Raw genomic sequence first — 121896 nt, forward strand, 5'->3', positions numbered from 1 at the left:
TCCGATATAGGTGTTAATAGAAATAATGGGATGTGTGAAATATGAAGAGAATCGGATTCTTCTTCACGGTTTTATGATCGTTTTGGTTATTCAAAATTTTGACCCTTTGTGGGGAGGTACCAGTAGGAATATTCCGATCTCTACCATATTTATAACAGATCTTATGTTGATGGAAATATTGAGATGTGCCAGGTCTGAATGGAAACGAATGTTAATTTCGCGTTTTATGAGCCTCAGGGATATTCTAAATGTTTTCGGTTTGTGGGGGAGCTACCAGAAGGAGTTGACCGATACATTCCATCTTCACACCAGATCGTGGGTTAATAAAAATATTGTCATTTGAGTATTTTGAATATAACCGTACTCTTACATCACATTTTACAAGAGTTATAATTATTAAAAAAGTTGAGTCTTTGTGGGAGATGTACTTGATGGAGTGTTAATGTATTCATAAACATTTTATACCCTCCACCATAGTACGAAGGGTATACTAAGTTTGTCATTCCGTTTGTAAGACTTCGAAATATAAATTTTAGATCTCACAAAATATATAAATATATTCTTTATAAGCATAAAATTCTATGTCGATTTTGCGATATCTCTCCGTCTTTCTGTCTATCAGGTCTTTTGGTACTTAGGTAGGTCGACGTTTTGGTATAGTCACAATGGTACCTCCCTATTTTCGGTATTTTTTGTGATTTGAATTTGGTATTTGAAGTTCGATATGGGTATGTAGGCCATGTAGATCCACGTTTTGGAATAGCCTCCATATAATCGTACCTCCCTATTTTCGGTATTTTTGTGATTTGAATTTGGTATTTGAAGTTCGTAATGGATACTACAGCCTAGGATAGAAAATTGTCCGTACTGATCCACACCTTCGTTTAGCCCCCATATAACGGCACCTCCCGATATTCGGTATTTTGATAATTTTAGCGACATTATTCAACGGTATTGTTTCAAATTTGGTGTTTGAAGTTCATAACGGATACTACAGGCTATGACAGAAAATTGTCAGTCACGTCTTCGTATAGCTCCTATAAAACGGTACCTCCCGATATTCAGTATTTTGATCATTTTAGCTACATTATTCACCGATTTTTTTTTTCAAGATGCGCATTTGAATTTTCTAATGGCCTGGAACTTTTGTCATAAGTTCCCTATGCAGGCCACGTCGTCGTATAGACGGCTACATTCGGTATTTTTAAGATTTTAACAATTTTTTAATTTTAAAATTGCCAAAGTCATTCCAAATGGTGGAGGGCATTCAAATTTCGGTCCGGTCGAACTTACAGCTTTTTTTTGCTCGATCAATAATATATCTGTTATCAAATCTGAAAATATCGACGATTATGGCCCTAAAAGTCCTTGAAATAAAAGTTTTGAAAAGTTAACGATTATGCCTCTAAATGTTCTTGCAAAAATGTTATTAAAAAAATAACATTTATGACTCGGTCATTTATTTGGAGATCTATGCCTTGTGCCTTCGAACCTCCTGTACACATATTCTTAATTATCAATGATTATGCCTTAAAATTCTTAAGCAAAAAAACTCCACCATTTAAGTTTCACTTATTATAAGTAAGAAAAAAAATATCCTTCAGAAATGGCTTTATGATTGTGGCACTTAAAATTCGTAAAAATTACGAACATAAGCTCTGTTAAAAATTATCAATAATTGTGGTCGTTGAGAAAATTTCAAAAAACTCCCCGATTATGGTTCTGAAAGTTGAGATTTTAATTATTTTAAATAATCGCTGTTTTATCTAAAAAAAATCAGAACAAAACAATGGAATTAAACCTTATTTTTAGAAACAACAAAAAAGTTATAGTTACCCTGGAGACAGGTATAATTTGAGTTTTTTTTTCAAAAATTAATTTTTTAATTTTTTCTAAATCGTTGGTTTTTTACGAAGTAGAAAAGAAATCCACAATTTTGAAAATAGTTTTGTAAGATCGCCAATTTTTAAACAACATGTTGACAAGTCTTTAAAGAAATATTGTTAATAGTTCGTGTTTTATTTTAATCTTCGATCATTTGAAAATATATTTTCATCATTGCAGTTTTAATTTTTTTCGATTATTTTAATTTATTTATTTTATTTTTTATTAATTTTTTTGTAAGATCATAAATTATTATTATTATTATTAATTTTTTTTTTTTATAAGATCATAAATTTTCCAACAATACGTTTGCAAATCTTATCGTTGAAAGACTGTGATTATTTTAAATCTACGATTATTTGAAAATACATTTTCATCATTGCATTTTTATTTATTATTTTTTTTTATTCTTTATTTATATTATTTATTTTTATTAAATACAATTTTTTCAATGATAGTTATTTTTTTTAAATTTCAATGCATTCATTTATTTTTAATTTTTTATGTTATGTTTTTTACATTTTAATCAAATGTCATTGATTTAAATCGTGAATTTTGAATATGTGAATATTTGTTTTATTTTCTAAAAAAAGTCTATAATTACAACTTAGCCAATCCTCCCGATAATGCTCTATTTATCCCCTCCTAAATTGTAAATATATCTAAGCATTTGTGTTCCCGCAATGAGTAATGTTTGCTTAGAGTTTTCAGTCAATCTCTTCGCCATAAATTATCATTGCACAAAACAAAAAAAAAAAAAAAACAATAATTAATTAGTAAATTCGCAGTTTATTAATGGCTATTAGTAGCTGGACAGGGCGCGTGTACATAAATTGCGAGAATTGAAAATTATGGTTATTTCACACGACTTTGACTGCAAAAAAAAAAAAAAAAAGAGCAGAAAAGAAAAATGTATTGGACAAAATGTCAGGCTGAATGCAAAATAGAGTCGATTCGTCGATTTCTTGACTGTTTCACTTGATGCTGTCGCTGCTGCTGCTGTCGAGGAACACTCAGTACTCAACTATTTTTCTGATATAAAACATTTATTTCCATGTTGTTGTCTTGGCTTTTATTGCTCACTTATTTGTGTTGTTATATTTGTTGTTGTTGTTTTTTTTTAGTTTTCCTATAAAGCAGTTCAATTATTATTAATTGCTCTTGATTTTATTCAATGAATTAAAAACAAATAAGAATTTAGTGATAATAAACAACCTAGAAATAGTGGCCGGTTACTTCGATGTCTGTTGGTTTCCGCGCGTACGTAGTACGGTACAGTGGGCAAGTGGAGGCCAAAAAAAATCAAGGTACGGGTTATATTCTGTAATGAGTAAATGTTTAAAGTCCCTGTCTTTTTCTAAACAGCAATGGATCCAATAATTCTCCAAATTTTAATATTGAATGCCTAAAGAAGAAGAACTGAGAATAAAATCGAATTTCTAATAGTTTATTGATTAAAGGCCATGTGTTATGTGACATAAGTCCTAGAAAGCATTGTTGTCTTCCGATATTTTTATTTTCCAATTTCTCTTTCAAAACGATATCTACTTACTATGCACCTCCAATAGTAATTGAAGGAAAATCTCAGTCGATTAGAGATTAGAAGTTAGTGATACATGGTAAGATGAACAAACTGCAACCAACTTCAGACTGCTGTCATTTCTATGCCACTCGTCCGACAGCTGTTAAAATTATTCCAGTGACAGCTCATTATATTCTTTACAACCGTACCAATGCATTTTGGTGAGAACTTTCCAGAAAACAAGTAAAAAAGCCGGTCCGAACTTTGAATACCCTCCACCACTTGGTACAAATTTGGCAATTCTCAAAAACAATAAAATCCCTTAAAAATTCTGTTAAAATCTTAAAAATACCGAATGTAGCTATTATAGTAGGGTCTATACGACGCTATGAACCTGCGTAGGTAACATTTGTCATAAGCCATTACAATATTCAAATGCGAAACTTAAGAAAATCGGTTATAATGTCGATTGGGAGGTACCGTTATATGGGGGATATACGAAGACGTGGACCCGAACAGACAATTTTCGGTCGTAGGCTGTAGTATCCATTACGAACTTTAAATATCAAATTTGAAACAATTCTGGTAAGAAATGTCCCTAAACTCATTAAAAAACCGAATATCGAGAGGTACCGGTTTTTTGGGGCTCTACGAAGACGTGGACCTGCACAGACAATTTTCTGTCTTAGGCTGTAATATCCATTACGAACTTCAAATACCAAAATTTAAACTATTCCTGTGAATAATGTCGCTAAAATCATCAAAATGCCGAATATCGGGAGGTACCGTTATATGGGGGCTATATCAAAACGTAGGTCCACGTTTTGGTATAGGCCCCATTGGCCCATTTTCAATACAAAAAGTCCTGCAGACATAAAATACATTACGAAAAGTAAAAAAGCGACTTGATCGAAACTCGCGTCGCAGTGGCCGACAAATGGCTCGTGAGCTGAACATAACGCAATATTCCATTTGGCAAATATTGAAAAATGAGCTCGCGGTAAAGCCATTGAAATTCCAAAAAGTGCAAGAACTTACACCGCAACAGAAAGAAAAGAGACTCAAAAGAGCTAAAGAGTTGCTTCGCTTGGCCGAAAGCGGAAAAATGCTGAATTTGGTTTTCTCCGATGAGAAAACATTCATTGTCCAGCAGATCACCTGAAAATGTGCACCTTCGATTGACCACCAGACCAGAACTCAAGCGCCGGCCATGGTGATGATGTGGGCCGCCATAACAGCCGATGGTCGCTCTCAGCTCGTTTTAATCGACCGTGGCATCAGAATAAATGCCGAATATTATGGCGAAAATATTCTGAAGGGTGTTAAAGTCTTGAGCACGCGAACATTTTGGCCGCAGACCTTGGACATTCCAATAGAACTCAGCACCATCGCACTCAGCACGCGCCACCCAAGAATGGTTACAAAATGAGATTCCTCGCTCCATTTCCAGCGCACAATGGCCACCAAAATCTCCGGCTACCAATCCGTTGGACTATTGTGTCTGGAGTATTTTGGAAAGCAAGGTTGGCACTAAAAATACCTAAGTGTCGATCACCTTAAGCAAGCTCTTCGCTGGGAATGGGCCAAAATCGGGCTGAGCAACATTCGGGCAGCGTGTGATGATTTCTTTGGCCGTTTGAAGGCCGTGATTCGTGCCAAAGGTGACCAATTCGAACAAATCTAAACTTATTCTAAAATTTGATGCCATTTCCGAATTTTTTTTGCTTTCATTCAATGAAATTTAAAAAAATGTAAAAATTGTGACAAGGTCAAATTTGTTGCAGTATTTTTATCTCACCCTGTATTCTGAGACCTATAAAAGAAACCACTTAAAATTTTCCAAATTGGCTGTTTCACAGTGAAATTTCAAGAAAAGTGCAAAATTTATCGAAAATAAAAATATATTTATTTTAAACCAAAATTGATGATATATTTTTGGGGATACGCAATAAGTGTACACATTTCTCTTGTTCAGAAACTTATAATGAAATTTGATCTAGAATATTTTATCCTTTGATACTTCCCCAAAAGAATGAGGTATTAAGGGCGATTTTGACTCGGAGTGGAAACCAATAAAATTAAGGGTCAAAAATGTTAATATATCATTTTCTTTTTTAATATATAAATTCCTATTGTAATTTTTCTAAAAACTATTATATCTAGATATATAGGGTCTTCTGAGACTTATAGTGAAATTTCGTTTTGAATATTTCCTCTGTTGACACTTTTTGTCTCTAACGAAATTTTATGTTACTTTCATGCATAAAATCAAAATTACCCAATAAACTTCAGTGAAAAATAGGAGCTTTTTTATGAATCAAAACATATGAAATCTTCCTATGATACATATTCTTCATCCTTCTAAAATGATGGCTGGTAGGAGAATTGGGCATAAATTCACATGGATTTTGTCGAAAATAAAGAAAAACATTATTATAAAAAATTGATTTTCTAATAGCAAATATTGAGTTTACACACTTCGTTTCTTCGGAGACTCATATTGAAATTTGATCTAAAATATTTCTTCTTTTAATATCTTCCCTAAAACATTGAATATTATGGGAGATACTGACTAATATTGGAAAAGTATAAAAACAGCAGTTAAAAAAAGTAAACACATAGTTATCACATGTCATGTATGAATTTCGAATGTAGTTTTCGTCAAAACTGGTATACCTAGATATATAGTTTATTCTAAATTTAGTCTAGAATATTTTCTCTTTTGGCATATTTTGTCTAAAACGAAGATTTACGCTAATTTCAAGCATCTAATCGAAAAAAGACCGAAGAAAAATCAACGAAAAATATATGAAATATTTTCACGTTTATTTTGTTCAAATTGAATTCAATATTTTCTCGATATGTAGTAAAAATAGAGATTTCTTTTCTTTGGTGACCTATAGTGAAATTTGATGAGGAGTAATTTTGTCTTTGGCGTCATCCTTTAAAAATAATTCTTTGCGGGAGTTTTTTATAAAATAAATAAATTATTCATGATAAATTTACATGATATAGGGGTTTAACCCTAAAATGTGTTTATATATATGAATTCCTGGCGTTTGGATAAGATTACGGCTTTCAATGTCTTCTAGGATCTATAGTAGAATTTTATGGCAAATAATTTTGTAGAATATTTTCACTTGTTACGTTTCCGTTTAAGTGGAGTTTTTTGAAAATAGGACCAAATAGACACCTTTGGTGAGTCAATTGACCAAAATAATCTTCATATTGTTATCAGTAATATTGGCAAGGTTGGATTCCTCAAATTGTTGGATTCCAAGGAATCTCAATCCTAAAATTTCCAAAAGTATGGAAGGTGAAGTAATTTGCCTCCTCTACTTAGGTTGCTTTGCGATTTAAATGTTTACAAACGCCGATACACGTGACTACTTTTTATACCCTCAGCCATATGGCTACAGAGGGTATATATCATTTGATAAGGTCAAAACGTGCCCAGTCGAAATAATGGTTTTAGACCCTAGGTCTCTTTGGACCAAATTCGTTTCAGAACATTTGGAGTCGATCTACCGATGTCCGTCCGTCTGTCTGTCTGTCTGTCTGGCTGGTGCGCACGATAACTCTCGAAGGGAGTATCCGATTTGGTCCAAATTGGCTACATCGTAATATTTTTGTCAAACTTAGATCGAGTTCGGAGATGGGCAATATCGGTCCACTCCTTCTGGTACCTCCCCCACAAAAGGTCGAAATGTTCAAAAAATATATTTTTTGCACAGAACGAGAAAGGATAATCCGATTCTGCTCCAACTTTGCATATCCTAAAATTTGCGTCAGTACTAGGTCAGGTGTGGAAATGGACAATATCGGTCCAGTCCATCAAGTACTTCCCCCACAAATGTTCAAAATTTTGAATAATTACAATCTCATTAAATGTGATGTAAAAGTCCGATTGTCTTCAAATTTCACATATCCTAATATTTGTATTAACTCATGGTCTGGTGTGAAGGGGGTATACATCGGTGCATTCCTTCTGGTACCTCCCTCACAAAATATTGAAATTTTGAGTATCCATGAAGCTCATAAAACTCCATACACTTTAGACTTGGCACATCCGTCGAAATATTTATATCATATTTTTGGGTCCGATAGGAAATGGGCGATATTGGCCCATTCTTCGGGATCTGCTCCATAGAGGGTCAAACGTTTGAATAATCTTAACACTAGTCAAAATATATTTAGATAATAGAACATAGGCTGAGGGTATATATCTGGCGGCAATACCGATTGATACTTTTTAACTTGTTTTTAATATATATGAATTTCTGAAATTGAGGACCAAAAGCAGAATTTTATGGCAAATAATTTTGTAGAATATTTTCACTTGCTATGATGCCGTTTAATTGGGGCTTATATACATTCTTTTATAAAGGGACTAAAAGGACCCCTTTGGTGAGTCAATTGTGGGTTAATATATTTCACCAAAATAATCCTCGTATTGTTATCAGTAATCTTTCCAAGGAGATTATATACCTAAAATTGTTGGATTCCAAAAAATATTTATTCGAAATTTTCAAAAAATGTGGAATGGGGGGATCTTGTCACCTCTATTTAGGCTACTTTGCGGTGTAAACGTTTAAAAACGCCGATACACGTGACTACTTTTTGTAATCCTATTTTCATATTCCACTGGGGTTCTTTTCTGTAATTATGGATAAGAATTAATTTTGTCGCCTGTTGTTTTCTGAAAATCCAATATATTTTTTTAAATTATTAACAAATCACTTCCCCGACATTAATCTCCAAACAAAAGATGACAACCTCATCACAACATCCCGCATATTCATATCAGCAACTCGTTTACATTACAAAATACCTGATTATCCCTGATGGCTATTAGACAGAACATTAGAATATTTTCATGGCCCATGGCTTCATCTACAGCTCAACTTAGTACAGATCATTTGCCTGCTGGCTCCACCAGCCTCACTCTCGTAATTTACATCTTGTCAATTATATAATGGGCTGCAATTTGTCAAATGAATTGAATTTTCTGTTTGCTTCAGTTTTTTTTTTTTTTTCATTTCATTTCATTCTTTAAAAAATGCTAAATGCGAATAATTTTTATGTTAATTGAGGGAGGCGTCGCCATTGTCGTCCGTGTGGTCGTGAAGGAATTCCAGCTCCAGCGAAATTCTTAACGCTTTTTAACACTGTTTTGACATGGTCGGCTGCTGTTTAGCCGAACATATCGGCAACTAATTGTTTTTGAGATAAAAAAAAAAAAAAAACAAAAAATTAATTTGAAATGTTAAAAACATTATGAAAACAACAACAAATAACAACAATATGAATTTATAACGTACTAATGGCAATTAACAGACAGTAAACAAATCAAACGTGGAAAATGTGTTACACCACGAACCAACACACACAGACGCAGGCACACGCACACAAACACATGTTGGTCATACTGGCCAACACAATTCGTGAGAGTTTAGTTGGGGGGTCTTTTTTGCCCATTGGGTGGGTGAAATGCCATGTGGCATAAGTAATAAATTTTCGATATTTTTTTCAAGGATATTTGGAGAGCATATATTTTTCATGGATTACGAATTTTTAAGATTTTCTCCGGCAAATTTGTAGACTTTTTTGGAAGAGTTTTATAATTCTTCAATATTTCTTAGAAAATAAATTTCTTATTAGAAAATAACAATTGTAAATTACAATGTGCAACACAAAAACAATTACAGGGAAAATCCCGCAGATTTCGGTATTATGAAAGGCATTTTGAAAATTTGCATCACAAAGTAACCCAAATACAGGGGGCAAGTTCCCCCCTCTCCAACATTTTATGAATTTTTCAAATTGTGATTTCTTGGAATCCATTGATTTTAGGTATGTAGTGTCCTCGGCAATATAAGAGAGGCTAATACGGGGATTATTTTGGTCAGAAATGTTAACCCTCAAGCAAGACATCGAAGGGGTCTTTTTATAACCTACACCACAAGGTGGTCAAGGTATTATGTCTTTGTGCATTTGTTTGTAACAGGCAAAAGGAAGCGAGCGACTCACATTCTGAGTCGATATATGCATGTCCGTCCGTCCGTCTGTCCTTGTATTTTTGTAAACAAAGTACAGTTCGCATCCATCCGATCCAGATGAAATTTTGCACAAATCATTTGATTGGCCCAAGGACAGACCCTATTGAAATTGGAGATAATCGGTCAAAATTTAGATATAGCTCCCATATATATCTTCGTCCGATTTGCCTTTTATTGTGCACCAAACGTGTAATATCAGGCCGAATGGTATGGAATTTTGAACATACAACCAGAAAATAAGTATGCCAAATTTGATCGAAATCGGTTTAGATATAGCTATAGCTCCCATATATATTGTTCATCCGATTTTTCTTATTTGTTATATTTGTTACCCACAGCCGTAATATGCACTCCGTAACATCGATATTCAGGGAAATATATGAAATACCGCTCAGAAATTTCTTTGCCAAATTTTATCGAGATCGGTTTAGATTTGGATATAGCTCCCATATATGTCGTTATCCGATTTCAAATTAATTGTGCACCAAATGGGAAATACAGGTCCGAATTTAACTCCTTTGAACTTTAAATTATAATTAGAATCATAGCGAGTATGATTGAATTCTCATATAAAAACTTTTAATTGTTATGTGGAGCTCTATAAAATTCGCAAAGTCGTGTAGGGTATCATAAAGTCGGCCCCGCCCGACTTTAAGACTTTCTATACTGGTTTTAAATTGTGATTTCTTGGAATCCATAGATTTTAGGTATATAGTGTCCTCGGCAACATAAGCAAGGCTAGTACGGGGATTATTTGGGTCAGAAATGTTAAACCTCAAGCAAAACATCTTTTTAGTCTTTTTTTTTTTTTGGAAATATGGTTAAAAACTCCCTTTTAAGTAGTAGCAATTCAAAATATTCAAAATATTCAAATTTATTTATCATAACATTCTACTATAGGTCCTAGAAGACATCAAAAGTCTAAATCTTACCCAAACGCCAGAAACATATATATATATATATATATATATACATATATATATATATATATATATATATATATATATATATATATATATATATATATATATATATATATATATATTATATATACATATATATATATATATATATATATTTATATATATCATTTCTAAAACACTCGTCCGACAGCTGTTAAAATTATTCCAGTGACAGCTCATTATATTGTTAACAAGCCTACAAAAGCACTTTGGCAAGAATTTTCCAGAAAAAAAGTTATTCGTGTTGGAATTCAAGCGTGATGGTGTGATTTCTTCACATTTGGCTGGAAAACCACAAGTGGCTATCGTTAGAGCACTCCAGCAATTTAATGTGAATAAATGTTTTGGGTCTCGTACCATCGATCGTTACCGTGATATTGGTAGCGTAGCCCCACGTCAAGGAAGTGGATGGAAGAAAACAGCAACATCAGCAGAAATGGTTCGAAAAGTAAAGAAGCGACTGGAGCGAAACCCGCGTCGCAGTGGCCGAAAATGGCTTGTGTGCTGAACATATCGCAATATTCCATTCGGCAAATATTGAAAAATGAACTTGGGGCAATGCCATTGAAATTCCAAAAAGCGCAAGAACTGACACCGCAACAGAAAGAAAATAGAGTCAAAAGAGCCAAAGAGTTGCTTCGCTTGGCCGAAAGTGGTGAACTGTCGAATTTGGTTTTTCCGCTCCGATGAGAAAACATTCGATGTCCAGCAGTTTGTAAACAAACAAAGTGATCGTGTTTACTTGCCAAAGAGGTCAGCTGAAAATATGTACCCTCGGTTGACCACCAGACCAGACACTCAAGCGCCGGCCATGGTGATGGTGTGGGCCGCCATAACAGCCGATGGTCTCTCTCCGCTCATATTTATTGACCAGAATAAATGCTCGTATGGCACCAGAATAAATGCCGAATATTATCTCGAAAATATTCTGGAGGGTGTATTAAAGCCTTGGACACGCAAACATTTTCACCGCAGACCTTGGACATTCCTACAGGACAGGACAGCACCATCGCACTCAGCACGCACCACCCAAGTTGGTTACAAAATGAGGTTCCTCGCTTCATTTCCAGCACACAATGGGCACCAAAATCTCCGGATACCAATCCGTTTGACTATTGGGAGTATTTTTGAAAGCAAGGTTGGCACTAAGTGTCGATCACCTCAAGCAAGCGCTTCGCGGGAATGGGCCAACATACCGCAGAACAACATTGGGGCAGCGTGTGGCGGTTTCATTGGCTGTTTTAAGGCCATAATTCGTCCCAAAGGTGACCAATTGGAAAAAATCTAAACTTATTCTAGAATTTGATGTTATTTCTGACATTTTTTGCTTTCATTCGATATTTTTTTTTTTTTAAATCTAAAAATAATGGCGTTTGGCTTTTTTGCGGCTTTTTTATCTCACCTTGTTATGAATTTCTGGCGTTTAGGTAAGATTACGACACCGACTTATTCTAGAATTGTATAATTTTATGAGAAATAATTTTGTAGAATATTTGAACTTGCTATGATGCCGTTTAAAGGGAGTTTTTAACCATAATTTCAAAAAAGGCCCAAAAAGACCCTTTTGTTGTAGCTGCAATATTGTCAAAGACACTATATACCTGAAGTGTAAGGTTTCAAATTAATTCTTATTCGAAAATTTCCAAAAGCGAGGAAGAGGGGGGAATTTTGCCCCTTTATTTAGGTTACTTTGTGATGCAATTTTTTAAAACGCCGATACACGTGTCTTCTATTTTTAGCTCTACTTTCATAATCTGCTAAGATTTTCCCTACCTTTTTTTGTGTTACACAGTGTTTTTTTTTTTTTTGTAAATATTTTTTCCAGATATTTCCTGGCTACTTAAAATGTTTTATGATTCAACAATTTTTGGATTTTAGGAAATGTAGATTTTTATACCCTCCACCATAGTTTGTAACACCTCGAAATATACATTTTAGAGCCCACAAAGTATATATATTTTTGATCAGCATAAAATTCTATGTCGACTTAAAAATGTCCGTTCGTCTGTCTGTCTGTTCGTCTGTGGAAATCACTTTAGCTTCCGAACGAAATTAAGTAAATTAATAAAAATTTCCTCAAATGTATTATGTCTACAGGACTATTGGTGTTGAAAATGGGCCATGTAGGTCCACATCTTCGTATAGCCCCCATATAACGTTTCCCCCCGATATTCGATATTTTGATGATTTTAGCGACATTATTTACCGGAACTTTTTTAAATTTAGTATTTGAAGTTCGTAATGAATACTACAGCCTATGACATAAAATTGTCTGTGCAGGTCCACGCCTTCGTATAGCCCCCCATATAACGGTCCTCCCGATATTCGGTATTTTGATGATTTTAGCGACATTATTTACCGGAACTATATCAAATTTAGTATTTGAAGTTCGTAGTGGATACTACAGCCTATGACAGAAAATTGTCTCTGCAGGTCCACGTTTTATAACCACCATGGTACCTCCCAATATTCGGTATTTTGATGATTTTAGCTACATTATAAACAGAAGTTTCGCATTTGAATATTGTAGTAGCTTGTGACAAAAGTTGCCTATGCCGGTCCACGTCGTCGTATAGACTAGCTATATTCGGTATTTTTAAGATTTTAATAGAATTTTTAACGGATTTTATTTTTTTTTTTGAAAATTGTTAAATTTGTACCAAATTATGGAGGGTATTCAAAGTTCGGCTCGCCCGAACTTACAGCTTTTTTACTTGTTTTTTTAACTAAGAAATCATTTTTTGAAAAATTATCGTATATTAATTCCATCTTTCTAAAAATTACTTACATTACACTCTGCATTATTTTTTGTGGAAAGAGCTGTAATCTAAGGTACTTTTGTCCGGAAACACACAAACTTTCTCTGAGGCCCCATTTTACAATTTCCCCACACTTAAGTCCTTTTGCATCCACATCCAACAGCCTACCTCCCTCCCTCCCCCCATTCTTGCTCGCATACCATGTGTAATACATTCGTGTAGACATGACTCTGATATGATCTTGTATTCTCTCATTTGCCATATATACACATATATATATACATATATATATACATATATAAATAAAATGCAATACACTTTGAGTGGAATGAGATTGAATTTATTAAAAATGTATTTTTTTTTCAATTGCCCACAAAAATAAATATGACTTCATATTAAAATATTGTAAATATTATTGTAAAAAAAAAGTGACACACACATTCACACCCTCTCCAATGGCACGACACAACCATCACAAATCGAATACAACTATTTCGTATTGAAATTATATCTCTATTTTTTTTTTGTTTTTGTTTTGCTTAGCTTTGAGCTAAGCTGTTAAGAGGATTTCAGATTATGGCAGGTTTAAATGTTTCACAAAACAGGACAAATATAATTAAGCAAATCACGAATCTTTAGATATTTGTAATAACTTTGTAGCGGTAATGCAATGAATTATGATGTTTGCCATGTGGAATTTTCTTAACAATTTATTGATTTTAAAGGTTTTAAGTTTGTGGTAATTTTTTCATTCTTAATTTAGTCTGATTATTGGTTGATTATTCCAGAACTGCAAGAGTGTAAACGCCGACTTTCTCTTTATAATATCGACAAATTTGCAAAAAAAAAAAAAAAAAAAATAGTGGAATCTTGCACGTTCTGAAACATATTGTAAATTTAACAAAGCAAATATTTCGGAACAATTATACTACGCTTCTTAATTTTTTCAATTATTTCTAATCCAAAGTCCTTAAGGATTTCAATCTTAAAATATCTCTCAAGAGTCTTCTGTTTTTAGGCATCTCCAAAGTCTTCTTCTTATTAACTATTGTTATGAGGAGAATTTTTTTTTTTTTAAATTCGAATTGAATAGAACGACAACTACAAGAATGTAATACATGTCCCGACCCATCGGTATTGATAAATCGGTAAATAGCCAAATGTGTCTTATCTAAATAAAGGTTTTAATTTGTATCCCATGTTAATTTGGACGAAATTCCCTGACCTAAGTTAAAATTGCTCTAACTATTCCGATTTTTTTTTGAATATTTACGATTTTTTTAAAAATATATTTTCAATAAGAGTTTAAAATCGAAAAATTTAAAAGAAACAAGTAACAAGTAAGAAAAGGCTACAGTCGACCGTTGAATACCCTACAACACTATAATAAACCATACAGTTTATATAGGCGAAGTACTCGACAGAATTCCACAAGATATTGAGACAAATAATTAAAGAAAACCATCAGGTTTCGTTCTCTAATTTTCGGAAAATAATAACTTAAACTAATTTGCTCATTTCCAATTTATTGGTACTTAAATGGTCTTCCTAGATATGGAACCAATATTTCCCAAAGACCTATAATCTCTCAGAAGTGGCAAAAGATTAACATTTATTATTGGTTTTTGACTGAAACACATCTATATGAGATACAGACATTTGACTATATTTTTCAACGAAATAGTCAGAAGTGCGTCTTTCCCGTATTTGTGAATTCTCCAAAAAGTCTCTGGAATGGACATTTTCGTATTTTGTCTACAAAAGTTGGCAAACTATTTCACACATTGAATATTTTTGGATGGCCATCCAAAACTGCTTGGCTTTTGCAATGTCCGGTAACCCCCATTCAAATGTGCGTGAGGATCGGGCGATAATTACGACCTGCCGACAATTTTGCAGTTTTTTGGTCCATTTCAACCGCTAAATATATGGCGATCATCTCCAAAAAGAGTAGGCTTCTATTCTGACCCTCATCTTATCCCCATGCAAAATTTCGTAAGGATCGGGCCATAAATGTGATCGGTATATGATATCCTGATATCCCAACTACTTAGTTTTGTTAGCTGTAGGAATATTACCAAATGTTTAATTCAAAATGAAAATGTGCCAAAAATATGACAAAATTGAAAAAATATGAGAAAATTTTACAAAATCAATATTTTCACCTTTAGAGAGATATTTTTATGCCATTTTTTTAGACGTTTTTTCTTTCCTGCCAAGAGGCCATTCTGAATTAATGAGAACTGTCGAAATCAGTTCAGCCGTTCTCGAGATATAAGAGATCTTTCAAGCATATCTTCTTTGATAGACATATATATCACAAATATTTTGCTATATATCCGATTTGTTGGATGTTAACATCAATGTAAAGATCAGAAGTAACCTTGTCATGGCTTTATGATTTCGCCGTGATTTAAAATATTCGCGGTTTGATGAAAAATTTTGAATTTTTTCAATACAAAAGATATGGTCTATTTTACCCGCTAAATATTATCCGATGACCACCCAAATTGGTAGGCTTCTTCCCCTCCCTAAACTCCAGCTACATGCGAAATTCCGCGTCTATTGGTCTATAATTGCGAACGGTATAGCTTCTACAAAATCCGACATTTTTTCAGTATTTGGTCCATTTCAACCCCTAAACATTTGGCGATCATCTCCAAAAGCAATAGGGTTCTATTCTGGTCCAAGCCCCACCTACATTCTAAATTTCGTGAAGATCGGGCCATAATTGCGACCTGTAGAGTGATTACAAATTAACATGGACAGACGGACGGACGGACGAACGGACGAACGGACATACATAGCTAGATCGACTCAGCTCGGCGAGCTAGGAAGATCCATATATACTTTCCTATATGGGAAATCAATATTTCGAGGTGTTACATAAATTCTGGCCCAATCAAACTTATAATACCCCCAACACATAGTGTTGTAGGGTATAAAAACCAGTAAAGAAAGTCTTAAAGTCGGGCGGGGCCAACTTTATGATACCCTACACCACTTTAATTAATTAATTTATTAGAGCTCCACATAACAATTAAAAGTTTTTATAGGAGAATTCAATCATACACACTATGACTATAATTATAATTTAAAATTCAAAGGACTAAATATGCCGAAGCATTTGTATCTTTTAAATTCGTACTTGTTTTGCCCATTTGGTGCACAATTAATTTTAAATCGGATAAAAATATATATGGGACCTATATTCAAATCGAAACCGATCTCGATAAAATTTTGCAAAGATATTTCTGAGCTGTATTTGATATATTTCCCTGAATATCGTTGTTACGAGGTGCATATTACGGCTGTGGGTAACAAATACAACAAATCGGATGAACAATATATATGGGAGCTATAGCTATATCTGAACCGATCTTCACCAAATTTGGCATATTACCTTCTATACTCGTATGTGCAAAATTTCATCCCATTTGGGCAAATATTAGACGTTTGGTGCACAATCAAAGGTAAATCGGACGAAGTTATATGTGGGAGCTATATCCAAATCTGAACCGATCTCTATAAAATTTAGCAAATGTGTGCATATTACGGCAGCGGAGGACAAAAATAACAAATCGGATGAACAATATATATGGGAGCTATAGCTATATCTAAACCGATTTCGATCAAATTTGGCATACTTATTTTCAGGTCCTATCTGATCGTTCGTGCAAAATTCCATACTATTCGGACTGATATTACACGTTTGGTGCAAACAAATGATTTGTGCAAAATTTCTTCTGGAAAGGGCAATAAATGCGAACTGTACTTTGTTTACATAAATATATGGACAGACGAACGGACGAACATGCATAAATCGATTCAGAATGTGATTCTATGCAGATCATCAAAAGGAACTATCGGTCTATCTTGTTTCCTTTTGCCTGTTACAAACAAATGCACATATTACCCTGACCACCTTGTGGTGTAGAGTATAAAAATTAAGTTCGGCCGGGCCGAACTTTTAATACAATCTACATAAGGGTAAAGGTAATTTTTTGACATATTTATTGGAAAATGTGGCAAAAATCATTAAAATACCGAATATCGTGAGATACCGCTACATGGGGCTATACAAAACGTGAACCTATGCATACAATGTTTCACCAACGGAGCTAGAACCCATTAGAACCCACAAATACCAATTTTTTGGCAAATCCGCGAAGAAATTTGGCAAAAATCATAAAAATCCGAATATCTGGAGGTTCCGTTATATTGGAGCTCCACCAAACCGTGGACCTATACATACAATGTTTCGCGAACGGATATAGAATCCATTCGCAGAAGAAATCCGTAAAAATATGTGGCAAAAATCATCAAAATACAGAATATCGGTAGGCATCGTTATATAGGGACAATACCTAAACTTGGATCGGTAATCTCATTTTCAATATCAACCATCCTAGACACAATACAATCTGCTAAATTTTGACACTCTACGTTCAACAAACAGACAGACAGACAGACGGACATCGTTAAATCTACTTAGAATTCTATGCTGATTATGAATATATATACTTTATGGGGTCTACGACGAATATTTAAGGATGTTACAAACGGAATGACAAAGTTAATATACCCTCCTTTCCAAGGTGGAGGAAATAAGAACAAAAAAAATGAAATGCATTTTTTATATCACATTTTGAAGATTTTAGCCCCTTTCTCTATAGAATTGCTCCAAATTTGATATTAAGGGTTTGTGACGGTGGTTCGACATAGTCTGTGGGAGTCTACATTTTTGTACCTCCTCCACCATAATATGCAGGGTATATTATGTTTGTCATTCCGTTTGTAACACCTCGACCCCACAAAGTATACACATTCATGATCAGCATAAAATTCTATGTCGATTGAGCGATGTCCGTCCGTCTATCCGTCTGTCTGTCTATCCGTCTGTCCGTTTGTGGAAATCACTCTAGCTTCCGAACGAACGTATATTATGTCTGCAGGACTTTTGGTATTGAAAATGGGCCATGTAGGTTCACGTTTTGGTATAGCACCCATATAACGGTACCACCCCCCCCCCCGGATTTTCATGATTTTATTATTATATTCACCGGAATTGTTTCAAATTTGGTATTTGAAGTTCGTAATGGATACTACAGCCTATGACAGAAAATTGTCTGTGCAGGTTCACGCCTTCGTATAGCCCCCATATAACGGTACCTCCCAAAATTCGGTATTTTGATGATTTTAGCTCCATTATTTACCGGAATCGGTTCAAATTACGTATTTAGAGTTCATAATGGAAACTACAGTCTGTGACAAAAAAATGTCTATGCAGGTCCAGGTCTTCGTATAGGCCCCAGTACCTCCGTATATTCGGTATTTTGACGAGTTTAGGTACAATACCCACCGAAATTGTTTGAGATATCGTATTTGACGTTAGTAATGGATGCTATAGCCTGTGACAGAAAATTGTCTATGCTGGTCCAGGTCTTTGCACAGCTCCAATTTAACGGCACCTCCTTATATACGATATTTTGATGATTTTAGCTACATTTATTCACCGTTTATTTCAAGTATCGAATTTTAATATGGTAATGTCTAATGGTAAAAAATGCCTATGTAGGTCCACGTCGTATAGACCCCAATATATCGGAAATATTCTGTATTTTTAAGATTTAATTGAATTTTTTAAGGATTTTATTTTTTTTTAAATTTCCAAATTCGTTCCAAATGGTGGAGGGTATTCAAAGTTCGGCCCGGCCGAACTTACTGCTTTTAACTTGTTTTTCTTTAATTTCTTTTATTTCTGGTGTTGCACAGTGTTATTAATGACAATTTTCCATTTAATTTCAGAAATCTATTTAATTTGGATTATAAAGCGACAATATTCCCGAAAATCGAATACCTTTGTAAGTAGTGTCCACCAACACGATTGTGGAAAAGCGATTTTATTCTTCGAATATGGAATAAAATTCTTTGTAAAAAAATACGTTTTCCACGCTATATACCCTTAAGTGAGACTGATTTGTTGTGTTGCTGGTAGTTTTTGCGATATATCCAAAATTAGAGGCTTCAAAAAAAAAAAAAAAAAAAAAAATGCAGTGAATTCGTTCGGGACTTTCTTTACAATATATTACAAGCAAAATTACCTAGCAAGTATTCTCATTACCAAATAATGAGTTTTGTACTTTTTAACAATTTTTGATTTGGTCCGTCACTAAATACCCCAAATCAAAACTATCCAGCATTTTTAAAACTACTTGTTCCCTGATTATTAACCGGGAAATAACGACATATTTTTTTAAAATATAAAACGCAAACTTAATGCCAGCTCGCTAAGTTGCGATTACGGGCAAAACAAACAAGTGCTCGGAACAGAGAACAGAAAATTAATAAATCTTTATTATTATTGGGTTAATTAATTTATTGACAATTTTAATTAATATTTACACTAAAACAAAGTCCATTTCCCAGACAAGAGATAAGAAAGGCGACAACAACAAAAACAAGTAAAAAACATTAAGTTCGGCCGGGCCAAACTTTTAATACCCTCCACCTTAGGGTAAAGGAAAAATTAGAAGAAATGTGGCAAAAACCATTAGAATGCCGAATATCGGGAGGTACCGTTATATAAGGGGCTATATCGTGGACCTACACGTGCAATGTTTCGCCAAAGGGGCTAGAACCCATTACGACCTACAGATACCAATTTTCAGACAAATCCGTGAAAAAATGTGGCAAAAATCATCAAATTACCGAATATCGGGAGGTACCGTTATATGGGGGCTATACCAAAACGTGGATCTATAATTTCAATGACTCGCCACACGAACTGGGACCCATTATGATCAACAACTACCAATTTTCAGAGAAATTCTTGAAAAAATGTGTCAAAAAATCATCAAAATACCGAATATTGGGAGGTACCGTTATATACATAAAATGTTACCCCAGTGGAGCTAGAATCCATTACGACTTTCAAAGGTCAATTTTTAGACAAATCCGTTGAAAAATGTGGTAAAAATCACCAAAATACCGAATAACGGGAGGTACCGTTATATGGGGGCTACATGAAAACGTGGACCTATACATATAATGTTACCCCACTGGAGCTAGAATCCATTACGACTTACAAAGGTCAATTTTTAGACAAATCCGTGGAAAAATGTGGCAAAAATAATCAAAATACCGAATATCGGGAGGTACCGTTATATGGGGGCTATACCAAAAAGTGGACCGATATATCCCATTTCCAATACCAACCATCCTAGGGACAATACACACATTTGTGCCAAATTTCAAAGGTCTACGTCAAATAATGTGGGCTCTATCGTGATTTCAACAGACAGACAGACAGACAGACAGACAGACGGACAGACAGACAGACGGACATCGCTAAATCGTCTTAGAATTTTATGCTGATTATGAATATATATACTTTATGGGGTCTACGACGAATATTTAGAGGTGTTACAAACGGAATGACAAAGTTAATATACCCTCCTACCCATGGTGGAGGGTATAAAAAAGGTAATTCAAATACGTTGTAATTATTTATTTACTTATTTAGAAAAAAATGTATATATGACAATTCACTGGGCACGGGATCTAAAAAAAATAATAATAAATAAAATAAAAATATTAATAACAAATTTGAAAGAAAAAAATCCGCAAATGAGTTTTTAAATTTCCCCCACTCGCACACAAATTAAATGTCTCGAAGGCATTTTGAGTCATAACTTTGGTGTTGGGAGAATAGGTTTGCTGGCAACCACCAAATATCAACGGCACCCAACCAACATACCGGCAGACAAACAAACAAACACACACACACACTCACACCTTCCAGCCATCCACAATGGATGAATGAAATCCATGTCTTTTGCCGGCCAATTCGTTGTAGCAGTTAATTTGAAATTTAGCTTTGGGCCAAATTTGACTAGCATAACTTATTCCGTAGCAAAGATTCCGTAATCAAAGAGCAAGGGAAAGAGAGAGAGAGGAACTCTTTCCCTTGCTCTTTGATTATGCCATACGCATGCGAATGCCGGTGTTGGTGTCGGTGCCGCTGATGGTGCCATCCGGACCCAAGGGGTGGGCAACTTAAACTAATAAAAATCACATCAACATCCCCATTAGCAGTTGTCTAATTTTAATCGATGCGAAAATGAAATGAAAACAAAACTAACCAACCAACCAAACATCCAACCGGCCATTCAGGCAAACGAACGCAACGTTGGCTGATACGACGACTCAACATCCCAACAACTTGACGTACATTTATTAAAATAATAAATAAATTATTACTCGTATCATGTTGTTTGGTTGTTTTTGCTGTTGTTGTTGCTATTCTTTTATGTTTAGATTTATGATCAATTTATGTAGAGAGAGAGAGAGAAGATTTCGAGAGAAGTGGGAGGGGGAAGGAAAAGAGGAAACACAACTACTCATCCACTAATATTTGCGTTATAATTTTAAGCCTTAATGGTGTTACCTCAAATCGAATGCTCCACTGACTGGGCTAACTGGCTGGCTGGCTGACTGGTCAGCAATAACCTGAAGATGAATAATTATAAGCCATGATGAAGAGGAAGAAGAAGCTGAAATAACGCTTAATTTTTTGAAAATGAAAAAAGAAATTCTATCCGATTGCCATTCAACACGCAAAGCGATTAGACAATTTCCTTCTTGAGGTGGAGCAGGAGCGTGGAAATTATTATTGGGACTACTATGGGATATTCTAGGGAAAGAAGAGCTTTGAGATTTCTTCTATAGAAAGAAGGCTTCTATGAGGGTCTCAGCCTAGGCTTCTACCCAGCAAACAATTGGTAGTCTTATGTGGCACTTTTTTCATTACTGGTAATGACAACTACATACTCTATGCATTACAAGTATTCTAAAAAAATATCCTAAAAACCCTTGGCGAATTTTAATATTTGGAGGAAAACCTCTATGGGGTCTTACCTGGAAAGGGGCACATACAAGATGTTCCACAGAGAAAATACCTCTATGAGATATTTTGTGAGGTAAAGACCTCTATCTGGAAAAAAGACTTTTTTGAGGTTTTCGACGAAAAGAAGAAAACAACAAAAAAAACAGAAGTTCTCCATGAGTTTTTTTTCTAGAGATGACCACTAAAGAAATCCTCTTAAGAGGTTTCTATAAAATTGATCTCCATGACATCTTCTACAGAGATTGGTCCTAAACAGGGCCATGTACAGGGTGAGATAAAACAAGTTAAAAAGCAGTAAGTTCGGCCGGGCCAAACTTTGAATAACCTCCACCAATTGGAACGAATTTGGAAATTCTCAAAAAATAAAATCCTTAAAAAATTCTGTTAAATTTTAAAAAATACCGAATATTGCCGTTATATTGGGGCCTATACGACGTAGACCTACATAGGCATTGTTTGCCATTAGCCATTACCATATTCAAATACGAAACTTGAAAAAAACGGTGAATAATGTAGCTAAAATCATCAAAATATCGTATATAGAGAGGTACCATTATATCGGAGCTGTGCGAAGACCTGGACCAGCTTAGACAATTTTCTGTCACAGGCTATAGCATCCATTACTAACGTCAAATACGATATCTCAAACAATTTCGGTGGGTATTGTACCTAAACTCGTCAAAATACCGAATATAGGGAGGTACTGATATATGGGGCCTATACGAAGACCTGGACCTGCATAGACATTTTTTTTTGTCACGGACTGTAGTTCCCATTACCAACTCTAAATACGTAATTTGAACCGATTCTGGTGAATAATGGAGCTAAAATCATCAAAATACCGAATTTTGGGAGGTACCGTTATATGGGGGCTATACGAAGACCTGGACCTGCAACGACAATTTTCTGTCATAGGCTGTAGCATCCATTACGAATCTCAAATACCAAATTTGAAACAATTCCGGTGAATAATGTCGCTAAAATCATCAAAATACCGCATATCGGGATGTACCGTTATATGGGGGCTACATGAAAACTTGGACCTACATAGCCCATTTACGAACTTAACCTGCCTACTGGAAAAATAAACACGTGTGCAAAATTTTAGCCTTCTATCTCGATTCGTTCCAAAGATAGCGTGATTACAATAGACAGGCGGACAGACAGACAGACAGACGGACATGGAAAATATGCAACAAAGTCCAGACCCATAATGTTTACATTATTTTTTAAATTATATTGAATGAAAGCAAAAAATGTCGGAAATAGCATCAACCTTTAGAATAAGTTTAGATTTGTTCGAATTGGTCACCTTTGGCACGAATTATGGCCTTCAAACGGCCAATGAAAGCGTCACACGCTCCCCGAATGTTGATCTGCGGTAGTTTGGCCCATTCCTGGCGAAACGCTTGCTTGAGGTGATCGAAAAACATTGGAATTTTTTAGTGTCAACCTTGCTTTCCAAAATACTCCAGACAGAATAGTCCAACGGATTAGTATCCGGAGATTTTGGTGGCCATTGTGCGCTGGAAATGAAGCGAAGAACATCATTTTGTAACCTACTCGGGTGGTGTGTGAGTGCGATGGTGCTGAGTCATGTTGGAATGTCCAAGGTCTGCTGCCAAAATGTTTGCGTGCCCAAGGCTTTAATACACCCTCCAGAATATTTTCGCTATAATATTCGGCACTTATTTTGAAGCCACGGTCGATCAATACGAGCTGCGGTGACTAGGAGACCACTACGGGGGTTTCCTATTAAAGAAGTCTTCTTTAGGGGTTTCTATAGAATTAGATCTCCATGACATCTTCTACGGAGATAGGTATAAAAAGGGGCAGGCAGAGGGAGAGAGTAGCTCATTTATGTTCTCCCAATTGTTACTCTCTGTCTACATTTTTATTACATAACCCTGATTCTGAGAGTAGAAAGAATTAGGCTCATTGAAGGTACTTGTACCTATTTTTGCCTGGATCTGGTCTAAAAGGCATTCTATGATATGAGGCCTTCAGACCTCATCAAACTTAGACCAAGTTTGAAGATGGGCAATATTGGTCCGATCTCTTCACACAAGTGGTCAAAATGAAAAATAATTTGCCAATTGAAGTATCTTTTCATAGAAGACCCCCAAACCTTTCCTTTTAACCGAAACTTTCATGATTTGTTCCAACTTTGTGGCATCATCTATGGAGAGAAGGTCTTAAGAGGTGCTCCATAGAATGGAAGGCTTCTTAGAAGACTTTTATGGAAAAAAGTCTAAAAAGTGTTTTATGGAAAAATGTCCTCTATGGCAAGAATAGCTCTAAGAAGGGTTCTCTAAAAAGAGGTGCTTTCTTAGGTCTTCTTTGGAAAGATATCCATTGCGTCTTTTATGGAGACATCCATGATATCTTCCACTAACAGAGAGAAGATTTTTGTGAGATCTTTTATTGAAAGAAGATCCCTATGCGTTCTTCTGTCTTCTTCTACAGAGAAAAAGCCTCTATGTGGTCTTCCAAAGAAAATCGACATTTAAAAGGTATATGAAATCGAAATAACAGCTTTAGACCGTTGATTTATTTGAACGAAATCCGTTTCAAGACATTTGGAGCCGATCAAGCAATTATATAACATATATCGCTGTTGATTTGGCTGGTCTTCGGCGCCCAGACAAAAATGGCTCAAGAATCTTAAAATTTAGGGCCGAGATACGTTTTCGTTCCATAGGGGTAAGAAAGGTACAAAAAGATACCTTGTAATGTTAATATTGTCCGATACTAGAACTCCCAATTTGTTTACCCTGGGTGTCCGTCCGTCTATCCATCCGTCAATCCACATTAATTTTGAATCATGCTAGAGGTGGCAATTATTGTCCGATCCTCTCGAAATTTTGCATGAAGTTAGAGTTAGGGTCAGGACAGAAGCCTTTTGTTGGGAGTGATGATTGCAAATTATTAAGAGGGTGAAATGGACAAAAACTAATTTATTTTCTTATTTTGCAGTCGCTTTATGGGTCACAATTATGGACCCATCGAAGCGTAATTTTGCGTGTGGTTAGATTTTAAGATAGGGCAGAACCTTATAATTTTGGACGGGCTTCTAGAAATAATTAGCGGGTGAAAATCTCAAAAACTTCAATGCAATGTAGATAATACAGGACGACGTCAAGGAAGGAACGGCAGAATACAGCAACATCAGCAGAAATCGTTCGAAAAGTAAAGAAGCGACTTGATCGAAACCCGTGTCGCAGTGGCCGAAAAATGACTCGTGAGCTGAACATGTCGGAATAATCCATTCGGCAAATAGCTCGGGGTGACGCCATTGAAATTCAAAAAAGTGCAAGAACTTACAGATGATAGAAAATAGACTCAAAAGAACTAAAGAATTGCTTCGCTTGGCCGAAAGTTGTGAACTGCCGAAGTTGGTTTTCTCCAATGAGGAAACATTCGTTGTCCAGCAGGTCAGATGAAAATGTGCACCTTCGGCTGGCCACCGCCATAACAGCCGATGATTGCTCTCCGCTCGTATTAATCGACCGTGGCATCAGAATAAATGCCGAATATTATTGCGAAAATATTCTGGAGGGTGTATTAAAGCCTTGGGCACGCAAACATTTTGGCCGCAGACCTTGGACATTCCAACAGGACTCAGAACTCAGCACAATCGCACTCAGCACGCGCCACCCAAGAATGGTTGGTTACAAAATGAGGTTCCCCGCTTCATTTCCAGCGCACAATGGCCACCAAAATCTCCGGATACCAATCCGTTTGACTACTGTATCTGGAGTATTTTGGAAAGTAAAGTTGGCACTAAAGAATACCAAAGTGTCGATCACATTAAGCAACCACTTCGCCGGGAATGGGTCAAAATACCGCAGAACAGCATTCGGGCAGCGTGTAACGGTTTCATTGGCCGTTTGAAGGCCATAATTTGTGCCAAAAGTGACCAATTCGAACAAATCTAAACTTATTCTAAAATTTGAAGCTATTTCTGACATTTTTTGCTTTCATTCAATAAAATTAAAAAATCTAAAAATTACGGCGTTTGACTTTGATGCAGTTTTTTATCTCAACCTGTATATCGGCAAAACTGGCTGATGCGTTCTAAGTAATTTTACGTACGAAGGAGAGCTCTTCTTTGCATCATAGAGTTTTTTAAGACCCTAAAAAGCTTTTCTTCCAGAAAATAGGAATCCTCTTTTTATAAAAGACTTCATGGAGGTCTAATTTATTTTCCTAGAAAACCATAATCGGCCTCTTCTCTCCATTTAAACTAAAAACCTCTAGACCCCTTTTTCAATACAAGACCTCATAATGGTTTTTTTTCATGGACCATCCAAATAAATCTTCTTTTCATAGAAACCCCGATTGAGTTTACCTCTATATAGAAGAACCCGTGAGGATCGTCCCTCCATTGAAGGCCTCTGCAAGCCCCTCTTCCACCCAATTTCCTTGCCCCCTGTTAGTATGCGTCTATGTTGTTGTCTCTGACATTGATTTTCTTCTTGTGGTTGTCGTTGTTGTTGTTGTCATTGGTGTTTGTTATCTTAATTTCAGGTTCAAATGCTTAATGTTTGAATATCGTGTTTTCAAATTGTTTCAGTTTAAGCGGTTATTAATGGTCAAATCGGTCACTGAATCTGTGATAGCTACATGGAAACATTGTTTCCACCGAGGGGGAGAGAGGGAAGCGAGAGAGATTCAATTTTACATCCATAAGAGAGGGGGGACGAAAGGGGGCTAAAGAAAGAACTTTGAATATGCATTAGCTGTTGAGCATCAAAATAGGCGCCGTATATTGTTTGGATGGTGGGCTGGTTGGTCGGTCAGTTGGTTGGTTGGTTGGTTGTCCACTTCGTGGTTATGGTCTGACGTAGTTCTACTATGAATAGATATGATAATGAAGTTGTTAATGTCGGCGCAAAAAAGTCAAATAACAGCAGTCAGAGCCAACCTTAACGACAACAACAAGAACAACAGCTGATACAACGGCAGTCATGCAAACGATCAACGGTGTGCCAGTGTGAACCATCGGCGAATAGAGAAAATCTGCCAAAAGCTGAATAGCCTCAAATAACTGGAGAAATGTATGAATGAATTAAAAGTTGTTGTTGTTGTTGTTTTTTTTTTTTTGTTCAATAATTACATTTGTTTAAGGGTTTCTTTTTATATAAAGTTGTTGAAATGGCAACAACAAGATCAGATGTTTTTTATGGGACTCCAGTTACCCATAGAAGAGGTGTTTTACAGAAAATCTATCCGACCAACAAGAGAGAGAGAGAGAGAGAGGATACCTATTCTAGAGAGAGAAGACCTATAGAAGGGGTCATCTGTTTAAAATCAATTGAACTATTAGAAAACCATTCTACCCAACCGGGGGGATGTTATATACAACATCAATTTTGTCCATAGCGGAGCGGTGGACTTACACTTCTTAAAAATGCACATTCTTCTCCCATGTGAAACTTCTATTAAATATGGTAGGCCTTTTTTATTTCTCTTAAAATTGTCCTATTCTTTTAATTTTGAGCTATTATCTTATTATTAATTTTTGCCTCGGTCCGAAGATACCTAGGGTCGAAAACATACGACCTATTTTGGCCACATCAAATGATATTTATTTACCATATGGCAGAGGGTATATTAATGACATTTTTATACCCTCAGCCATATGGGTACAGAGGGTATATATCATTTGATATGGCCAAAACATGCCTCAGCGAAATAACGGTTTTAGACACTAGGTTCTTTGGTCCAAATCCATTTCTTGACATTTGAAGTCGGGGTTCGTTTGTCTGGCTGATGTGCACGATCACTCTCGAAGCGAGTATCCGATTTGGTCCATATTTGGTAGATCGTAATATTATTGTCAAACTTAGGTCGAGTTCGGAGAAGGGCAACATCGATCCACTTCTTCTGGTACCTTCCCACAAATGGTCAAAATTTTCAAAGAAAATAAATTACATCAGAGAATGAGGATCACTCGATTTTGTGCAAACCTTGGAAATCCAATATTTTTGATGAATGCTAGGTCAGGTGCGAAAACATCGGATAACATCGGCGCCCTCAATATTTCTATCAATACAAGATATGTTGTGTAGGTGAAATACATAAGACCACTTCTTGTGGCACCTCCCCCACAACGGGTCAAAATTACAAAATTTTAACTTCACAACATTTTTAATAACTCAAAAACTTACAAAAAGATAGGATACATCGGTCAACTCCTTCTGGTACCTCCCCCACAACGGATCAACATTTTTAATGCCCATGAAGGCTGTAAAACGCAAACAGTCTATCTGACTTCTTTCAAACCTGGCATATCCCAATATTTCTAGCAACACATGACCTGGTGTCAAAAAGGAATATATCGGACCCCTTCTTCTGGTACCTAACCCAGAATGGATCAACATATTGATTAACCAAAACTATCATAAAATTGAGCATCCAATTCTCTACCACTTCACATAATCCAAGATTTTTACTATGACAAGACCTGCTGTGAAGATGGACAATATCGGCCCACTGCATCAAGTACCTCCCCACCAAAGTTCAAAAATTTGGAATAATTATAACTCTTCTAAAATGTGAAATAATGGTCCGATTGTCTTCAAATTTCATATATTCCAATACATTTATCAATACAAGATCGGGTGTGATGATGGACAATATCGGTCAACTCCATCAAGTACCTCCACCACAAAGGGTCAAAATTTTGAATAGCCAAAACGATCATAAAATCCGAACTGAACAACCAATTCTCTTAAAATTTCAGATAATCGAATATTTCTACTTAGACAAGACCTGATGCGAAGATGGGTAATATCGGCCCACTGCATCAAGTACGTCACCCACAAACGGTCAAAATTTGGAATAATTATAACTCTTCTAAAATGTGAAATAATGGTCCGATTGGCTTAAAATTTCATGTATTTCAATATTTTTATTAATGCAAGACCTGGTGAAAAAGAGGAGGAGGACGGACCCCTCCTTCTGGTACCTCCGCCACAAAGAGGTCAACATTTTGAAAAACCATGAAACTCATACAACTCGAAATTAGCACCCGATTCCTTTCAATCTCAGCACATCTCAATATTTCTAACAACACAAAACCTGATGAGAAAAAGGAATATATTGGACCACACCTTCTGGTACTTCACCTACAACGGGTCAAAATTTTGAATAACCAAAATGCTGATACAATGCGAAATAAGCTTCCGATCTTCTTCATATTTCACAGATCCCATTACTTCTACCAACACTACATCTGCTGTGAAAATGGTATTTTTCGGTCTACTCCTTCTGGCAACTCTCCCACATAGGGTCAAAATTTTGAATATCCACCAAACTCATAAAGCGCGAAATTAACAGCGGATTTTATTAAGATTTGGTAAATCTCAATATTTCCATCAACAAAAGATCTGTTATAAAGGTGACATATATCGTATCATTTCTTCTGGTACCTCCCCCACAAAGGATCAAAGTTTTGAATAATCAAAACGATTATGAAATCCGAAATAACCATCCAGTTCTCTGCATATTTCACACTTACCATTATTTTCTACTAACACAAGATCTGCTCTGAAAACGGGATATATCGGTCCACTCCTTGTGGTACCTCCACCACAAAGAGTCAAAATTTTGAATATCCATGAAGTTCATAAAACGCGAAATTAATATCCGATTCTATTCCGATTTTGTATATCTCAATATTTTCATCAACACAAAATCTTTTATAAATATGGTAGGAATCGGAACATTTCTTCTGGTACCTTCCTTACATAGGGTTTAAAATTTTGAAAAACAAAACGCTCAAAGAAAACGAAATAAGCACCCAACTCTCCTCAAATTTCACACATACAAACATTTTTGCTACCACAGAATCTGTTGTGGTGAATTATATATACCTGCGAGCCCCTTCTGGTACCTCACCCACAAAAGGTCACAATTTTCAGTACTTTTATCTGTCATAACTTATATATAGGGTAAGTTAAGCAGACTGTTGTAAGCAAGTTTAGACTGCTGTCATTTCTAAGCCATTCGTCCGACAGCTGTTAAAATTATTCCGGTGATAGCTCATTATATTGTTTACAAGCGCACAAAAGCATTTTGGTGAAAATTTTTCCAGAAAAAATAATTATTCGTGATGGAATGGAAGCGTGATAGTGTGATTTCTTTAAATTCGGCTGGAAAACCCCAAATGGCTATCGTTAGAGCACTCCAGCATTTAAATGTGAATAAATCTTTTGTGTCTCGTATCATTGCTCGTTACCGTGATACTGGTAGCGTAGTCCGACATCAGCAGAAATGGTTCGAAAAGTAAAGAAGCGACTTGATCGAAACCCGCGTCGCAGTGGCCGAAAAATGGCTCGTGAGCTGAACATATCGCAATATTCCATTCGGCAAATATTGAAAAATGAGCTCGGGGTAAAGCCATTGCCATTGAAATTCCAAAAAGTGCAAGAACTTACACCGCAACAGAAAGACAATAGACTCAAAAGAGCTAAAGAGTTGCTTCGCTTGGCCGAAAGTGGTGAACTGCCGAATTTGGTTTTCTCCGTCTCCGATGAGAAGACATTCGTTGTCTAGCAGTTTGTAAACGAACAAAATTATGGTGTTTACTTGCCAAAGAGGTCAGCTGAAAATGTGCACCTTCGGTTGGCCACAAGACCAGACACTCAAGCGCCGGCCATGGTGATGGTGTGGGCCGCCATAACAGCCTATGGTCGCTTTCCACCGTGGAATCAGAATAAATACCGAATATTATCGCGAAAATATTCTGGAGGGTGTTGTAAAGCCTTGGGCACTCAAACATTTTTGCCGCAGACCTTGGACATTCCAACAGGACTCAGCACACGCCACCTAAGAATGGTTACAAAATTAGTTTCCACGCTTCATTTCCAGCGCACAATGGCCACCAAAATCCCCGGATACCAATCCGTTGGACTATTGTTTCTGGAGTATTTTGGAAAGGAAGATTGGCACTAAAAAATACGAAAGTGTCGATCGCCTCCAGCAAGCGCTTCGCCGAGAATGGGCCAAAATACCGCAGAGCAACATTCGGGCAGCGTGTGGTTTCATTGGTCGTTTGAAGGCCATAATTCGTGCCAAATGTGACCAATTCGAACAAATCTAAATTTATTCTAAAATTTGATGCTATTTCCGTCATTTTTTGCTTTCATTCAATAAAATTAAAAAAAAAAATTAAAAATAAGGCAGTTTTTTATCTCACCCGTATATCTAAATATTTCTCTCAACCAGACACCGGAGCTAAATATGGAATTTAAGATTTCACATAAAATTGGACAACTAAATTAATTTTCTTCTAATTTTTTCCATACCAATACTTTTATCTGTATTAGCTGAAGTGTGAAAACGGAAATCTTTGGTCAACTATATCTGGTACCTCACGCATATTTTAACATTTTCTACAAATTATCACATATCACATATAAAGTGCAGGAAGTAGTCGATGTAGTCCAAACCTGACATGTCGCAATTTTTATGTCATATTTATTTATATCCGATACGAAGTGAACAATATTGACCCATTCCTTCGGAACCTATGCCCTATAGGGTCAACAATTTTAATAATCATAGCAGAAGTCAAAAAACACTTAAATAAATAAACTTTGGCTGGGGGTATACATCTGTCGGCAAATCCGACTGAAACTTTATAACTTGTTTTTATACCCTACAACACTATGTGTTGGGGGTATTATAAGTTTGATTGGGCCAAAAATTATGTAACACCTCCAAATATTGATTTCCCACATAGGAAAGTATATATGGATCTTCCTATCTCGCCGAGTTGAGTCGATCTAGCTATGTATGTCCGTCCGTCCGTCTGTCCGTCTGTCCATGTTAATTTGTAATCACTCTACAGGTCGGAATTATGGCCCGATCTTCAGGAAATTTAGAATGGAGGTGGGGATAAGGCCAGAATAGAACCATATTTTTTTGGAGATTATTTAGGGGCCGAAATGGACCAAAAATTGAAAAAATTCCTGATTTTGCAGTTGCTCTACAGGTCGCAATTATAGACCAATCAAAGCGGAAGTTAGCATGGGGCTAGAGCTTACGGCTGGGCAGAAGTCTTTCAATTTTGATGATCATCGGGTAATATTTAGTGGGTGAAATAGGCCACAACATTTGTGTTAAATGAAAGTCAAATTTTCCCTTAAACCGCGAATATTTTTAATCCCGGGGAAATCACAAATAGACGAACAGGTCAATTCTGACCGTTACGTAGATGCCGATAGTAAATATATCGGATATATATAGCGAAATATATACAATGTATTTATACAAAGGAAGGGGATGTTAGCTAGAATGCTTATATCTCCAGAATGGCTGCACTTATTTTGACAAATTTTGTCAATTCTGAATGCCCTCCTGACATAAAAGAATAAAATCTAAAAAAATAACATACAAGTAAGCCAATAATGATGTTAATATAGATTTTGTAGTATTTTGTGACATTTTTTTATTTTTTCATATTTTTTCTCGCATGCGATTTTTTCAAGTTGACTTTTAATATTTTGTAATATTTTTTCACCTCACAACACAGGTTGGGAATATTATATAAGTATTGCAAATATTGTCCGATTCTTGCGAAAATTTTCACAAGGGTAGGGTTGGGCTCAGAAGGGCTAGGCCTATTGTTTTCAAAGATGTCCGCAATATATTAGGGGCCTGAAATGGACCAACAACTAACAATGTTCCTGATTTTGCAGCCGTTATAAAGGTCACAAATAGAAATCAGAGGACACGAAATCTCGCATAAAGTTAGAGTTTAGGACAGCGGGTACAATGGACCACTTTGTGTGAAAAAAAAAAAAACTAGCGTTACTTACAGGCGATATTCGAAATACACAAAATACGAACTTCTGGCTTTTTTATGCTGATTTCGTTGACGAATATAGCCAAATATCGCAGACAAGCAAATCATATAGATGAGCCTAAATTTGGAGATACAGAGGGGCCTCTTGCTTTTGGAGATGATTGCAAAATATTTAGGGTTTAAAATTAACCAAATACAGACATGTTTTTCCGATCACTCAATTGAAGCCAATCGACACGCCTGTAAAGAGAGTTAAGGACAGGGAAGAATTCTAACATTTTGGTTGACCATTGGATTATATTTAGCTGTAAAATGGACTACAACAACTAACAGCCCGACAGAGTGCATAAATGTTGGACAAATGTCCCTAGTCAAAATCCTAATTTCAAAAGCGAAATCTTGCAAAATGGATTTGGACATAAGGGGACTGCTATCATTATGTAGTGTTGTAGGGTATAACATAGTCGGCCCCGCACGACTATAGCCTTTGCTTACTTGTTTTTTTTAATAATTTAAATTTATTCCAGAACTATATTTTCCCGATATTTCACATATAAAGTTATTATGACAATCCCTCATAAAAAAATCTTCTCTTAATAGTCTCCTAAATTCCGAAGACAAACACAATCATCTGTGTATGTGTGTGTGTGCGCTCAGTACAAAATTTTCTGTCTTTGGCTGAAGTTGAAGAATTTTTAATTGTTGCCGCCAATTAATTTGCATGTAAACACAAATTGATCGCAACACACAGAGCCAAGGAGCCCAGGCAACCATAAAGTGAGTCCGGCCAGTCAGTGGCCGCCCTAATGCAAGTACCACATTGCCAATCGAGAGACACTCTGGATGCTATTTACCCCCAGCGCAATGTTCGCTTGCTACTTGACCGACCGTCCGCTGTGTCGTTTGTTTTGTTTTCGCATTTAGCACATTGACTTATGCCAAGTCATGCTGATCTAGCCCTGCCACCCTTACTCCTTCACACCACCTAAGACGGCATTGCAGCTCCCTCGTAGTCGGTTGCAACAACTTTTTATTAAATGGACCACAAATTACAAGACACACAGAGCTACTGAGAGACAGACAGCGAAGTACTTTCGACTACTTCAACTGCAAATGATCTCTGGGCCGATTGCTGGTACACGTCCGCCGCGGCATCAAGTCCACTTCGCATCGAAGTAATATTGGAGCAGCCAACTGGGCGTTGTTGACATAGCAGCCGGGTACTTAAGAACTTGATGATCATTGGTAAGGGGAGAGGGGGGATAGGAGCAAACAGTGGTAATGAAAATCATAAACATAAAATATCGATGAGGAGCATTTTTACAAGCGGACTTCTGTAATGAAATGTTCTGGAGACGAAATTTCGTCCTTCGGGCTTTCTTAGATGAAGATCTTAGAAAAACTCTTTGCGTATACCTTCTTGGGTTTCCATGAGAATATCACCATATCATTTATAAGAAGACTTTCAGGACATATCTGCATTCTAGGTGAATACCTTCCATTATCTGATATGGCAAAGACTTTTAGGTTTTTCCATTGGAAAGCTTCCAGACCACATTTGGAAAGATATCTTATATAAGAACATTCTTTTCTCTTCTACGGGCTTCGCCCCTTCTTTGAGAAGAGAGAGGGACTTCTTACCTTCTACAGAAAAAGTTTCTTCTCCTCTAAAGGAAGAGCTTTTTTCTACAAAAATAACTCCTTTTCTTCTATGAGAGAAAGGCATGTGGGAACTGCTTCTGCTGTTTTATGAGAAGAGCTTCTGCTCTTCAGTGGTAGACCTGAAGTTTTTCTGTTAGACACCTTGGATATTTAGTGGGAAAACATTCGCCTTTTCTGTGGAAGAACTTCGGCTCATCAGCAAGGCCTACGACTCTTCTAGGAGAAGAGCTCCGACTCTTCTACGAGAAGCAGAGCTCCGACTCTTCTACGAGAAGCAGAGCTCCGACTCTTCTACGAGAAGTAGAGCTCCGACTCTTCTACGAGAAGAAGAGCTCCGAATCTTTTTGGAGAAGACCTCCTGCTCTTCTCGGAGAAGACCTCCTGCTCTTCTCGGAGAAGACCTCTTGCTCTTCTCGGAGAAGATCCCCTGCTCTTCTCGGAGAAGACCTTCTTCTCTTCTCGGAGAAGACCTCATTCTCTTCCCGGAGGAGACCTTCGTCTCTTCTGCGAGAAGAGCTCCGACTCTTCTACGAGAAGATCTTCGATCCTTCTACGAGAAGAGCTCCGACTCTTCAACGAGAAGAGCTCCGACTCTTCAACGAGAAGAGCTCCGACTCTTCAACGAGAAGAGCTCCGACTCTTCAACGAGAAGAGCTCCGACTCTTCAACGAGAAGAGCTCCGACTCTTCAACGAGAAGAGCTCCGACTCTTCAACGAGAAGAGCTCCGACTCTTCTACGAAGATAAGCTTCGACTCTTCTACGAGAAGGCCTTCTGCTCTTCTATGAGAAGGCCTTCTGCTCTTCTATGAGAAGGCCTTCTGCTCTTCTATGAGAAGGCCTTCTGCTCTTCTATGAGAAGGCCTTCTGCTCTTCTATGGTGAAGACCTTAAGCTCTTCTATGGTGAAGACCTTAAGCTCTTCTATGGTGAAGACCTTAAGCTCTTCTATGGTGAAGACCTTAAGCTCTTCTATGGTGAAGACCTTAAGCTCTTCTATGGTGAAGACCTTAAGCTCTTCTATGGTGAAGACCTTAAGCTCTTCTATGGTGAAGACCTTAAGCTCTTCTATGGTGAAGACCTTAAGCTCTTCTATGGTGAAGACCTTAAGCTCTTCTATGGTGAAGACCTTAAGCTCTTCTATGGTGAAGACCTTAAGCTCTTCTATGGTGAAGACCTTAAGCTCTTCTATGGTGAAGACCTTAAGCTCTTCTATGGTGAAGACCTTAAGCTCTTCTATGGTGAAGACCTTAAGCTCTTCTATGGTGAAGACCTTAAGCTCTTCTATGGTGAAGACCTTAAGCTCTTCTATGGTGAAGACCTTAAGCTCTTCTATGGTGAAGACCTTAAGCTCTTCTATGGTGAAGACCTTAAGCTCTTCTATGGTGAAGACCTTCTGCTCTTCTATGAGAAGACCTTCTGCTCTTCTATGAGAAGACCTTCTGCTCTTCTATGAGAAGACCTTCTGCTCTTCTATGAGAAGACCTTCTGCTCTTCTATGGGAAGACCTTCTGCTCTTCTATGAGAAGACCTTCTGCTCTTCTATGGGAAGACCTTCTGCTCTTCTATGGGAAGACCTTCTGCTCTTCTATGGGAAGACCTTCTGCTCTTCTATGAGAAGACCTTCTGCTCTTCTATGAGAAGACCTCCTGCTCTTCTACGAGAAGACCTCCTGCTCTTCTACGAGAAGACCTTCCTGCTCTTCTACGAGAAGACCTTCCTGCTCTTCTACGAGAAGACCTTCCTGCTCTTCTACGAGAAGACCTTCCTGCTCTTCTACGAGAAGACCTTCCGCTCTTCTAAGGAGAAGACCTTAAGCTCTTCTAAAGAAAAGACCTTAAGCTCTTCTAAAGAGAAGACCTTAAGCTCTTCTAAAGAGAAGACCTTAAGCTCTTCTAAAGAGAAGACCTTAAGCTCTTCTAAAGAGAAGACCTTAAGCTCTTCTAAAGAGAAGACCTTAAGCTCTTCTAAGGCGAAGACCTTAAGCTCTTCTAAGGCGAAGACCTTAAGCTCTTCTAAAGAGAAGACCTTAAGCTCTTCTAAGGCGAAGACCTTAAGCTCTTCTACAGAGAAGACCTGAGGCTCTTCTAAGGCGAAGACCTTAAACTCTTCTAATGCGAAGACCTTAAGCTCTTCTAAGGAGAAGACCTTAAGCTCTTCTAAGGAGAAGACCTTAAGCTCTTCTAAGGAGAAGGCCTTAAGCTCTTCTAAGGAGAAGACCTTAAGCTCTTCTAAGGAGAAGACCTTAAGCTCTTCTAAGGAGAAGACCTTAAGATCTTCTAAAGCGAAGGCCTTAAGCTCTTCTAAGGAGAAGACCTTAAGCTCTTCTAAGGAGAAGACCTTAAGCTCTTCTAAAGAGAAGACCTTAAGCCCGTCTGAAATTCTCTGAGAGTTTCTTTTGGGAATTTTTTCTGTGAGAACCCCTCTTTGCAGTTTTTTTCCTCTTTGGAAACACTAACCACTGTCCATTTACTTGCGGCCACCACTTCTGATGTCGTCGAACTTTTTTTGGTTGCTTCAATGAATGGCTATGCAAAAATTATTTCATTTTGCCACACATTGTGGCATTCGGACAACATTGTTGGCGCGGGGAGGATAGATGCATGGCATTCGGTTGGTCGAGCTGTCGGTCGGTAATGCCCAAAACAAGAGCCACTACAACAAAAATTATTTCCTTTAAAATTAATTTAAAAATGTTGTTGTTACATTTGTGGCTGTTGTTGTTGTTGCACCGCTGCTGCTGCTGTTGAAAGATGTTTGTTGTTGATATATTTCTTGCTGTTGTTGTTGTGGTTGTTGAAAAGCCAACACACAATGACGCCGGCAAATGGCTGATGATGTTGATGATATTTCATGACGCTGCTGTGGATTCGTTACGTTTTCCTTCACTGCCTGTGTGCTCGATTAAATGCTTCGGTTTTTTTTTTCAGTTTCTTGATAATTCTTTTTTTTTTAATTTTTTTGTTTCATCGTCTTTACCGGCAGCAAAAGCAACAGCAACAGCTTTTTGAATAAATGGAGCAAGTCTGATGCGACGACAGCGGCAGCGGAGGCATCGTTGTCATGAGCACCACCATCGCCATTATCGTCATCATCATCAGCACCGTTCTTGTCGTCAGCTTCAAAAGGTGTTGCCGTGCGTGCCGTGCCATGCCGTTGGGTAATGAGGTGAGAAACGCATTACCATTCCCCCCGCCTGAATGATTCCTCCGACGGTAGTCAAAAGAGAATATAAATAGGGGAAATATATTACCGGTAAATTCTTTTTTTTTTTCTTAGGTCTGCTGTCGGCCAACATTGTAGCAATTAATTTGACCAAATAAGAATGAATTTTTCTTTCCTTGGAAATTCTATTTTTTTTATTTTTACGAATTATTTTTAGAATATCCGGTTTGGACATTTAAGCTTCGGAAAATGTTATTGACGGATAGTATACAGATGAAAAATCGTCTTCTTTTACAGATGACCTTCGTAAGGTTTTTTTTTTTTTTAATTGAAGACTATTGTGAGCTCTTCTTGCCACAGAAAAGCCAGTTTTTCATAGAAAACCTCTGAAAGGTCCACTATCCATAGAAGACCTATTATTTTCACCAAAAACAAACCTGTGGAGTTTTTCCTTCATAGAGTACTTTTAAGAGATTGTTTTTCCACAGAAGACCTCTTAAAGGTCTACTTTCTACATAGAAGGCCTCTGAATGGTGATCTTGCTTTCGAAGATTTTGTGAGGATTTTTCTCCACAGATGACTACAGAAAGGTCTTCCTCTAAAATGTCTACTTCACATAGGCGACCTCTGAATGGTCTTTTTCCCACGGAAGATCTTGAGAGGTCGTTTTTTTCATAGAAGACCTCTTAAAGGACTACTTCCTACATAGAAGGCCTCTGAATGGTGTTTTTGCTGTTGAAGATTTTTGTGAGGATATTTTCTCTACAGATGACTAAAGATAGGTCTTCCTCTGAAATGTCTACTTCACATAGCAGATTTCTGAATGGTATTTTTTCACAAAAAATCCTGAGAGGTCTTTTTTCGTATAAGACTTCCATGAGGTCGTCTTTCCCCGGAAACCTTCTGTAGACTTCTGAAAAGTTCATTTTCAATAGAAATTCTCTAAATGATATATTTTTTCGCAGTAGATGCGGTGGGTTCATTTTTCCATGGAAGACCTTTGTAAAGTTCTCTTTTCCACAGAAGACCTCTCTGGAGGCTCTCATTTCCATAGAAACTTCTGAATTTCATTTTTCGTCCGCCAGAAGACATGTGGGGTCTTATTTTCACAGAAGACCTGTGGTAGGTATTCTTTCCAAGGAAGACCACCTTAAGGCTTCTTTAAGGCTTTCCCAGAAAATTCTGCTGGGTCTTGTTTCCATGGAAAATTTTTTTGAGCTCTTCTTTCCACAAAACACCTCGGTGAGGTATTCTTTCAATGGAAAACTTCTATGAGGACTTTTTTAATTAAAAGGCTTTTTGCGGTCTTCTTTTCGTGGACTTGGAAATTTTCGTAGGTTTGGAAATTCGTACTAAGAGGGTACGAAAAGTACTAAAACAGACTAAAAATTTAACACTTTGTGTTGAACAAACGGAATGAGCTAGAACTCTGAAATTTGGAATGAGAGACACTGATGAAGTGCAGGATAGATGTCCCAAAAGATTACTGGAATTTCGAACTTCAAAGTTACGAAAAATTCGAAAATGAGACTATACTTCTAAAATGGTACCATTTGGTGTTATGTGAATGGAAAGAGGTAAAAGCTTGAAATTTGGTATGAGAATCAAGGTAGGAAAGTAAATTTGATAAATGAAGGTAGTTTTGAAAATGTGTACTAAATGTGTGCGAACTGTACTAATTGGTACTAAGTTTTGGAAAAGTTTGGTTTAGGGTAAACGGATGAAGCTGAAATTTCGAAATTTTGTATTGGGATCCCCTGTTGCTGGCAGTTTTAAAAATAAAGAGATGGTTTCGAAAATCTGTACGAAAAGTACTAAATAGTACAATTTTAGGTACAATTTGCTATTGGGTGAACAAACGGCGCTTGAAATCTGAAATTTGGTGTTGGGCTCGTTGTTCATTTGTAGCCTGGATACATGGTGGTGGTTTCGGAAATGTGTACTATAATTGTTCGAAATGTACCAAATGGTACTAAATGTTGGTATTGATTGAAGAGACAGGTCTGGAATGCACAAATTCGATATTCAGATATCTGTTGTTATCTGGATCTGATACATGTGGGTGGTTTGGAAATGTGTACTATAATTGTACCAAAAGTACTAAATGGTACTAAATTTGGTATTGGGGGGAGGGATGGAGTTGAAATCTTGATATTTGATATAGCTGTCACTGTTGGTGTCTGTGGTTAAGATAAGGAGATAATTTCGGAAATATGTACTATCATTGTACGAAAAGTACTAAATAGTACTGTATTTGGTGCAATTTGCTATTGGTTGAACAGATGGTGTATGAAATCTGAAATTTGGTATAATGATCCCTGTAGATGTGTAGCCTAAATATTTGGAGGTGGATTTGGAAATGTGTACTAGATTTGTACGAAAAGTAGTGAATGGTACGATATTGGGCATTGGGTGAAGGGATAGAGATAAAATTCTGAAATTTGATATTTAGACTACTGATGGTATCTGTGTTAGAGATATGGCGGTGGTTTAGGTAATGCGTCCTATATTTGTACGAAAAGTACTAAATGGTACGTAATTTGGTATTGGCTGAAGAGATAGTTCTGCAAACCTCAAATTTGATATTGAGGTCTCTGTTGGTATATGGGATTGAGATATGGAGGCGGTTTTGTACATGTGTACTATAATTGTACAAAAGTGTACTAAATAGTTCCAAGTTTGGTATTGGGTGAAGGAATAGAGCTAAAATCGTGAAATTTACTATAGCTGTTACTTTTGGTGTCTGGAATTGAGATATTGCGGAGGTTTTGGAAATATGTACTATAATTGTTCGAAAAGTACCAAATAGTACTAAATTTGATAATGAGCGAGGGAATAGAGCTGAAATGTTAAAAATTCATATAGATGCCACTGTTTGTGTGTGTGTGTGTGGTTAGGATTTGGAAATGCGTACTATAATTGTTCGAAAAGTACTAAATGGTACTAAATTTGGGTATTGGCTGAAGTGATAGTTCTGAAGTGATAGTCTTAAAATTTGATATTAAGGTCTCTGTTTCTGAGGGTGTTTGTGAGTTCACCTACCAGGCGCGTACCCACCGACGGATAGGTAGTCTAGAGCGCACAACCGGCCTATACTGGCTTAAGTGTATGCCCAACAGGACATGTGGCGAATTGTTTCGCCCCTCTTTTCAACCTAACCTAAGGTCTCTGTTGGTACCTGTGAATGAGATATGGAGGCGGTTTTGTAATTGTCTACTATAATTGTACTAAAAGTACTAAGTGGTACTAAATTGGTTTGTTGTTCGAAAAGTACTAAGTGGAACTGTTAAACTATTATTAAATTTGGTATTGTGTGAGGGGTAGGGGTAAAAATTTGATATTGAGGTCAATGTTATTTTCTAGGGTTTTCATATGGGGACTTTGAGATAGTTTGGGACTGAAAAATTGGTTGTGGGTCCATTATGTAATAGTTTGACTAGTATCCTCCTCGGTAGCAAACAAAACGAAAAAGAATAAAAAACAAAATAACTTGCTGTTCCCATTACCAGGTAATGAGTAACGACGGTACAGGGTCTAATCGTTCGACTACATAACCGTTATCTGTGAATGCGAAACTTGAAATCGGCAAACGATGTCATTTTCTCATTCGCACTTCTCCAGAAGCTCAAATTTGTATACCCTGCACCAAATAGTTGTAAGGGTATTAAGTCTTTGTACATTTGTTTGTAACATGGAGTAGGAAGCGAGATAGACCCATAGTTTCTTTTGAGGATCTCCACAGAATCAATTTCTGAGTTGATTTATGCATGTCAGACCGTCTGTCCGTCCGTCCGTCTGTACATGTATTCTTGTGAACAAAATGCAGGCCGCATTTATTATCCGATTGAGATGAAATTTTCCGAATAACATTTGTTTGGCCCAAGGACGAACCCTATTGATATTGGAGATAATCGGTAAATAGTTAGATATACCTACCATATATATCTTCGTCCAATTTGCCTTTTATTGTGCACCAATCGTGTAATATCAGCCCGAATAGTATGGAATTTTGCACATACAACCAAATTAGGCATGAAAATAAGTGTGGCAAATTTGATCGAAATTGGTTCAGATATAGCTATAGCTCCCATATATATTGTTCATCCGATTTGTTATTTTTGTCCTCCGCAGCCGTAATATGCACTCTGTAACAACAATATTTGGGGAAATCTATCAAATGCAGCTCAGAAATACCTTTGCTAAATTTTATCGAGATTGGTTCAGATTTGGATATAGCTCCCATATATAACTTCGTCCGATTTACTTCTTATTGTGCACCAAACATCTAATATTTGCCCAAATGGGATGGAATTTGGCACTTACAACCGAATTGAGTCTAGAAGCTAGTATGTCATATTTGGTAAAGATCGCTTCAGATATAGCTAAAGCTCCCATATATATTGTTCATCCGATCTGTTGTATTTGTTACCCACAGCCGTAATACGCACTCCGTAACAACGATATTCAGGGAAATATATCAAATACAGCTCAGAAATATCTGTGGAGCTCTACTAAATTAGCAAAGTGGTGTAGGGTATCATAAATTCGGCCCCGCCCGACCTTAGGACTTTCTTTACTGGTTTTCAAAATAAATTTAAAAATTTATTTTTGGTTCCCTTTGCATAAATGTCCGAATTTTGTGAATTTTCCTGTTGCCATTTCGTCTCTTCTTCGAATGCGATGTGATGTCTCATTTCTTATTGAGTATTCATGATATTCAAAAAACAGTTTAAAAAGAATAACAATTGGAAGAATTGTAAATTGTCCATGTGTCTGAAACAGCAGATTCTCATATGAAAGCTGTGTGAAACAGGAAACCGGAAGAAATTGTTCAAAGCAAAAATAAAACTTCTCGAAATGAAAGTGTAACTCATGTCAGAGCCCCTCTCATTTACACAAAATGTCATTGATTCCATTATGAAATTCCAAAGAACATGGGCGTGGCTGAAATGTAATTCACCAGGGGGCCTCTATATTCCTCGTTTACACCCCCTCACCTCAACTTAATCACAATTATTTCAAAATTGCTTTGTGTGTGTGTGTGTGTCAGAAGCACATGTCAAATGGGAAATTACAAATATTTATTTTTTCAACTCTCCTACAACTGCGGCGGCGGCGGTGGCGGTGGCGTTTCATTTAACAAATGCCGCAACGACCTGACCAACCTTCTTAGCGAAATGATTAAATGTTTTGAATAAATAATTATTTCACAATTTATTTGTTCACATTTATAATTGGCGGCAATTAGAGGTGACTAAAAAACCGCTCATAAAAATTATTCAATGTCGATATTAATAGCCATTCTATGGAGATTCCAAAATAAATGGATTTTTGCATTACATGCGCGCGGTGATTAGAAGCCTGATGCCTAACCGCAGTTGTAAATGTCCCACAAATTATAATTATATCAAAATAAATGTGTGTGTCTGGGATTTTTGCATATTAGAAGCAATTTAATTTCCTGTTTTGGAATTTAACCAGATTTGTAAGAAATTGAAAAATAAACTCTTTCGAAGTTTTTCAAAAATTCCCGTTTACAAATCTTAATTAATTAAAATCTTAATTTTCTTAAAATTTACGGCTATAACAACTATCTATCATTTGCAAAATATTAAAAAAAAAATTAAATAATATTAAAAAAAAATCACATAATATTTAAAATTTAAAAGGCGAATAAAAAATTGCAGACAATTTCGGCCCTCAACCATTTGAAAAAAAAAAAATTAAAAAAAAAAATCGACTGAAAAATTTCCTTATTATTTTAAAAATTTCGAATATCAAGCATTGCAATTATATGGGACTATTCGAAAACGTGGACTTCTACAGTCAATTTTCTGCCAGAGAAGGTGGTGCCTATTACGAACTTCAAACACCGAGTTTGAGATCATTTTTATTGAAAAAATATAGTTAAAATCATAAAAATACTGAACTTCGGGAGGTACCGTTATGTGGGGTATATACGAAGGTAATAATCTGTAATAGAAAGTAGTAGCCATAGTGAACTCCAAATTCCAAATTTCAAATAATTTTGGTGGAAAGTGTAACTAAAATTATCAAAATAGCAAATGTTGTAAGTTACAGTTATATGGGGACTATACCAAAATTCGGACCTATATGGGCAGTTCTACGCAAGAATATTTTCTACATACAGGGTGAGACAAAAAAAACTGCTACCAAGTCAAACGCCATAATTTTTACATTTTTTTATACCATCCACCAAACCATGGAGGGTATAATAACTTTGTCATTCCGTTTGTAACTTCTCGAAATACTCATGTCAGACCCAGCAAAGTATATATATTCTTGTTCAGCGTAAAATTCTAAGTCGATTTAGAGATGTTCGTCTGTCTGCCTGTCTGTCTGTCTGTCCGTCTGTCGGTTGTAATCACGCTATCTTTCGAACGAATTGAGATAGAAGGCTAAAGTTTTGCACACATGTTTATTTTCCCAGTAGGCAGGTTAGATTCGTAAATGGAGCATGTAGGTCCACGTTTTCATATAGCCCCCATGTAACGGTACCTCTCGATATTCAGTATTTTGATGATTTTACCGACATTATTCACCGAAATTGTTTCAAATTTGGTATTTGAAGTTCGTAATGGATACCACAGCCTAAGACAAAAAATTGTCTTTGCAGGTCCACGTTTTCGCATAGCCCCCATATAAAGGTACCTCCCAATATTCGGTATTTTGATGATTTTTGTGTCATTATTCACCAGAATTGTTTCAAATTACATATTTAGAGTTCGTAATGGGAACTACAGTCTGTGACAGAAAATTGTCTATGCAGATCCAGGTCTTCGTAAAGCCCCATATATCAGTACCTCCCTATATTCGGTATTTTGACTGATTTTGATTTTAGGTACAATTACCACCGAAATTGTTTGAGATGTCGTATTTGAAGTTCGTAATGGATGCTACAGCCTGTGACAGAAAATTGTCTATGCTGGTCCAGGTCTTCGCACAGCTCCGATATAATGGTACCTCCCTATATACGATATTTTGATGATTTTAGCTACATTATTCACCGTTTATAATGGCAAACAATGCATATGTAGGTCCACGACGTATAAACACCAATATATCGGCAATATTAGGTATTTTTAAAATTTAATAGAATTTTTTAAGGATTTTATTTTTTTTTTTAATTTCCAAATTCGTTGCAAATGGTGGAGGGTGTTCAAAGTTCGGCCTGGCCGAACTTACTGTTTTTTTTTTTTTTTTGAAACCGTCACACACTACCCGAATGTTGCTCTACGGTATTTTGGCACATTCCCGGCGAAGCGCTTCCTAGAGGTGATCGACACTTTGGTATTTTTTAGTGCCAACCTTGCTTTCCAAAATACTCCAGACACTATAGTCCAACGGATTGATATCCGAAGATTTTGGTGACCATTGTGCGCTGGAAATGAAGCGAGGAGCCTCATTTCTAACTATTCTTGGGTTGCGCGTGCTGAGTGCGATGGTTCTGAGTCCTGTTGGAATGTCCAAGGTCTGCGGCCAAAATGTTTGCGTGCCCAAGGCTTTAATACACCCTTCAGAATGTTTTCGGGATAATATTCGACATTTATTCTGATGCCACGGTCGATTTATACGAGCGGAACGGACCATCTGATGTTGTGGCGGCCCACACCATCACCATGGCCAGCGCTTGAGTGTCTGGTCTGGTGGCCAACCGAAGGTGCACATTTTCAGCTGACCTCTTTGGCAAGTAAACGCGATGATTTTGTTTGTTTACAAACTGCTGGACAACGAATGTTTTCTCATCGGAGAAAACCAAATTCGGCAGTTCACCACTTTCGGCCAAGCGTAGCAACTCTTTAGCTATTTTGAGTCTATTTTCTTTCTGTAGCGGTGTAAGTTTTTGCACTTTTTGGTATTTCAATGGCATTGGCTTTACCGCGAGCTCATTTTTCAATATTTGCCGAATGGAATATTGCGATATATTCACCTCACGAACCATTTCTGCAGATGTTGCAGTTTTCTGCTGTCCACTTCCTTGACGTCGGGCTACGCTACCAGTATTCCAGTATCACGGTAATGAGCGATGATACGAGGCACAAAAGATTTATTCACATTTAAATACGGGAGTGATCTTACGACAACCACTTGTGGTTTTCCAGCCAAATATAAAGAAATCACACTGTCCCGCTTGAATTCCATCACGAATAAGTTTTCTTTCTGGAAAATTCTCACCGAAGTGCTTTTGTACGCTTGTAAACAATATAATGAGCTATCACTGGAATAATTTTATTAGCTGTCGGACGAGTGGCTTATAAATGACAGCAGTCTGAAGTTGGTTGCATTTTTTTCATCTCACCCTGTATGTATAACACCAAATAGCACTATTTTAGAAGTTTAATACCATTTTAAAACTTTTCGTATCACTAGATTCCGAATTTCCAAAAAAGCCTTTGGTACTTCTATCCTGCACTCGATTTGTGCCTCTCATTCCAAATTTTAAAATTCCAGCTCATTTTGTTTGTCCAATACAGCGAATAATCAGTTTCTAGTACTTTTCGTACCATTTTAGTACGAATTTCCAGAAACCAGCCCAATCACACGCCTACGAGTTAAGATAGGATTAAAAAAAGATTGGAATGTATTTTTTTGGAAATTCTACTAAAGCCATTCAAAAAATATTTACCAACAAGTAGAAGAGCGTTGAGCGGGCCTTTCAAACTTTTAATGTCCTCCACCATGAGTTAACGAAACCTTGTAAATATATGAATATTGGTATTGAATATATGATCCACTACCATTTTTGCCACAGAAATTGGTTGGGAAAATTTTTTGAAAATACCTATTACGAATTTAAAATTGAGCCATTCCAGAACACTAGCTTTGTATTTCTTTTTCAATATCATAAAGAAACAATCCGTTATCGCAATAAAATGTTTGACATTTTTACAGTGCTGGGGACAAACCAAACATCAAAATTGAAATATTTTGTTAAGACAGTGGATAAAATCGCCAAAATACCCCCTATTTGGAGGTACAGTTTTATGTTATAAGAAATAATGGGCCTTTTTCAACAGGCTTCTGTCACAGAAGATGGGACGCATTAGAAACTCTACATACCGAATTTTAAACTATTTCCCTTGAAAAATATGACTGAAATTATCAGAATACCGTAGGCCCATACTATTCTTGCATATAAAGTAGAATTCATTAAAAACTCTAAATCCCAAATTGCGATAGAAAGTGTTGCCAAAATCATAAAAATACCAAATTTGGGGAGGTACAATTATATGAGGGCCATATGAAAGCGATGTCCGATATAGCTAATCTCCGAACTTGACCTGCCTGCAGACACAAGACAACATCATCATGCAAAATTTTAGCTTTCTATCACATGCCGTTTAGACTCTACGTAAATTAGAACATTCGAACTGACGAACATGTCAAATTCGACTTAGAAAAGTACGCTGATCAAGAATATATATATATAGACTTTGTTGAGTCTAAAATGATTATTTCGATGTCAAACGAGATGACACACTTAACATACGGAAGGGTACTATGTATAGTGGAGGGTATAAAAATCCATGATACAGGGTTGCCCATATTCGATGGACCCATCTGGCAACGCCATAACTTTTGACAGAGTTGTCACATCGCTTAATGACATACCGCGTTTGAAGCGTCAGTCCAAGCAGATTTTTACCATGAACCAATACACGCCACGCGAGCGCTCTGAAATACTTGAAGCTTACCTTAAACAGAAGAAGTCAATTGTGAAAACTCAACGTGCTTTTAAAACATTAAAAAATGTGAGAAGTGCGCCTTCTAAGAACACCATTAAGCGTTTATACGAAAAATTTTCGACTGGTAAGGCTCTTTCTAATCCGAAGAGGCCATATAAAAGTCGACAAAGGCGATCGGCCGAAAATATCGCTGCCGTACGAGCCAGTGTTGAGAGGTCCCCAAGAACATCCCAAAAACGCCGTTCTCAGCAGTTGGTCCACTTTACAACGGATTATTCGCATTGATTTGCATTTTTTCCCGTACAAAATTCAATTGACGCAAAGAATGTTGCCTGCGGACAAGCCTCGTCGATTGGAATGGGCCCAAAGAGTCATGGGTCCATCGAATATGGGAAACCCTGTATATAGACTTTGTTGAGTCTTAAATGATTATTTCGATGACAAACGAGATGGCACGCTTAATATACCCTCCATACTATGTATGGTGGAGGGTATAAAAATCCACGATATTAACTCTAATAGTTTTCCAAAAAATATTTTTATAATTTTTTTCAATGTACACCACTGTGCCATATAATATTTAGATTTATGAACGAAATAGCAAAGTTCGTTCAATTTCATTTATAAATTTCTACGGATGATTCAAAAGGAAAAAGTAAGTCTAACGCCAAAAACATTTGTTGATTCATTACGACCAAGTACTCTACAAACCGCAAGCAATTCAAATCAATTTTTGAATATATTGCAAAATATATTATGGAAATAATTATTATATTTCATTTATTTTTTACTTTGATTCTAAGTATATATTTCTAAATAACTTAAATTTTTTAATAAATTTAAATAAAGAGGTTTCATAAAATTGTAAAAACTAATAGTTTTATTTGAAGAAATTCTAAAAATTTCTACTCAAAATAAGAACACCCTTTCTAGACTCATCCAAAAATTTTCATTTCAAAATATTTTATTTTTACACCAAGCAATTTACGAATATTCAAAAAAATAATTATAATAAAGTTAATTTGAATTTTTTATATAATAATTTCATTTGGCAACCCAAAATCGTTTGCTAACCAAATACTGTAACATCGATTTCCCCTTAAACGTCAAAAGTAGGGTATTGTGGTGTCGTTGCCCTTTTTCGTGTCATCAATGATATGGATGGACATGGATAAAACATACAAGACGACGTACGTACATATGTACGTACGTAAGTATGTACGTTTTGGACATACATTTATGCTTGTTCCGTGTGATGCTTTCCTGTTTCGTTTTTTTTATTTTTTTCATTTTTTTTTTCATTTCATTGGTGTCACAAGACAAATAAACATTTATTGGTGTTTGTTGTCTTCCTCAGTACTGTTGTTGGTTTTGTTGTAGTGGCTGTTGTTGTCATTGGCTTTAGTTTGTTTATTTTCTTTTTTATGATCAAACAAATGGAGGAGACGGCCACAAATACGCACACACACACACTCGCATCACAATCGGGTGACTTATGCCGTCCAATATATACGTATATATATGTAAGCGAAAACATATATTCTATGAGAAGACCTTCTGGGTCTTCTGTAAGAAGACCTTAAGCTCTTCTGTGAGAAGACCTTCTGGGTCTTCTGTGAGAAGACCTTCTGGGTCTTCTGTGAGAAGACCTTCTGGATCTTCTGTGAGAAGACCTTAAGCTCTTCTATGAGAAGACCTTCGGCTCTTCTATGAGAAGACCTTCGGCTCTTCTATGAGAAGACCTTCGGCTCTTCTATGAGAAGACCTTCGGCTCTTCTATGAGAAGACCTTCGGCTCTTCTATGAGAAGACCTTCGGCTCTTCTATGAGAAGACCTTAAGCTCTTCTATGAGAAGACCTTAAGCTCTTCTATGAGAAGACCTTAAGCTCTTCTATGAGAAGACCTTAAGCTCTTCTATGAGAAGACCTTAAGCTCTTCTATGAGAAGACCTTAAGCTCTTCTATGAGAAGACCTTAAGCTCTTCTATGAGAAGACCTTCTGGTCTTCTATGAGAGGACCTTCTGGTCTTCTATGAGAAGACCTTCTGGTCTTCTATGAGAAGACCTTCTGGTCTTCTATGAGAAGACCTTTTGGTCTTCTATGAGAAGACCTTCTGGTCTTCTATGAGAAGACCTTCTGGTATTCTATGAGAAGACCTTCTGGTCTTCTATGAGAAGACCTTCTGGTATTCTATGAGAAGACCTTCTGGTCTTCTATGAGAAGACCTTAAGCTCTTCTATGAGAAGACCTTAAGCTCTTATATGAGAAGACCTTAAGCTCTTATATGAGAAGACCTTAAGCTCTTCTATGAGAAGACCTTCTGGTCTATGAGAAGACCTTCTGGTCTATGAGAAGACCTTAAGCTCTTCTATGAGAAGACCTTCTGGCTCTTCTATGAGAAGACCTTCTGGCTCTTCTATGAGAAGACCTTCTGGCTCTTCTATGAGAAGACCTTCTGGCTCTTCTATGAGAAGACCTTCTGGCTCTTCTATGAGAAGACCTTCTGGCTCTTCTATGAGAAGACCTTCTGGCTCTTCTATGAGAAGTCCTTCTGGCTCTTCTATGAGAAGACCTTAAGCTCTTCTATGAGAAGTCCTTCTGGCTCTTCTATGAGAAGTCCTTCTGGCTCTTCTATGAGAAGACCTTAAGCTCTTCTATGAGAAGACCTTAAGCTCTTCTATGAGAAGACCTTAAGCTCTTCTATGAGAAGACCTTAAGCTCTTCTATGAGAAGACCTTAAGCTCTTCTATGAGAAGACCTTAAGCTCTTCTATGAGAAGACCTTAAGCTCTTCTATGAGAAGACCTTAAGCTCTTCTAAGGAGAAGACCTTAAGCTCTTCTAAGGAGAAGACCTTAAGCTCTTCTAAGGAGAAGACCTTAAGCTCTTCTAAGGAGAAGACCTTAAGCTCTTCTAAGGAGAAGACCTTAAGCTCTTCTAAGGAGAAGACCTTAAGCTCTTCTATGAGAAGACCTTAAGCTCTTCTATGAGAAGACCTTAAGCTCTTCTATGAGAAGACCTTCTGGGTCTTCTATGAGAAGACATCCAGCTCTTCTCAGAGAAGACCTTCGGCTCTTCTATGAGAAGACCTTAAGCTCTTCTATGAGAATACCTTAAACTCTTCTATGAGATGACTTTCGGCTCTTCCATGAGAAGACCTTAAGCTCTTCTAGGAGAAGACTTTCAGCACTTGTATGAGAAGACCTCCAGCTCTTCTAGGAGAAGACTTCCAGCCCTACTATGAGAAGAAGTTCTGTCTTCTATGAGAAGACCTTCTCGGTCTTTTATGAGAAATGGTCTACAGTTCTTCTCTGAGTACAGAGATTCTCCTCATAGAAGGTAAGTTGTATCCACTGTGCAATATCCGTACTTAATTTTAGCGCAATGATCGTTGTCACTTTTGCCAAAAATTGTCGAATTGTTCGTTGTCGGTCTGGTCTTAATCGAAATTGACAAAAAAAAAAAACGGGAAAAATCGGAAAAATTCTTTTTCCGTGTTGTATCCAACGCCATGCCATACAATCATCATTCATTCATTCGTTGCTTCCTCCATCCAAGCATGCGATCGATGGGTGATGATGATGATGATGGTGTAGATTTGTAGCCCGGCCGACCAGTGGTTATTGGCAGTGTTTGTAGCTGCTGACGATGATGCCGATGATGAGCGGTGGCAGTGCTGCTGTTGTGGTCGTTGGTTTTAAGTGATGTGTTTGACAGATACAACTCATAATGGTTTTAATCATCTGCGGAATACAAATTTGTTTTACACGCCCCCAATATTTAAGGAATTCAGTTCTGGTGCTGGTGGCGGCACCAGAAACCCACACCGCCGATATCCATGACATGACTTATCCCAAAAGTGGCATTTTTTTCGTGTTGTTTGTTTTATTTTTAAATATTTTTATTTTTTTCCGATATTTATTTATTTTTTTTTCTTTTTTTCATTAAACCCCCTGTCTGCGCCCTTGTGGTCTGGGCCAAAACAAAAAGAGTATCGTTTTTATTGACTAGCCAACCAGCCAGCCAGCCAACTACCCCGCCAACCATCCGTCAAAAAAAAAGAAAGAAAAACAAAAAAAAAACATTTGTTGATGAAGGATGTGTGAAAAATATTTAATGAGCTGACCTTGTTCGAATAATGGACTACACGCATTTCAGCACGATTTATTGAAAGCATTCCAAACACTGAAAAAAAACAGCAACACACACACATAGACATACAGACAGACAGACATTATATTGGCAAACGATTGAAATATGTGGTTGGCTACATAAATATCACCGACACTGGCTGACAGACAGACAGTGGAGGGCAGAGGAGGGGAAATGAAATGTTTAAAGTAAAGTTTAGCTAATGCGAAATTTTATCAAATCTGAAGAAGGTGCATAAAAGACCCACTGAAATATCCTTCGTTATAATAAGGGATGATAGTTTCCCAACAGACAAAAAATCCGATTTTCAATTAAACGCTATATCGGTGAAGAGATCTATGAGAACCGCAAAAGGACCAAATGTGCAAACAAGACTTCAAGAAGTATTCCTGTACTTCTTCAGAACTTCTTTGCATCGAAAGCCTCTTAGAGACCTCCTGGGTTTATAAAAAGACTCGGAAATGCATTAACAAAAATACGTCAGAACTTTTTTTTCTGGCGTCGACGATACCTTTTAGCATTTTATTTATACCCTCCACCATAGTATGGAGGGTATATTAAGTTTGTCATTCCGTTTGTAACACCTCGAAATATACATTTTTGACCCCACATATTCTTGATCAGCATAAAATTCTTTCTCGAATTAGCAATGTCCGTCCGCCTATCCGTCTGTTTATCACTCTAGCTTCCGAACGAAATGAAGTAGGTTGATAAAATTTTACTCAAATGTGTGCTATGCCTGCAGGGCTTTTGCTATTGAAAATGGGCCATGTAGCTCCACGTCTTCGTATAGCCCCATATAACGGTACCTCCCGATATGCGGTATTTTGATGATTTTAGCGAAATTACTTCCCTGAATTGTTTCAAAATTCGTATTTGAAGTTGGTAATGGATACAACATCCTAAGACAGAAAATGGGCCATTTAGCTCCACGTCTTCGTTTGGCCCCCATATAAGGGTACCTCTCGATATTCGGTATTTTGATGATTTTAGCTACATCATAAACACAATTTCGCATTTGAATATTCTAATAGCTTTTGACAAAAGTTGCCTATGCAGGTCCACGTCGTCGTATAGAGCCTAATATACGGCTACATTCGGTATTTTTAAGATTTTAACAGCATTTTTAAAGGATTTTTTTTTTTGTTTTTTTGAAAATTGCCAAATTTGTACCAAATGGTGGAGGGTATTCAAAGTTCGGCCCGGCCGAAGTTACAGCTTTTTTACTTGATTTTTTTTTTGGCAAGGAGAAAAACACTTTTTGACGGTATTTTATACTAGATCTGGAGGGTGCCTTGAATTCTCTATGTGTAAAATTAACTCTAAAAGGGCTTCTACGTAAAAAATACCCAAAAAGGTCTTTTGGGTAAAGAAAGGGCCCTGGATTCATCCCAAGGAGATGAATGTATCAAGGAGATCAGCAAAACAGTCTGTTTTTTTTTTTGTAAAGAAGCTCTTAAAAATGTGTTTCTCATAAGAAAGCAATTAAAGTACGGAACACCTTCATATCTCAATGTCGGATACTAAGAAAGACCTCAATATCAAATTTTGGGATTCTAGCTTTATCCCTTTACCCGATACGCATTTTAGTACATATCCCCAACCACCTACATATCTTAACCACCGATACCAATAGGGATATCTATATCAAATTTTAAAATTTCAGCTCCATTTCTTTATCAGATTCCAAAATATAGTACTATAGAGTACTTTTTGTACTATTATAGTACACTTTTCCAAAACCACCTCAATATCTCACTTCCAGATACCAAGAGAGTCCTAAATATCAAATTTCGGGATTCCAGCACTATGTCTTCACTTAACACCAAATTTAGTACTATTTAGTACTTTTCGTATAAATATAGAACACATTTCCAAACCAACGACAAATTTCAAACACATACAGCATCAGTAATCTAAATATCAAATTTCGGAATTGCATCTCTATCCCTTAAACCAAGTACCAAATTTAGTACTATTTAGTACTTTTCGAACAATTATAATATACACTTTCAAAACCATCAAGGCTACCATAAACAGCGACTCTAATACAATATTTCATACTGCAAGCACTATCTGTTCAACGAATATCAAATTGTATCAAATATAGTACCATTCGGTACTTTTTGTTTGTGTGTGTGTGTGTTTTTTTTTTTTTTAAATCTTGAACCGTATGTGGGGGAGTTACCAGAAGAAATGGTACGATCTCTACCATCTTTATAATATATCTTTTATTGATTGAAATATTGAGATGTACCAAGTCTGAATGGAATCGGATGTTAATTTCGGGTTTTATGAGCTTCATGCATATTTAAAATGTTGACCCTTTGTTGGGGAGGTACCAGAAGGAATAGACCGATATATTCCATCTTCACAGAAGATCTTGTGTTACTAGAAATAAAGGGATGTGTGAAATATGAAGAGAAACGGATGCTTATTTCGGATTCCATAATCGTTTCTGTTAATCAAAACTTTGTCCCTATGTAAGGGAGGTACCAGAAGGATTTGTCCGATATCTACCATATTTTTAACAGATCGTATATTCATGAAAATATTGAGTTGTATCAATTCAGAATGGAATCGGATATTAATTTCGGGTTTTTGTGGGCTTCATGGATATTCAAAATTTTTACCCTTTTGTGGGGGGAGGTACCAGAAGGAATGGAACGATATGTTGTTATATCTTCACACCAGACTTTGGGTTAATAAAAATATTAAGATGTGTGCAATTTGAAGACAATCGGACTCTTACATCACATTTTATAAAAGTTATAGTTAGGTTAGGTTGAAAAAGTTATAGTTATTCCAAATGTTGACCCTTTGTGGGGGAGGTACTTGATGGATCGATATTGTCCATTTTCGCACATGACCTAACACTAATGCAATTATAGGAATTTGGGAAGTTGAAGCAAAATCGGATTATCCGCTCTCTTTCTGTGCAGTAAAATATTATTTTGAAAATATCGGCCTATTGTGGAGGAGGTACCAGAAGAAGTGTACCAATATTGTTCAACTCCGAACTCGAACTAAGTTTGGTAATAATATTACGATGTACCAAGTATGGACCAAATCGGATACTCCCTTCGAGAGTTATCGTGCGCACCAGCCAGACAGATAGACGGACGGACGGACGTACGGATATCGCTAGATCTTCTCCAAATGTCCTGAAACTGATTTGATCCAAAGAGACGTAGGATCTAAAATCGTTATTTCGATGAGGCACGTTGACCATATGAAATGATATATAAGCTCAGTGTTTGTAATAGTAATGTTTCGGTAGTTCCTGACATGGTATATACCCCCTCTAGCCATTTGGCTGAGGTTATAAAAAGGCCGGGCCGAGCTTTTAATAGCCTCAACCATTTTGAAGAAAAATTTTCAAAATTTTCAAAAATTCCGTCGTAATATATCGCTCAAATGAAAACCGTTACATGGGGCTATACGAAGGCGTCGACCTACATAGGTTGTAGTACCTATTACGAACGTTAAATACGAAATTTGAAACAAATCCGGTTAATAACATCTCTAATACCATAAAAATATCGAATATATGGAGGTACCGTTATATAGGAGCTGTACGAAGGCGTGGGCCGGTATAAGTATGTTGTAGTGCCCATTAAGATGTTTCCAAACGGAATTTGAAATGATTCCGGTTTATAATCGCTAAAATCATCAAAATGCAATATAGGATTTTTGCTGTCTATAGAGATAATTCTCTTACATTCTCTTACAAACCATCGAAATACCGAATATCGGGCGGTACCGTTGTATTAGGACTACAAGATATCGTGGGTCTATAAAGAAAATTCTCTTCCCAGGAGTAAAGTACTCACAAAGAACTCCTTGTATAGAATTTCAGACAATTCCATTGAAAGACGATTTAGTTGTCTATTGTAATCACGCCAAATTTCGAAGATGGGCTATATCGGTTTACGTTATCATATAGCCCCCATACAACGGTATCGCCGATAATCGGTATTTTGATAATTTTAGCAACATTTTCAATGGAATTGTCTAAAAATCCACACAAGAAGTTCTTTTTAAGCACTTTACCCCCTGGAAGAGAATTGTCGATATAGGTCCACGATATCATCGTATAGCCCCCGTACAACGGTATTCCCCCGATATTCGGTATTTTGATGATTTTAGGAAAATTATTCACCGGAGTTGTTTGAAATTTTGTATTTGAAGTTCCTAATAGGAACTACAGCCTACTACAGACATGAAATTGTCTGTGCAGGGCCATGTTCTTGTATAGCTGATGATGATTTTAGGAATATTATTCAAGGAGTTGTTTCAAATTTCGTATTTGAAGTTTCTATAAGGTACTTCAGCCTGTGATAGAAAATTTTCTGTTAATTTATAATTTTTTTCGGTACCCCCGATATTCGGTATTTTGACGATTTTAGGCACAATATTCAACATTCGGAATTATTTCAAATTTCGTATTTGAAGTTCCTAATGGGTACTACAGTCTATGAATGGGAATTTTCTATGCAGGTCCAGGTCTTCGTATATAGCCTCCATATTCAGTATTTTTTTTACTTTAGCTACATTATTCACCGTTTTTATACTCTACACCACAAGGTGGTCAGGGTATTATGTCTTTGCGCCTTTGTTTGTAACAGGCAAAAGGAAACGAGATAGACCCATAGTTTCTTTTGATGATCTGCATAGAATCACAATCTGAGTCGATTTATGAATGTCCGTCCGTCCGCCTGTCCATGTATTATTGTGAACAAAGTACAGTTCGCAATTATTGCCCGATCCAGATGAAAATTTGCACAGATCATTTGCTTGGCCCAAGGACGAACCCTATTGGAGAGAATTGGAGATAATCGGTCAAAATTTTGATATAGCTCCTATATATATCTTCGTCCGACTTGCCATTTATTGTGCACCAAACGTGTAATATCAGCTCGATTAGTATGGAATTTTGCACATACAACCAAATTAGGCCTGAAAATAAGTATGCCAAATTTGATCGGTTCAAATCGGTTCAGATATAGCTATAGATCCCATATATATTGTTCATCCGATTTGTAATTTTTGTCCTCCGCAGCCGTAATATGCACTCTGTAACAACAATATTTGGGGAAATATATTAAATGCAGCTCAGAAATACCTTTGCCAAATTTTATCGAGATCGGTTCAGCTTTGGATATATCTGCCATATATAACTTCGTCCGATTTACCTTTTATTGTGCATCAAACGTCTAATATTTGCCCAAATGGGATGGAATTTGGCACATACGACCGAATTGAGTCTCGAAGCTAGTATGTCAAATTTGGTGAAGATCGCTTCAGATATAGCTATAGCTTCCATATAAATTGTTCATCCGATTTGTTGTATTTGTTACCCACAACCGTAATATGCACTCCGTAACAATGATATTCAGGGAAATATATCAAATACAGCTCAGAAATATTTTTGCCAAATCACGCATCTTTCGAACAAATTGAGATAGAATGCTAAAATTTTGCACACATGTTTACTTTTCCAGTTAGAGAAATTTTCTATACAGGTCCAAGTCTTCGTATAGCCCCCATATAACGGTACCTCCCTATATTCGGTATTTTGATGATCTTAGCGACATTATTCACCGGAATTGTTTCAAATTTGGTGTTTGAAGTTCGATATAAATACTACAGCCTAAGGCAGAAAATCGTCTATGCAGGTCCACGTCTTCCTAAAGCCCCCATATAACGGTACCTCCCGATATTCGGTATTTTGATAATTTTAGCGACATTATTCAATGGAATTGTTTCAAATTTGGTGTTTGAAGTTCGATATGAATACTACAGCCTAAGGCAGAAAATCGTCTATGCAGGACGTGGATCTGTCCTATAGCCCCCATATAACTTTACCTTCAAATATTCGGCATTTTGATGATTTTAGGTACAATACTCACCGAAATTATTTGAGATGTCGTTTTTGAAGTTCGTAATGGATGATTCAGTCTGTAACAGATAATTGTCAATGCAGCTCCAGGTCTTCGTATAGCTCCGATATAACGGTACCTCCCTATATACGGTATTTTGATGATTTCAGCTACATTATTCATCGTTTATTTCAAGTTTCGAATTTGAAATTGTAATGTCCTATGACAAAAGTTGCCCATGCAGGTCCACGTCTTCGTATAGATCCCAATATTAAGGCTATATTCGGTATTTTTAAGATTTTAACAGAATTTTATTTTGTTTATTTATATATTTATTCATTCATTTATTTATTTATTTATTTTTTTTTTTTTGAAAATTTCCAAATTCGTTCCACATGGTGGAGGGTATTCAAGGTGCGACCGGGCTGGACTTACTGCTTTTTTACTTGTTGTAGTCTTCAAAACGACATGCCACAATTTCAAATTGAGCGTTTAAAATGTGTTAAGTTGCGGTTATTGTTTAAATGATAACGCAAAATGGCTAAAAGAAATCTCAAATAATAAAAATAATAATAATTTGCATTGCCAATTAAAATAATTCAATTTCAATAATTGTTTAATTCAATTACAAAACATCGGCGTCATCGCCAACATCACAATTAAATCCCCGTCCCGGTCGGCCCATTAATAAGGCAGTTTATTGGGTGAATGTGTGTGTTTGTGCGAGTATGTGTGTGTAAATTTAAATCACCAGCTAAACTGGCAGCTTGTCGTCTTGGCCATAATAATCTACTAACTAATGCCGTTTTATGGAATTCCTGGCGTGTGAAATAACTTCATCAAGATAATATCGAAAAATTGTGCCATAAGATAGGGGAGATTATGGCTGTTGGCACCTTTTTTTTCGAAATTGTCTAATGTAAACAGTGATGGTGTGATAGCATGCCACGAAGAGAGGGAAGCAGTGGTGGGAGGGGGAGAGCATTCTAACCAATCACTATCATCACAATGCGCCGAGCGTCAACATCATCACCATCAACAGTGTTTCGATGATCGCCACGATTATCTTGATCGTGCGGGATATGTAAAGAAAATCTTTGATAAAAAAAAATGAAAAGGAAAAGGAAAACCACACATGCACACACACTCGCCGAGGGTCTGTCTACGCTTATCTGTCAACTCGATCTCGATTAATAGAGTGCAGCACTGAGAGAGAGCTAAGATCGATCCTGGGCCACACAACCTCATTTAACTTCTAATAAATCATAACAACAACAACAACAAAAAATCCAACACCGCTAACAAGAAAAGACATTTGATTTGAGTGTGGCGTGTGTGTGTGGCGAGAGGAGTGTTAGAAAACCATTGAACATGTTGTTGTTGTTTCCGACACCGAATTGTGTTCCATGCATACATTTCCCAGTTAATGATGAAAATTAAATCATCACCACCGACGTCATCTGAAAGAATGGTTTATTGGTGTCACGGCTCTACTCACGGGGACGATCGACGATGTCGGCACACCGTCGGTGGCATAGAAGATAGAAGAGGGAACCAAAATATTTACTTGTTAGCAAGATGAAAGATAAAGCACATACTGACACATCATAGGCACGCAGAGGGACTGGTGGACGGACAAACTCACACCGAAAACCTCCAAAAAGGTGTGATAAGTAAACAAGTCAAACACATACAGCATAGAAGGCATGCAACATGTTTGATCCAATGTTGAGAGTTCATAAATTAGAAGCCAGGAAAAAAACCTCCATTACCAAATAATGGGTTTCGTAATCAATTTTTGGACAACCGTAACAACTTACAAATCAACCCATTAATCCATTATTTTTACAATGGCATAAGTTGTTATTCTTGGGACTCTAAAGTCAACACAGAAGTAGAAACGAGTAAAAAAAGCAGCTAAGTTCGGCCGGGCCCAATCATTAGGAAGGGGCTTTTAAAAAAAAAAATACCGATTAAATGTAGCCGTTATGTGGGGGCCATATGAAGACGTGGACCTGCAGTACCGATTCCGAACTTCAAGTACGAAATTTTTTCCGGCAAAAAATGCCGCTAAAATCATCAAAAGATCGTATACCGGGAGGTACCTTTATATGAGGGCCATAGTATGGTAGAGGTATAAAAACATTTATAATTTTTTTTATACCCTCCACCATATACAGGGTAAAATAAAAAACTGAAACAAAGCCAAAAACAATAATTTTTACTTTTTATACCCTCAGCCATATGGCTACAGAGGGTATATATCATTTGATACGGTCAAAACGTGTCTAGTGGAAATAACGGTTTAAGACCCTAGGTCTCTTTGGACCAAATCCGTTTCAGAACGTTTGGAGTCGATCTAGCGATTTCCGTCCGTCCGTCTGTCTGTCTGGCCGGTTGGTGCGCACGACAACTCTCGAAGGGAGTATCCGATTTGGTCCAAACTTGGTACATCGCAATATTTTTGCCAAACTTAGATCGAGTTCGGAGATGAGCAATATCGGTCCACTCCTTCTGGTATATTTTTTGCACAGAAGAGAAAGGATAATCCGAATTTGCTTCAACTTTGCAAATCCTAATATTTTCGTCAGTGCTAGGTTAGGTGTGAAAATGGACAATATCGATCCACTCCATCAAGTACCTCCCCCCCAAAATGGTCAAAATTTTGAATAACTACAACTCTCATAAAATGTGATGTAAGAGTCTGATTGTCTTAAAATTTCACACATCCCAATATTTTTATTGACTCAAGGTTTGGTGTGAAGATGGAATATATCGGTCCACTCCTTCTGGTACCTCCCCCACAAAGGGAATAACCATGAAGCTCATAAAACACGAAATTAACATCCGATTTCATTCAGACTTGGCACATTTCAATACTTCCGTCAACATAAGATTTGTTATAAATGTGGTAGAAGTTGGACCATTCCTTCTGGTACCTACCCCACAAAGAGTCAAAGTTTTAAATAACCACAACGAACATGAAATCCGAAATAAGCATCCGATTCTCTTCAAATTACATACATCGCAATATGTTTATTGACCCAAGGTCTGGTGTGAAGATGGAATAATATATCGGTCTTCTCCTTCTGGTACCTCTCCCACAAAGGGTCAAAATTTTGAATATCCATGAAGTTCATAAAACACGAAATTAACATCCGATTCCATTCAGACTTGGTACATCTCAATACCAACCATCCTCAACGCAAGATTTGTTATGAAGATCTGTTAATGTTACAAGTTCTGTTGTGAAGATGATATATATCTGCCAACCCACAAAGGTCTAAATATTTCTCTTAACCAGAAATCTGATATGAATATGTGATTTATCAAAATTTATGATTTCGCATAAAATTGGATATAAATGTTCGATTTCCTTCAAAAATGGACTACTTCGGTCGACCAGATACCAGATACCTCACGCACATTTTAACATTTTCTCAAAATTATCGTATATCTCATATAAAGTATAGTAAGTAGTCGATATAGTCCAAATCCGGCACGTTGTAATATTTTTATCAGTCTTATATCAGATGCGAATTGATCAATATTGGCCAACTGCTTCAGAACTTCCCCCATAAAGGATCAAAAGTCTAAATAATCTCAAACTCAAGGCTGGGGGTATACATCAGTCGGCAAAACCGACTGTTACTATGTTACTTGTTTTGATAGTTCTTAACAACCCCACTTTTGGAAAATGAAGGATTGTTATACCCTCCACCATACTATGGAGGGTATATTAACTTTGTCAATCCGTTTGTAACTCCTCGAAATACTCATGTCAGACCCAACAAAGTATATATATATTTTTGATCAGCGTAAAATTCTAAGCCGATTTAGCGATATCCGTCTGTCTGTCCGTCTGTCTGTCTGTTGTAATCACGCTATCTTTCGAACGAATTGAGATAAAAGGCTAAAATTTTGCACACAGGTTTATTTTTACAGTAGGCAGGTTAAGTTCGTAAATGGGCCATGTAGGTCCACGTTTTCATATAGCCCCCATATAACGGTACCTCCCGATATTCGGTATTTTGATGATTTTAGAGACATTATTCACCGGAATAGTTTCAAATTTAGTATTTGAGGTTCGAAAAGGGTACTACAGCCTAAGACAGAAAATTGTCTGCGCAGGTCCACGTCTTCGTATAGCCCCTATATAACTGTACCTCCCGATATTGGGTATTTTGATGATTTTAGCGACATTATTAATCGGAATTGTTCAAAATTTGGTATTTGAAGTTCGCAATGGATACTACAGTCTAAGACAGAAAATTGTCTGTGCAGGTCCACGTCTTTGTATAGCCCCCATATAACGGTACCTCCCTATATTCGGTATTTCGGTGATTTTAGCGTCTTTATTCACCAAAATTTTTTCAAATTACGCATTTAGAGTTCGTAATGGAAACTCTAGTCTGTGACAGAAAATTGTCTATGCAGGTCCAGGTCTTCGTATAGGCCACATATACCAGTACCTCCCTGTATTCGGCATTTTGACGAGTTTAGGTGCAATACTCACCGAAGTTGTTTGAAATGTCGTAATGGATGCTACAGAATATGACAAAAAATTGTCTACGCAGGTTCAGGTCTTCGCGCAGCTCCGATATAACGCTACCTCCCTATATTCTATACTTTAATGATTTTAGCTACATTATTCGCGTTTATTTCAGGTTCCGAATTTGAATTTGGTAATGACTCATAATGTCTGTGTGGGTCCACGTCGTATAGGCACCAATATAAGGGCAATATTCGGTATTTTTAAAATTTTACCAAAATTTTTTCAGGATTTTATTTCCAAATCCGTTCCAAATGGTGGAGAGTATTGACTGCTTTTTAACTAAAACGTATCAAATATTCAGGATAATTCCTCTAGTGACCGTTCAAAAAATCTATATCTAAAAAAGAGGAAAATTTTTGTATGTTTGTTTGTAATTTATGGACTCGAAAACCGCTGAACTGATTTTCCTGAAAATTTGCTTGTATACTGCAACATCGCCTGAAAGTAACATAGGCTGTATACATTTTTGAAATTCCACTTGGAAGTGGAGATATAGCATCAGAATCGGAGGTACCTCCCAAAAATTTAGATTTTGTATGCACATATCTATTGGTAGGTTACAGATACCATTTGGAATGCGTAACGGAATTTGAAACAAAAATGAATTTGCATATGTTTTGCATCAAATACGATATATATAACCGATTTCAATGAAATTCAGAATTATAAATTGACAAATTAATTGGAAATCGGTTAAGATTTGGATATATATATCCAAATATATATTTTCGGCCGATTTCACGTAATTGACGCACTAATTTCAATGAAATGTGGAAGGTGTGACGGAATTTGTAGTAAAAGTAAATTTTGTCAAATTATATTGAAATCGGTTCAGATTGGGATACGATTTTATTAAGAAGCATTGACCCACAATGCCTTTACAATGGTATTAGACTAACAGTATTAAACTACACAACAACTTAATTGAGGATACGATTATTACGGGGAAGTATGTTGCTACCACGAATTCTCTAATTGAAACAGAAATGCCACTCAACTTCTAAAGATTGCAGTTTCCTGCACGCTTGGCATTTGCTATAAAATTATTACGATTTTTTTTAATTTTTGAAATTGTTTTATTTTTTTTTAAGCAAACATGTATTTGTTTATAAAATTTTGAAGGCATATGAAATCAAAAGGTGTAGCGAAGCGCACCGGGTTCAGCTAGTATTGTATAAAAATCCAGGATGACCCTCAAAAATAGTCTTTTAAAGCCAGTAAACTTTTGGCCTTGAAATCTACAAGTGATTGCGTGATATGGGCATTCAAAAATATCAGTTAAATTCCATGATAGACAATCAAAATTTTTTTTTTTGATTTGAATGCACGATTTTTGCCTTGATGGTCTTTCATAAATAGTTTTCAAAAGAATATTTTGATTTTTTTTTTTTTAATTAATATTATGGCATCCCACAATAATTGTTCTGGTGGTCTATCAAAATATTCCTTAAAAATCCACGATTATTGATCTCACGGTTCTCCAAAGCCATTTGTTAAAACTCTTACTTAAAATTAAAGTTTTGAGTTCAAATCTTCCTTTAAAAAATCTGCTATTATTGCTCTTGACTTTTAAGAATTTCTTTAAAATCTAAAATTTCTACTCTTTTGCTATTTGATAGAATAACCAAAATTCCTGAACTATTTTAAATTAATAAGAACCACTAAATATAACGCATTACATAATTATACCTGTAGGCAAAGAATTTGGGAATTTCCCCACATCTGGTCGAATCCTTTTATTACCCCTTCTGCCCACAGAGAGGGAGAGAGCAAAGAGAATAGAATATCTGGCACACATTATGACTAATAATGAGTGGTGGCATTTTTGAAAACGAAGTTGCTCTAGAATTGTGGCCAAAAGTCTTACCTTTTACCTGTCTCTGGGCCAATGGGAATTCCCAATGTTTGCGTCACCATTTTTATTGGTCGAAAGGCAATGAATTATAAAATTAATTTTCTTTAGTGTTTTTCATCTGAGGAAGAATAAAAGTTCGTAACTAGTTAGTTAGTTGCTGACTTTCTTTATGTTATCTTATTCTTCTCTTCTGACAGCCACATCTTTTGTTCGAAGGACATTGTCCATCATTACCTGTTACCAGGATATGTGGGAAATTCCCACATATGCAAACGCCAATCCTTTTATTGCTCCCCGCTCGGTGCACAAGTGAAATTGTGGCCAGGCAAGAGCCACAGCGCGGTATTACCTGTCTGTAGGAAGTGTGGGAATTTCCCAACATATGCACAAACGGCAATCCTTTTACTACTACCACCACCACCCATTTATACGAGCAAGTGTCAATAAAATTGGATTATTGTCTTCAATTTATAGATATTCGATTTAGAACAAGGCAAACCAATTGTGATTGATTTAATGTAGCGAAAAATATTTTAATCATTTTTTCGATTAAAAATTAAATTTGTTCTGAAATTTAAAATTCCACAACATTCTAGCATAACTGTCTATAACTGAGTCGTGCTCTCCGAAAATCCTTTCTTACCCAATACCTAGCAATACCTAATTTTGGGAATTTCCCACATATGTTGGCCAAGAGCATAAATTTCACCACCCTCATGTCGAGGACAATAAGAAGAAGTGCAGAGGTGTTGTAAATCACACCTGTAAAGAAGATCAACTGTGTGAGTGTTTTCGTTTCTTGAAATGAACTCAGTTATGACTTTTGAGTTTCCCCTGGAAAATTCGCACCAACAATCAAACAAAAAATCGCATGCAACGAAACTGACAAATTATATGTTCATGGCACCGGTATAGCTTCTTAGGAATGTCATTCAATTGAATTTCAAATATCCTAAATGTTTTGAATTCTTTAAATTTAAATTCTCCCATAGTAAAAGATTTCCTAAAACAGTCCCGATATAACGTAGAAATATTGAGATGTGTCGAGTTTGAAAGTGATCGGATGCTTATTTCACTTTTTATGAGCTTCATGGTTATTCAAAATTTTGACCCGTTGTGCGGAAGGTACCGGAAGCAGTGGTTCGATATATTTCACATTCACACCTGATCTTGTGTTAATAGAAATGTTGGGATGATTGAAATATGAAGAGAATCGAAGGTTTATTTAGCATTTTATGAGAGTTATAATTATTCAAGTGTGGACCTATATTGCCCATCTCCAAACTCGAAAATATCACGATGTATCAAGTTTGGATCAAATCGGATATTCCCTTCGAGAGTTATCGTGCGCACCAGCCAGACGGACCGACACCTCTATATCGACTCCACATTTCCTGAAACGGATTTGGTCCGTCCGATACGGCTGATACTTTCAATAAATATTACAAAACAAGTTAAAAAGAATCAGTCGGTTTTGCCGACAGATATCCTTAGATAGAAGATATCCATCTTCAAACCAGACCTTGGGTCAATAAAAATATTGTGATGTGTGTAATTTGAAGAGAACCTGATGCTTATTTCGGTTTTTTGATAGTTTTGGTTAGTCAAAACTTTAACCCTTTTTAGGAGGTACTAGAAGCGATGGTCCGATTTCTACCATGTTTGATGGAAATATTGAAATGTAAATAGTCTGAATGGAATCGGATGTTAATTTCGCATTTTATAAGCTTCATGGATGTTCAAAATGTTGACCTTTGTGTGGGAGGTACCAGAAGGAGTGAACCGATATATCCCATCTTCACAGTAGATCTTGAGTTTATAAAAATATTGGGATGTGTGAAATTTGAAGACGATCGGAATCTTACATCACATTTTGTATGAGTTATAATTATTTAAAATTTTAACCCTTTGTGGGGGAAGCACTTGATGGAGTGGACCGATATTATCCATATTTGCACCTGACTGACTGAGATCGGACGCAAATATTAGGATTAGAAAATTGGATTATTGCTTCTCTTTCTGTGCAGAAAAAAAATATTTTTTTTTAAAAAACTTAGACCTTTTGTGGAGGAGGTACCAGAAGTGGTGGACCTATGTATTCCATCTTAACACCAGACCTTGGGTTAATAAAATTATTGGGAGACATGAAATTTGAAGACAATAGGACTCTTACATCACATTTTATAAGAGTTATAATTATTCAAAATGTTGATCCTTTGTGGGGGAGGTACTTGATGAAGTGGGTCGATATTGTCCATTTTTGCATCTAATCTAGCACTGACGCAAATATTACGATTTGCAAAGTTGGAACAAAATCGGATTATCGTTTCTCTTTCTGTGCAGAAAAAAAAATATTTTTTTTTTAAAAATTTCGACCTTTTGTGGGGGAGGTACCAGAAGTGTATTCCATTTTAACACCAGACCTTGGGTTAATAAAATTATTGGGAGACGTGAAATTTGAAAACAATTGGACCCTTACATCACATTTTATAAGAATTACATTTATTTAAAATGTTGATCCTTTGTGGGGGAGGTACTTGATGAAGTGGGTCGATATTGTCCATTTTCGCATCTAATCTAGCACTGACGCTGCACCTTTCCTTTCAGTGCAGTGAAATATTTTCTTTAAAAATTTCGATTTTTTTAGGGGTGATACCAGAACGAGTGGCCCAATATTGCCCATCTCCGAGCTCAATCCAAGATTGACAATAATATTACGATATACCAAGCTTGGACCAAATTGGATACCCCCTTCGAGAGTTACCGTGCGCGCCAGCCAACCAGCCAAACAGACGGACGGACATCGCTAGATCGACTCCTGAAACGGATCTGGCCCAAAGAGACCTAGGGTCTAAAACTTTTATTTCGATGAGAAACTTTTTGGCCATATCAAATGATATATACCCTCTCTAGCCATATGGCTGAGGGTATAAAAATTATTAAAAAATACAGACAATTGGTTTGGCAGTCCTTGTGAAAAAATATGAAGTCCTTCAAAAAAGATCTCACAATTTTTTACCTATAAACGACCTTTAAAGATTTTTATAAAAAATTAAGATTAAGTAAGATTTTTGCTGTGATAAATCTTCAAATAAAATAATTTTCCAAAAATAAAAATAAATAATAATAATTCTCCTTTAAAATAACATCCTTTTCTCTGATACTGTTTCGGCGAAAAAATTGATAAGATCTTTTTTAAATTTCATTGAAAATCTAAAAAATTAAATTTTATTAGAAATCTAAAATACATTTCTTCCAAGAGCCATGGATAATTCCTGAAATCATGTTCCGAAAATGCAATATTCTTAGACATTTCTTAAAATTTTTTATTATAAAGTTCAATACCATCAGAGGACTTCCAACCTCACAAAGAATTTCAATAAAAAAATTCTTAGCTATGAAAGACCCTAAAAAACATTTCTTAAAACTTTAAATAATACTAACACAAAAATATTGAAAAACAACAGGGCCGACCATGTGATACCCTACAACACTACAATTTGTTCGAAGTCCCCATATGTCCAAATCCATTTTGGAAGATTTCGTTTTTTTGAAATAATGTCTTATGTCTCTGTTGATTGATAACAAATTAACATGGACAGACGGACGGACATACATAGCTAGATCTCGGGGAGATAGGAAGATCCATATACACTATCCTATGTAGGAAACCATTATTTCGAGGCTTTACATAATTTTTGACCCAATCAAACTTATAATGGCCCCAACACATAGTGTTGTAGGGTATAAAAATATATATAAAATAAAAAAAATTTATAAATACCCCAAGATATGTTTTTATTATGTCCCTAGGAGGTATACATAGATTATTTAAAAATTTATGGTTAATCACTGATAGTCCTTCATGGAATGCAAATGAAAAATGTTGTAAAGAAAATATTCATAATTTCATGAAACAAAATCCAGCCTCAGGTTTTAAGCTCTCTGATGTAACTTTGCAGATTTGGAAGATTTATACATATCATCATTATGATCAGCGAGTTTTTAATAATACGATCTAAAGATTTTGGAATGTATTATGTGGGGTATTACAATATTTTAGAAGTTTATGACGTTTTACACCTTTTCTACGTTTTAGATAGTTATATGACGTTTTCGACGTTTACAAGTTTTCGACAGTAGAAAACCCGAAAAAATGTCAAACGGATCATCTCTGCTTAAAACACAGTTCTTGAAATTTATTTCTTTAGTCTGATAGAACTTCAATAAAATTCTTAAAAAATCAAGTTATTTGGTCTGATGCTCATTTAAAAAAAAATAAGAATATTCCCCAGATATAAACATAAAAATTTGAGAGCAAAATAAAATAAGATTCGTAGAAAAAATATAAATTGTCATTCTTAAAACCCACAAATTTTAAATTATGCCACACTTTGAGTAAATTAGCCATATGATTTGTTTTGTCCCACCTCTTCTGGGCTCTATTGAGAGTAATTGTACAGAAATAATTAAAAACTATTTTAACGTGGTCTAATTCATTTTAAAAATAACAATTTTTTTAAATTAGAATCCAAAAATTCAAATTAGAGGTATTTCTGCAAGATGAAATACGTGTTTTATAACTTCTCTTTTGAATGGAGCCACTAATAACCTAAGGAGATGCCATTGAAAATTGGAATCTGACCAAGTCTCAAATCTCTCTTTTAAATATTTAACACTTGTCAATTTTTAGAGAATTATTATTTTACATTTTCCAAAACACTGTCCCCTGTCCCAATCTTACATATGTGTGAAAAAAATTGTCTCAAACATTCAGTGGTCTTGAGTACACACATTTCACATATGTATGTATGTACACATGTGTGTGTATATGTGTGATATGCAAGGTGTTAAAAAATTATAGAATCCACGATTTTTCACACTTTGTAAAGTAAATGTGAAAACATACAAATTCTCCGCATGTACGTACGTACATATGTGACATAAATGTCCGTATGTGTGTACATGTGAACATGCCGCAAGAACCCACAAAAACCTGCAATAAGTCTGGGATATTCCATACAAGCTGGTGCTGACATGGTTTTTATTTGATAAGTCTCAGATATTGGCATAAATCCCGCGTATTTCCCCTTTAGCAGAGCAAAGAGCGTTTGTCCACACAGGTATGAGAGAGTGGTGATGTTGATGTTATTGCATTTCACTTGCCGTTGTTCACCGGATATGAGTGTGTGCACATCCGGTATGAATTCTATGTGTGTGTGTTTTTTTCTGTGTTGCAATAGTTGGGCAACATTGTTGCCAAGATAGTCTCGCAACATCCAGTACAACTACCTGTTGTGTTCTTGGCTCTCTCTCTTTCTTTCTCTCTCTTCTGTTTTGTCTTTGGCAACATTTGTTTTGCGGGTTTTTTGTTTTTGTTCGCCTTACCTCTGAGCAACTTATGGCCAAGACTTCGTGTTATTTGCGCCACACCGACCCAGTATTAGTATGCAACGAGTAATAGAAGTGATCGATCGGTGTGCGATCTCGTTAAAATAGATTTTTTTTCAAAGAAATATTTTTCTTTCACGCAAAATATATTGTGAGAAAGAGTGTGAAGAGAGAAAGAAAGAGTGCATTCATGTGTAAAAATTGAATAAAATCAAGTTTTTATTTTCCTCACGAGGAGAACAGCAAAAAAACGAAACAAAAAACATACGAAGTGTTCTCCTTAAATTTTATTTTTGAGAGCAATTATTTTTTTCGTGGTATGCCATACTCTTGGGTGTAGTACGACGGGTATTGTTTGTGACCCAAGTATTTTTGCGAAGTTATCCAACAACAACAACAACGAACTGCAAAAAAAATCCAAACACTGTTTATCCTCGTGCTCCTCCCCCCTCCCTCTCAAAAAAAAACGAACAGATTGATGTTTGTTTGCCGACCACATTGTCATCTTAGGGCAGCAGCAACATATCAACCAACCAACAACAGCGACGGCAGCAGCCAACACACATCCCAAGTTGTGTGAGAGAGAGAGAGAGCGAGCGCAAGTATTTGTGTTGAGAGTGTTGTTTACATGTGAGTGCCAGTGCATGCCTGTGTGTTAGAGCAACTTACTCTCATCGTGTTTGGTTTATTTATTCAACGACCGATACCGTGTGTGGACATTATTTTACGAAACGCGCAACATATAACAACACACACTCCTCCCAATAACAAAAAATTAAATAAAAATATAAACGGGCGACGACGACAACAACGCGTTTAACCGCAAAAAAAGTATCTCAAAGATAGCAGCGCCGGGCCATATTCTGTTCCGTTCTGTAACGAATATGAAATTTTTTAAGGAAAAACTTTTGGGAAAATTAAATAATTTTCGGTTTTCAAGTCAATGAAAAATAGAAAATAAATAAATTAAGTAAAAAAAATATGTATGTGCAGCAAATAGCGCCGCGCCAAACACAATAACGACGTCAACGAAGACCAATCAAGAAAAGCACAAGAGAAATAGCCCACAATAACACCAACAACAACAAAAAAATCTAGTTTATTTAAAGAAGAAAAAAAAATAATCCAACAACAGCAAATCAAAAAAAAAAAGTATTCTGCAAAAAAGTATATATAACGCAAAGCACAAAAACAACAACAGCAACAACACCCCACAACGGTGCTGAAGAACGTGTAAGAATTAAAAAAAAAAAACAAAAATAAAAATAAAGATCTTATGCCGACATCGTTGCCGAACAACAACAGCAACAACAAAAATATTCAGTGAAAATCAGCAGAAAATAATAATAAATCCATAACAACAACAAATAAAAATAACAAAATAATTTTTGTGGAAGCAAAAAAAAGTAGAGTGTGACGAAAAGCAAAAAAAAATAAATCCACTTATTTTCTCTGTGTAAATATTACAACAAAAGCAATAACAACAAGAAATTTGCAAACAAAAAAAAAAATTGAGAAAAAATAATAACAAAACAAAAGAAATATATAATTTCTTCAAGTGTTATCTAATCTTTAGCAAAAACAACAACACCAACGATCGTTTTGTCTGTTTTTTTTTCTCCAGTTCAATCAACAGAGAAAAGAAACAAATTTATTTTATTTTTAAAGAATATCCAAAAAAAAGTGAATTACAAAATCGAAATGGCAAAATCCTCAAATTTCCATAACAAAACATCATCATCATCACACACCTTGACATCCGTCATGTTCCAGCTGTTCATCTTCGGTTTGGTCTGCCTTAGCCAAACCTCGGTAATGGTCAATGGCCGCCGACACTCGCCATTGATTGTCGATGAAAATGATGGAAATCGTCGGAACAATAGACCAGCGGGTAAGTTTTAGAAAATAATTTTCTATTATTATTTTTTTTTAATATTCAAAAAAAAAGGTTTGGGGTTTCCTTAGAAAAAATACAGTATTTTGTCAGAAATTTTTTTCGATTAATTTTTGATTCAAAAAAAAATTGTCAAATCCGAACATTTTATACCCTTAAAATTTTTTGATTCTAAATTTATTTATTTTTTTATTTTTGAAGCAATTTGAAAATATTAAAAAATATTCTAAAAAATCTACTTTTTAGAATTTTTTTTTTTTTTTGGTAAATTTTAAGGAAATTCGAAAAAAAAAATTTCTAAAAAAAATGTTTTTTAGCATTTTTATTTCAATATTTTCGGATTATTGAAATAAAGAATTCTAAAAAAAATACATTTTTTAGAATTTTTTCACTTCAATGTTGTCGAATTTGAAAAATTTAATTTAAAATCTATTTTAGATTTTTTTTTTTTTGGTAAATTTGATTTAAAATTTCTAAAAAAATGTTTTTTTTTAGAATTTTTATTTCAATATTTTCGGATTATTGAAATGAAAATTCTAAAAAGAAGACATTTTTACAACTTTTTCACTTCATTATTGTCGAATTTGCAAAATTTAATTTAAAATCTAAAAATCCATTTTTTTACTTTTTGGAATATTTGTATTAATTCTGAGCAACCTTTAAATTCATCAAAAGCAAATAAATTAAGAATCTAAAATTGAAATTTTGAGAGGGAATAAACCAGAGACGAAGGGAATTTGAAACATAGAGTACAAATTCAACAGTCGAATTGAAATTTTTGTGAGCGTGTTTTTTTTAATTCTTCAAAAATGGACTTTCGAAATCCTTAAACTTTTAGTACCGAGCTCGACTCTCCCTTCCGCAAACATTTAAAAAATTTACAGAAAATAATTTATTTATTAGAACAAGAAAAAATAATTCAATTTTATATAAACTTGGCAAATCTTAATATTTCTATCAGTGCGATGCCTGATGGAAAAATGGACAATATCGGTCCACTCCTTCGGGTACCTCACCCACAATGGGTAAAAATTTTGAATAACTATAACTCTTGAATAACCCTTGAAAAAAGAATTCAATTTTTTTAAAACTCCGCACATCCCATTAATTCAACCAACACAAGATCTGTTGTGAATATGGTAAAGATTGGTGTGCTCCTTCTGGTACCTCCCTCACAAAGAGGTCAAACCCTTTGAATAAGTATGACTCTCATTAAATGTGAAATATGCATTCGATTATCTTCAAATTTAGCACAGCTCAATATTTCTATTGACACATGACCTGGTGTAGAGATGGGATACATCGGCCCACTCCTTCTGGTACCTCCCTCACAATGGGTCAAAATTTTGAGAAATTTTGACTCGTAAAAAAGTGTGATAAAATAATCCGATTACCTTCAGATCTTACACATCTCAATATTTCTAGCAACCCAAGATCTGGTGTGAAGGCGGGATACATCGGTCCACTCCTTCTTGTACCTCCCCCACAAAGGGTTACATATTTTGAGTAAATAAAATGATCATAAAATGCGAAATCAGCATCCGATTCTCTTCAAATTTCATACATCGTAATATTTCCATCAACACAAGATCTGGTGTAAAGATGGGATACATCGGCCCACTCCTTCTGGTACCTCCCCCACAAAGGGTTAAAATTTGGAATAATTATAACTAGTGAAAAAGGTGTAATAAAATAATCCGATCATTTTCAAATTTTGGATTTATCAATATTTTTATCAACACAAAATCTGTTATGAATATGGTAGATGTAGGTCCACTCCTTCTGGTACCTACCCCACAAAGTGGTCAAAATTTTGAAAAACAAAAACGCTTATAAAATACAAAAATGAGCCTCCGATTCTCTTCAAATTTCACACAAGCCAATATTTTAACTAACTCAAGGTGGGTTGTAAATATGAAAGAAATAGGTTCACTCCTTCTGGTAGCTTCCCCACAAAGGGCTCAAAATAAAGACAAAAATTCTGCGTATCTCAATATTTCGACCAACACAATATCTGTTGTGAATAATGTAGATATCGGCCAAATCCTTCGGGCACTTCCCCCACAAAGGGATTTAAAATGTTGAATAACCAAAACCGATAAAATATCCCTCATTTTACCATCAAATTTCACACAGAGTTCATATTTCCAATTTTTAAATATAAAGACATTTTGGCACTTAAAAAATAATTTTCTAATTTTTTTATTTTTTTTTTTTCAATTCTTCAATTTTTGTTTTGAAGAAAATTAAAAAATATATTTTTTAATTCCAAATAAAAATATGGGTTATATCGTTTTATTTTTAAAATTAAATTCAAATCCCTTTCTCCCAATTTTGACTCTCAATTCCTCGTTCTCTCTCTTCCATGTAAAAGTTCTCTCCATTTTCCAATTAGAATCCTAGACCAATTGCCGAAATAAGAATTGTGTACCAATGTTGCTAAACACCAACCGGGCACACACATTGCAACACCGGAAAATGTGGGAAATTCCCACACTCTTTTTGACCTAGGATTTTGTTTATGTTTTTATGACCTGCTTATAAAAACACACATAGGGACACCACACAGCCGAACGAACGACCCACCAGACAGACAGTCAGCCAGGCAACAAAATGTGTGCACAATTTTATGACAGATTGTAAAAAAGCAAAGAAACACAGAGCGACATGTGTTTTCCTTTTTTGCACCAGACCGACCGACCGACCATGGCTTGCAAAAAATCCGGAATTTCCCATCATATAAAACTATGCGATTTGAGAATTATAACATATCGAAGTTTGACAAGTAGTGCGTACGAACATACCTGTTGCGAGAGAGTGGACCACCCAATCAGGGGAATACCTCTACCCCAACAATTTGTAGGCATTTTCAACTTGTCACAAGTTTGTCTCCCACTCTCTCTCCCCTCTCTCTCGTCCTTCCCCTACGTACTTAAGAGAGAATATGTTGCTACATGACACCTAATCCCTTAGGAGCTTATTGCCGGTACTACGTCGATGGGAAAATGCTTTTCCTTCTAATTGTTTAAGTAAATAAATATTTCTTTCTTGGATTTTCTTGGCACAGAGAGACTTGTTAAGTTCTCTGCTCTTTGTTTTTTTTTTTTTTTTTTTTTTGTATCACTTCTTGAAAATTCTTAGACATTTAGACGTCACATCAGCCAGCATTTGGCCCATGGAATGTTGTCGTAACGAACCGTGGCAGCATGATGATGACGATGATGATTATACCATTTTAGGTTACATGGCCAAGATCCCCCTTCCCCCACAACAAAGAGCTAGGCCCCACGTAGGAAAAAAATGAAAGAAAACAAACAAAGAAAATTCCAATCAATGTTCTTTGGAGCCAATTTGTCTAAGAGATTTCTGGCTGGTCTTTCTTTGGCTGTGGCTGCTGGCCTTTTCAAATACCTTTCAAATTCCAAAAATATTTTCTCCACATTTGTGTTGTTGTTGCTGTTGTTCCATTTCTCTAAATGCGCCTTGTAAAACATGAAAAATGTGTCTTTAAGCCGCTTAAAATTTCTTTTGTTGCTTTTCATCTCCTCATTTTTCCTCGATGATGTTGTTGTTGGTGTTGTACCTTAAATCCGACCTCCATGAATGAATGCTGGCTGAATAGCTGGCCAGCTAAGGCAAGGGATTTAGCTTCCTGTTGTTCTGCCTTTTGTTAGAGAATTTTCATCTCTCTTCATTTTCAATAACTCCGTGAATAGTTAACAAGTTTTTCAAGGTCTGATTTTAGAGATATTTAGAGATTTTCTTTAGGGGTATTTTTCGTTTCGATGTTACTGATTATGATAAGAAAAGGCAGCTGTTTTCTGTTTGTTTCTTAAGGAGATTTAATTAGCCTTAACTATTTTTTCCCAATTTCAAGCTGAGATTTTCTTGTGGACCTAAGCCTCTCTGGAAAAAAAGAAGAAAAATCTTTCATATTTTGTTTTTCCTCTTCTCCCAAGCTGCCGTTGTTGTTGTTAGCTGTGCCATGAAAGAAAGCTTAACAAAATTGCATATAATTAATGTTAATTTATTTTTTCTTGTTGTTGTTGTTGTTGTTGTTTTTTAATATTAAAACAATTTCCTTCTTTAGTCATTTGCCTTTTTTTTTTCATTTTTACCGCCAGTTTGATTTGCTTACATTCTGCGATCATGTCTTATGGCGCTACATTTTCTCCCCTCGCATTCTCCCAAACATCCTCCTCATCCACATCCATTGCCATTAACAGTTGTTTATAATCGGCCTGAATGTAATACATCTTTAATTTAATAATTTATTTCCTTTTCATGCCATTGCGGCCATCCATTTGCCAGCGGAAGCAATACCGTAGCCTTAGCGGAGAAATGAATGAAAGGTGCCGGGAGAAGAATCATTACATTTCAGATTTTTTTTTATTTGGCATAGCAACAGATGGATATAGAGTTAATAAATTTTTGTAGAAAAAAAGAAGTAGTTAATAAACTTCAGAGATTTTCGGAAGATGTGAAATTGAAATTTATTTTGAAAATTTGTAAATTTTCGAATTTTTGTGGCTAGGAAGAAAAATAAACAACGATTTTATTTTTGAAAATATTGGCATTTGATCAAATATAATCTAAATTTACAAAAAAAGCATCCTTTTGAAAATTGCTGGGAGGTATTTCAATTGGGAATTTCTAGAATCTGGAGTAAAAGGGTAGAAAATGATTTTCAAATCCTTTATAAAGCTTTAAAAATTAAAAAAATAAATTTAAAAAAATATCTGAAAATGAATTTTTTTGTATCATTGCTGAAATTGGCTGTAAGAAAAAAAAAAAAAAAAAACAAAAAACCCATTACCAAATAATGGCTTCAGTAAAAGTTACTACTTACAAATCAACATCCCTACTACCCACAAATTGAAAAAAAATCATTCAAAAAGTTTTCGATGCCTTGCAGTGAAATAACAATGCCAGAAAGCTGACGCACTCTCACTATAATGGCAACAAACCCACTCCTTACCAAGTAATGAGTCTAATGAACCTCCTTCAGAAGAAGGCCCTTACAAAACCGCCATCAAAACTCCATAATTCTGGTCAAAAGGCCTTCGATTCATTGCTGTGACTGAGAATAGCTGGAAAGCTAACACACCACATTATTAGTATGGCAAACAGAACAAACTCATTACCAAATAATGACTTTTTCTAACAGTAAAGACTTAGTAACAAAAAATCTAAAAATCTGTTCAAAAAGCATTCGATTCGTTGCAGTACAGGCGGATAGTTAGACAGATAATACAGACTCGCCAATTGGCGACAGAAAAATCTCATTACCAAGTAATGGGTTTTATTGAAAGTAAATACTTACAAACCAACTTACTTACAGCTTCTTCGGAAGAAGGTACTTACAAAACAGCCACCAAAATTTCGTAATTCTGTTCAGAAGACTTTTCATTCATTGCTGAGACAGAGAATTGTTGGACAGATAACATACATCAATATTATAATCGTAATAGAGAGGACTCATTACCAAATAATGACTTTATAAACCGAAACTTACTAACAAACCAACTGCCAACAAAAATCATTTAAGAAACCTTTTATAAAACCTTTGTTCTTCATTGAGAAGATTTTCCTATTTTATTTTCCAATGAAAAAAGAAAGTTCTTATTTTTATAAAAATCTCATTACCGAATAATGGCTATATTTTCATTAACCTACTTATACCTTACATTAACATGACTCTACATTCACAAAAGGTAATTTAAGATAGCTACAAAAAACAAGAAATAATCCCTAAAAATACTAACATTACGAAATTAAAGATTTTTTTGACCCATGTCTTGTAAATAGTTGCCATATCTTACAAAACACATTATTTGGTAATGAGTGGATTTGTTGTGGCTACTTCTTGATTTTTTTTTTGGTTTAATTAAAAAAAATTTTTTTAATTATCCACACGACATAATAATCGATTACTGTGCTAATTTGTAAGTAGCTACCATTGCCTGTGAAACCCATTATTTGGTAATGAGTTGTTTCTTCTGGCTTCTCATTAATTTTTTTTTGTTTCTTTATGCCTATTAGTTATACCCCTGACATAATAATCGATTAATAGCCTAATTTGTAAACATTTGTCATTGCTTACCAAACCCATTATTTGGTAGTGAGTTGTTTTTCTCGGCTACTTATTGATTGTTTTGCCTTCTTTTCCGTAATAATGGATTAATAGCTCAATTTGTCAGAATTTACCAATGCTTACCAAATACATTATTTGGGTTGTGTTTTCTGCATTCTCAAGTGTTTTTTTGGTTTATTTTTTAATCCGAACATGTCCCTTGAGTTTATTTTCTGGGTGGAATGTATGGCCTTTAGACATTGTTTGGTAAGGGGAAAAGTAAAGGGTCTCTGCTTTGAAAGCTTTTATGGGAAGAATTCCTAATTTTTGGGTGCTGAGGACAAACAGAAATCATATTTTTGCCATTATTTTGTGGCCAACTTTAAGTGGACAAATTTGTAAGTAGTTGTCACTGCTTACAAAACCCTTTATTTGGTAATGATTTCTTCTTTTCTGGCTATTCAATGCCTTTCACTTCCCAAGCTAAGATTCAAACATGTGTCTTGAGTTTTATTATCGTGAAAATGTATGGCCTTTACTCATTATTTGGTAAGGGGAAAAGTAAGGGTTTCTGTATCATTATTTTTATTAATTTAAAAAACTAATTTCTCTCATTTGCAAGTGTAGTTGCTGCATCCTTTAGCTTTTTTAATTTTTTTTAAGGTGTTTCCCCTTACCCTCTCCTCTTCCCCTCTTTTCCCTCTCCCCCTTTTCTTAATGTAAATAATTTGCCTGTTTAGCATTTTATGGACCATAAACTCATTCAATTTCCTAATTTTTCTTTTCATGGAAAAAAAGACTCTTGGGTTTCGGTTTACAACGGAAGCTCCCCGCTACCCATTTGGCTATTTAACACAGTTTCTTTTTAATGATTTTGCTGTTGTTAAAAAACTTTACAAATTAGATTTATAACTTAATAAAGCAAGTCGGAAAAAAGCCTACAGAGGCTTGATAATGCCAACAACATTATCAGTCAGCATCATCATCTTCCGTCGCACCACACGAAGACTGGCATTATAAACCAGGTTTTAATTATAAGTGATTTAAACATACGAAAAAAAACCCACAAGCTTTTTTGGTGTTGTTGTTGTTGCTGTCATGTAGCCCATTGATAGAGTTTGCAATAACATATGTAAGTTTGTGGTGTTTTCGGTTGTCTGTTTTTTTTTGTTTTTTGGTTTCCTATGTGGGTTAGGCGTCGTCTGTCGTCCACCGATTTTTTTTAGTACCCCAAGATTTGGTTTATTTTTTTTTAATTTTTGTTTTTAATGAATGAAATCTTTAAATTGTTTATTTGTTTTTTTTTTTTTTGGTTACTTTTATGAATGAGTGGTGAATGGCTGGCCTGGCTGGCTGGCTTTTGGTTACGCAAAAAAAAAATCCGACACGACTTTGTAATGAATGAAAAATTGCAACCACGCACTTTATTTTCCATGGAGTTTCCTTGGCTTAAAATCGTTTTTTTTTTTTTTTGGTTACAAAAAAATTTTCATTCAGTTGATGCCAAAGCCATTTAAGGCTCTAAAGGCGTCAGTCTTGAGATGTTGTTTATTTGTTTTATCATTTAAAACAAAACTTGTTAATAAGTTGAAATTTTCATGTAGGCAGAGGAAGCTTTCAAATGCCCACCAGAGAGGTGTCAAGCAAAAATACATGAAGAACAACAACAACAACATTTATTTAAAGGTGTCTGAAATTAATGTTTTTTTTTTTTTTTTTTTTTGAAAATCCATTTTCCTCGTTTTTTTTCTTGTTTCAAACTTTCTTCAAATCCCCTGGATTTCAATTAATATTTTTTGCCATAAATGTCACTCATACTTTGGAGTTGTGGAAAAAATCTTTTTTTTAAATAAAAAATTAAAAATTTTCTATTTAAGCCTTAAGCCTACATCAAAATGCTTGACGCCAACTGTCTGTCTAGCTGCCTGGCCTGCCTGCCTGCCTGCCTTTCATTTTGTGAAAAGCAGAACGGAAAGGATTTTTTTCTGTTGCGCTGCTTTTAGCCATATGACTAACATGATTTCATAACCAAACATAAGTCATAGCTTGTTTTTTTTTCGTTTTTTTTTTTTTTTTTTTCAATTTCATTGGCTTATCTGAAAATCTTGTTTTTCTTGGCTATTTTTTTTTTTTGTCGTTTCATTTTATAATTCAATCATTATTTTTATGCCACATTCTCATTTCGTTTTGCCACAAAGTTATCTGGCGAAAATAATCTCTGATTTGAAAAACAAACAACCAGCCATATGCTGGCGGTGATGATGATGATGATGCATCTCGCAGGGCTTTGTCAAGCTCCAACAAATTGCCAAATCAAGATAGCCCAGAAGATAGAGAAAACAAAAAAAAAAAAGACAGACAGACGTCAGCCAGAGATTACGGCCCATTAAAATGAACTAGATTTTCTTTTTGGGTGGTTTCTGGGGTTTTTTTTTCTATTTTTTTTTTTCTTTTTATTATTTTCCTTAAGAAAAGCCAAAAACTTGGCCAGGCTTTCGGTCGAGAGAAAAAAAACAAGGAAGCTAGGTTCTATATAAAACCAGGTGGGGCCAATTATATTATACCCTACACCAAAAATCCATCCAATTGACCTGATATTAACCATTTGGCGCCCAATAAACATGAAATCGGAAAAAGCTATAACAAAATCTGAACGATCTTGTTAAAATTTGGCAGAGGTATCTCAGAGCTGTATGAAATATCGAGCATTAAAAATCATTGTTGTAGAGGTCATATTACGAAAGAGTGGGACTTAAGCATCAAATCGGGTGAAATACTTATATATGGGGGCTATAGCCATAACTTCTCCGATTTTCACCAAATTTTAAGTACTTGCTTCTGTGTTTAATTCGAAGGGATCAGCCAACTTATATCTTATTTGGATGAATAATACACAAATGGCGCCCAATTAAATTTAATTCGCTTAAGATATATATGTGGGAGTTATATCCAAATTTCGGTCGATCTTGATAAAATTTTGCAGAGGTGTTTCAGAGCTGTATAGAATATCTGCTACCAAATATCATTCTTATGGAGTACATATTACGAATATGAGGGACTTAAACGCCAAATCGGCTGAAATATATATGTGGAAGCTAAAGCTATACTTGAACCGATTTTCACCAAATTTGAAGTACTTCCTTCTAACCTGAATTCAGTAATATGTGCCAAATTATATCCTATTTGGACGAATATGAGACAAATGGCGCCCAATTAAATTTAAATCGGACGAAGATATAGAGGGGAGCTATAGCTATATCTTAAGATATTTTCACCAAATTTTACACACTTGCTTCTTGGCTGCATTTAGCCAAATGTGCCAAATTTCATCCAATTCGGACGAATATTACATAAATGGCGCCCAATAAAAATAAAATCGGACAAATATGTGTATGGTAGCTATAGCTATATCTTAACATATTTTCACCAAATTTGACACACTTGCTTTTAGGCTGAATTCAGTCAAATGTGCCAAATTTCATCCAATTTGGACGAATATTATACATCCTAATTGAGGGTTCCGCAATGAGTTTTCAAAATTTATTTTCGTTCTTCATCACATAATTAGAAACATTTTATTTTTCTTGTATTTTTTTATATCCGTAGTAATTCTGAAAAAATATATGTTTTTTTAATTGTATTCCTGGCTAGCCAACCTTTTGCTTTTCACCGCCGAAAAATCACACGTTTTCTAAATTTGGCAAATTGTGACACAAAAAAAAAATAATGTTGCAAAATTTCGAAAATCGTGAGAGGTTACAAATCCACGTGATGTGTGGCAAAGACCTTTCATTCGCCATGGTTTCGCAAGCATTTGTTCTTGCTGCTGTTGTTGTATTTTTTTGGGGGGTGTGTTTCATTTCACGCCTTTCAATGACATATCAAAATACGCCCCTTTCTTGTTAGAGAGACCCTCCAATAAATTTCAACAAATTTCAATTAAAAATAAAATAAAACATATAAGGCAAATGCCAAGCGCAAAACATGTGATGCTATTACTAAGCGAACTAATTTGCAAACCGCAAAAAAAAAAAAAAAAAACACAAAAAAGAAAGAAAAATATCTTAAAAATTTATCATCATCAGCAATTAAATAGTTTTGCTCTTGGTTTTAAGCACTGCAGTTTTATTTTGGCAAAAGCGACAAAACAAGGAACTTTCATTGTAAACATCATTATCTTTAAGGTCATTATGATTAGAAACCTCATCTCTCTCTTCTCTCTCTCGCTATTTGGCCGTTTTGCCTTTTCTCACTCAAGCTGAAACACACACCCCACTTACACCCCAAAACCAACCGCACAAAAAAAAAAACAATATTTTTTAAGCTATTTTTAGCACTGAATAAAAAAAATAAAATTTAAAATAAAAAACTTTTAACACACAGACACACCTATTTACACACACACTCACACATACATGCAGGCATGCCAGTAGTGGCGGCAGTATTTGAAATTCAAATAACGAAAAAAAAAACTGAAATAAAACAAAACTAACAAATTTTTAATGTAAATTAAGTGCCGGCCATCACCATCAGACCAATAATGATAATGTCAACATAATGATGATGACCAATAGCATGATGATAAGGCGGCGGGATGAATGGGGTCGGCAGGCAAACTACGGGGATTTAGCAAAAGTCTCGTGATTTTTCAGTTTTTGTCAAGAGTTAAATTAATTAAAAACTATTTTCAAACAAGTTCCATACAAGTACTTCAAATGACGTTAACCCATTGAAGCATTAAGCCTTAGCATTGTTTTTTTATTTTTTTTATAAAAAAAAGTGGCAAAAACTCTCAACCCCTCTCTCACACACACCCATAGCTGCAAGTTATCTTATTTCAAAACTTAGTTGGATGCAAACTGTCACGTTTGCCATGGTATTGTTGCTGTTGTTCTACTCATTTTCTTTCAAGTTGGCAACGGAAAATTATTTTGTTTTTTGGAACAAAAAAAGTCTGCAGTTGCCAGGGGTGGGGGTAGGAAATGGTTTGACAAGTCATATTCATTTGGATAGGTTTTATTTCATTTGTTTTTTTTTTAATTTTTTTTGACGTCAGAAAGGTAAATGACATGGTATCACGTAGTAACTAAACAGAATGTCTCTGGGTCTAAAATTAGATCTATATAATAATATCTTAAAAACCAAGGCCTAAAATATATTAAGTTGCCGGTGGCGTTCTAAGGATGTCCGTCCGGCCGTCCTTCTATTTGATTGGCTGCCTAACTCTCGAAGGAAGTATTCAATTTTCTTCAAACTTGGTACATCGTAATATTATTATCAAACTAAGATCGAGTTCCGAGATGAACAATATTGGTGCACTTTTTCTGGTACCTCTCCCACAAAGGGTTAAAATTTTTGGAAAAAAATATCACTGTTTTAAAATGCGAAATAAACATCCGATTACTTTGAAACTCAACATACATCGATCTTTCAATCAACACAAGATCAGGTGTGAAAATGGAACATATCGGACCACTCCTTCTGGCAGCTCCCTCACAAGGGGTCAAAATTTTTAAAAATTCAAAATTCCAATAACACGCGATATAAGCATCTAATTCTTTTGAAATTTCAAACATCGCAATATTTTTATTAACACAAAATATGGTGTGAAAATGGGAAGTATAGGTCCACTCCTTCTGGTACATCCCCCACAAAGGGGTCAAAGTTTTGAATATTCATAACGCCTATAAAATGCGAAATAAGTATCCGATTCTTTCTAAACTTCACACATCCCAATATTTCTATTAACATAAGATTTTGTGTGAAAATGCAATGTATAGGTCCACTCCTTCTGGTACCTCCCCTACAACGGGTCAAATTTTTGGAAAACCCAAAACGCTTCTAAAACGCCTTATGAAAATCCGATCCTCTTCAAACTTCACACATCGCAATATTTTTACTAACTCAACATCTGGTGTAAAAGTGGTACAGATCAATCCACTCCTTCTTGTAGCTCCCCCACAACGGGTCCAAATTTTGAAAACCCTTAAACGCTCATAAAATGAGAATTAAGTACTCGATTCCTTCTAAACTTCTTACATTCTCATATTTCGCCTAATACCAGATCTGTTGTGAAAATGGTAGATATCTGTTCACTCCTTCTGGTAGCTCCCCCACATAGGGGTCAAAATTTTGAATAACCAAAATGCTCATAAAATGAGTTATAAGCATTCGATTACTTTGAAACTCGACAAATCCCAATATTTCTAAGAACGCAATAACTGACATGAAAATGGTAGAGATGGGTCCACCCCTTCCGGTACACTCCCCCACAAAGGGGTTAAAAATTCTTAAAATTTCCTTTTTTTATTATCCCTCTGTTTATTATTATTTTTTCAAACTTTCATTTTTCAATAGCCTAATAAAGGCCACAACGGAAAAAGTTATAAATTTCGGCATTTTTTTTTCTTTGCTCCCCATTCCCCCTTTCCCCTTTTCCACCACGATTATATTGCCATTTTTTTATTGTTTTATTTCACTTTCAAGTGTATTTAAGATTCAATCTTCAAAAAACTGTTTTTCACACATTTTCTTCACACAAGCTATTCAATAATTGGAAATCATAAATCTTATTCAACAACTTTATGTTTCGAACTACTGCTGGCAGCAGCACTACCAAACGCTGTTGTGGTTCCCATAAACTATGATAACATCTTTTCCAAATTGCCACGATCGTCATTGGCTTTTCTACTCTAGAATTTCAACCTTTTATGGTCACTTTTAAAACAACACCAAAAACAAAAATAATAAAAACAAAGTAAATACAAAACGTTAAAAAACAAAAACAAACAATGATGATGACGACGTCGACGACACACTCACAACTTGTCAACATTTTACATGACATTTTGACAAATAAGGCAATCAATTTTTTGACAACAAAGAATGACAAAATAAAACAACAACAAAAAGTAAATAAACTTCATATAAAAAAATACTTTAAATTGTTGTTGTTGTGCTGTCTTGTCTCAGGGTGTTGTGTTTTAAGTGAAGCGCCATATAGGCCTCTAGAGGTTTTTTTTTCCAATTTTTTTTGTTTGTTTTTTCAATTTTTTATTTTTTGGCCATAAATAAACCTTTCAGTGAAAATAGTTTTCAATTAATTTCAAAGAGCATAATTGCCGCCCTGAATAAATATTTGTCAAAATATTGCTCTCTCTTGGAAAATAATTGACAAGCCAGCCAAGAAATTAAAAATGATTGACATTTCCAAAAAAACACGATTTTCAGTTTTTTTTTTTTATCAAAAAAATGACATAGCAACCCCTTTGGTTTTTTTTTTCGGTTCATAAGTTTTGTTTATTTTTATAAAACAAAAATATATTTGTTTTTTTTTTTTTATTTTTTCTATTTCCAATGGCTATTTTTTGCCACAACGCTCTCTCGCTCTAATGGATTGGAACTTTTGAACTTTGTCTCATAAAAAATTGAAATTTATTTCAGAAATTCTGAAATAAAACGGTAAAAAACAAATAATTCCGATTTTTCCCCCTAACCCACCTTTTTTCTGAGGTATTACTCACTTGCCAGAGCTCATGTGATCTGGGTGATGAAGAGCAGAAAAAAAAAACAACAATTTTTGTTGTTGCCATGGCTCTCCTCTCGACAAGCAACCGTAATTAGTTTGAACGATTAATTACTTAAAAGCTGACCTCAGCAATTTGATTTTAATTAAATCTCAATTTTATAGACATTTTGAATGGCTATGGTGGCTACACACAGACATACTCTTACGTATATATCTTAAAAAAATGTCTTTACATTTAAAATACAAAAAAAAAAAAAAAAACACCCCGAAACCACGACTATTAGGCGCCAAATATTTTAGACAACTTTTAAAGATATGTACACATAAATTATCGATGCACTTTCTTGAGCCAAAAACAGAAAAAAAAACCGAAAATGAAAATGAATACGAACAGACATTTCAATTGCCTTAGAAAATTTGGATATTTTTCGGACACATTTCCACCAAAAAAAAAAAACAAAAACGCCAGCCATTACATTTCTGGGGGCCCACAAAAACAGATCCCTTCAAAAAACCAAAAATTTCTGTGGAACCAAGACTCGCCTGGCTGGCTGGCCATTGAGCTTTTACAAGTCAATGCACTTCTAAGCACTTTTCTGTCTATACATTTTTTTTTGCCAAATCGCTTACATACATGCCCACAAGCAATTTACATATTGAGATGCAAATGCTCATAATTATCAACATTATATGGCTGCTGCCCTCCCTCCTGCTTCCCCTCCCACAGAAACAAAAAACGAAATCATGTAACCAAAAATAAAATTCTAAATTTTATGCTGTGCGTTTTCAAATTTTCCTATTTTTTGCACTGCACTGCATTTTGGTTTTTTGTCTGTCTAGTAGGCGTGTCATTTACTTATTTCCTTGGTGCTGGCTGGCTCGCTGGCTCGCTGGCTGGCTGGCGGTGGTGTGGTGGTGTCTGCTTGTAATTAATTAAGAATTTCAAGTATTTTTAGCAATTGCCATGATTTTTGTTTTTCTGCGTTTTTTACTCTTGTGATCTTCTACAATGAGGTTTTCTTGGCAAGTTGCAAAAAAATGTGTGCACACACACAATCATACCCACATCAAATGTAAAAAAAAAAAAAAAACTATAAAAGAAAATGTGTTTTTCACTTTTCGGGGCAAGCAAAACCAAAAAAAAAAAAAAACAACGTTGACGTTGTCTAACTAAACTGCAGCGGCAATATTTATAGCCTTTACACCATAAAAATTGGGGAATAAGTAGTCTATAATGTAATACACTAAAACTTTTAGAGGGACCATGATGACTGGCTGACTGACTGAGTGAGTGAGTGACTTGGTGTACAAATAATGACGACAACGACGAAGACGTTAAGAAGGAAAAATTATTGAAAGATTTCGCAAAATTTTTTTGCATGTTAAACAAATTTACAAAATGTCAGACAAAATGTTAAAGAGCCAAACGAATGATGGGGAAAGTTCAAATACACAACATAAATTGTTACGTACAATAACCGACAGCAACAACAACAACAAAACAACATGGCTTATAATGGCCACTATTATGTGGCAGACATAGAGACGTTTAGGGGCCACAATTGTTGCACAGAAGAAAATGAAAAGCGCTTATGAAACAGGCAAACATTATAGAAAAATATATGTACAAGGCTTTGTTGTGATCTATTGTGACCTTTTCCAACTCAAATTTGTATTTTTAATGGGTGTAAGAAGTCTATTTTCCAATACCCTCCATTGGGCGCCAGTTTCAAAATATGTATTTTTCAAATTTGTATTTTTAGTGGGCGTAAAAAGCCCATGCCCCACGTTGGGCGCCAGTTTCAAAATAACATCTAATGATAGAAAAACCAAAGGAAAATATATAAAACACTTTGTCAACAATTTTTGTTATATATTTTGATAACAAAATTATGTTTTCTAAAGCTTTGGGGAACCTATACTTCAATGCCCACGTTGGGCGCCATTTTCAGAGAAAAAATACCCTTATGAAATAGGTAACTCTAAGTATGGAATAGGAAACTAGGTAACGTTTTTGTGTAGTTTTCCTATCCAACATTTTTAGTTTAAAGGCTCTGAGAAACCTATTCCTCGTTGCCCCCTGTTGGGCGCCACTGGCAGAGAATATCCCAAAAGTATAAAAAACTTTGTAAAAGACTTTGTCAATAGATTTTTGCATATTTTTTCTTAGCAGAATTATGATTTTCAAAAGCTCGAGGGTACGCTAATTTTTCTGGGCGCCAGGGTGGAAAAAAATCCCCTATAAAATAGGTAAAACTATAGAAAAGTGCAAACGATTTTGTCAAATTTTTTTTCTATATTTATCCCACACAAACATGGTTATTTTAAAGGTCTGGCAAACTTATGGGGCAATGAAGACCCATGTTGGGGGGCCAATATCTGAAAAACCCTTATGGAATGATTAACTCCATAGAAAAACTCATGAGACTTTGTCAAGCTTTTTTTGTATATTTGTCCTATTTAAACTTTTGATTTTTAAATTTCTAAGAAAAATAATTTTTATGCCCCCTGTTGGGCGCCAGAGGCAGAAAACACCCTATGAAATAGATAAAAATAAAAAATTGATGAGACTTTGTCAAACGTCTTTTGTATACATTTGCTAACAAAAATTTCGATTTTTAAAGCTCTAGGATACGTATTTTTTAATGCCCCCCGTTGGGCGCCGAAGGCAGAAGATCCCCCATGAAATAGGTGAAGCTATAGAAACATTTGACAAACGTTTTTTGTATATTTTTTATATATTTTCTTAACAATTATTTAATAACCCTGGAAAGCCTGGTTTTGAATGGCCTCATGTTGGGCGCCAAAAGTCCTTAAAATCCTTATGAAATAGGTAAAACTTTAGAAAATTTGATAAGACTTTGTCGAACATTTTTTGAATATTTTTCCTATGCAAAATGTAGATTTTTACAGCTCTGAGAAATCTCTTTTTCAATACCCCCCAATGGAGGCCAACGTCAAAAAATCCTTAAATTTTTGTAAATTTTTCCTATCAAAAAAAAAAAAAAATCCCAATCATTTTGAATTCAAAGTTACGAAAAGCTTATGTTAATTACATTTATAGACTAGTCCAAACCCCACATCTTCGAAATCATCTAAAAATGGTTTACTGCTTATCTTGGGCATTGAATTGTTACTCTTTGGTCCTTCGATTAGTTATTGAAACAGAGACACAGTTACCAACTACTCATTTCTTGGAGGAAAAATACATTTTAAAACCTTTCTCTTTTATCTTCAAAATATTTTCTCGTTTTGAAACGGGAATATAGTCAAGAATTTGCTCTCTCTCCCTTTTAAAACAGAGATATAGTTAAGAACATTTCTCTTTTTTTGGACACCAAAATACGGTTAGGTACTCTTCTCTTTATGAAACAGAAATGCAGTTAAACTCTTCTCTATTTTGATTGTGAAACAGGAATACAGTTAACAACTATTCTCTTTGTGGTTTTGAAATAGAAAAACGGTTAAGAAATCTTTTCTCTTACTTTGAAACAAGAAACCCCCTGAGAAATTCATTTATTCCACCTGAAAATAAAAAAAAAATAAATTAAATCTTCATTTCAAAAACTTTCCTAAGCTCTGTAATATTTAATTATTTATTTATTTAATTTTTTTTGGTTTCTCATTGAACTTTCATTATCAGCTCCCTCTCAAAAAACGCCAGTCATCATCACCACCTTTGTAAACAAAAACAAAAAAATCCCAAACGTTTGCTTCATTTATATATTTGCTCAATCACTTTTATGTCTCACTCGCCAAGATAGCTAACTAATAGCTAGGCTTACAAAAATTGAACTTTATAGAGTTCCACAACGATCTCATATCAACCTTGGATGTCATAAACTCAGCATTTCATTAAACATTGAACAAGGCGGCGGCTCGGCCCCAAGCCCAATGCGTTTCTTTGTTGGCCTCTCCATGGCCATAAACACAATTTTGAGGTGTAAAAATCCACACATTTTAATTTCATCTAAAAACAGCCAGACTACGGACTCCTTTTGCCAATAATCCCCGGCAATAATCACAAAATATGCAACAGGCCGCTTGCTATATTTTGAATGGCAAGTCTAAGGGAGAAGGAACGACAACGACAACGAGCATGATGAGAGGATGACTCTGCCAAAGTTGTCTATGGCATTTTTAGCATGTCATAATCCTTTAACAGTTTGCCAAAGAAGGAGAACTTGTGTCGTCTGGTCTTGGACTGGACTGGTCCGAACGACACTCTAGTTTTCATCCTCCGCTTCTGCCCCTCTTTATAATTAATACACGTATTCTAAAAAAGATATTTATGACTTTTGAAATGCTAAGCCCTGCCAAAAGATAACCTTACCAAGTTAAGAAGGTGATTCCAAGTACATCTTTTTCTTCCCCTGGGTGGCTTGGAAATTTAAAATAAAAAACACAACAAGTTAGTAGATGACGCCCATGTTCGGTGTGCGAAATCAAAGCTACTTAGAACCAAAGGGGGCGTTCGTTCATTTGTTAAGCTGATCGGATGGCTGGCAAAAAAAAATGTGTCTCTTGTTGAAATGGAACTTCAAAGCCTGGGGATCTTCTTCTCTTTTCCTTTTTTTACCCAGTTATGTATGGCCTTAAGCCTTTTTAATAATTAAATGCGTTATTTTTTTTTTCCTACCAGCCCTGAAGAGTAGAGACACCATGCTTAACTTTTAACGCGCCTCCTTGTCAATACACAATCAATGGCGAAATGGTGGCAGCAACAACGAAAAAAAAAGATGATTTTTAAAATTCATTTTTACCATTCCATTCAATTCAATTCAATGCTTGGCCACAATTTTAAATCGGCTTATGTTGATTGTTAATAAGAAGAAAAAAAGAGGAGGGAAAGAAGACTCTGGAATTGTATCCAATTTACGCGTTTGTTAAGGCCTGCTGTCACAAAACAATCTTGTTTAAGGCCCAACAAATTCTAAAGAATCTCCATCGTTTATTTTCATTTTTTTTTTTTTTTTGTTACTGGTCGGTCTGCTTCTTCTTGGTAAAATATCCCGAAAAAAAAAATTCGCAAAGCCTCAAAAGTATTGGCATATTTTACATTCTTGTTTCTGTTTTTTTTTTTTTTTTGTGCTCTGTGTTCCTCTGAAAGGTTTAACGATTTTGGGGTACCTTGTGAAGTGCAAAGCAAATTATTTAACGTGCGAAAATAAAAATAAGAAAAAAATCGGAGGCAAAGTTTCGCAAAAAAAAGCAACAATCCACCGAGAATAAAACCAAGGAGCAAAACTGTGCAAAAAAAAGCCAACCAGTAAGTTTTTTTTTTATTCTTCCACGTCGTCTTCTTCTTCTTCTTTTGGTTGCCAATATCTCCTGGCTAACTGGATGGATGGATGGCTGGTTGTTTGGTGTTGGTTATGCTGTAGTCTTGTTGCCAGCTTTAGAAATAACACATGCCATACAAGACAAGCCAACAACATCTCTTTAAAGCCATGCCAGGAATGCAAACTCTCGGCTGTGGCTGCTGCTACCTTGGCCTCTTTGGCTGGGGGATTTCATTTGTTCGTTCGTTTTTTTGTCGGTCGCTATTTTTTTTCCAGTTCGTCTTATGCTAAAAAGGTTTCTTTTCTTTGTTTCTGTCTGTCTGGGCAGCTTAGAGTTATTCCTTGCTTGTTTTTTTTTTTTTTTGATCTTCCACAATTGTATCCCTTTTTTGGTAGAAAAACTTGGGATTCTCTCCAAAGGGAAAGGTGTAAAGCTATCCCTGGCTTAAATTGGCAAATGGTTGCTTGGAGGTTGGGAAGCTAAGTTTTTTTTTTTTTTTTGAAAAATTCCATTATTTTGCTTTCTACAAAGAAATATTTCTTTTTTTGGGGTTTTGAAACAGGAATAAAGTTAATAACTTTTTTTCTTAAAAACTGACTTCAAATAACTAATTTTCTTTTTTATTTCAGTTTTGAGAGGCTTTAAGTTTCTTATGTTTTAAAACAGGAATAAAGCTAATAACTCGTTTTACCTTTAAATTCATGGCATTTTTAAACCTCTCGTTATTTTTTATTTCATTTTTCATAGACTTTAAGCGTTTTTGTTTCAAATCCCCTTAAAGTGGCGCCCAACATAAGACTCTTCAATTTCATTGCCTAACATGTATGCCTGGGATTTTCTCTTACTCGTTCTCCCACTCTCTCTCTCTCTTTTCCGTTTTGTGTTCCATAAAATATGTTTCTCTTTTGGGTTTTTGAAACAGGAATAAAGTTAATAACTTTTTTTTTGGAATACTTACCTTTAAATTCTTGGGATATTTAGTCCTGGCCTAATTTTTTTCTTAAAGTTTTGGAGCCGAAATCCACCAAATGTTTCCGTTTTAATTCTCCTCACTGGCGCCCAATAGACAGCTCTTCAATTCCATTTCAAAACATGACAAGCCAAGGCATTTCTCTTACTCGTTCTCCCACTCTCTCTCTCTCTTTTTTCCGTTCTGGTTTCCATATTTCTTTCAGGGTTTGAAACAGGAATAAAGCTAATAATGTTTTTTCGTAATACCTTCCTTTTTGAATAACAATACCTACCTTAACCAATTTTTTATCGTCGGTTAGAGAAGCTCTAAATATTTTTTTTATTATCTCCTCAAACTGGCGCCCAACAGACGCCTCATCAATACAATTTCACAACATGTATGCGTAGGCAAGTGTATTTTCCTCTCTCTCTCTCTCTCTCTCTCTCTCTCTCTCTCTCTCTCTCTCTTATTTTCCTTTCTGTGTTCCATAAAAAATACTACATTTTTGTGGTTTTGAAATAGGAATAATATTTTTTAAATATTTTTTTCTTAACACTTACCTTTTAATTTCTAGGTTTTCCAAATCTCAACACCATAACTTATAATTTTTTATTAACGTTTTGAGAAACCTATTTTTTTTTTTTGCTTTGTTCCTCAATTCAATTTCTAAACATGTAAGCGTGGCTAATTTCCTTTTATCTATCATGCTCTCTCTCTCCCTGGCTCTCTTTTCTTTTCCGTTTTGTGTTCCATTAAATATATCTCTTTTTTGTGGGGGCTTGAAACAGGAATAAAGTTCATAACTAATTTTTAACATTTACCTCTCAATTCTTGGGGTTTTGAAACAGGAATAAAGCTAATAACTTTTTTTCTTTCTCAATACTTACCTTTTATTTCTTTGGGTTTTCAAATCTCAACACCATAACTTATACCGATTTGAGAAGCTTTAAGTTGTTTTTTTTTTTTGCTTTGTTTGGAATCTCCTCAAACTGGCGCCCAACAGACGCCTCTTCAATTCCATTGCAAAACCTGTATGCGTAGGCTAATTTCCTTTTCTCTATCTCATTCTCTCTCACTCCCGTTCTGCCTCTCTCCCATTCTCGTTTTGTGTGTGTGTGTATGGTTTAAGCCAAAGCAATTTGATAAAATTGACAGTTCACTTCCCAGCAGCTAATATTGAAATAAAAAAAAAAAAAAACACTGAAAAAATGTGTAGGAATCTGCTAAATGTTATTTTGGCGCCCGAATGGCTTGCAATGTAGGTTTTCTCCAAAGGCAAATAAATAATTCAACAACAACAACAGCAGCAAAAATGTATTTAAGTAAGCATTTCCGTTTGCTGTGAAACTTCCTACCTGCTTGGCCGTAGGTTGTAAGCCAAGATGATGCTGTAATTGTAGACATTTTATAATGACAAAGTTTGTTGCTGTTGTGGTTGGGGTTGAGGTTTCTTCGGTGTGCTCTTGAAAATCTCAAATCCTCCCGCATTTTGAGTTGCACAAAAAAATTTTAGAAAAAACAAAAACTATTTTGATGGCGCCATTTAATGTCAATGTGTCAAGTGTATGCGAATTTTTTACACTGAACATGTAATTAAGCGTAAGAAATGCTTTTAGCACAACACAGAGAAAGGAATGCCATAAAGCAAAAAAAAAAAATAAAAATTGGCAACTGCCTCAAATGAAAAATGTATGAATAAATTCAAAAAAAAAAATCCACATCAAAAAAAATGTTACAAAAAATTTGGTATTGGGCGCCAATTTTGATGTTGGCTAATGATAAAATTAAATAATAATAGATTTATGGTTAACTTTATTTATTAACACAGACGGGGTAATTTTTTTCCAGCAAAATTTGTTTATTGAAATAACAAATTAACAAGGCAAGGCACATAAATTGGAATAAGGACAGATGTGTGGCCAGAACAGGCACTGCAAATAAATATCTTTTTTTTTTATTTTTTGCTTAAAAAAACTAGGTTAATGTTAAAAAGAATGCCTTACGCAGGCCATATAAAAAGTATTAAAATATGCCATGCCATAAATGAATTAAAAATATTTTCATTTTCTCTTCTTTTATATGGAAAACGCGCCAATGATGTTCTCCTTTTCAATTAAACCATAAAACAATTCGGTTTAATTTTTCAAGATTCTTCTTTCTTTCAATCCAATTAGCCTTCATAAAGTACAAGATGTAGAGCAGCCAGCCACATGTCTAACCAAAAAAAAGCGATATAATTCAATTGAATTTATTGTTAAAGGAAATGTTGAAATACCTCCTAAAAAATGAAACAAAATATACATTTTTTTATTTCAAATTCAAAATACATAAATTAAAATGATTTATTATTCACATTTTTCCCAATGTGGCGTAAGAGGAAATGCTGCTGCTGCTAAATTTTTACATAAAATCCAAAATTATTATGTTATATTTCAAATAACTTAATTAGGTTCTCTCAAGCTCTGATGATGATGAGGCAAAACCATTGAGCAGAAAATTTATTCAGTTTTCATGGTTTATGAAGGGGTTATAAAAAACAGAATAATGGACCCTTAAAAAATTTGTTAATAATAGTTTCCTAAAATAATAAAACCAAGCGTAATATTTTACATTTAATTAACAAATATTTTGTTTTGTTTTCTTAAATAGTTATTTCTTGAAAAAAATGCAAAATTAAATTGAGGAAATGTGATTTCCTAAAATACTAAAAATCTTGAAAGGTTAAGAAATAACGTTTTGTATTCAGTTATTAAAAGTAATTAGTTGGTTCATAAAATATATGAACATGAGACATAAAATTCAGAAATTTGTTCCTAAACAAAGTTGCAAACGAGCACATAAAGAAAGGCAAGAGAAATTGAGAAATGAGAATATATAATTTCCTAAGCTACTACACATTTTAAATAGTTAAGAAATAATATTTTCAATACATATATTTAATTTTAAGAATTATTTCATAAAATATATGACGATACTTGAAATTTAGGAACATTTTTCCTAAACAAAATTTCAAATGAACATAGAGGGAGACAAAAAAATACGACTTTATATTAAAAACAATCATTTTATAAATACTTGCCAAAGAGAAAGAGGGAGAAAAACGAGAGAGTACAAGCTTCTTTTCTGTGGGAGAGCAAGAGAGGATCTCAAAAATTTATAAATGTCAAACAACATAAAGATAAGGCAAAATACAAGAATATTTAAAAGTTAATAAATAATTAGAATTTAATTCATAAAAATAACTAATTAGTTCCTAAAACATATGACCACGATACATAAAAAATAAGAATAATTTTCCTAAAAAAATTCCAAATGAGCATGAAAAACACATAAAGAGAGGCAGGAAAAATTGAGGAATAAGGAAGGAATATTAGTAATATTTAATAGTTAAAAAATAATATTTTTAATTTATGAAATATTTCAAAAAATATATGACGATAGTACTTGAAATTTAGGTATATTTTTCCTAAACAAAATTCCAAAAGATAATGAATGAAGGGGACATAAAGAGAGCAAAGAAAATACAGCCTTATACCAAAAACCATTGCACTTTAGAAATACTTGCCAAGGAGGGAAAGAGAGAAAAACGTGAGACTAGAAGTTTCTCTTCTGACAATTTATGGCTGCAAGAGAGGATGTATACATCTATGAATACCAAAGACAAAGATTACACAAAATATTTGAGAGATAAGAATTTTTTTTGAAATTGGATTATCAAAAAAATGAATTAGTTCCTAAAAGAAAAAAATTATTAAATTAATGAATTAAGTTCCTAAAATATCTAACCATAGTACATGAAATTAAGGAATATTTTTCCTAAAAAAAATTTCTATATGAAGATTACATAACCAGCCTTATTTCAAAATATTTTATTTGAAATTTTTGTACCAAAAAGAGAAAATAGAGAGAGAGAGAGAGAGAGAGAGTAGGGGATTCTCTGAATTAGTTCCTTAGAGTATATTTCTTATTTCAAATTTTAATTTTTTTTATATATATTTTTTTTTAATATTTTAAATTTCTTTTCAAATTCTTTTCAAAACATTCCTAATCAAATAGTGTCACAATTATTATTTTTTCTTTAAATCAGAAAATAACATCACCTCATTCCCCTCAAAAATGTTTTGTTTATTTTTTTCTTTCTTTTGGCATAGCAAAAAACCAAAAAACAAATAATTTACGATTCCCTCACACCAAAAAAAAAAAATCAACTTAAACAAATAATCTTAACGTAATGCCAGTAGCTTATTGATTTCATGCATTGACAACAATAATAAATATAAGTTGGAATAATAAACATAAATATTTATTAAACAGTAAGCAAACAAAACACACACATCAAACTGCAGTTTTGGAATCCAACACAACACAACAATTTTTGCAAAATGTATTTTTTTGAAGGTGTTGAGCTCAAAAGCAAAAAAAAAAAAAACAATGCACTATATGTGCCACACACACACAAATTCAAATTACACACAATAAAAAAATCGGGGCTGGCAGCCTGACGCTTTGGCGACCTCAATATTGGAACGCCAGCCAAACAGGCCTGGCCAAAAAACACGAAAAAAACGCGCCGCCACTCCATAATGCCTCGTCTTAAAAACAATAACATTGTTTCGTTTCTTCCACCCGCTCGAACGCTTTCTTCCCTCACCAAAACAGAAAAATCTAAAACAGCATTTAAGAGTTTCAGCCAGACACAACAAAAAAATAAAAATGAAAAGAAGTCAGCAATTTTGTGGAGGCGTTTTTAAGGAAAACAGAAGCCAAAATAGATTATTTTTTGCTTTTAATAAAAAAAGTAATTAAAATAAAAAAAAATTGGGAAAAAATAAATGTGGAAGAAATGAAGGCTTAGATTTAAGCCTAGATTTCCTTTTTAATTAAAAAAAAAATAATTTCGCTAAAAGATCCCAGAGGAGATTTTTCGAATGTCTCGAAGCTTAATTTCAAGGGCATCCAAAATAATGGAGTCTTATCAGCAGTTAGTCTAGGGTAAAATAATCCCAGATTTATTTGCAAAGATCCCCCCAAGATTTGTTAACACTTTCACATTGAACTCTACTCCTCCAAAATTATCTACAAAAAATGTCCAAATCTTTATCTCAAAATTCTGAAGGAATACAAATCCCCCCAATTTTTTTATTATTGGCATGACAATAATTTCTTATCATACCTCCCTCTACTACCCCTCTTATACCGACAAAAAATCTGTTTTTTTTTCTAAAAATTTATTGAATATTTTATTTTTAGACTTAAGTGGCGCCCAACGTAAATTTCTTTTCTTTTCAAATTTTTTTAAAACAAAAAAAATTGTGAAATACAATTATATTTGCAATTCCATCCTCTTACACCCTCTGCTCAAACCAAGAAAATTCACTTTTTCTCTAAATTCATGGAATAGTTTATTTTCATACCTAAGTGGCGCCCAATGTAAATTTTAGATTTTTTTACGAATTTTTCAAAACACAAATATTATTATCCTCTACAATTCCATCCCTCTGCTCAACCAAGAAAATCAATTTTTTCTCTCTTATATTTTCTCTAATTTCATTGAATAGTTTATTTTCCTACAAAAGTGGCGCCCAATGTAAATTTCTCTCTTTTTTGGCGAATTTTTGCAAAACACAAAATTTTGAAATTCCCCTGTCATCTACAATTCCATCTATCCCAATTCCACCCACCTCACCCCCTCTAACCACCAAAAAAATCCTATTTTTTCTCAAAATTCATTGAATATTTCACTTTTACACCTAAGTGGCGCCCAATGTAAATTTATTTTTTTTTTTTGCGAAAAACACAAATATTTGAAATACCATCAGCATCATCATCATCAACAATTGCAACGCAATTGCAAAAAAAATTGTTTACAACAACAACAATAACGAATAAATTACGTTGTTGAGAGATTCAATAGTAGTGGTAGTAGTACTTGCAAGTAGCTGTACAAACATAAATTTCCCATAAATTATAGGGTTTTATTCAAAAATGTCATACCGCAGCTATGAATGGGGAAATTTACATACATGTATATATATTTATATATGCATAGAATATATATTTTTATTGGAAAATTATTTATTTATAATTTTTTTTTCTAAAATGGACTAAGGCGATTGGTTGGCTGGCAATTGTGGGTGTAAAGAGTGGCAAATTACGGGAGGTTTTCGAATTTAGAATTAAAAATCGGGGTCTGATTTTGAAACAGGATTACAGGTTAGATTTCAAAATTTGGAGAAAAAAAAACTGATTTTGCTTCTGAAGCAGGATTGCAATTAATAGCCATTTTTTACCTAAATTCTTCAGACATTGAAACAGGATTACCGATAAAAAAACTTAATTCGTTCCAACAGGAGAATTAAGAGACTCAGGATAATAAACATGGGTCCATATCTGAAATGGAAAACAAAATGAAAAACATTTTAATTTAATTAATTAACTTTATTTTTAAGATTTTTCAATATTCTTATCTATCCTTTCCTCTTTTTTGGGTCTCAATCTTTTGGGATTAAATTTAAGGAATTATTTTTATTCATTTGATAAACTAGAAACTAAAATTGAATTTGATCTCTCGGTCTCATTCCTCTGCTTTAAAAAGCTTCCTGGATCCTCCATTTATTTTTTTAAATCATTCATCTCTCCTTTCCCCCCATTTTTGTATTATTTTATTTTATTTTATTTTTTTTTTTTTTTGTAGGGTAAGTGTACCAGTAGTCGGCACTTTTAGGATTTTCGCGTTTTTAATCGCTCACCATTCTGAGTGGAACTTTTCAATTATTACAAAGTTTATTTATTCAGATTCGAAATTTTGTATAGTTTTTGCAAAAATAAATAAATTTTGAATAACTTTTTATTAAATTTCATAAATTTGTAGTTTTATTAAAACAATGCCTTTTTGCCAGTAGTCGGCACCACTTGCCAATTGTCGGTATGGCATGATCTAACAGTCGGCATACCATTTTTTGTAAGAATAATTAATAATAATAATAATAAATTAATTCATTTAAATATAATATTTTTGTTTCGTTAAACTGATTCGACGTCTTTATTGTATTTTTCTTAAGAATATGGATTGTTGAGGACCTTCACAAACAAAAATTAAATTTTTATTACAATAAATCATCTTTTCATAGCGAAATTGTACACAAAGATAGCTGGCAATATATTTGAAGTAAAAAAAATACATTTAGTTGTAAACGTTTCATTTATTTGGGCTTAAAAATAAAAAGTGCCGACTACTGGGACATGCCGAACTTAGGCACACTTACCCTATGTTTGGTTTTTTTTTTTTTTTTTTTTTGTTTGCAATTTTAATCTTTTTGGGTTTCCTTTAAATCATGTTTCTCCATATATATATTTTTTTCTGTTTAACAACCCCTGCCAGAGGAAAAAAACTTGATATTTTTGTTCTGGCCTTTTTCATTCATGAAAACCAGGCCTTTTGGAAAAAAGCGCAAAAAATTGCCAGGCTATGCAATTTTATACGCCAGACTGGCGTGTTGTGCGTTTTTGACCAGTTCAGTTTTTTGTCTCGCATTTAACTGGCTCCGTGTTTTTTTTCTTTGTAAAGGCATGCCGATCAAGTTTTCATTTGGCGCCTTATATATCCATTAAATGAATGTAGATCCAAAAAAAATGGTCATTGGCTTCTTTCCATTTTTTTTTTTTTTTTTTTTTTATAAAAAAAAAATATTTTTTTCTGTATAAGAACGACAACAAAAATCTAAAATAATTTTCAAACTTAAGTCTGAGTAGCCAAGAATTTTTTTGTAGCTTTTTAAAAATAAATAGCTATCTACCTGTTGTTATAGATTCTCCAAAGGGCATTTATAAGGTTTCGGTAAACTGAGAATGAAAATAATATATTTGAAAAAAAAAGCAACAAAAAAAAAAAAAACAACAATTGCAAGCAATAACAACAACAACAATAACACCACACACCCATGCAATTTCCCGACGTCTTAAGGTCTAATACAATCAGGCCACAACAACAAACCGCATTAAATAAACGTTTATTTCTATTCAGCTTGTTCTGTGGAAACCCATGAAAGGGATGGAAAGGGGGGATTTCCATTTTAATAGTTTAATTAACACCGCATGCATATAAATATGCATACACATATATGTAGAGAAAAAAACATAAAAACTCAGGGAGATGCATTCAAATTATATAAAACACATGGGCGGTCTCAAAGAAACCGAAATACAATATGGAAATTGTTTTTTTTTGTTTCTTCTTCTTCAATGAACTTCATTAATAAATTGAGAAGAACAAAAAAAAACAAAACAAAACACCTTCGTTTTGTTACTCCCTGGTAGCAGAGCAGAGGTGTTTTGTTTTTTTTCCTTCTCAATTTATTAATGAACTCACACACCGACATTTCACAGGTCAGCTTGCCGCCTGAACATTCCATCCATCCATCCATTCACATTTTATTTGGAGGTGTAAAATATTGTCTATAATAAAAAAAAAACGAAAACCAAATTCCTTTAAAACAAAACACCCAAAAAGAAAACATTTAAATTTTATTGTTTCTCCGTTTTTTTTTTATTTCGTAACTTCAAAGAAGAAGTCCAGCACCAGCGGGATATACATATGTATTATTCTCTTAATGATCATGATTTAAAGAAACCCCAGGAAACCGCCCCTGAGAGTAGAATAAATGAAAAATCCATTAATTTTTTTTTTTCAATTTCTAATTATTATTTTTTTCTCTCTTTACAGTATCCGAATGTCAATTTGGCAAGACCCTACGTGAATTGGGTTCAACATGGTATGCCGATTTGGGACCACCATTTGGTGTTATGTACTGCATTAAATGTGAATGTGTTGCGGTAAGTAACTCACCTTTTTTATTTATTTTTCGAAGATATTAAAGCAAGTCATATAAATAAAATTATTTTTATTATAAAAACCCTTTTAAACCATCATATTTTGCTTGAAAATCCCATTTCTAGGTTTTTTTGAAAAGTCTCCACTTTTTGGAGACTTTTGAAAATTGACATTTTCTTGGTCCTGGAACCTTGAATAACAATAATATAATAATACCAATTGAAATAGCTCGAATTCGACAACTCTACACTAGTGGAGAGATTCTAAACTTCAGCATTTTGAGATTTTTCAAATGAAAAATGATGGATTAAAATAAAATTAGATGAAATAAAGTAATTTGAGCTCAAAAAAAAATTAAATATTAAAAAACCTCAAAAAATTTGAAATTTTGAAAAGACTCCACTTTTTGAAGATCTTTGGAAATTGGCATTTTCTGTGTCCTGCAACTTTGAACAACTGAAATGTAATAAAATACATTGAAATAACATGAGTTTAACAAGTCTACACTAGTGGATAGATTTCCATATCTCATCATTTCCACATTTTACGAAAGAAATATGACATATTAGCCCATAATTAGACTAAACAAAGCAGTTCGAACTCTAAAAGCCAATTTAAACAATCATATTTGTTTGAAAATCCCATTTTTAGGGTTTTTTGAAAAGTCTCCACTTTTTGGAGACTTTAGAAAATTGGAATTTTCTTTGTCCTGCAACCTTAAATAACATAAATATAATTATAGAAATTAAAATAACTCGAATTTAACAAGTCTACACTTGTGGAGAGATTTCCAAACTTCAGAATTTTGATATTTTTAAATGAAAAACCAAAAGTTGGCTCAAAATTTAATGAAATAAAATATCATGAGTTAAATAAAAATTAATTTTTAAGATTTTAAAGAAATCTAGGGTTTTTGAACAGTCTCCACTTTTTGGAGACTTTTGAAAATTGGCATTTTCTTTGTCCTGTAGCCTTGAATAAGTAAAATATAGCAAATTAAGTAAAAATATGTCAGATTTCGCAAGTCTACACTAGTGGAGAGTTTTCCAAAATTCACAATTTCGAAATTTTTTTAATGAAAAACGTTATTTTACAACAACATTGGTCTAAATAAAATACAAAGAAGTCAAAAAATCAAATTTTTAGGGATTTTAAAGAAGTCTACATTTGAAGAAATACGTGCTTTTTAGTATTTATTTTTTTTTTTTTTTTTGCTTTTCTTTTGAAAATCTGGAAAATATCTATGTGGCAAAATTTTCTTCATGCCTTCTTGTCATGTTTGTTTTTATTTTATTTTTTTGTTGTGCCATTCTTTAAATGATTAATGACAATTTTAAAGGTCTTTTATTACGAACATGTTGATTGTTGGTTATGCTGTTCGCCTCTTTTTTTTTTGCCTGTGTACATGAAAGGAATATCTATTTTGCCAAACAAAAACATGACAGCAGGCAAATTCTCATATATGTGAATGTGCTCAAAAGCAAAAAAAAAAAAAAAATTGAAAAGAAGCTTAGGTTTGCGTACGCTACTTGTCGCCTTAGTTTGTTCAGTGATTAATAACTTATTGAGACATAAAAAAATTATTCTTTTTTTTCGCCTTGCCGTCGTTGTTGTGCTCTTCTAGACTGTTATGAAATTACGCAAATTCTTTTGCTATTCATAAAAAATGAACAAAAAAATCAAAAAATAATATATATAAATATCAATTTTATTTTGTCTGGCTGCTCAAAGACAACAGACACCAAAAAAAAAAACAAAAAAAATGGACATAATACGTCAGTGGAAAATATATGTATTTGACACACACACACACTTACACATACACATATTATAAATCACAATCAAATAGCAGACAATTCTATTTAATTGATGCCATAAAGTCTTTTATGCATCTCCTACCTTATTCGCCAACATCAGTAAGGTGCCAAAAAAATCGAATTAAAAAAATTTCACAAAATGCATTCCAATTCTCTTTTTAATTCCCAAGAAATACGCAAAAAAAACGGATTCTTATTTTTATCATTTCTTTTTTTTTTAATAAAAATGTTATAATTTTTTACTGGTTAACACAAAATTTCCATTTATATTTATTGTAGACTCTCTAATTAATAAACAAATAATTTATGAGGCAATTAAAAAATATAACTAGAAGAAGATATCGCGCGACATAAAACATACATGCGAACAAGCAGCAAAAGTTGAGCCAGAAGGAAAAAAGAAAACCATAAAAATATGGGACACCTTTGAGGCCATAAAAAATACGTTTCATTTCGTGTTTTCTGTGCTTTTTAACATTTCATTAATCAAAAAATGATTAGCACGCAAATGCCAAGAAATCGATATTTAAAAAAAATGAAAATCAAATATCAAGAGGATGTAAGAATTTTCTTTTTTAAAAAAATTATATATTTTTTGCAACAAATTGCCATATAAATAAATAATTTTTTCTTGAGTTTTCATTTAATTTATGTGTTAATTATATTTCAAATTTTAAATTTCTCAAAAAAATGTAAAAAAGTTGGATTTTCCTTAAATCTACACCTTTGGAGACTTATTAAAATTGTGTAGAATTGTTATTTTAAGGCCGGGTTAATTTTAAAATCATTACTTCTTTATAAAAATCACGATTTTAAGGTTTTTTGGAAAAGTCTCCACTTTTTGGAGACTTTTGAAAAATCGTAAAATTGGAATTTTTGGGTGTTAAATATTCACAAAAAATTAGTTTTACATGAAAATAATAATTTTTAGGGTATTATCTAGGCTTAAAATCTGTGGAGAGTTTTCAAAATTAATTGATTTTTGAAAAAAAAAATAAATAAAAATTCCTTGTTTTTGTTATTATAAAAGACCAAAAAATTATTTTTAATTTTTTTCGATTTTTTTTAAATATTTTTTTTTTTTAATTTAAAGTTAATAAATCATATTTTGTTTATTTTTCTTTTCTTTTTTAGGTTCCCAAAAAACGCCGCATTGTGGCTCGTGTCCAATGTCGCAACATAAAAAATGAATGCCCACCGGCTTTGTGCGATGATCCCATTTTGCTGCCCGGTAAATGTTGCAAAACATGTCCCGGTGATAAAAATGGTAAGTTTTTTTATTTGTTTATTTATTTATTTATTTTCCAAAGCCAGAAACTTAAAAAAAATCATGCTTTTCTTGAATGAATCACCACCATCACCAACAACTTTGTTGTTATGTGATGGACATTAGCCATATCTAAAGACGTAGATCTTTCATAGCCACTTTTTTGTTAAATGTCTGGCATGGTCTCCAACCATCCATCCATCCATCCCACTTATAACTTGTTCTACAAAAAAAAAAAAAAAAAAAAAAAAAAAAAAAAAAAAAAAAAAAACGCCATACATAAATCATAAAATATTTCAGGCATGGCAAAATAAATTGTCTGTTATAGATTAACCAGACAAGAAGAGGAAGACCAAACAAGAAAAGAGATTTTTTTTTTTGTTCAAAAAATTACACTTAACGCCCCCACACTTCTCTGAGAAAAAGAAGGTGAAACGGGAGAGTAATGTCAAGCCATTACTTTGACGGCTACATTGATTCCGCTTGGCTGGTTGGTTATCTAGCTGGCTGGCTGTTTGGTTGTTTGGCCATCCATCCTGCCTTAGATATATTTTTTAATATATTTAAGACATTATTTTGCAAATTTTATAAAAGATTTTTGTCATTTCTGATAACCATAAACATATTTTAACACATTTTATGATCTCGAGGTATGGGAGGCCAAAAACAATCCCCAAAAAAAAAAATATAAATAAAATTTATATTTAATTTTTTGCGAAAAAAAAACACTCAATGACACACAAAATATATGGCCGAATGGTCTCATGTGCGCAAAAAAAATTAAAAAAAATATTTTTTTAAAAACGGCCGAGAAAAGCTTTTTAGTTTCCACATGATTTCTGAAAATACTTTTCCAAAATCAGTTGCTCTAGTTGTCTGGCATCCACCTTGCCATAATTTTAAATTAATTTCTCCAACATCTGCTGGGTTCATTTTTTTTTTTTTTTTGATAAATTTTTGTTAATTTTTTATTATTAAAACAAAAAATCAAAGAAATGAAAATAGTCGCCCCATAGCTTCTGGTCAATAAATTGAAAGCAAATAAACCTAGAAAAACAGCAGAAAAAAGACGCCAATATATAAAAATGTCTATCAAAGCCAAATATACACGCGTTAACCAAAAAGAAAACAAAATCGACCTCGTCGTCGTCGTCCAAAAATGAAAAAATACCGATACCAACAACATTTAAGCGAAATAAAACCAAACAGCGGCAGCAGCACTAGAAAATTTATACACACCAAGAGATCTTTGGCGTATTTTTGCCACACAGCAGAGCAGATACCAAACACGTCAATTGACGACGACGGCATCATCATCATCATTATTATCTTCTTCAGGCAGACACAATTACCGCCCCCATGTCCACCGCCACCCATACGGCAATACCTCAAACGCCAGCCAGCCAACCAGCCAGCGTTCATCATCCTCAAATCATTATGATGATCACCGATTCGTTTTTTTTTTCATTTGTTGCTCTTTTTCTTCTCTCATAGAAGTATGACTACATCGCCTGAACTGAACCAAACCAACAAACTGAAGAGTGTCCAACACCACACCAAAAAAAAATTGTGGTATTTTTGTTTTAATTATATTTCTAAAAAAAAAGAACAAAAAATCCAACAGCAACCCAAAAAAAATTAGAAAAAAAAAAAATTATTCAAAAAGAATGTTCAGTTATCTAGCCGAAGCAAATCAAACTAAGCCAAGACGTAGAAGTCAAGCGAACAGCAACAACAACAAATATTAACCTTATTTTGATTTAAGTAATTTTCTGCATGAATAGCATACATAATAAGCATTATAAAAGGAACAGACCAGACCGACAGACAGACATACAAACATACATACTATAATGACGGCGTCATCTTAACAAAAATAGAAGCAAGAAAAGCCAACCAAAAAACCAATTTAAAAAAAAAAAAGTTAGTCTAAGGAGAACAGACAGTCATGATAGCAGCCGTAGGAAAATGAATTAAAAAACAATTAAGTCAATTTTAGCAAAAAAAAAACAACACTTTTTAAAAAGTCTCCGCCTTTGGAGACTTTCCAATATAGTCTCTATGGACATAAAATGCCTAACAGTGACGTGTTTTAGGCTTAATTATCATTTTTTTTTTTTCTAAAATTTGTGGGAAATTTTAATTTTTTGAAAACTCTTCACATTTGGAGACTTCGGGAAATGACTTGAATTCCACTTAAATAGTATTCAGCGGTAATATGTAGCGTTAAAATTGCCTTGAATAGTATTGGGAACCAATATATATCCTTAAATTTTAATTTTTTTGAAATTCCACCAAGTCTACAATTTTTGGAGAGTTTCAAAATAACCCAAAATCCAACTATTTAAATTAGAAAAACTTTAGACTGACTTCGATTGAGACACAATGTAATAATAGCAAAATTCAGAAAAGCATTTTTCCAATTTTAGCAAAAAGAAAAAAGTCTCCACTACTGGAGACTATCAAATATAGCCTATTTGCATAGGAAATGCCAAACAAATCATATTTCTTAATTGTTAATTTAATTATTAGGCTTGTGATTATTAGGTTTTTTCTATAATTTTTTTTTTGAATTTCATTATTTTAATAACTCTCCAAATTTGGAGACTCATGGAAATCCATTAAATATGATTTAAATAGTACTTAGAGCTTAAATATAACCTTAAAAGTTAGATTTTGTAAACTTTTGCAAAGTCTAAACTTTTTGGAGAGTTTCAAAATTTTATAACTCTACACTTTTGGAGACTCGGGAAAATGCATTAAATCTTAATAAAATTCTATCTAGAATTTGTATTGAAAGCATTATTCATATATTTTTCTAAAAATTCCATGCATTTTGACTGTTTTTCACAACTCTACACTTTTGGAGACTTTGGAAAATGCATTACATTTTAATGAAATTCTATTTAGAAATTGTATTTAAAGCCTAATCAATACTTTTTTAACAAATTCCATGCATTTTGACTGCTTTTCATAACTCTACACTTTTGGAGACTTGTGGAAATGCATTAAATCTTATTAAAAATGTATTTAGAGGTAATATATATCTCCAAAATCCATTTTTTGTGATATTTTGAAAAGTCTCCACTTTTTGGAGACTTTCCAAAAAAGCTTATTTCATAGTTTGCAATCAAAATCTAACCATTTCCAATTAAAATTAAATATTTTTCGAGAGTTTTTTAAACTCTCCACTAGTGTAGACTAAGGAAAAACACCATATTTTTATATTTCAAGAGCTTTTTGGGCCATTAAAATGCCGAAAAACCACCAAAATGAGTAAAATTGCCCTAAATAATCAGAAATTTATATATATTTTTAAAGTCTCCAAAAATTGTAGAATTTTAAAAATTTTGAAAATGTCTTATTTTTTACGGAATTTTCTGACAATATGGAATTTCATTAAAATACGGAATTTCGTTGCAGATAATTTGCATTTTTTGAGGGTTCGGGCAGGTCTCCACTTCTGCAGACTTTTCAAAATTATTTTTATTTTCAAATGATTTTTGGCAGATCTTGGAAAATTGTATCCAGTTTTATTAAAATATGGTGTGCGCTATAGATAATTTGAATTTTTAGGGTTTTTGCCAGGTCTTTTCATAGACTTTTCATCCATTTACGCCTCCCCTCCTCTCCTTTTGTAATGCATTTTATATTACCAATTAATTAATGAATTTAAAAATTTGTAAGGACCCCCTCCCCCTCTTCCCTTTTCCCAGGAAATTCCCTTCGATTGCTGTGAAATTGAAAACGCCCCGTTTTCGGTTTTTTCTTATTTCTCCACATTCTTTTGGCCGTAATTTATGTACTTGACTTTTCGTTTTATTTACTTGGCCCAAAGATCAAAGATATGACTCCTTACTTGGCTCTTGATCTTGTTAATTTTTTTTCGTCATAATATATTTCATGGCCTGGTTTTAATCTTTTGGGCTGGTCATTGTCGTTAAGATTATAATCTTGATTTGAGAGTCATTTGAAGTTCGCTCCCCCTCTCCCCTCTTGTCTGATCCTGGCGTTATCTGAGAAAGAAAACAACAACGAAAAAAAAAACAATATTGTCACCGTTTGCACTTGGTGTCATTAAATTTCAAATTCCCGAAAAAAAACGGCCAACCCACATCAAAAACAGCAGCAGCAACAACAACAGCATTGGAACTGGAGACCTGAATATTGTAAATTTTTTTCAAGAGTCCATTCAGTTTTTTTTTGGTCATTTCAGTGTTTTTTTTTTTTTTTTTTGCTGCATTTTTTGTTGTTCCTCTCTCAAACCATTTTTGGTATGCGTCGCCCGTATTATCAGGCCCATACCGTTCGCTGATGTTATAAATTTTGTTCTCTACACATTTTAGGCCAATAAAATACAGATCTTGCTTCAAGATAAGTCCGACCAGTATTTGTGTGTCTGTGTGTGAGTTTGGGAATTTGTTTTTGTATTTTCCTTGCATCATTCCGTATCTTACCTTAGCATACTGCAATGTTGACCCTCCCGCTGTTTCATCATATCATTGAGATCATCAGCCAGCCAACAGCAGCAGCATCGTCATCATCTCAATGTCTTCGTCAGCACCACCGGCAGCAGACTTACTGTTTTTGTTGTCAAGCCAAAACAAGCCGCCTCCCTTGTGGCCCAAAAAGAAAAAAATCAGAGAGAAAAAAAATTATGAGATCTTTAATGATACGGCACATTCTCCTTCCAAGGAATCCTTCCATCCAGCTAGACCTCATGAAATTCCTTAAAATGAGATAATTTAATAAGCGTTAAAATGCTCGAGTTATGTCATTATGGATGGACCAGGCCAGCAGACCGAAAAAAGGGGTGATAAATTATTTCGAATTCTTGTTTAGTTCAGTATTTGTGGCATTCGCTGGGTAGGACCCTTTTGTTTGGACTCATAATTAAGCCCAAGGTTTAGAATGGCATTGACATAAATTACAATAAAAATAAAGAACTCATCTTACCTACCTACCATGGAGCCCAGCCGAACCGGGCGCTGCTGTGTTAATTTTAATGCTAATGATGACAATGATGAGCCATGATGGGGGCACTTCTTCATATCTCCCCCCTGGCATGGCATGATTTGTGTTGAGCCTTAAATATGTTGTTGACAATAATTTCAGGAATTCTGTAGGCCAGAGCAAATTGTTTTTTTTCTCTCTTTTCATCTTCCTCTGCTGCTTTATGAGCTAGGCATCCAGGCAAAAAAAAACCTAATGACTTTTTTTGGCTGAAAATGGCATATTTTTCTAAACCAAATTTGGCCAATGCAAAGGAATGAAAACAAAACGCTTAAAAATAAAAATCAAACTCAACAAGTCTTTGATGTTGTTGTTGTTGTTGATTTTTTTCTTCTTCTTCTGAAATTGGCCACGAACAAGACTATGAATGCATCATTGGCTCCATTGGAGTCATATTTAGACAAGACCACAAAACGCCAACTAAAGTTGGTCAACTTCACTTCAACTAACAACTATGCAATTCAGTGGAGAGTTCCAGCAGCAGCAGCAGCCAGTTAGCTTACGATCATCATCATCACGCTGCTGGTGGTGGTGGTGGAGTTGCATAGCTTTGCCAGTTTGACTTAGGCAACTAATATGCCACTACTGACTTCTCTGCACTGCAATTCAGTTGAGTTAGCGTTTCAGTTTTTTTTTTTTTTTTTTTTTTGGTTTCGTATTTTTAAGGCAGTTTGGTTATGATTTAACTTGTTTTTATTATGCCAGTGCTGCTGAGCTTTATGGCCACAACATGAACTATTATGGAAACAAGTTCATGTTGATAAAATAGCTAAGCACCTCCATCAATGGCCGGCCACAGCAACGTCGTCATCATCGTCATTGTCGCTATTGCCCATAACAAAACTTGCAACTTGCAGCATAAAAATGCATTGTTGTTAGCTTTTTTTTTTTGAAGCAAAAAACTGCCACCATGATCTCCAACTGCATAACTCAGCTCTTGCTACTAGTCAGTAAAAGTGAAAAGCCAATATGAATTTCCTTTATGGACAAGGAATTTTTTTCCTTTTTTTTTTGGTATGGAATTATAGGTTTTCCTTGGCAAATGATAGGCCATGGAGGAAGAAGGTGGCAGGCAGGCCAATAACCTTATGTTCTACCCCTCTCTCTCTCTCCTTACACACAATTCATTGGAATTGCCTGGCTTAAATACTCAGTTTATGTAGATCATATTGATTACTTTAGCAATTCTAGCTGGCGGGGGGAAAGGAGGAGAAGGGTGGCTAACTAAGATATTAAAATATTTGAAATATTTCTTGACAACAGGACAACCCGCCAGCCTACCTCCCCCTGCCTCTTGCAACAATTTAATCCATTTAAGACTCTTAATGAAAAAAAATGAAAAAAATAAACAAAAAAAGAAAACACAAAACGACTCAACGATTAGCAAAGGAATTTAGCAGTTCATTATGAGTAGACAATGTTTTTTCTTTTTTTTTTGCTTTTCAACATCAAAATAATGATCATTATCATCAACATCGTTATGGGCATGACACATTGCAAATGATTGAATATTAGCAAATGTTTAGATATTAGAAATAGAGAAAACAAAAACACACATCGAACAAAAAAAGCACAATTTTATAATTAAAAGAAAAATTCCTGAGATTTGAAATCCAGACATTTTTTGGTGATTTTCTTTAAATTTTCCCCATTGGAGACTTCTTGAGAGAATTGAATTTAATTTTAAAAACATAAATACTCGTTTAAAAGTAATGGAAAGGCATGAAAAATGCATTTTTGACGTTTTTCGAAAAGTCTCCACTTTTTGGAGAGTTTTCAAAATTAACATATTTTGCAATAAAATGATTAAAAACATATATAAATAAAGGAAATTCTCAACTACTTTAACATTTTGGGGATCTATAGCAGTGTAGAGTTCTGAAAATTCACAATTTGTACCAAAACTTGGTTGGAGAATTTTCAAAATAGCCATTTTTGCCATAAAATATTTAAAAAAAAAATTAGAAAATTTCTCTCTGAGAATAACTTTTTTTTAATTTAAGAAAATTCCTCAAAAACCATAAATCCATAGAATTTCCTTGATTTTCCAATTTGTACCAAAAATTTGTTGGAGACTTTTCAAAATTGCCATATTTTGCCATAAAATAATTTAAAAAAAATAAGAAAAATTCTCAAATGGGAAAAACTTAATTTTATAATTTAAGAAAATTCCTCAAAAACATTAAATCCATAGAATTTTCTTGATTTTCCTGGAAATTCCATCCTTGGAGACTTTTTAAAATGTTAAATTTAAATTTTACAACAATAGAAACAAGTTAAGATGAATTAAAAACGCCTAAAACTATATATTTGAGGTTTTTCGAAAACTCTCCACTTTTTGGAGACTTTTTAAAATTGCAATATTTTGCGAAAAAATCATTGAAATAGTCAAGAAAGGAAGGAATTTTGCAATTTGATTGTCATTTGGGGAATCTATAGCAGTGTAGAGTTTCAAAAATCCATATTTCGTAATGAAATTTTGAAGATTTCTAAAGCAAAGGGAATACAATGTGGGGAAATGTAACTCAAAAGCCCGAAATTTTTATAATATAAAAATTTCTGAGAAAATCAGAATTGAAAAAATTAAAAAAAAATTTTATAATTTTTTTGAAATTTTAAATTTTTTTTCGTTTTTGGAGACATTTAAAAAATATATATATCAAAGTTTCATTAAAAAAAAAAAATGTTCCATGACAACAATTTTATAACTCTCTTTACAAAGTTTTTTTATTTTTCATCGAAAAACCCCGATTTTATGATTTCTTCAAATCTCTCCACTTTTGGAGACTTTTCAAATTTTGAATTTTTTCCACTAAAATCTATTATTTAAGCATTAAAAACATGTTTCCTCAAAAAATTCTTGATTTTTCCAAGTCTCCACTTTAAGAAAATTCACACAAAAAAAACAATCCCTAGAAATTGAACGACTTTTTTATATAAATCTCTTTGAGAATGGTTCTTGGAACTTCAGTTTGGTGATCCTTTAATATTTTTTACATCGAAAAACCCCGTTTTTATGATTTTTCCAAATCTCTCCACTTTTGGAGAGTTTTCAAATTTCCCATTTTTCCCACTAAAATTTAATATTTAAGCATAAAAAACATGTTTTTTTGTGAAATTCAAGATTTTTCCAAGTCTCCACTTGAAGAACTTCTTAGATTCCCAAAAAATTTCCCTGGAAATCGAACCACTTTTTTTATGTAAATCTCTTTGAGAATTGTTCTGGGAATTTCTTTTGATGTCGAGGCCGGAAATCCGGCTTAATTTATTTCAGCACCTTTCTATTAATACCCCCATCAAAAAATGGATTCTTTTTTTTATTCTTTGATTTAACCAACCAACCAGCCAACCAATCGACCAATCACCTTTTGTGAAACATGAAATCCCCTATCCGTCTACTTTGTTTTTCTAAATCGATTTTCCATAAAATTTCCAATTTTATTGTTTAACATGGCCATTGTTATGTTCCTCATTATGATGGCATGGAATTCGGGTACAACAACCTGATCGTACAAAAACAAAATCCATGTTGGTTCGTTTATTCCAACCCATCATCAACCATTTTTCATTGAGCCGAGAACAAGCAACAATGGTTTCCAAGAATTAAAAAAAAAAATTGTGTTATTGTTGTTGTCGTTGTTGGCTTGTTTTCATCATTTACCGGCCGTAACATTCTTAGTTACTGGCTCACCTTTTATGTGGCAGTTTTACGGATATTTTATTTTCGAGAAATCACGTGTAGTATCGGCAGCAGCAGCGGCGGCAGCAGCAGGGTGTTGCCAAGAGGCGGTAACTTGTTAGGGGTATTTATGTCAAACACACAGTGGATGTGTGTGTGTGTGCGAGTGTTGTAGGGTCCTCCTCTATTCACACGTTCATTCTACAGTTGCCTGGCTTGGTAGGCAGTACCGCACCTAGTTTCGGTGTGTGTGTGTGCGATCGTGGCAAGGTTAAAAACCCAAGGTACCACATCTTCTTCTCTTCTTTTTTTGGTTAAACAATAACTCCCTAGGAGGGAACATCATATTTCTAGCAAGGTAATTTCCTGTTATTTGTCCCAGGGGTTTGGGCCACAATGACCAAAAAAAACCCAAAGCAGATTCATTCAAGACGCAGTGGTGTTGACATTTTTATGGCTCTGTAATATTTTCCAAATAATGGCCAACATTTTTCTAATTTCAAACCATTTTCTTTTTTCTTCTTATTTTTAGACACCATGGCCTTAGATGTACCGGCACCAATGGAAGAAGAGGAGCGCAATATGAAACGTAAGTATGCCATCTCTTTTCTGTGCAGAGAGAATGAGAGATTTCCTAACATCTTCTGCCATTGCGGAACCCTTTTTCTAATATTCCCCTCTCTCTTTTAATTTCTCTTTAGATTTCGCTGCTCTCCTAACGAGTCGTACCTCGCACTTCCTGAAGGGTGAAGAAATGAAGTCCATGTACAGCACCCATAATCCCCATAACATTGTGGCCACCGGACGTTTTATGTTCCACAAAAAGAATTTGTATTACTCCTTCTATACCTCGTCGAAGGTGAATCGCCCAAGGGCCATACAATTTGTAGATGATGCCGGCACCATTTTGGAGGAACATCAGCTGCAATTGCCCGCCGGACCCCAATCGATTTATCAAAATGTCACAGGCAAAATTTGTGGTGTTTGGCGTAGGGTTCCACGTGACTACAAACGTCTGCTGCGCGATGAGCGTCTCCATGTTGTCCTACTCTGGGGTGGTAATAAATTCCAAACTGAATTGGCCTTGGCTGGTAAAATTGGCAAATACACCGCTTTGCAATCGGAATTGTTTAGTGCCCTCATGGAACCAGCACCGGGCTCTAAATCTGATATCCTTTCCGGTTCCGGAGGTACTGCCATTGTTTCGACCAGCAGTGGGGCTGCTTCGTCCATGCACTTGACCTTGGTGTTCAATGGCGTTTTTGCTCCCGATGATTATCTGGATGCTCCCGTCAACATTCGCATTGAATCGCCCGATCGTCGTGAGGTGGTCTTAGATGAAATCCAAAAAGTACGCAAACCCTCATCCGAGGTCAATGTCCTGGAAATCTCCTCCCCCATTTCCATACAAAATCTACGCCTTATGTCACGTGGCAAACTTTTGCTTACCGTGGAATCGAAAAAGAATCCCAATTTGAGGATCCAGGGCCACATTGTCACCCGCACCACCTGTGAGATTTTCCAAACTCTACTGGCTCCCCATAACTCTGAGATCAAAACCAACAGCAGTGGCTTGGCTTGGGTGTTCCTCAACACCGATGGCTCCCTGGCCTATAACATTGAAACGGATCAGGTCAATGCCAGAGATCATCCTGAAATCAGTCTCATTGAGGATGTGGGTAAACGCAAGGCTGTGCTACAGGATTTGACACCCAGCTTCAATTTCAATCAGGCCATTGGCACGGTGGACAAGCTGGGACCCAAGGTAGTGGAATCTCTCTATGCTGGAGATTTGGGTGTCAACATTGCTGTGGAACATGAAACCAGTTTGATTAGAGGTCGTTTGGTACCCAGGCCCGTGGCTGATGCCCGTGACTCAGCTGAACCCATTTTGCTGAAACGCTCCGAACACTCTGTCTCGGCACCTCATCATGCCATGGGCATGGCTTGGCTATCCATTGACAATGAATGTAACCTCCATTATGAACTGACCCTGAGCGGTTTCCAATCCCATCCCCAGGATTTGCAAATCTATTTGGAAGAGAAACCCATTGAAGCCATTGGTGCCCCAGTGACCCGCAAACTTTTGGAGGAATTCTCCGGCTCCTACATGGAAGGCTTTTTCCTTAGCATGCCCTCCAATGAGCTGGTGAAATTGGAGTCCAGTGTTTGCTATTTGGAGGTTCATTCCAAGGAGAAAAATGAATTGCTGCTGCGCGGCAAATTGAAGTCGACCAAGGTGCCGGCCCACTGCTTCCCCATCTACACGGACAACAATGTGCCCAATGTTTTCCTGCCCGGCGATCGCAATGATGATCTGCTAATGACAGCCGATACAAAATGTTACCATTCGGGACGTTTCTATGATGAAACGGAACAATGGCGCAGCACGGAGGACACTTGCCAGATGTGTGCCTGCCAGCGAGGTCATGCTACCTGTGAGCCCATCAAGTGTCCCGTGGTGCACTGTAAGGTGAACGAAGAATTGGTACAGGCCGAGGGTGAGTGCTGTGCCATGTGTGTGCCACAGAATGTGAACAACAACAAGGAAATCCTAGGCGGCGGCGATGAACAACAACAGAAACGCGGATGCCGTTTGGGTGATCAGTTCCATGTGGCCGGTGCCATTTGGCATCCATTTTTGCCACCTAATGGCTTTGATACCTGTACCACCTGTACCTGTGATGCCCTGACCTTGGAGATAAGATGTCCTCGTACGGTGTGCCCTCCCTTGAAGTGTAAGGAAAAGGAAGCCTATCGCCCGGACAAAAAGGCCTGCTGTAAGGTGTGTCCCCAGGGAAAAATTAGCTCGGGAGCTGGTGACAAAATGGGACCCTCAAACCCCAATGTCCTGCAAGATCAGGCCCCCTTGAAGGCAAATGTGCGCAGCAGTGAAGAGATTCTTTCCCAGGGTGGCTGTAAGGTGGTCAACAAGGTCTATGAAAATGGCCAGGAATGGCATCCGGTTTTGGCCTCCCATGGGGAGCAGAAATGCATTAAATGCCGATGCAAGGTAAGTTGAAAAACGAACAGAGATTTTGAGATTGGCCGGAGATATTAATTTTTTATTGTTATTTGTTTTAGGATTCCAAAGTAAATTGCGATCGCAAGCGCTGCTCCCGTTCCACCTGCCAGCAAACTAGGGTCTCGGCCAAACGCAAGCCTTTCGAAAAGCCTGGCTCTGAGCCAGCCCCCCTCGATGAGTGCTGCTCAGCCCAGTGCAAAAGGCCACGAAGACATCACAGAAGAACCGAACAACAGCAGCAGCAACAGCAGGGCCGACGCCAAGGTGTTGTTGGCAGCAGCTGAATTGCCAAACTCTCCCGCTCCCCCGCATAAATTTCAAATGAAAGAAAAAAGCTCTTTTTTTGGAAACACATTTAGAGAGAGGCTGAGAGTAAACAAACGACGAGAGGATGTAATAACTAGCAATAGCAACAACAAAACAAAAGCAAAACAAAACAAAACCAACAAAATTCTAGAAATGCAGAGACAATATCCACAGAAAAAGAGAACACCCGAAAGAGAAAAAGAGAGACAGAGACAGAGAGTGAGTGAGTGCTGTGAACTCACTGAAAGCAAACCTGCGGTTCTCTTCTGGGCTCTTTTCGTTTCGTCCAACAACCCAGCAAACTACACTGAGAGAAATGTCAATATTTTTCGCCTAGTACCCACACTGAGAGAAAAAAAGCATTAGATTTTTTTTGTTGTTTAGAAAAAAAGGGAACAAAGCTTAACTGTATTATAAAAAAAGAAGAGAGGAAGAGAGAAATAAGAGAAAAATACAAGTTTAAACGAGAATACACTTAAAGAAAAAAATTACCAGTGCAGTAGACGATAAACTTATAAAAATTGTAAAAAACGACGAAAAAAATATTATTTTTTTCGCTCCCAATAAAATTGTATTTTATTACTCCTTAATGAGAACGGGAGAGGGAGACAGAAGATGTAGGAAAAAATAATATTTTTTTCGGAGTGAAAAAAAAAATCTATGATGCAAAACAAACAAAAAAAAATAATTTATAGAAACACATCCCAAAAGTTTCGACTGATTGACTGAATGGCAACTTTAGTTTGTAAGGCTTAAGAGTTATACATACTACATACATAATTAAAGCATACATGCATACATACATACCTACATATTATTATTTAATGAACAAAAACAAAAATAATATTTTACTTAATGCCCTGTGTGGCCCCGATGCGCCCGAACTTCCCCCTGCCCCCACTCCCCACTGAGAAAAAAATTACCAGAACTTCAATAATCGACCAAGAAAGAATACATACATATATATTATTTTGTGTTTTTTTACTAATCCACACACCCATCTCACATGCATACATATTCACCACACACACATACACACATAATTCCTTTATATATCACATGAAAAATCATATCAACATTTTCTATATATACATAGTTTATACATGCATACATATTTATATATATATTAAAAAAAACATAATTATTATTATTATTGTTGTTAAAATTTTCCAAAAAAAAAAACAAAAAATCATCTTAAAAAAAAAACATTATTTCATAATTATATTTTAAAAATATAATTTAACGAAATAATACAAGATTTCTTTTTTTTCTTAAAAAAACATAATAAAATAACATTTCTTTTATTTTACAAAACAAATGTAATTTTTTTAAAGAAATAAAATGTATATTTTTTTATTTATACAAAAAAAAAGAACAATCCCCACATCAAAAGAAGCTAATTTAAATCACCTAGCCACAAAACCTGTATTAAAAAATTTCCTTCTACCACCCGCCAACACCACCACCCGAACTTTATATATGCACACATTTTTTTTGTAATAATTATAAATTATGTTTTTTTTTTCTCTCCCCCTGAAGACGTTGATGTTAATAAAAAAATAATGAATTTTTATTTAACCATAATTGTAAAATACTTATTTTTATTTTATTATTTTAATTATTTGTGCGAAATTTTTTGCACAAATCGCCCCCCTACACACACTCCCCACATTACCCACACACACACATTTACTCAACCCACACCCACACACATTTGTACAATTCTCCTTAGTTTTTTTTTTCTGTGTTTAGTTTATATAATTTTATTTTATAATTTTTAATTTTGTATTATTTTTTATTTTTATTATTATTATTATTTTTAATAATTATGTTTTAATATTTAAATAAAAGAAATACAAAAAATCGAAAAAATATTTCTTAAAAAAAATAAAATTTTTAATTTGTTTTATTATGAGAAAAAAGGGAAAAATTAAAAAAAAATAAAAATAATTTTCATGGGAAGTGTTAGATGGATGACAAGGTCATAAAAATGTGTCTCATACTTTTAATCTATGGGCCAATTTGGGTTAAAAAGTCCTCTACCATAGTATGGAGGGTATATTAAGTTTGTCATTCTGTTTGTAATACCTCGAAATATACATTTTAGACCCCACAAAGTATATATATATATATATATATATTCTTGATCAGCATTAAAATTCTATGTCGATTTAGCGATGTCCGTCCGTCTGTACATCTGTGTAAATCACTGTAGCTTCCGAACGAAATGAAATAGGTTGATAAAATTTTACTCAAATGTATATTATGTCTGCAGGACTTTTGGTATTGAAAATGGGCCATGTAGGTCCACGTTTTGGTATAGCCCTCATATAATGGTTTCTCCCTATTTTCGGTATTTTGGTGATTTAGGCGACATCATTCACCGGAAATGTTTCAAATTTGGTATTTAAAGTTCGTAATGGATACCACAGCCTATGACAAGAAATTGTCTGTGCAGGTCCACGTTTTGGTATAGCCCCCATATAATGGTACCTCCCTATATTCGGTATTTTGATGATTTTAGCTACATTATTCACCGATTTGTTTCGCATTTGAATATTGTAATGTCTTATGACAAAACTTGCCTATGCAGCTCCATGTCGTCGTATAGATCCCAATATAACGGCTACATTCGGTAGTTTTAAGATTTTAACGGATTTTTTTAATTTTTTCTTGAAAATTGCCAAATTCCTTTCAAATGGTGAAGGGTATTCAAAGTTCGGCCGGCCGAACTTACAGGTTTTTTACTTTTTTTTTTAAATAGAAGAGACATATATCTGATGACGGTTGAGTGGGAAGAATATCTTCCTTAGATAATGTCTATCCTTCTATAGATAATGTCTAGTTCAGATTTTCTAAAGAAAGATTGCCTTCTTTAAGCCTTCATTAGACAGTTGACTCTCTATGGAGAGAGAGATGACTTCACGTCAAGACCCTGTACTTAGAAGTGTTTCTATAATCCTCCTACAGGTGGAAAGCCTTTATTTTAAACAAGTAAAAACAACATTAAGTTCGGCCGGGCCAAACTTTTAATACCCACCACCTTAGGGTAAAGGAAGCATTAGAAGAAATGTGGCAAAAACCATTAAAATGCCGAATATCGGGAGGTACCGTTATATGGGGGCTATACCAAATCGTGGACCTACACATGCAAGGTTTTGCCAACGGAGCTAGAACCCATTATGACCTACAAATACCAATTTTCAGACAAATCCGTGAAAAAAAATGTGGCAAAAATCATCAAATTACCGAATATCGGGAGGTACCGTTATATGGGGGCTATACCAAAACGTGGATCTATACATACAATGTTTCGCCACACGAACTAGGACCCAATATGACCCACAAATACCAATTTTTAGACAAATTAGTGAAAAAATGTGGCAAAAACCATCAAAATACCGAATATCGGGAGGTACCGTTATATGGGGGCTATACCAAATCATGGACCCATACATGCAATGTTTCGCTACCGGAGCTGGAACCTATTATGACCAACAAATACCAATTTTTAGACAAATCCGTTAAAAAAATGTGGCAAAAATAATCAAAATATCGAATATCGGGAGGTACCATTATATGGGGGCTATACCAAAACGTGGACCTATACATGCAATGTTTTGCAACACGTACAGGGACCCGTTATGACCCACAAATACCAATTTTCAGACAATTCCGTGAAAAAATGTGGCATAAATCATCAAAATACCGAATATCGGGAGGTACCGATATTGAAATATGCTGAAATTTGGAAAGAAGGTCTTTATTGGATTGTACAATGCAGGTTGTTGTGGAAATTTGTACTCATGTGTACTAAATGGTATAAATTGGAATTGTGGTGTATCGATAGAGCAGGAATTCTGAAATTTGGAAATAAGATTACTATCGGAATGTAGGATTGGGGTATGAAGAAAGCGTTGGAAATTCGTACTTAAAATTACTAAATGGTACCAAATTTTGGTACAATTTGGATTTGATTATCTATAGAGCTGGAGTCCTGAAATTTGGACTTATTTTTGGGAATATGTACTTTTATGCAAGTGCACAAAAAGTTCTAAATAGTACTATATTTGGTGTTTGAAATCTGAAATTTGGTTTCAGGGTCGCTATTCATGTATAGCCTGGACATATTGAGGGGGATTTGAAAATGTGTATTATAATTGTACGATAAGTACTGAATGGTACTATATTTGGTATTGGGTGGTAGAGCTCAAGTCCTGAAATTTGTTATAGTTATCACTGATGGTGTCTGCTGTTAAGATATGGTGGTGGTATTGGAAATTTGTACTAAAATTGTTCGAAAAGTACTAAATGGTAATAAATGTGGTATTGGGCGAAGGGATAGAGCTGAACTCCGAAAGTTTTATAGATATTGAGGTCACTGTTGGTAGTGAGAGATTATTTTGAAAAGGCGTACTTTAAACTGTACAAAAAGAAATTAAGAGTACCAATATTAGTATTGGTTAGAGGAATATAGTTGAAATCCGAAATTTGATATGGGTGTCACTGTTGGTTTCTAGGAATTTGCATATGTTGGTTGGCCAGAAAAATTGAATGTGGAACTTATTCCAACAATTTTCTATGACAGAAGGCAAAATCCATTACAAACTGCAGAATTTTAAATGGTACCCCCCGAAATGTGGCTAAAATCGCAAAAAATGGGGGCTACGGGAAATTTGTATAGGGAATGATCTACCACAGCAGGTCTGAAGACCGAATTTTAAACAATTTCCTGAGAAAATGTGGCTAAAATCATTAGAATACCGAATATCGGGAGGTACCTTCTATCTAAATTTGTTCAAAAGTTACTTTGATTACAGAATCATCAAAGAATCAAAGAATATAGCGTGGGTTTTTAGAGGAGTTACAAACGAAACGACAAAGTTAGTATACCTTCCATACCATGTGTGGGGGTATCAAAATAGAAACAAGTTCAAAAGCAGTAAGTTCGGCCGTGCCGAACTTTGAATACCCTCCACTATTTGGAACGAATTTGAAAATTTTCAAAAAATAAAATCCGTTAAAAATTCTGTTAAAATCTTTAAAAAAACCGAATATATCCGTTATATTGGGGTCTATACGACGTGGACCTTCATAGGCATTGTTGTCATAATTATTCAAATTTGAAACTTGAAATAAACGGTGAATAATGTAGCTAAAATCATCAAAATATCGAATATAGGGAGGTACCGTTACATCGGAGCTATACGAAGACCTGGACTTACATAGACAATTTTCTGTCACAGACTGTAGCAACCATTACGAACTTCAAATACGACATCTCAAACAATTTCGATGAGTATTGAACCTACAATCCTCAAAATACCGAATATAGGGAGGTACTGATATATGGGGCCTATACTAAGACCTGGACCTGCATAGACAATTTTCTGTCTTAGGCTGTAGTGTCCCTTTGAAACTTCAAATGCCAAATTTTAAACAATTCCGGTATATAATTTCGCTAAAATCATCAAAATACCGAATATCGGAAGGTAACGTTATATGGGGGCAATACAAAGACCTGGACCCGCACAGACAATTTTCTGTCTTAGGCTGTAGTGTCCCTTTGAATCTTCAAATACCAAATTTGAAACAATTCCGAATAATGTCGCTATAATCCTCAAAATACCGAATATCGGAAGGTACCGTTATATGGGGGCAATACAAAGACCTGGACCTGCACAGATAATTTTCTGTCTTAGGCTGTAGTATCCCTTTGAAACTTCAAATACCAAATTTTAAGCAATTCCGGTGAATAATGTGGCTAAAATAATCAAAATATCGAATATCGGGGGGTACCGTTACATGGGGGCTATATGAAAATGAGACCTACATGGCCCATTTGCGAACATAACCTGCCTACTGGCAAAATAAACATGTTTGCAAAATTTTAGCCTTCTATCTCAATTTGTTCGAAAGATAGCGTAATTACAACAGACAGACAGACAGACAAACAGACAGTCACACAGTTAGACAGACGGACATCGCTAAATCGACATAGAATTTTACTCTGCTCAAGAATATATATACTTTGTTGGGTCTGACATGAGTATTTCGAGGAGTTACAAACGAAATGACAAAGTTTATATACCCTCCATAGTATGGTGGAGGGTATAAAAACGTGTGTTGGCGTTTTGAAAGTTTACATGGCAAAGTAACCCAATTAGAGGGGGCAAGTGCTCTCCCTTTCTACATTTTTTGAAATTCTGGAATTAAGATTCCATGGATGCCCCGTGTTTAGGTTTATTGTTTTTATACCCTACACCACATAGTGGTAAGGGTTACAGAAATAGCAGTTTTAAATTTTATCGAAATCGGTTCAGATTTGGATATAGCTCCCATATATATCTTCATCCGATTTCGGGTTAATTGACCACCAAATGGCCAATATCAGCCCAAATGGTCCGAATTTTGGCACATGTGACCGAGATTAGCCTTAAAGCAAATACAGCAAATTTGGAGAAAATCGGTTCAGAAACAGCTATAGCTCCCATATCCGATTTGGTGTTTAAGCCTCTCACATTCGTAATATGCACTGCACAAGAATGATATTTGGTACCAGATATAAGATAGAGCCCAGAAATAGCTGTTTGTAATTTTATCGAAATCGGTTCAGATTTGGATATAGCTCCCATATATATCTTCATCCGATTTCGGGTTAATTGTGCACCAAATGGCCAATATCAGCCCAAATGGACTGAATTTTAGTACATCGGACCAAATTCAGCCTAGAAGCAAGTATATCAAATTTAGTGAAAATCGGTTCAGATATAGATATAGCAACCATATATATGTTTCATCCGATTTCAGGTTAATTGTGCACTAAATGGTCAATATCAGCCCAAATCACTTGAATTTTCGTACATAAGACCGAATTCAGTCTAGAAGCTAATACGTCAAATTTGGAGAAACCCGGTTCAGAGATAGCTATAGTTCGTAAAATGCACAATAGAAT

At 35.0% G+C, this 121896-nt stretch overlaps 1 protein-coding gene across 1 annotated transcript; it reads left to right on the top strand.

The window, feature by feature from the left end:
- The first annotated feature begins 69328 nt into the window (after window positions 1–69328).
- LOC101896391 (dorsal-ventral patterning protein Sog) lies at window positions 69329–116834 on the top strand. Its single transcript, XM_005181091.4, has 6 exons — window positions 69329–71165; window positions 99727–99836; window positions 102786–102918; window positions 112143–112199; window positions 112312–114623; window positions 114695–116834. The coding sequence occupies exons 1-6, from the start codon at window positions 70976–70978 to the stop codon at window positions 114917–114919; spliced, it is 3027 nt and encodes a 1008-aa protein (XP_005181148.2). The 5' UTR covers window positions 69329–70975; the 3' UTR covers window positions 114920–116834.
- The last annotated feature ends 5062 nt before the right edge of the window (window positions 116835–121896 follow it).

This window comes from Musca domestica, unplaced genomic scaffold (genome assembly GCF_030504385.1).
Source record: "Musca domestica strain aabys unplaced genomic scaffold, Musca_domestica.polishedcontigs.V.1.1 60, whole genome shotgun sequence".
In the NCBI taxonomy this organism is placed as follows: domain Eukaryota; kingdom Metazoa; phylum Arthropoda; class Insecta; order Diptera; family Muscidae; genus Musca; species Musca domestica.

What these genes read in the sequence shown, in the direction of transcription:
- LOC101896391 (XM_005181091.4), top strand. Translation starts at nt 70,976, where the DNA reads ATGGCAAAATCCTCAAATTTCCATAACAAAACATCATCATCATCACAC. An exon ending in TTAAATGTGAATGTGTTGCG is followed by an intron (nt 99,837 to 102,785) that starts GTAAGTAACTCA and finishes TTTCTTTTTTAG; the next exon opens with GTTCCCAAAAAACGCCGCAT. An exon ending in GCATTAAATGCCGATGCAAG is followed by an intron (nt 114,624 to 114,694) that starts GTAAGTTGAAAA and finishes TATTTGTTTTAG; the next exon opens with GATTCCAAAGTAAATTGCGA.